Genomic DNA, 144,179 nt, shown 5'->3' on the forward strand with positions numbered 1-144,179 from the left:
GCTAGTTCTGACTCATCCTTCAAAACTCAGGTTAAACCAACTCCTCTAGGAAGACTTCTTGAATATCCTTTGTGCTCCAATGGCACTGCAAGCACACCTCTACCATTATACTTGTGTTGGGATAAAATCTGGAAGGATTAACTGAGGGTTTTCATTGCTGACCCTGTTGACCTTCATCTTCCATGATTGCGTAAGTGATCGTCATTGCCCAAGGAAAAGTAACACACACACACACACACAACATGAACTGAGAGGCCAATAAATTTTATAAACAGCATTTTTAAAGCATTTTCCATCCCCAATCACTTATTTGAATTATTCTGAATACAAAAGAACTTGGGATCAATTTTTAAAAACACAAATATACATACTCAATTATATTAGGCATTATTTTCTTACTTGGGAGCACAGATCAGTCTATACAATTGTTCCTGGGTGAAATGAAGAAACAAATGAATCCCAGCTGAGAGTTATTATAGCAGCCTGAGGTGTTCTTGAGATTGCCATAGCTATAGTAAAAGCAATAAAAATCTAATAGACTTGCAAATTAGTCAGGTTTGGGTTACATCTGGCAGACCAAAGTAATTATGTACAAACTTCAGTATGATTGTGAGATCTGTAGCTACCACTGATGACTCACATGACTTCTTGAACAGTTTCATCAATACTGTTAAACACTAAATGATGAGACAGATCACCAATATCCAGGACCTGAGGGAATCAATACTACAACATAGAAACTAGGCTTCTCACATTGTAACGTGACTGGCTTTAAATGGATGACAGCAGAATACAAAAGTAGTTCTTTATGTATGGAGTTATTCAGCCATAAAAAGGAATGAAATTCTGATACATGGACAACATGAATGAAACTTGACAACATCATGTTGAGTTAAATAAGTCAGCTAGAAAAGAACAAATATTGATGATCTCATTGATATGAAATAATAAGCATAAACAAACTCATTGAATGAGATCTTGGAATATAAGCTACCAGGTAACAAAGGTGGGGATAGGGAATGCGTAGCTGATACTTAAATTATACAGTTTCTATTTGGTTTAATGGAAAAGTTTTGGTAATGGACGGTGGTGACGGTAGGACAACATTGTGAGTATAACTAACAACACTGAATTATATATTTGAATGTGGCTAAAAGTGGAAATTTTAGTTTGCATATATGTTACTAGAATAAAATTTTTTAAAAAATACGTCTGTATGACACAAACAGTGAACCCTAATGTAAATCATGGACTATGGTTAGTAGTACAATTATCAAAATGTCATTTCACCAATTGTAACAAATGTACCACAATAATGCAAGGTGTTAATAATTAAGTGGTATCTAGGAGTATGTATTTTCTGCATGACTTTTCTGTAAACCTAAACTTCTCTAATAAAAAAAAATTAAAAACACAAAAAGCACTACCTAAAAAGGAAAATACGAATGAATTCATTGACATCAAAATTAAGAACTTTTGCTCATCAAAAGATGCCATAAAAAAGATGGGAGAATATATTTGCTGCAAAATTATAAGCCCTACAAAACCAAAAGAAAAAAATACAGAAAATGACTTGAATAGATATTTCTATAAAAGAGAAGAATCTAAATGGCTAATAAACATATTAAGAGGTGATCAACCACACTGGTAATTGAAAAAAAGTAAATTAAAACTGTGGTTACTATCACACCTCAGAATGGCAAAAAATTTAAAGTCAGGCCCCAGAAAAAGAGTTGCTAAGTCTATGGAGCAAAAGAAACTCTCATACATTATTGATGGGCATGAAAACTAATAAGACCACTTGGAAAATAGTGTGGCATTATCGAGTAAAGGAAAAAATATGTGTATATCCTATGATCTAGCAATGCCATTCCTAGGTAATTTTCCTAGAAAAATGTGTGCACATGTGATCACAGTCTAAGTACAAAAATAATTATGGCATGATGGCTCTTAAAGTAGGTTGTGACATTATTTAAAAAAAAAAAAAGAAATGATAACCATCAGTCAAAATAAAGTTTACCACTAGGAGGGAGAGAGGGGGCTAGGAATGAACATACTGGAAAATTATGGAGTCCTGTCATTATCCTCTATCTTGACCTGGGTGCTTTGCTAAACTGTACATAATACATTTTATGTTTTTTTCTATATTCCTCAATTTCAACATTAAAAATGGGTTTAAATCCCTTCATCTTACCAGTTAAAGTAAAGCCAGTCATTTTTTATTTAGAACTGTCTCATTGGGGTAAACATTCCATCAGTTCAAGATATCGCACTCCCCTTCACCTTCCTTCTCCTTTGAAGATAATGCAGTTTCCTAGAGTGTTATGTGAAGTCCTGAAAGCTGGAGAAAGGCTTCTGATCCACATGCAATTATCTGTACTCACTAGCATCTATTAAAGTGTAGCTCATCCTACTTGGTCACAGGGCATCTTGCACTGGCATCTGATAAAATTGTGCTCAGTTCCTGCTTCAGTTCCTTGCAATACTGAAGGCAGTTCACTCAGAATCCTCCGCTTTCAGATGTAAACTTTCTTTCTGCCTCCATCCCATCAGAATTTCTGCATGGCCCTGCAGGGTCAGGAAATCTCAGCTGTTCCTCTGTATCATCTACTGAACATGACTAGGAGAGGCTGCTCCAGGCGTCTATACCTGGATACTCTCTCAGTCGTCCTCCTAGGCAATACCTTGGGAAGCAAGGCACAACTCACACTCTGGGCTTCTCCCAAATATGACACATTTCTCTGGTTCATTCCCTTCAAATCCATTCCCAGTGAATATCCACATCTTGCATCATTTTTATTTTGGGGGTTCATTTTATAAACTTTATCTTCTGTTCCCACCAGTCTCTGGCTTTTAATATTTAAGAAAGGCTTTGGAAATCTGGAAATCTCTCAAGTGCCTGTTGTTTGTCATTACCTTTAATTCTACTCCGTTTTGTCTCATGTACTTTGAAGCTCAGTTATGAGGCATATACTTATTTATGATTGCTATATCTTCCTTTTGCACTGGCCCTTAACACTATGATAACTCTATCTCTTGTAATAACCTCTGTCTTGAAGTTTATTTTACCTGATATTGATAGTTACTCCAGCCTTCTTATGCTTACAGTTTGCATGTATTTTATACTTTTCCAACCATTTATTTTCAACCTATTTTGATGCTGCTCTACAGGACTCTGAGGCTCTGTTCACTTTTTTCCAATTTTTTTCTTCTCTGACCTTCAGACTGGATCATTTCTATTGACTGATCTTCAAGTTTACTGACTCTTACTTCTGTCCTCTCCAATTACTATTAAACCTATCCAGTGAATTTTGATTTCAAGTATTGTTCAGATCCAAATTTTCTATTTGATTTGGGTTCTTTTTTTTTCTGACCTCCTTAGCTCCGTATACAAGGCCTCTTATGATCTGGTTTCTGCCTGCTGTTGCAGCTCTTGCCTCCCCAACATGTAATTTCTTATTCTTTTTTTTCCTATAAACATCTATACCCACCAAGCAAAAACTTCCCTTTCCCCTAACCCAACATCCCCTAGTAAACTTCGATCTACTTTCTGTCTCTGAAAATTTGCTATTTCAGATCAATTTCATCTAATTGATGCCATGCCGTATTTGTCCTTGACCTTATATGCCTTTCTTATTTCACCCAGCATAAAGTTTTCAACATTATTGCAAGTTGACACATGTATCAGAATTCCATTCCTCCTCATGGCCAAATAATATTCCAATGTGTGCAAGTACCACATTTTTTATTTTAATTTTTGTTATATTAGTAAAGTTGTAGGTTTACAGAAAAATCATGCAGAAAATACGGGTTTCCCATGTAGCCCCCACTCACATCCACAGTTTTCCCAATTACTAAGTCTTTGCATAAGTGTGGTGTCTTTGTTACAAATGATGAAAGAATATTGTGCTAATTTCACTGTTAACTATACCCAATAGTTTACATTAGGGTTTATTCACTGTTTGTGTTGTACAGTCCAATGGGTTTATTTTTTTTAATTTTTATTTTAGTAACATATATACAACCTAAAATTTCTCCTTTTAACCAAATTCAAATATTTAATTCAGTACCGTTAATTGTATTCAAAATGTGTGCTACCGTCACCAGCATCCATTCTCAACACTATTCTATCACCCCAAACACAAACTCTACCAATTAAGCCTTAACTCAAGCCCCTGGTAAACCATATTCTAGTTTTTAATCTTATGAATTTGCTTATTCCTGTTATTTCATAAAAGTGAGATCATACAGTATCATCCTTCAGTGTTTGCCTTATTTCACCAAACATGATGTCTTCAAAGTTCCTCCATGTTGTCACATGTATAAGAACTTCATTCCTTTTTACAGCTGAATAATATTCCATTGTATGTATAAAGCACATTTTATTTATCCATTCGTCAGTTGATGGACACTTGGGTTGCTTCTGTCATTTGTCAGTGTGAATAATGCTGCCATAAACATCAGTGTGCAAATATTTGTTTGAGGCACTGCTTTCAATTCTTCTAAGTATATACCAAGAAGTGGGATTGTGCCATCATATGGTAATTTTATACTTAATTTTTTGAGGAACCAACAAACTGTCTTCCACAGAAACTGCATCATTTCACATTCCCACCAACAATGTGTGAGGGTTTCTATTTCTCCATATCCTCTCCAACACCTGTAATTTTTTGTTTTTTGTTTTTTTTTTAATAGTAGCCATTCTAGTGGATGTGAAATGATATTTTACTGTGGTTTTAATTTGCATTTTCCTAATGGCTAATGATGTTGAGCATCTTTTCATGTGCTTTTTGGCCATTTGAATATCTTCTTTGCAGAAATATCATTCGTTTCTCAATTTTTCAGTTGGTTTGTTTGTCTTTTTGTTGTTGAGTTGTAGGATTTCTTTATATTTTTTGGATATTAAAACCTTATCAGATATGTGAGTTCCAAATATTTTCTCCAAATCTGAGGTTGTGCTTTTACTTTCATGATAAAATTCCCTGAGGCACAAGTTTTTAATTTTGATGAAGTTCCACTTATCTATTTTTTTCTTCCATTGCTTGTACTTTTGGTGTAAAGTCTAAGAAACCATTGCCTAACACAAGGTCCTGAAGAAACGTCTCTATGTTTTCCTGTAGGAGTTTTATACTTATGATTCTTATATTAGGTCTTTGATCCATTTTGAGTTATTTTTTTATATGGTGTGAGGTAGGATTTGCATGTGAATATCCAATTTCCCCAACACTCTTTATTGAAGAGACTATTCTCTTTGTCTTGTGCGGAGGGTCTCTCCTCAGGCTAAAATTTATTTTAGAAATTGGAAACCGATCCAATGCTGCTCCCTTCCTCCAAGTGCCCATGCCTTATAATATATGCCTGCTTTGGTATAGTCTCTAATGCCTTCACATGATTGTGTTTTCTATATTGTGCAGAGTTTATAGTTGTTGTAGGAGGGTTATTATGATAGGCACTACAAAGTCATCACCAGAATCAGAAAGCAGCACTTACTGTTAAAAATCCAGAAATTTTGTATCTGTCGTCTCTAGCATTATTGCTTTTTTAATAATCCACTTAGAAAGTCAATGAACTATTTCCTTTTTTCTGTGCTTTTTTATATCCTGCCTTTCCTGGGACTGTAAGCTTCAACCTCACTGTCCAATTTTAATGCTGAAATTTCTAAAGGAAATTTAAAAAAGGAAAAAATGCTTACGTATTTCAAAATATCCCCCTGTAAATGCAAACATATCATGAAAGAGGTAACACACTAAAATCATCACTCAGAGATATTGGGTTGCCTGTCTAGGAGGCCCAGAAGGAGAGGAAACCATGAGAGAGGAGAGTGCAGTTGAAATAAAAATACCTAGAGGTCCATCATCAACATGGTGACATAAGACATCTACTGAAAACCTCTCCCCAGAGATTCAGCAGGAAAAAAAAAGGAAAATTCTCACTTGCTCAGCACTCTGGGGGAAGGCAAAGACTGGAGAAACATCCCAAAATGCTGAATCAAAGAAAGATAAAAATATCGGGTAGGAAACTTCCATCCTGGACAAGCTGGTCTTCCTTCCCCTCACTCATTCCCAGAGACAGCAGTCAAAATCCCTCCCACCTCCCACTGGGGACACAGACTATAAAATCTGTCCCAGCAGTGAGACAGAGCCCCACCTATATCCAACACAGAGAACCAAGTCCACAGGACCCACAGCAGGACTCAAGCCACTGGGAGTGCAGAATACAAAAGGGCAATAAGGAGAAGCTTCCAAAATTGAGGATTAGAGAGGGAACCACAGAATCTACTACTTTCCCAAAAGCAGCAAATAGCCAGGCAGAAACTGTCTGAATCAACTATTTGGGGACCTCGGAGACAGGGGAGGACATTTCAAGACCCAGGTCAGTGCAGGACAAAGGGACTGAGAAATCATGCACAGAGATTGTAACTCCTGGTGCCAATCCCCCATCATCAAGGGAAGAAGCAGCAGGAGGCATGATCCTTGTCTGGGGGATGGCTGGGAACTGAGGCAGCTCTGGGAGTACTCTACCCCAAGTACAGAGGGGGACAGAGCCTAACAATGAGCCAGATAGCGGCTGGAGAAGTGAGAGTACAGAAATCCCACAATTTGAGCCTACCATGTCAGACACTGCTTGGCTCAAAGAGTTAAACAGCTTCTGAGGATAAATAAGTAATTGAAGAGTGCCATCTTCTGGTCAGGTCAGAAAGTGCAGGGGGATAAAGCAGGGCTTTACAGAGCCTCTCCAGACCCTATCCTAGGACTATTGGAGCTGGTCTATACCTCTTGCACAATACCCAGCCCTGTTTTGGCTGAGAAAGACTGATGATCTGACTGTCAGAGTGGTGCCCTAATACAAACTGAGGCAACAATTAAATCCCAGGCAAGAGAGGAACCAACCTTCAGAATATATCCATCAAGATAATCAGATGACCAGATAACATCATGAGGCATGCTAAAACACAGGAAGATATGGCCCAGCCAAAGGAACACATTAAAAAGTCAGAGGAGATGTGGAATTTGGAACAAATAATTGAAGATGTTCAAACAAATCTCCTACATCAATTCAAAGGGATGAAGGAAAATATGCATAAACAGATAAAGGACATTAAGAAGACACTAGGAGAACATAAAACACCTAAAGCTGAGAGGGAGATAGAGAAAAGGGAGACACCTAAAAGTTGATGGAGGTGCTCTAAAGACAGTATGGCGTCCAATAAAATGGAAAATCCTTAAATTTTAGAATCATTTCTTCATGGAATTTTAAACCTAGAAGAGACTTAACAGATCATCTAAATCCAAAAGCCTTATTTTAGAGACAAGAAAACTAAGTTTCACATTTGTCTGACTGTAATTTATTCAAGACGCCCAGTGCCCTCAGCAGAGTGTTGGTGCTATCATTTACTTCTTAATGACAGCCTGGGACCTGTTCACATTTGTTTTTTGTCTAATCAATGTTTTCTCTGATAGCTTTAGTTCTGAGCCACTCAATTCATGCTTAACATGCCAAAGAATTCTAATTTAAAGCTTTTTGTTCTTTCTCTGTATGTCTTGGAGTTTTAACAACAGCAGAGTGAATTGAGGCTTTATATGATTGCATTGAATACTCTAGGCTCCAACTCTCTTTTCTAATTATGATAAAACCATGTGGCCTCTCATGGATTGCTTGGTGTACTGCCCAGGTATAGATGGTTCACAGGATTTTACAAAGATTAATTCAGACTAGCTCACAGGTTTTTGAAAGAAGTATCAGTGAGGTGTTCCTTTCTGTTTCTGTGACTGCTGTTAACAATAATAAAATGAGAGTTTTATACTCTTTTGTCCCATGCTGCCTTCAGATTTAATCATTAGTCAGAAATTTCATTCTTCCTAAAGGTATCTTTTTATCATCTCAAATAAGAATGACAAGCTGAGATCAATGAATGTAAGAAATTGTATTTTAAATACTGCTTCTATTTCCACAGGTTTACCTTTTGATAGTTGAGGTTATAACAAAAGTCAGCATCTTCTAGACAGATCGATACACAACAAAATGAGTGTTATTATTTTTTACTCAAAAGATAGTATGTAGTTCTAATGATGGCACTGGCCGAGTAAAGAGATTGTAAACCTTTGTTCACAACCCAAGGTCAAGAGTTGCTATGGTTTCTCTTTAAAAGATGTACCAGTTCCTCTGCCCTCCTGCCAATCAATAAGGAGCCAGGTAGACTACACAAATAATAATTTAACGAATAGTCCCAAAGTGCCCAACATGATCAAAGAGTAATCTAGCCTCAAGAGAGAATAAATGTAACTATTGGGCTTTTTTATATTTCCTTCCTTTGTTTATTGCAATAACATGCATACTACACAAAATTTTCCATTTTAACCACTTTCATATTTACAATTTGGTGATACAAATTGCATTCACAATATTGTGCTGCCATCATTATCATCCATTACCAAAATTTTTTTTATCACCCCATACAGAAACTCTGTACCCATTAAGCAATAACTCCCCATTCCCATCCCCGCCCCTGTAATATTCTTTTAAAATCTACAAATAGTCACCATATTATTTGGGGGGCTGCAATTGTACAACCCAAAGGCAGTTTAAAATTTAGCACTTGGAAATAACAGTAGTAGCAGCCATGTATTGATTCACTACCATGTGTGGAGCCAAAGAACAGGAACTATGTTATATCTAACCCACTGATGGGTTTAGACCTCTTCTATCCCAGGGATCATTTATCTTTTTTTTAAAAAAATTTAGGTTTGATGTTAACATCTTCACAAAGAATATTTGCCACTGTCCCCAGATTACTGCTGTTAGTTGCAGTGACAAGCCTGGTGACCTCCTCAATGTATAATCGTAATTCAGATAAACTGCAAATAAGACTATGGATCCTGATCGTTCTTAAACAAGAGACAAATTATTTATTCTAACCAAACAACTACCTATGCAAATACACTACAGAATAAATGATATCTGATTAAACAAATTTACAAAAGTAGTAACACCAAACTCCCAGTAGGCTATGAGGTAACTCCTCAGACACGACCGACAGGGTCCTGTGGGCCCTGACCAGTATCAGTGGTTGGTGTCTAGGAACAGGGGCAGGAGCGGGAGGTAAAAGAGACATCCTTGTGACACTTTCACCACATCTCCTTGACACTTTGCCAGATTCTTGTTTCCCTCCGCCATGTCCCTGGCGTTACTGGACTCTGTGCCCCTTGTCCTAGATGAAGTAAATAATCAATATCCAGATCCCTTTAGCCTCCAGACAACTTTAACTATTGAATATAATTGTTGTATAATATTAATTTGACACACACCAACTTATTTTTGTTTGTGTTCATGTCCTAAGGTTAACTTAGAAACTTCCTCTTTCAGGAATTATTGAATGCATTCCTTCAATGAACAAATATTCAGGTGCCCACTAGGTGCCAGATAACACAGAGAAGCAGGGCTGAGCTAGACAAAGCAGGGGGAGGGCATTCCCAGCAGAGGAAGGCTGAGCCTGGCTTTCTCAGGCCAAGCAAGTGCATCTTTAGCTGCTCAGTCGCCTCTAACCACTCAGCAGTATGGGATGCATCTGGGGTTTGGGGCAGTCTTATCTCTCTTAATCCCTACCCATTAAAGAAAGACTTAGTATCAAGAAAAATAGATTCCAATGTATACATATTTATTATTTTAGTGGTAGTTTGTAACTCAGCCCAAGTTACTGCTAATCCTTGATAATTAATGCATTAATTAAAGCTAATTTTGAAGAAGAAATGTGACACCCACATATTATGGTTATGACTAGGTAAGTGATTGTCAGGGTGATAGTTCAAGATTTTCACATGAAAAATGCGTTTTTGGATACATGCATCAGTGGGGTTAATTGTGTAAATTACAGGTAAATACAGTGGCATCAACATGGTTTTTAAGATGAATTATGCTTTATTTTGTTTTGAAGTTTTTCTTCAGAGATTTTAATAACTTCTGACTAAAATGCCTGAATAGATAGATTGTCACCTCTAAGATACATGTAGTTTTTGGTCTTGTGATGCTTTGTTAATAAAACAAAAATCTGTTTCCATGTATTATAATAGCCTTAATTCTTTATTGAACTAATCCATCTTTTACCAAAATGAAAATATAAGCTGAGAGTCGTTCTTGGTTAAAATGGAAAAGAACACATTTGCTTGTAGTTTAGTGTTGTAATTATATGCTTTAATACATAATCTGTCCCTGAGGATCTCATTTCAGAAACAATCCCTTAGAATCTACCTCAAGACATTAAATGTAACATCTTAAGCTTTAAACAAACTAGACTAATGTATTCCCTTTTTTAAAAATCCAGCCTTTGAAGTACTCCACAAAATAGCATTATGAGAGCAATATTTAATCTCAAAATGAAAAATAAAAATTAAATGCAAAACCATCTCAAACTCATTCCCTTATGGGTAAATTTTTAAAAAGACATAATAACAAGGTGAAGCTGATATCAAGTAAATTACAAGAATCCTGGATGCATGTTTTGGATAGAAACAAAAGCTCTTCATCCCAAGAGTTCCTTGAAAATTACAGCAAAGGAGAAGGGAAGAATGGAATTCCTAAAGCCCCACCTATGCAGGCACTGTGGTGGGCTCTGAAGATTCAGTAGGGAACAAAACAAACATGTTCCCTGCCCACATGGAATCCACCGGAGAGAGACAGATGAGGATCAAGAAAATACAGTACTGTAAATAGTGAAACAACCAAGTGCCATGAGAAAGAACATTGGGAAGTTCTACTTTAGATTGGGGGCTATTCACTGCCAGTTATGAAAGATAGGAACACAGAGTCTTGTTATTGTTTGTTTTAAGGTTTTTTTTATTGTTAATTAGCACAGAGGATGACAAAAATAACTGATACTAAGAAACTTTAAGAAACCTTATCCACCTCTTACAGAATACATTGTCTCTGGGTTGTAGTTCCTGACAATTTTTTTTCCAAATGGTAATGAAGACTTAGTGTTTACTTCATGATGAGAGATATTTTATGAAGAATAATAACCCATTTCAAGGATGGCTTGTGTATATATACATATATTTAGCCCCAGTGATGGTACCACACAGAATGTATGGCCCTAGGCCCAGCCAACATGGGAAATAAGAATGGACATAAGTAGCCTGGTATTCATTCTGGTCTTTTATCCACCAGTTCCAGGCTCCATAAAATTGATTCAGCAGAGACAGATATTGATCATGAATGCAGCTACAGCAAAGAGAGCAACTCTGGCCATTTCGCCTCATTTTCCCAATAGCTTCTCAAGGTCAGGAACCATGTCTACCTCATTCTGTACATCTTAATTCGGCCTAGGACAAGGGAATTTCAAATGTTCTTCTCTTCGTTATGCTGGAAGGAAGCTTAAGAGTGGTTGGGAGGGAAGAGAGACAGAATTTAGGAAACTTTCACAATGTGACTAAAAGAGAAAGTGGAAAGGGCTAAGGACCAGGAGAATATGCTAATGGAGATTACAGTAACTAATTGAAGAAAGGAATATGGGGAAGAAGAGGGAATGAAAGATGACTCCAAGGTTCCCACCCCTTTGGCTGAAAGAAGAGTAATACCACTGACAAAATGGCTTCTCAAGGAAATCAGGAGGAGAGGTGGTTTGGAGAGAGGAGAGTATGATTTCTAACATGCTGAGTTTGAGGTGACACTGAAGATCTAAATGAAAATATTCAGTCAGCAGTTTGTTATTCATTTGGAATTTATACTCCGACTTCTCTTTAAAAAGACTGAATTGACACCCAGGGGAGTGAATCTCCCTGGCAACGTGCAATATGACTCCCGGGGAGGAATGTAGACCCAGCATCGTGGGACGGAGAACATCTTCTTGACCAAAAGGGGGATGTGAAAGGAAATGAAATAAGCTTCAGTGGCAGAGAGATTCCAAAAGGAGCCGAGAGGTCACTCTGGTGGGCACTCTTACGCACACTTTAGACAACCCTTTTTAGGTTCTAAAGAATTGGGGTAGCTGGTGGTGGATCCCTGAAACTATCAAACTACAACCCAGAACCCATGAATCTCGAAGACAGTTGTATAAAAATGTAGCTTATGAGGGGTGACAGTGGGATTGGGAAAGCCATAAGGACCACACTCCACTTTGTCTAGTTTATGGATGGATGAGTAGAAAAATAGGCGAAGGAAACAAACAGACAAAGGTACCCAGTGTTCTTTTTTTACTTCAATTGCTCTTTTTCACTCTAATTATTATTCTTGTTATTTTTGTGTGTGTGCTAATGAAGGTGTCAGGGATTGATTTAGGTGATGAATGTACAACTATGTAATGGTACTGTGAACAATCGAAAGTGCGATTTGTTTTGTATGACTGCGTGGTATGTGAATATATCTCAATAAAATGAAGATAAAAAAAGTTAAAAACAATAAAAAATAAAAAATAAAAAGACTGAATTAACTTCATTAAATTCAAAATAACATATGGTATCATTTTTATGAGATACAAAAGCCCACTAAAATAATCAGGGAAATAGCCATTACCAGATTGCAATGAGTTAATTAAGAAGTGATCGGAAATTCAGAGCTGGAGCTCAGGAGAGAGACAAGTCTAGAATTATATACACAGGGGTCATGTGCATACAAATATTGTGTCTGCCCAAGACCAGGCATTCTGCTTGGTGCAGTTTGCACAATCGAGGCTTTGGAGTGATATTATGAAGGAAGTGAGAGAAATAATCCAGGCCCAGGGGCTGTGTCTTGAAGCTAAATAATACTGTTTTTATTTAGACTGAAAAGTTTCTTTGAAGTTGTTTATGGATACAAGCCTCCTCCCCAAATTACCCCTTGGCCCTGACAATGGTGCTGAGCAAATGAAGCGTGGCCCCTGCCTTCATGGAGCTTATGGGATGGCCAGTGGGGGGGCCAGTTCAGAATGAGCAAAGGGGACAAGGACACAAAATTAGGTTGGAGACCTAAGCACTTTACAGATGAGGTTAAGTAGCAAAATCAAGCTTACTCAGCCAGAAACTGAAAATCAGTCCCAGAACCCAGGCGAGGTGCTTATTAACATACAGATTCCCAGACCTCAACCCAAACCTTAGAAATCAGAATCCCATAAAGAAGGGAGTCAGAGTTCTACAGGAAACAGACAGCACATTCAAACAGGGTAATCATAGAAGTGTTTAATAGAAGGGCTATGTAAAAGTATGTGGTCAGGGAAAGCAATGGGATGATGCTATACCCCAAGATAAGCAGCAGCAATTTCCCATCTCCACCCACTGTGGCCCTGCAGGGAGGGAGCTGGGGAATAATAAATAACTCCAAGTTCCATCCCTCCAACCTCCTGTGGGGGCTGAATCCAACCAGAAGCCATAAGGCAAGGGAGCCTGTTGGAGTGTCCGCAGATGTCTCCTCCTAAGACATGGAGCAGGATGGAAAACGGTCAAAAGTGGAACCAAAAGAGCAAACATAAGATATCTAGTCCAGAGGGCCCTGGAACTCTTTAGAATCAGACTCCATACAATTCTTGCGCTCATAACCCACTTAGAAAGTGTTATGCCATGTTAAAATAATTAGAAAGACAGTCTTGAGTACCAGTGGCTCCTAATCATGCACGTGGTATTGCTCTCTCTCCCTCTCTCTCTCTCTCTCTTTTTCAAATAAATTAGGAGGAATTTGACCTACTTAACCAAAAAGACATCTATTAAACTCATTTGAAGTGAAAAGTTGTGGGGTGTGTGTGTGTGTGTGTGTGTGTGTGTGTTATTTATTTTAACAATGTGCAGCTTGAAAATAACATTCCAAATCTTGAACCTTAAGACTGGGTGACTTGAAAGAGGAAGGTGAGACAGTTATCACAATACAGTTAAACCCACCCTGGTCTCTCATTGTCAGTGAAAAAGTCTCATGCCTCTGTGACACTGTTCTCATAAAAACTGTGAATTAATTGAGAAAGATTGGAGATTTGAATCCAAAGGCTCAGGTGCAAACACACATACGTATACAAAAGTAAGAGACCACACTGAAAAGAGCAGAAGGAAAACTATTATTAAAAAAGCATACTTTCCTCAAAGGAGAGAAGCCCCATCTCCAAAATCTCATCTGCTTCCCCTACATCAGAAAATATAAAACATGTACTAGCTGAACCAAACATGGTGTCTGTGAGTTCATCCCGTCATTCTGTGAATTAATTTGTTTTCATGTATTGTTTGTTTTGTTTTTCTAGAATACAGGATTACTGCATTATGAAATGCTAATTGTTTTTGCTATCCTGCATGACCTGCCTGGAAGATGAGATGCAGATTAAGACATAATATAATTATGACTGCTCTTGCCCTATTCAGATATATATTTCTTCTCCAACATGCTCAGGTAAGTGGCCCTTCTTTTGTTTAATTCCCAGCATGCTACTCTACCTTCTATCTCTGGGACCCTGGTGAAATGTGTACTATTACCATAAGCTATTGAGACATTATTTTAAACAAACATCCCAGAACTTCTGCATCCAAATAAGCCTTATCTTTCTAAATTATCACCTTGGGAGGCTAAGTATATAGTCCACAACTTCTGCATCCAAATAAGTCTTACCTTTCTAAATTATTGCCTTGGGAGGAGAAATATATAGTCCATGTGGCTGTATTTTTATACCAGTGGACTCTGATTAAAATGTATATCAAGACCAAACTTGAAAGAGAAAAGAGATGTCATCAGAGAAGGCTGATATCACTCAAGATGTGTGTATAAGGGCAAGACTGTCCACTACCTCAGTGACCACGGTGAGTTTACAGGTAGGCAGAAACCTCTGTTCTTCTTTTCCACCAGCTGTTAAAGCCTCCTATTAGCCTCTTTGCCATGTGCCCACCCTGTATTATATCTTACCTGTACAGAATGAAATACCTTACCAATGCAAGTGTTTAAAAAAAAAAAAAAAGATAGTGTCAGGGGAAAAAATATCTTTGGGCAGAGAACCTGAAAATCTGGTGTCAATAAGACATTAAGCACTCAAGAATGTAGCAAAGTGTGAATTGTTTATGACAGTAAATACTAGAGGCTGCGAAAGTGTTTAACCACAGGGGATTGGTTAAATAAATTATGGAATATCCATACAATGTAATAGTTTGATGTGATTTAAAAACCTGGTGTAGACCCAATTTTATTGGCATGGAATGTTTTTAAATGAGAAAAGCAGATTACAGTCCTATATGGGTAATGTGATGTCATTTTTAAAATACGTGTGTTTTAAACAAAGAGGAAGAGAGACATAAAGAGAGAGGGAAGGAAAGATTCTCCTTAAACACCAAGATGTAAATGAGCATCTTTAAGAGGCAAAAATTATGGGTGATCTCTTTCTCTTTGCTTATTTCTACTTTTTAACTTTTCTACAAGAATATGGATTACTTGTGTCAAAGGTAAAAGGCAGCTTCAGTTGTGGCTGAAAATTATCATGCAAGTGGTTACTCAACATTTACCATTCCACATCAGCTTTTAAAAGCAGGCAATATTATGCCATAGATACAGTGATAATATTTATGCGCACATCTCTTGGGTCTGCATCTAGTGCCCTTTTAAAATCATCAGTCTGCATCTCCAACATGTCTTATTAAGTTAAATAGCAAGATGAAGATGAAGAAAAATGTGTAGAATGTGCAACCAATTGTTTACAAAAGAAAGGAAAATAAACAAGATTTATCTGATTGGCTTATATGTGCATTAAAATTATCTGGGAGAATAAATAAGAAATTTATGGCAGTCGTTATCTGAGGGGAATAAGAACTGAGCTGATGGGGAACAAAGGTAAACGTCTTTATATAGTTTAATGTTTGAAACTTGTGAACATAATACCTAGTCCAAAACAACTTTTTAAATTAGTCTTTTGTAATTCTCACTGATATCTTTTTTATCATGTTTCCCAGGATTGTACCTAAATGATCAGTTTAGTCTTGATTTAATATTGGTTATATTCAAATGTCCATCGGCATGACTTATTTTTATTTTTATTTTTTTTTATATTTCTACTTAGTCTCCTTTCAAATGTTAAAGGCAAGACAACCTGGGTAGAAGGGGACCATCTCAGCACCCACGCAGCTGAATGTAGCTGAATATTTTCACCCCATCCTTCTTCATGGGAGGTTTACCAAGAAGGTCAAATGGAAAATAAACCACAATTCCAGGTTTACCACTAGCAGGCATGTAGGAGGTACATGTTTTTGTTCATTATTCTATTTTGGATTCAATATTAACTTCTCTTGGACCACAAGGCTGCATCTATTGTTTCCCCATTAACATGGTGCACCCAATGAGAACACCTGCCCACCACTAATGAGCTACTCACAAAAGAACAAGAATAGGGTACCAGGAGCCAAGGTAAAACAATTAGAGGGAAAGGAAGCCTGTTGGCTCCTGACCTAAATCAAATTGCTTTTAAGAGACAGGAACAGATTTTTAATTATACAATCCCTTTGTTTCTCATTTCCTTTAAAACTTAAAGGTTAAATTCCCCTTGTGGATGTTCAGGGCCAGATCTGCTATTACGGTGCCTGTGACAACCGGCTGGACTAAAACCAGAAGAGGTGCCTGTTCAGCCCAGATGGATACAAAGCACTTTTTTTTCTTTTGTTACCATCCAAACTACTGTTTGGAATAGTTAGTTAATAAGCACTGTCTTTCTCCGTTTGCAACTCATTTTTCTTTCCAAAGACCATTCTAAAAGAAATTTAGTCTGCCTTTACTAAGAAAGAAAACTGTTTGAAAGCATGATGATTAAGAATGAAGGAGTCTAGTTAACTTCCTCTTTTGCAGACTTTGCAAGACTTTGACTTTGCTTTAAGATTGCTTCCACCTACTCTTCTCTTTCTCACATTTTATTAGGTTTGCATTTCAATAATGGAAGAGACGTTTCTTCTCAGTTTCCCTCTGCCTTTCTTCACTACCTGGCCCCCTCACCTCTCCACCTTACACACTATCCTTCTGAGCCGCTAAGTCAACAGCAGCTTCCTAATTGTATTAGCAAACTCGGATCTCAGTCTTCTCTGACTTCCTGCATCTTTCTATTTATACCACTCATCTAGGTGCTCAAGCCCATTGCCTTTACTTTAATCTTTCATTTGCAAGAAATCTAATAAGTGGACTGTGTTGAGTCACATGACAGGAAGTAAAAGGAATTAAGGCACAGGTGTGTCCAGAAGTTTGCTCAGAGTCATTAGGAAACTCGCTCACCTTCTCCATCTCCTGGCTCTGCTTTCTCTCTGTGCAGTTTCTTTCCCAGCCAAGCTCTCCCCACATGGTGGCTTATACAGTCCTAGTAGTTGGGAATCCCAGGGAAAAGAGCACCCTGTTTCCCAAAGTTCTAGCCTAAGTTCCAGAACTAATGATAAGAGGAATAACCTCGAGTTTCATGGTCACCTATAGAACAGGGGTTAAAGTCAGCTCCACCCCAAAACCCATGCACTGAGAAGGGGGACGGGTGGATCCCGAAAAGAAAAGAAGGATTCAAACACCAGAAGGAGCAGCACTGGTCAGGCGGGGAAAAAAAAGTCATCCTCGTCATTTAGGACCATTACTGCCCCAGATTTATGTGTGTGCATCTTGTTTACCCACCTAGACAATAAATTCCTAGAGGTCAGAGACTTTCGTTACCCTTTAGTATCCAACCCACTGTGAAACACATCATTAGTGAATATTCTATATATATTCATTTACTCGGCAAATGCCTTATGTTGGAAGAATGAGAAGCCCAGTGTGAACCTGAAAGGGCTGCACACTCCACAAACACAGCTCAGTAAATCCCCATCATTTGGGGCCAACAGACAGTGCTTTCAAGGGTAACAGGCCCCAGCTGCTCCTGATTTCCTATCTGGAAATCCCTAAAAGTCAGTCACTTCTTACAATGTGGGGAAAATTCAGATGCACTGCTCCCTCTCTGAAGAGCCCAGAGCAGGATTCAGCAAACTTTTTCCATAAATGGCCTGATAGTACAAATTTTAGGCTTTGTGCTTCCAACAATCTCTGTTGCATCTAATCAACTCTGCTTTCAGAGTGCGAAAGCAGCCATAGACGATACATAAATGAATGAATGTGGCTGCATGCCAATAAAGCTTTATTTATGGACACTGTGTTTTGAATTTCATATAATTTTCATGTCATAGAATGTTATTCTTCTTTTGATTTCCTTTCAACCAGTGAAAACTGTTAAAACATTCTTAGTTCACAGGCCATACAAAAACAGGACAGATTTGGCCTACAGGCCCTAGTTTGCAGACCCCTGTCCTAGAGTACTACATTTTTTTTCTAGAAGGGCTTTCTTATGGCTTTACTGGAATAAGATGGAAGCAATACTTAAATTTGGCAAGTTTCTTTTACTTTTAGGTTAACCTTTGGGGAGGTGACAGCCAGTTGAGATTTTAGTTCATTGTAAAGTATACTGAAGTCTTTCAAATCTGTTCTTAGTCTGAATTTACATGGACCATTTAACGACATTCATTGGAATTCTTTAGAATTGAAGCCAGAGAGGCTTGAAGCCAGGAAAAAGCCTCCTGCAGCTGTAAAAGTTATATCTGTAACATGCTGGATATCAGGTTACCAGTGAATATATGGTTAATTTAGCTAACAATTATATTACTATTTATTTGGACCCAAATCGATCAAAATATCCAATTATTCCAGAGGGGCTTTTAAAGATTCATGTATGATTCAATCAACATTTCCTGAGTGGCTGCTATGTTTCAGGTATTGGATAACAATAGCAATGAATATTTTGTTTATTCCACAGAGAACTTGAGGTGGCTAACATGTACATGGTTGTAAGAGATAATTTTATGTACCAACTTAGCTAGACTCTGGTACCCAGTTGTTTGGTCAAACACTAGTCTAGATGTTGTTGTAAAGGTATTTTTTAGATATGATCAGCACCTGTAATCAGTTGACTTTAAGGAGCATATAATAACCTTGATAATGTAAGTAGGCCTCATCCAAGAAATTCTGCCTCGAGACTGCAGCATCAAATTCCTTTCTGAGTTTCCAGTCTGCTGGTCTGCCCTACAAATTATATTTTATATATATATATTCATATACTAATTCAACAGGCGCATTGCCTTTCCTCAGCATTCCACCCCATTTATATATATGTATGGAACTACACCTATGTATGCAGGCACACTTGCATATACATATATTTGCATACATATACATACACCCATATATTCTATTGGTTCTGTTTCTCTGGAAACCCCTGACTGATACAACGGTATGCTAAAATTCTCATATTGCTTTTGTGTCATTTACATGTCATTCAAATTGTGTCATATATGTCTATGCCATTTAATTCTCCTACCAAGTTGGTATAGTCGGGAAAGGTTGTAATATTATGTAAACCTATTTTGCCATAAGGAAGTAGAAAGCCAGAGAAATTAAGGGACTTGAAGAATAAGAATTTGAACCTAGGTACCCCAGCTCTAAATGTTTTTGTTTTTGTTTCCTATGATACTTGTTAACAGATAGAGACTCGGTGTGTAAAACCAGGCCCTTAGTGAACGTCACATAAGATTTTAAGGCCTGAAATTTTAAAATCCAGCACAGAGATAGATGTAGAACAGTGAAACTCTTTACAAGAGCAGAATTTTAAATTGGAAATCCTACCTTTTGAGGCGAGCTTAGAATTTCAAGGATGGATGATGCCCCTATTTAGAACACCCAAGCAGCAGAAGTGCAGACAACATTTCCACAAAAGATACAGATACATTGTACTACAGTCTGCTTTCCCTTAAAGTAGACAAACTCCAACATAACAGCTGGTCTCATCCCTGACCCCACTTTGCCAAGCTTTATTCTCTTTCCACATACAGGCCCGTGTTTCTTTCCCTCCTGAGCTAACCTCTGCCTTGCTAATGAAAAGACATCTGAGGAATGGCAGTGGCTTAGAAAGATGCTAAAACAAAGCAGCTGTTCACAAAGGATGTTAACCATCTCAGGTGTGGGGCATGATCCATTAGGGGGCTTAAAGACCCCTGGGTGCATTCAGCCCAGGGTCTTCCTCCCAGAAAAACTCTTCCCCATCTCTCTAAGCTCAACCTCATTCAACAGGCATGTTGACTTGCTCAGCTCTCCATCCCCATGGAGAGCTCTTCTCTTAGCACAGACTTGGCATTAGTATGAGGTCTTATAGCCTTAACTCAGTGTTATTTAACAGTACCTGTATATTCACCATATCCCTAACTAGAGTGGGGATAACCTTTGGAGATATGTTTCACTTCCTTGTACCCTGTGCCAGTTTGAATGTATTATATCCCCCAAATGCCATTATCTTTGTTGTAATCTTGTGGGGCAGACACATTAGTGGGGATTAAGTTGGAATGTTTGGATTAGGTTGTTTGCATGGAAATACGCCCCACCCAACTGTAGGTGATAACTCTGATGAGATCTTTCCATGGAGGCATGGCCCCACCCATTCAGGGTGGGCCTTGATCAGTGGAGCCATATAAATGAGCTGACAAACAGAAGGAACTCAGTGCAGCTGTGAGTGACATTTTGAAGAGGAGCTACAGCCAAGAGCTTTGAAGAAAGCACAGGAGCTGCAGATGAGAGACAGTTTGAAGACAGCCGTTGAAAGCCAACTCTTGCTCCGGAGAAGCTGAGAGAACATAAATATCCCAAGTGCAACTAAGAGGGACATTTTTGAGGAACTGCAGCCTACAGAGGAACATCCTGGGAGAAAGCCATTTTGAAACCAGAACTTTGGAGCAGACGCCAGCCACGTGCCTTCCCAGTTAACAGAGGTTTTTGGACACCATTGGCCATCCTCTAGTGAAGGTACCCAATTGCTGATGCCTTACCTTGGACACTTTATGGCCTTGAGACTGTAACTGTGTAATCAAATAAATGCCTTTTATAAAAGCCAATCCATTCCTGGTGTTTTGCATTCCGGCAGCATTAGCAAACTAGAACATACCCCCTCCCCACTGTCAACACAGCGGTAGACATTGTGGTAGTCTGTTACACTGGTGGCCCCCAATGAACCACAACTCCCAGTATCCATGCACTTGTACATTTCCCTTTTATTTAATTGAGGTGCACCAGGTGACTAGATTTAATTATAGAATGCAGTAGGAATGATGCTATGCCAGTTCCTGTACTAACTTTTGAGAAGACCCGGTAGCTTCTGCTTTTGCACCCTTGGGGGTTCCAAGCTGCTATATAAGAAGCTGAGCTGTTCTGTTGCCAAGAGGCCAGGCCATTCTTAGTATCCCAACTTAATCTAGTCCCGACCTGACCCATAAGCTAAAGGAGCATTAGTAAGAGCTGCAGAAAAACTATCAAGTTGAACTCATATTGCAGAAACATAAGTAAATAAAGTTTCATGGTTTTAAGCCACTAAGTTTTGGGTTTTGTTATGCAACAATGGACAAATGAAACATACACATGGAAAAATATTTATTTAATGAATGAACAAAATTCTTGATTTTTGCAACAAATGTGACAGTAAACATTCATAGAGTGGATTGGGAAAAAAAGGATAATATATGTAAAAAGAGAAAATAACATTTGCTGAGAACCTGCTATGTCTCAGACATTATGCCAGGCATTTTCACATTCACATTTCATTTTCTCAACAACAACCCAATGAGGTAGATATTTTTCCCTGTGTTTTTTATTGCTGAGAAAACTGAATCTCAATCAAGGTCCAACAGTTATGGAACATAAAACTTAGATTCAAATTCAAGTTTTTATGTTTTCATGCCCGTGTTGTTTCAACTCCATCATATTACCTCACAGATGCTCGCAGCCTGTGGGGTGTAACCATCGGCCCCAGCTTCACCACTGGTTTTCCATGGGAATTTAAACTTCTTCTATGACCCTGTACACTCAGGTTTCAGTCCCCTACTCATGATCCTACTAGGCTGATCCTGCTACCTCCTCCCTCAAATCCATCTCAACTCCTGGAATGTTTACAAAATTCTGGTAACTCCTTCTTAAATGACAGGTGCTTTTCTCTACAAGACAATTTGGATGGATGCAAGAAGATCTTGGGACAAGGGGGCCAGACCAGAGACCAGATACGGTGATCCCACTCGGCCAGACGTACCTGTGCCTGTAATATCCCACTACTTAGAAAAGCAAAAGGAGAAGGATGTGCCCCCAGTCCAATGGCACTTCTTTAAAATGCACATTCTTAGCACTACACATGGATATGCTGATTCAGCAGATCTAAGGTGTGACAGGGAATAAGTAATGATTTTTGACAAGGTCCCCAAGTGATTCTGATGCACAGCCAAGTTTGGAACCATTGTTCTAGTCCATTTTAAAATATAAATAATTCAGGAAATGCTTAGTTTTTGACTCTTCAGAGTGTATGTCATACTGATTATATGTGAAAGATGATACATTTTTAATTATGTGGATTGTCTATCTTGACACATTCAATTCACCAGATATCAACTATCCTCTGTAATGCTGACTTCTATAAAACCAGGTTAATATCTCAAAAGGAGAGTTTAATCTCAATAGTCATCCTAAACCTGGGTACTGTTGCCCCATAAAATGACAGAAGAGATTTAGATTTATTTATTTGAATGGATTCTAATGTGTTGTTACTCTAATGTTCCCAGCTGATACAGTTCAGTATATATAAGAGTATATACCCTGCTTTCATGTTTCTCTACCTTGCTAGTTAAATGCCAGGTCATACCCTCCTGTAGAGCTGTTCCTCTGTTTTTACTCAAGTATCCATGAAAATATAGAAAAAGACAAAACCCACCACACATATAACTAAGTGATAAATAACCTAACACCAGAACTCAGTGGACTCAACACAAAACCCAAGGCATTGGGTTTTACTGGCTTGCAGCAGAAAAAGAAGCCATTTGGAAGACACCAATGTACAAAACAAAAAAGATATTTCTATTCTCCCACTTTTGGTCCCCAAAGGAACTCAGCAACCAGAGATTGGAGCAGCTGCCCTCAGTGCTCCCTTAGTTGCCTCTCTATGTGTGAAACACAACACTGCTTGCCTTCCCCAACACCCTCCTCCAAATCTCTCCAGCCAGGCAGAGAGCACAAATGTGAGAGAATAGTGAGGTGACAAGCATATGTACAGGGCTGGGGTGAGATGCAGGGAGGGACTGGAGGCAGTGGTGGCTTCTGCAGTGGTAACAATGCATGTTGGCAAGTGTGGTATTTTGTGCATTAGGGTGGTTTACATATCAAAAATAAACCATTACAGGTAGAAGATGTCATGTCACCTGAACAAATGCCTACTTAGAAATCGGAAATTGGATTGAAAGCTCAATTCCTCAACCTGCCCTTCATCTCTCCTCTGAAAATGAATCCATGTCAATACATCTTTGGGCTGCATAAATCAATACATCTTTGAGAAAGGTGGGGGTGAGAGAGTATAAGAAAAAGTCTACTCACCCTGCATGATGACAAACTCAGAGTCTGGATAGATTGCATCTTGTTCAAGGAAATAAAGAAGATAAAACAACAGTCTTTAAAAAAAAATTTTACAGGATAAAGAAAAGAGAAAAATATTCAAGAGACCAGGAAAATGAGCTAACCTATGAAAATAGACTTTCTATATTCCAGAAGAAAATTTAGCTTTCTGAGTATAAAAAGACACAGACTCTAACAAAGACAATCAGGACAAGGAAGGAGCAAATTAAAATGAGATGGTAAAATAATGAATGATTTTAAGGAAATTAAAAATAACATGTAGCACACTGCACTGCCTTGGTGAATGGTTTGGCAATATTTATTAAACTGATTATATTTGTTATGCTCTATTACCCAACAAAACCTCTCATAGATTCAATGTATATCCTAAGAAATGTCACAGGTGCACTGTGAAATAAATTTCAAGAATGTTCATAGTAGTGTTGTTTATAGTATCAAGAAACTATAGACAACCCAATTGTCCAACCGAAAGCAGGATAGGAGTATACGATACACAAACAATGGATTACTATACAGAAATGAAAAATTAACAAACTACAGCTACTGACAACAATGTAGATGAATGTCATAAACATAATGATTTGTGAAAGAAGCCAGACAAAAAATTCATATTGGTTGATTTCATGTATATAAAACTTTAAAATTAACCTACGCTATTTAGGGGTTCATACTTAGGTTTGAACTATTAAAAAATAAAAGAAAAATAAGGCAGTGATTACTGTCAAAATCAGAGGAGTGCTGCCTCTGAGAAGAGCAAACGGTTGCCAATGGGATGAGGCATGCGGGAAGTCCTCTGGGACACTGTGGGGTCCGATTTCTTAATCTGTGGTGATACACGCATTTTACTCTCTGAAAATTTTTCAAGCTATTTAGGATTTATACACTTTTCTGCATGTGCCTTACATTTCATAATTTTTTAAAGTTTTATAAACAAAATAGCAGAATTAACATCAAGTTTGAAGAAAAGGGCAGATTTGATAAAAGAAAAAAATGAGGATAAACTGGGATACTCTTATAGAATACAGAGGAAAAGACTCAAGATAAAAACAGTGAGAGAAGATGATGCCTGTGCAGGAAAAAGAATGGAGAGAGAAAATTTACCCAACTGGTATTCCTAGAAAACAGCCCAAAATGAAGCAGAAGGAGAAACCGAGTCAATAATAATTGTATAACAGGGACTGGGCTAAGTATTTTATATAAATTAACTCTCTGAGACCCTACAATAACGCTGTGAGGTCAGGTGGCATCATTAGGTCCATTATACTAGTGGGGAAATCAAGGCCTAACTTTACAAAGGTCTCATGACAGATAACGACAGGCTGGTAAGAGGTAGAAGGAAGGCTTGAACCCCTGACTGTGAGGTACTAAAATCAGCCCTCTGAACCACAGCCCCACACTGCCCCCTACTTTTTCATGAGCTGGATTGAAATATAATGTACTACATTTAAGGCCAAAAAACGGTGAAAAAATGTTTTTTCAAGATTTAAAGGGAAAAACATTTTGTTCCAAGCAGACAAGTTGTATCACACTTGTGAAAGCAATAAAACAAACATATATTTCAGAAGCTATACCCACTCATGTAGAACTCTTAAAAAAGTTTTGAGACAAATTTTAACTGACCAAGAGAAAAAGTAGGGGAACAATGACATAGATGGATTGTCCCAGAGCTCTGAAAATGACTGAAACAAAGATAGATTTAAATATTGTAGGAATGGTTTTTAAAATATCAAAATATTCTTGATAAGATTTTTTAAGCTTTTACCCTCTTACATTACATCAATAAAAATGGGGTGGGAGAAGGATAGTAAGCAATGAGAAGATAGAATTTAGGCTAAGTTGCTGGCTTAAACGTGGTAATCAAAGATATTGTTTTATCCTTTAAAGATTAGAGAAATGTAAATCAAAGAAGACATTTGAAAAACTTTGAAAACTAGGTACCACCAGCAGAATTTAAATGTGTGTGTGTGTTAATATCCAAAGGAAGATAAAAGCAAAGAAAATGAGATCCATATTTCAAAACAATGGAGATGCGAAGAAATATGAAAACAAAACATGAAACAAGATAACAAGCAAGATCAAATTTATTAAAGGCAAAGGATTGCAGACTGAGTCCAAAACTGCTGTTTTTAAGAGATCTAAAATAAAGTGATATAAACAAGATAAAAGTAAAAGGAAAGAAAAATACACAAAGAACAAAGGCAAACAAAAAAAATGGAGGGATCAAAATACTAATATCAAATTAAGTAGGCAAAAACATCACATAGAGCAAATAGGATTATTTTATGTTAATAAAAATAAGTTATATAGTCCTTAGTACTACAATAATGGTCAACTCTTCATATGCTGACTAGAATTACACTGAAATATGTCTATATAGGTAATATATTCCTAGAAATATAAGGTTACATTTTCAGGACCCCAACAGTAGTAGGAGAATTTGACACAGTCTCCATCTGGATAAATAAAATAGGCAAAAAATAAACAAGGATAATTTTTTAAGAAATACATAATAACAGCCATTTAATGGTTATTTATATCAAATAACATACCCCACAAACCCAAAACCACTTCCTAAAATCCCAAGTAAAAGAAAAAATCCAAACTACCATTAGAATCAAGTTAGAAATAACCAAAATGAGAACACTATATAAAAAGGATATATTACCAATAAGACACTCAGAGGAAAAGTCATAAATATTTTAAATACTAAATTGTCAAGATAAATGAACTGAGCACTTATAAGAACGCAATGAAGCAAGTCAAGGGTAAGCACAAGGAAGGGATTAATAAAAGAAAGAAGTGATGAATAAGAAAATAGAATAAAATTAGAATTGATAAATAACCCCAAAAGATGGTTCTTTGAAAGAACCAATAAAACAGATTTCTGTTGAATCTCACCAGGAATTAAAGACAGAAAGTATTCACAGAGAACCAGGAATCTAGACATGAGAACATTTTTTAAATAAGGTTAAAGCTTTTGAAAATCTGGATCAAACAATGAAATACAGTTTCACACAAGTTAGACTAGCAAGAAGTCATTAAAATTTAGTATCAAGTGCTGCACATGTGTGGTGGATTCACTAGGCTAGACCACAGTGAACTGGTTTGGTTTTGAGGGCAGGCAAGACTGATGACTCCCATTAGTTCAAATTCGCTTTTACTTGGGTCTACTCCCAAAGCAGCAAATAGGTAGTGCAGAGGATATCTGAGATGCAGGTGAGTGGCCATGGCTTCCTGTTGCTTCTGTTGCATTTCATGGTAGAACACTGGAATTTCAGCCTACCAGGTCAGAGGAGTAGCGTGGGGGGCTCCCTGGTTGGTTACACTCCCAGATACATTAGAACACAGAAACAACTTTTGCTACTCAGGAAGCCAAGTTGCCCATGCCTATGTTCAGATTCTAATACTCTACATTCTTCTTGTGCTAGCTCTGAGGAAATGCCCCTTGTCTGCACTGCAGGATCTAGGAGTTGTCCATTTATGTTCATTTAGGAGATGTCAGTGTGAAGGTTTAAAAATCTTTTCACAGGATAACACCCACTACTCTGGGAGTTCTATTCATATGTTTATTCATCCATTCATTAATTCAACAAATATTTAACAGCATTTTATGTGCCAAGCAATATAATAAGCCCTGGAAATACAAAAACTTTGGGCAAAAATTACTGCCCTCCATAGAAACAGCACATTCTAGGGGAAAATATATGGTAAAAACAAACAAACAAAAATATATAATATTGGGTGTGTACAGGTAGCTGTGGTAGTAAGTCAACGGGAAGTCAGGGAAGGCTTCAATGGGAAGGTATCTTTAAAAATGAGTTTGAGTTTTCTGGCTAAAGTGAGGTGAATCCAAGCAGAGGCTCCACTCTCCTCACCCTCCCACAACTAACCTCCAGGTCCTATCACTTCATCTGCTTCCTCCAAGCCAACATCCCTCCTGCCTAGATGACCACAGTTGCTTCCCGGCTGCCCTCCTTGATTACAACCAGCCTTACCACCCTTCAGACTTTTCCGCCCTGATCATGTATTTCCCTGCAGAAAATCTGCCATGGGATTCCCACCCCCTTCAACATAAAATCTAAACTTCTTAACATGGCTTACTTGGCCCTTTCAAGTTCTGGCCCATACTTAGCTCTCTAGTTGCATTTACTCCATTTTCTCAGTGTATTGATTGTGAGAATTGGAAAGTACTCAGTTGAGATGATCTCCTAGACTCTTGCAGGAGAATTACTTGTTAGGTTTCTTGCAGTTTCCTGCATTCTTGGTGCAATGGAACACCTGATACTGTACAGGGTCTGGGAATATGCTGTAAACTCCAGTGATGGTGATGATGGTGATGGTGACGATGGTGCCAGAAATAGACTGTATCTTCATTAAAAATAAAGAAATCAGGATGCTTGGAAGAGAGGGAAAAGAAAGTAGGGCATGGGGAGTCAAAAAAGAGGGAGACTGGAGACATGAATGTGAGGCCTTGAACCTCAGCCCAACATCAAAATGTTTGAAGGGGCAGTAAGTCATAAAGATTTCAGTGAAGTGTGGAAAACCCAAAAGGTACTTGTGTCCTTCTTCCTGCCTGAAATTCTAATCCACCAGCAGGCAGTCGCAGTAAAGTAGAATGTTATGTAGAAAAAAGACCTAGGAGAACAGCTACTCACCCCCACTCAGTGTCCCTGGGTGCAGGCAAGGAACTGGAGAGAGCCACAAGGTTTCAAACCCCTTTACGAAGGGTTCAGAAAGTATCTGAAAATTATCAGTCATCACACAAAGCAAGAGGTCACCAGAGCTTGGGGCAGTGATGAACAGCCCAAAGCCAGTGGCCAGAGGTGGACCCACTGAGTTTTGGAGGATCAGCAGGGCCAGCGTGAGCAGGTGTGGGGGCCTGGTCAGCAGCAGGGCATGGCTGGGCTCTCCTGCAGCATCATCCAGAGAAACGACCCACTGGTTACAGGAATGACCGACAGTGAGAGCCTGATGGTCAAAGACGAAATGGAACAAGCCACCCCAATCAGAAGCCAGTGATGACCAGACCACCCTTCTCTAATCTCAGGACCATCTGGAAACTCCACAGGGTCTTGATCACCCTCAGGGAAAAGAGCAGTAAAAGGCTTTGATTCTGGATAAAACCACTGGGCCTACATCTCAAGTATGCCACTTAGTAACTATGTGATCTCAAACAAATTACTTAACTGCTCTGTGCCTTTTTTCCTTGGCCAAATGGAGATAATAACAGTATACCTATCTCAGAGTTTATCCTTAAAACACATAGAATAGCCCCTGGAACAGAACAAGTACTCAATTTATGTTGTCAATTACTATTAAATAAATTATTAGTTTGTACTTCATGATGAAGATCATTTGCATCGAATCTGTATAGTATAATCTGTGGGCTTTATTACTTACCAGCTGTGCAACCTTTTATAAGGTCTTTAAGCCTTACTTTCCTCATCTATAAAGGACAGACAATAATGTGGAGTGCCTAATAGAGCAATGAAGTGTCAGAGAAGAGTGAGGCCTCCTATGGTAGTGATGAAAGTCTACACTCAAAAGGCATTTACTAAATGTAAGTGGTGCTGTAAGCTTATTACAGGCCCTTGGATATTTCACCCTCGTGCAATCTTATGAAGTAAGTACTGTGACTGTCCCATCTTCCAGCTGAGGAAGCAGGCCCAAAGAGTTTAGGAAATATGCTCAAAGTGACAGCTGGGAAGGGACAAAGCTGGGACTTGAATCCTTTTGGTGCCCCCAGAGTTTGCGTTCCTAACCACTGCACTCTGCTGCTCCTTTAGTCTTTGCATTTGTGTTTAGATAAAGTCAACATCAGTGGATTTATTTTCCTTAAAAGATATAGACTTGAAGAGACATTTTTCCAAAGAAGATATACAAATGACCAATAAGCATATGAAAAGATGCTCAACTTCATTAGCCACTGGGGAAATGCATTTCAAAACCACAAGATAAGACTCCATACCCACAAAAATGGCTATTATTTTAAAAACGGAAAATAAGTGTGGAGAGGATGTGGAGAAATTGGAACTCGGGTACGCTGTTGGTGGGAATGTAAAATGGTGAAGCAAGTGTGGAAAGCAATATGGCAGTTCCTCAAAAAGTTAAATATAGAATTACCTTATGATCCAGCAATTCCATTTCTAGGTATATACCCAAAGAAAGTAAAAACAGGGTCTCAAACAGATAGTTGTACACCAGCATTTAGAGTAACATTATTCACAATAGCAAAAAGGTGGAAATGAAACAACTCAAGGACCCACCAACAAATGAATATATTAAAAAAGTGGTATATAAATGATGCACTGTTTTTCAGCCATAAGAATGAATTTCTTAGACATGCTGCCATATGGAAGGACCTTGAAAAACATTGTGCTCAGTGAAATAAGCAAGACACAAAAGAATAAATATCGTGGGATGTCACTTATAAAAGATGTCTAGGAATAGCAAATCTGTGGAGAGAAAGTAGATTAGAGAGAGGTACCAGAGAATGGGTGGAAGAGGGGAAGGGATAATGGTGGTTTTGTTTTTTTGTTTTTTGGTGGATATGGAGTATGTGTAAATAAGAAAATTACTTAAAAAAGATATGGACTAGATCTTTTTTCCTCCTCACTAGATGAAAATATAGTTGATTATAGTAAAAAAAAAAAAATCCTCTGAATCTAAAATATGTTGTATTACCTCTATTTGAAATAGCAAATACTCACACTTTGATGTTTGAACATAGCTAAAACATCCACTACTTCTAGTAGTTTTCCAAAGCTATTTATTCCCATAGAAGAAGATCTCCATTCATATGATAGGTAATTAATTCAAGCATGGAATTGAGCAATATTGAGAGAATTTTTAACATTCCATAAAAATATAATTCTCTGACAAAAAAAAAAAATTCCCTTAGGTATGGTTTTTGTGTTTTGTTGAATAAAGTGTATCACCACCCAAATAACAAAAATGAAAATGTGGCCAATATATTACATAGTCTAAAAGAAATTATAGCTCAGAAATGTGGTCACATCTGGCAACACTAGGATGGACTAGGTGGCTTCAAAATCCCACCCCAGTCTCTCTTGTGATATAAAGTCCACAGTTGCTGTTTTTAGAATAATTGACTTGCAGAGAAAATTAAAATTGTCAGGTATTCATAATTTCCTTCTGAGAACTCAGATTTTGAATGCTTTTTCACGCATGATATAGAGCTCAAGTCTTTCCAATTTTGTACCTTTTCAACAAACTATTTTTTTTTTACTGTTGGGGGTTCAGTTATTTCACACAGGAGTAAGGATTAGCTTTCTAAAGTCAAAGACTATAGCATAGGTGTTGATAGAAAAAAAAATCTCATAAAGTATCAGGAAAGTTCAGAATTTAAAGTGGAAGAGAAAGGTGTGACAAGTTTCTTGTTATGTAGTAGCTACTGCCCCCCTGAGGTGAAAAAGTGTTAGTGCCTTCAAGCTACATATAGCTTGATTGAGATCTAAATCCTTAGCATTTTCTAGCATGTTAATCTGAAATGTTTTTCTCTTTATTTTTATTATACCATTTTTTATTTTCTTCCTTTTGTCATTCTCTCCTTTATGCACTGAAGGCTTAATAATAAAAAACAGAGTGAAATAAATTGCTTGCTCAATCCAGGAGCTAGTTCACTAATTCTATAATAAGTACACAGTGAAAATAATAGAGAGAAATGTAATGACACATCTCTCAACAGAATTAAAGAGCACAAAATAGTTTTTCTTTACAAGTTTTGTTTCACAACACTTCTAAAATTTAATAGTATATAAGACTTGGCTAGAAGTAAAATTGTAATACTGATTTTGTTAAATCACAGGATTAAAAAATAAAGGACAAATATACTCTAATATATGTGCTACCAAACACATGGAAAATCTTCCTTTGGTTATTTGAAATGAAATTATAATTTTCTTACCAGGGAATTTTTTTTTTTTTTTTTTTTTGAGAATTAATGCTTAGACACTGTATGTCTCCCTTCCTGCAGATAGGTTAGTTCTATTTTGAACTTCTAGAATCATCAGCAATGATATTTTTGAGCACAAGGCACTGCTCTATAAATAATTTTTATCTCTGGTTTATCAGCACTTATGTAACCGACATACTATTGCATATAAAATGATTGAATGGTAATATCCCTGAGGTATTTTTTTAGCTACAACTGCCAAGAAAAACTTACTGATGTCACACACAGAGTCATAGAGTTGTGCAAAGGAGTGTCCATTTTCAGCTCAGACTCCAAGCAGGGAGGCATTCTCTTCACCAAAACACCCTTTGCATGGCTACAGCACCAAAGAATCCTCACCCTGCTGGGGAAACCCAGCAGGCAGAGAAGAATACACATGACATTCTGGTTTAGGGAAGCAGAAAGCTGCAGCATCAAGTCACCATTTCATTAACAAGAAAAGCAAACAGATGGCCTTGTCCAGCATTTTGGAGGCAAGCATATGCTTTCATTAGAATTAGCTGATGATTTGTACCTTAAGCTTTACTTTACGCTTCCAGATTTTACTTTGTAAGCAAACCCTAAGACTAGCGAATAAGGTCCTAAGGTAAGAATTGTGTATCTCAAAGCAGATTGTGGGGCAAGAGTGCAGTGAGTGGGACGCAGGAGAAAATCTCCAGATTAGGGAGAAGAATACATCATGTAACAGAACTATTCCTAAGTCATACTGATTGGGAAGTATCCCTGAGAGAAGAACCAGACTCTGATAATAGAATTGTGTGTCTTTTATACTCTTCTTATATGTAAACAAGCAACAAATGGCTTGGACTAAGATGTCAAGATAACTAGCAGACTCCAAAGTGAGTTGTGAGATAGCCCATCATATGATAATGGAAATGAGATGATGTATGTTCCCCACTTAGCACGGGACCTGCCCACTGTTAACTGGGACTGTATGACTTAAGGAGATCTTTAAGTCTATTATATGAGTGACTCCAAAATCTTCAGTGTGCTGCAGTCTTTACCAAGCGGTGGGGGCAAGAGACTACATACTCTGAGCAAGTGTAAAGAGTTAGGGGGAGGCAAAAATACAGTAACTCTCATAATTGTATCCCATGATTCCTGCTCATTCAAAGCACTAGTTTCAAAGAATGGAGTCACCATATACAACCACAATACTCATTGATATAAAGGCCTTTTGTTGTCTTCGGAAAAGCAGTAAGTTAGGAATCCTACTGCATTTTATTAGGAAGACATCTAGACCAGGTGATCTGTCCTGAGTGGACCAAGTAAAACAGTGCATCTCCTGGAACTCTGCACTTTCCTTGATGAGTTTTCTGAGTATTGAATCCCTATTCTTTGTACTACAGTCAGGTCAAAACATATTAAGTTCACTGTGATCTTTGTTTTGAGAGTAAATTTAACTCTTCTCAAATAATGGGGATTTATTTATAAGGATATTTTTGACAGTAAGGGAGAAAGGAATTTCATAGATTCCCAGAAATAGCCATGCTTCGAGATGGAAGGCAAACTAGGAACCATCCCCCAGGAGTTTATGACCCGTCACCCTAATAACGTTAGACCATCAATGCACGTCTTCCATTATTTGCTTCTTTTCTGTTTATCAACTTTCCTCTCATTGTAGAATGGCTGGGGCTCTCTGTATTTTTCCTATTCAACTTTCACAGAGGGGAGAGTTAATTACCATTATCCTTAGTGGGGCAACTTTTCCATGCCAAGTCATTTCACAGATCAGTGGCAAGTCTATGGATTAGGTGACCTGAGGAAACTTTATCCCATTCCTTTGCTTAAGGAAGAGTCTGGGAACCAGCTACTTATCTCAGCAGAGGGCTGCAAGTGAGGGGGACGCAGCAGGCATGATGATTGACATGTCTGGTATATTGTGTTAAGCATTTTTTTACTACATACAGGTAACTGTAGATCTTATTTATAAAAGGTTTTATTTGTGACAGAAACAGAGCCATTTATAACATATAGCACAGCTACATCATTACTGAAACTCCAGTCATAGTCAAATTCTTTTTAAAAAATAAAAATAAGGCCTGGACATGTTTAAACATATCTCTATTTGGCAAGCACAGCTTCAATAATCGATTCGATCATAAGAAATTCTCCTATCATTCCACAGAACTACTATTTTGTGGAAGATTTTGCAGAAACGTGGAGATTTTTCACTCCAGTTAGTTTCCTTCAGTTTGATACAGGCATATTCTTAAATATAACAGACAGCTAATGATATCGACTTAAAACCAAAAGGTGCAGATGGAGAAGCAGATGTAGCTGTCACCGTATAGGCTGAGTAAGCACAGAGGGCATGATGACTGTTCTTGCCAGACAACCTGCAATAAAAAACATTAGCTCCCTGAAACACTACTGGACTTTAGACTCCAAATGGAAACTAATCTTTAGAGCATTTACAATGAGCCATGCCAGAAACGTGTGTGGCATTCAATATATAATTGAAAAGGCCCACTGAAAATATCTGAGAAAAGAAACCCACCACACAACATACACACAAAACAGAAGTCTGTTTGTGCAAAGTCTGCTAGGAGACTGTCAAAATTTATTTTTCTAACTCAATGCAGAGGCATGGCTAGCCCCAAATGGTTACCTAGCCAGTTAATAAACATACCTAATGATGTACTTTTCACAACGTGTCTTGGCAATTCATGGTCCTAAAAGAAATGGGAGATAGCTTCCTTAAAATAATTAGAGGCAATTTATTAATTAAGCCATTTCACAATTTATTACTCAGGATCTTATTTTCTCAAAACCCCTATTAAAACACAGAACTTAATTCTGGGTATTATCAAAACCCAGAATTCATTGAAAACATTTTCTTCAATTACATGATATTGCACTCCCATTAATATTTCAGTAACTTGATAGACCTTTTAATAGAAATGCTTCCTTGCTGAAATGAAAAAGATATATTTGATAAATCAGTTGGCTTAGTGTCCTCATTAAAAATAGAATTTTAGATTTAAACATTCAAAGAGACCATACAAAATGTCATAATCCATGCTCAACAGAGAAATACTATCTGACTCTGTGCTCCCTACTGACCCTATTAGTGCTCAGTAAATAATTAAAGCAGAGCAATCTCAGCTAGTCCCACCGCTTCAGCTATCAATTATGGTTATGGCTTATGGTTCCCAAATCTGAGCCGTCTGATTCCAGAAAGCACTCTTCCAACTGGCTGCTGGACATCTTACTATGGAAGTCCCAACACATGGTGAAAATACTGCTTTTAGCTGATCTTATACTCCAGCCAACTCAACCCCAAGACCAAAGAACACGCCAGGCAAAAAGTTACCCATGAATTTTAATTAGGGACTTACTCACAGGAGGATTCTCCCCAGTGGCAGCTGGTTGGGAAATGGTAGTCAATGATGCATACAAACAAGAGGAAGAAGAGTGCCTTATATAGCTTAGCAGAGCATCACTAGATTTGGTTACAAAGAAGCCTCAGCTGAGTCTCCTGAAAGTTGATTACCAACAGTGATTAGACTCAATGACCTTCAAAGTCTGTGCTCTGGTCTCCCAGGCCCTTGCATGCTCAAGGCTCCACTCTCTTCCCTAATGGAGGGGGTGAGTGCCAACCCCTGGGCTGACACACCCTTGCTATTTAAATTGTGGTCCCTAGCAGTGGCACTGGTATCACCCAGGAGCTCCTTAGAAATGCAGACTCTTAACACTAAGCCCAGATCCAAACCTACTAGATCAAAATCTGTATTTTGTCATTATTCCCAAGTGATTCCTATGCAGTTAAAGTTGGAGAAGCACTGCTCTATGATTCTCTAATCTCTGTTGAATTTCACTTCTTCATAAATATTTTCAAACATGCAAAATACTTTCCTAACAGCATCTCACAAGGATTTTGTGAAGATTAGCTTTTAAACCTCTGCAGATTAAGTTATTTTTAAATTGCCATGAAGGTAGGAACTAGCTACTCTCAGCCACTAAAAAAAGTGAAATGTGATCCTTTTTGGAAGTTCTTTAATCGATATACTTATCACTTCAAAATGACATCTTCATTGCTACGCGTAAGTAATTTGCAGATTTGTTATTCTAAAAAATTGTTGAATTACGATTTCCCTATTTTGCCAAAACAAGCAGTGCAGTCCCCTGAACAGCTTAAATGTATACATACTATTATTCTGTGGATGCTTTGTTCTGTTAAGGAAACTGAGTGAGAACTAGGCACAGCTTCTTCCCCAGCAAAGCAGGCCACATTCCCATGGATAACAGAGTCAAAGCACCAAGGTCTACAACATACTTTTCTCTATCTAAATACTTTGGCTATTGCAGTTAAGTAATGTACAGCTCTCTACTGGAAAGTGAGTGCACAATGTCATGCTTGGAAGCATTTTTCTAATTGGCAAATACCTCTCACATTAGAGGCTGCCCTCTCTTTTAATGTATCAGAGTTCCAGAGGCCTTTGTAGGTCAATGGTTATCGTCCCTCAGAGTGTGTTTTTGTGAAAAACAGATTTAAATGTTTCTCTATTGTCATGGCTCAAGAGGGCTTTTGTAGCCAAAGGACTAAAGAAAGCACCGGACACGTTCTGAGATGTGAGCTTTTATTATGGGGCTTACCTACAGGGTGGGGAAGTCAAGCCACATTGCCCTGAAATCAGGAGCTACTCTGAATGGCGGCATGTTCAGAGCACAATGTAGAAATAGTCCCCACTTTGGGGGGGCTGAATAAGCTGTTTATAAGGGCTTGACATTCCAATGGGTATGAGAGCATAAGGCGGGGAGAGGGGGTTGTGCAATGTGGGGAGGGATTAATTGTAATCAACAGGGAGGAGGGGAAGATTATAGATTATCTTCTAGATAACGGTATCTCAGGGAGTTATCAGGGAGGAGGTAGTTTCGGGTATAGATTACATTTAGCACCTGTTTAGCACCTGATATTGGGAGACTAGGTCAAACCTTAACTGTCCTTAGTCAAGCAAACTGTTGTGTGCAGTCTTCAAGACACTTGGGGGCCTGGGGCTCCCACATCTATCAAATTCTGGTCAAAGCTTACTTTGTATGTCACATATTAATCCTTCCAAATTCACTAACATTATCATTTCTCTAAAAGTGTAAGTCACTCATAGCATTCAGCCTGCTTTACTTGTCACTAAAATGTTCTAACAGGGGACAGATGACTTTTAAAATGATGTTTTGAAGGAAATTCTTGAATTGGGTAAGGAGATAGGTCTTAAGGTCTTCAGTGGACCTTTATAACTCCAAAATTCGACAATTTCTCAACTTTGTAACTAGTTCTACATTTGTGAATGGAAATGATTGTAACATCAGATCTTACCCGAAATTCATTAGAGAAAAAGTTAAGATGGTCATTAAATAACTAAACAATTATGTGTCTTGTCTGGACAAATAATTTCAAATATTATTTATTTAATCCAAGACATCCTTTTAAAAAATCACTCATTTTAATATATCAGAAGAGCTGATATTTAAGTTCCTTCTTAGCTTTAGAAATGATTTGTTTTCTATTTTATTAAAATTCTGATTGTATCTTTCCTTTCCCCTACTGTCTTTAGGTTTATTTGTTGTCCATTTTATTTTCTAGAGCTGAATGCTTAAGTTCATTTATCTTCTATCCACTCTCTCCAGTTGCATTTAAAAACAATATATTTTCTTCTAATTACCCTTTAGCCCATACCACAAGTATTGACTGTTACGGAAGTCAGACATCTGCTAAGCAGCCATTGCCCAGACCTCATCCACCCCACCTCCTTCTGTGGGGAAGTCACAAACACACACCAAGCGGCCATCTTCTAACGCTCCTTTTCTATCGTGTGCCATTCCACAACCTGGCGGAAATGTTTAAAGCCCAGCCAGACCTTAAACTCAAATCCAGAAAAAAGTAACCCCAAGTACTTATCTGAATAGGCTTTCTCAGGGACAGAACCCCCACCCAGCCACCCAGGTAGATAAAATCTACACCCAATATAGACTTGTCTCTCTTCTCTGGTGTGAAATGGGGCACATGGAGCTGTCATCTATCTACTGGAACCCCGTTTGGGCCACCCCAGGAAACCAGCCCTGATGGGATTTCTCCTGCTCTTTTGGACTCTGTGCTAATAAGAGTCAAGGAGACGTACCCTTCCTGGGCTCTTTATTCTTTTAAAAAAAAGGGATACTTTGCTGAAAGTCTGTGCCCTGAACATGTTTTCCTTCTACCCATCATTGTAGCAACTCACTCCACATTGAGGTAAAGTGATTTGATTGTTCAGTTCTAAATATTTTATATTTTCATTGAGATTTCTTATTTAATTCATGGGTAAATCAAACCTGGTTGTTTTAGTTTCTTTTAACGACAGCAGTGTAAGAATGACAGAGCAGTGGGTTTGAGTTTTTATCACCCTGTGCCAGTACTTCTAAACAATATCAAGGATAAAATATTTTCCAACTCATAAGAAACTTGCATTGGTCTAAGATCTAAACAATTGCTATGGTTACCACTGATTTTAATATCTATATAACCTTCCGATGAACCATTTTTATTACTTATCCTTTAATAAACATTGTGTTCTACATGGAACTTAATTCAGAGAACTCCCTGGTAATCAGCCATCCTGGAGCAAGCACTGAAGGTATGTTAGTAACACTTTTGGATCTATTTCAGCTCCTTGGTGGAGCAGTTGATGCCTTCAATGTCTGTGGTTCTACAAAACTGTCTTAGTTTACCAGGCTACTATGATAAATACAATGGGTTGGTTAAATACAATGGGTTAGTTAAACTGGCTCAGTTTCAGAGGCTAGAAGGCTGGCTTCATGAGGAGTTGGTGGCATACTGGCTGGCCATTAATCTGTAAATCCCTTGGCTTTTCCATCACATGGCAATGGCGTCTCCTTTTTCTCTGGTTCCTGCTGAATTTCATCTTCCGACTCCTCCCCGTGGCTTTCACACTATGTTGGAATTTCTTGTGCATATAAAGGACTCTAGTAACCTCATTCAATTGGGCCACACTTAACTAAAATAATATCATTAAGAAATCCCATTTACAAGGGTTCACACCCACAGGAATGGGTTTAAGATTAGGATGTTTTTCCTGGGGTACATGGTTCAATCTACCACAATATCCGTGTGTTTAAACATACTCAAAATGAACAATAATTATAAACATGAAGAAACAATTCTGCAATTGTCATTCTATGTGACCACTTAAGAGTTTTTGTTTGTGATTAAATTTTAAAACAGCAAAACAGAGTATGAACTTTGAGGTGTAATTTTTTGGGTAAGAGCAAATTTTAGTTCATACATGACTTTACTTAATTTGAATTTTTTATTGAAATTTATTTTTCTTTTTTAACTGTTAATAGTTTTAAAACTAAAGGACTAACCTAGAAATTAAATTATAACATCAATGGTACAATTTAAAAGTTTTTCCCAGTGTGAAGTTTTAGATAAGGTTAATCAGAACCAAAATATTTGCAAACAGTTGAAATCAACCTTGAATCAATAATAATATTGATCTAACAGAGCCTAAAGTTAATATTTCAATCCATTTTCCAAATGCTTTAGAAAAATTACCATTAAAATTTTTTTGTATATTTCCTTAGAGAAAGAAAATCCCCAAATTTCCCAATTATGTCCCATCCTCAACCCAAACAATTGGACTTCATATCAGTGTAATCCAGCATAATCCATAGGTAGGGAAGAAAAAAAAATTTCGATTTATTTAGTAATGTAACTTCACTATTGCATAGTTGGATATTCACTAGACTAAGTTATAGTTGTTTCAATAGACTAAACAGAAAGAAGACTGAGCAGAAGAAAATTGTTTTAATTTCATAAGATAAACTATTAAAAAGCAAACAAGAATAACGGAAAAATCTGTATAATTACTTAAGAAAATGCTGAAGATTAAATACAAAGTACATAAGAGTACATAAAACAGGTATGCTGGAGAGACAAAGGAAACAAAATAAACAAAAATAAAAATGTAAAGACAGAGGTTAGAAAGCAAATAATCCTAATTTAAGACACGATTGTTTGAAAAAAAACTGAAAAAATACCGAGTTCATTTAAAATAAATCCAAATATCTTAAGCCATGGCATTTAATTTGTAACAGCCAATAATGAACAAATTTGCTTTTATCACTATACAGATCCCAACTAGCACACCTAAGATTAATGCTTAGGAAGTACTACTAGAGATCCTTCTCCAATACCATCTTTTCAACTGTGTCCTTAACTCTTAAATACAGAGGCACTTTAGCACCTTCACCTGCAAAATTGATTTATAAATAGAGGACAGTTTAGGGGTAAGTGCCTACACTGTCGCTCAAGACAAGGCAAAAACATTCATAAATGACATGACTTAGGGGCCAGACAAATTAAATATGTATCATCAACAAAGGGTGGCTCTTTTCCTCATTAGAAAACATATGAACTCCAAAGCACAATTTCCTTACAAGCAAAAATATAACTATTTTGGTGGTGATGAAAATGTTCTAAAATTGACTGTGGTGATGGTTGTACAACTCTGTAAATATACTAAAAACACCAAATTGTACACTTTAATTGGGTGAAGTATATGGAATGTGAATTAGATCTCAAAAAAGCTGTTCTTAAAAACACAATAACTTTTTCATCTCCTAATAGCAGATTTTAAATGCCCTTAACAGACTTTACTAGATTTCAAAATAAGCAGAAAAACAAAAAAAAAAAGGATATTTATTGGTATTTAAGCCTAAATGAAGTAAAATGAAACAGAGCAATTTATTTAATCTCATTGAATATAACATATACACAATTTTTTAAGTTCCTGCCTGTTTCAACATTATATGATTTGTTCATGCAAATATAATCATCAAAACTGTCCTTCTAAGCATACAACATAGCACCACTTTTTATTTGCAGTACTTGATGTAAATTTCATGGTCAAAACATATCTGGCTTTAGCAATGTAAACATATCTGCTACACGTAAACTTTAAAAGGAAAAAGTGAATATTAATGAATAAATCAAAATACAGCTGAGCATCACATATGATAAAATTTTTAAAAAATTATGTAATACTGTTTCAACAAGCACTTAATAAAAACTTCACAAAAAGAAAGAAGCAGAAACAAAAAATAATGTGTAAACTCCCAAAATAGTGTTTAAATACTGATGGACATAATATAAAATTTACCTCAGAAAAACAAGGGGAAACAACCAAATCATGCAGTGAAAACCAAAATTGGGTAGTATATTACAGTCATACTACAACACTTTTCTAAAATACACTCCAACAAAATGGTTTATTTTTTAAAAAAATAATAGTGTTTAATCACATAAATTGGGTACTTGGTGGGAATTTCTCATTTATTGTCAGTTGTGTGGTTTTTACCCCCAAAAAACTTTTCATCTCTATATTAGTACTATTTTCCCAAATGAGCAAAAACATTAAATTATCTTCATGAAAATTATCATAAAGTCAAATAATTCCCAAACAAATCATCATAAAAATAAATCTGCCTTAACAGAAAAAGCGAATATATGTGCTGAAAAATCACAGAAAAAATATTCAAATGCATAAGCAAAAATGTTCACATTTATCATGACTGTTGATTTTACTTTCTGGCTAAAATTAAGAAAAGTTTTCAAAAGGTCAGCAAGGACATTCAGTGCCACTTTGGATCTGTCTGCAATATACAAATGAGTTATGTCTCTGTAGTACATGGCAGACTGTTTTCACTTAAATATAATTAAGTTATAAAGACTTCAAATTTCTAAAGCCAGTTGTAATACTGTGGCAAGCAAAATAAATTTGTTCTTATTGCTCTTATGTTCCGGCTTAATCTACAAACGTGAACATTTTTCCATACGTTGTTTCAAACCATACTAATACAAAAGAGTTTAGATATCTCTGCTGGTTTCCAAAGATGAACTGAAAAAGGAAAAAAACAAAGAAACTGTAGTAGTATTCCATTTTCCTAAAGTGTCCTTAATATATGTAGCACTTCAAGCAGCACTTGACACAGCAAGTTTCTTCAGGTGATCCATAAACACTTGTAAACTAACATCATCTGTGAGAATTGGTGCTCCAGACTCCTAAAGGATGGGAAAAATATTTGCTATGATTAAATCATAGGATGATCGCTTGGAATGTAAAGCAATGTATAAGCAAATGTAAAATACACAAGGAAATCATTTTAAGTAGAATAATGCCTATGTTCTGTACTCAACTAAGTCTTTAAAGTAATAAAGTGATTAACCTGTTCTGAATGTATTGGTGCTTTTATCACTATATGGAATAAATCTCGCTAGGTGAGATTATTGCTGACTGTTTACTAAAATAAAATCCCAATTGTATATATCTTAATAGAAATGCCAGTTGGAAGTGAATTTGTAATCTCGTTTTAAAAATTAACTATGCTTATCTAATTACATGGAACCTTGAATAGGGAGTGAGAGCTGGTTGGTCTCTACAGGTTAGTGTGAAGCCCCAATACATCCCAGAGTGATTTGGGCACAGAATAAAAAAGTATTTGCAAAGTTCCCTTGAGACACTGGGGAAAAATGTGGAAATATTAAGCTTCCCCACATAGGGAATTCCTGATATTCTCAAAAGCACTGGGGACTACCAATTTAGAAGGCCAAGCCCTCGATCTTGGGGCTTATCCTTATGAAGTTTGTTACTGCAAAGGAGAGGATAAGCCTACTTTATAATTAGGCCTAACGGTCATCCCCAGAGAACCTCTTTTGTCATTCAGATATGGCTCCTCTCTCTAAGCCAAATCAGGATATGGACTCACTGCCCTCCATCCCCCTACAGGGGCATGACTCCCAGGGATGTAAATATCCCTGGCAACATGAGACACGACTCCCAGTGATGAGCCTGGATCCAGCATGGTAGGATTGAAAAGGCCTTCTTGACCAAAAGGGGAAAGAAAAATGAAAGTTCCAGTGGCTGAGACATTTCAAATGTAGTCAAGAGGTCATACTGGAGGTTATTCTTATGCATTACACAGGTCATTTTGGAGGTTATTCTTATGCATTACACAGATACTCTTTTTAGTTTTTAGCATATTAGAGTAGCTAGAAGGAAATACCTGAAACTGTTGAATTGCAACCCAGTAGCCTTGATTCTTGAAGATGACTGTATAATTATATAGCTTATTTGGTGTGACCATGTGATTGTGAAAACCTTGTGGCTCATACTCCCTTTATCCAGTGTATGGACAGATGACTAGAAAAATGGGGACAAAAAGTAAATGAATAATATGGGGGAAAGGAGTATGAGATGTTTTGGGTGTTCTTTTATATTTTTATTTTTTTTTTTGGAGTAATGTTCAAAAATTGATTGTGGTGATGAATGCACAACTATATGATGAGACCGTGAACAACTGATTGTACATTTTGGATGACTGTATGGTATGTGAATACATCTCAATAAAAGTACACAAAAATAGAAAAAAATTAACTATGCTCATCAAGTTTTCAAGTCATTTTAACTGATTTCTGCAGGTTCTAAGTAATCAGAATGATTAGGGAAAATTCCCAATTTGTATTTTAATTTAAAAAGATGTTGACAGAATGACCTTGGTAAACATAATCCATTAATAATGAAGTATTACTGTGGCCAAAATATATATATATTTCTAGAAGATTTCTATCTAGATTTTAAAATTTTTCCTCTGATACTCAGATTTTTAATTATTAATAAAGGTAAAAAGTATAAAACGGAAATTAAGTAATTTTCAGAAATCAGAAAATTAGCAGTAAATGTGAGATGAGAATTACTAGCTCTTGTGGTTCTAGTCTGGCATAGCCTCAGCCATGCCATAACCTGTCCTGAATGAAGGGAAATCAATTTTGCCATGTTATCATGTTTTCATACACTAATTCATAAGCACTTGAAAAAACTTGATAATAAAAGGGAGGCAAGAGCACTGGAATTAAGAGCATAAACTCTGGCGCCAGACTACCTGGGCTCAAATCCTGGCTCTGCTACTTACTATCTGTGTGATTTTGAGAAAGTTACTTAACCTCTGTGTCTTACTGTCATCATCTGTAAAATAAGGATAATAAAGGATCTATCTCACACAGTTGTTTTAATGATTAAACGAGTTAAATTGTGAAAGCAATTGCAATAAACTGGCATACAGTAAGCACCCAAAACAGTTTTAGCTATTTTAATTACTGCTTCTGAAAAATTTATTATTTTATAACACTGAAATACTTATCTTTATTCTACATTCATAGTTAACACAGATAAGAAAAGTTCTCAAAAATGTGATCTAAACCAATGATAATTTAGTAGCTCTTGCCATCTTTCTTCCTCTAATATGCCTGATTTTTTTTTCCATTTATACATGTTGTCCACCTCAACTAACCCAATTCCGTATCTGTTTCTCCTATGCAACAAAACAGATACGGATTTCTAATTTATATATGTAAGGATCCTATTTGAAATTACAAATACTAAAGTTCAACTCAAATTTATCAAAAATTAGCAGGTGGTTGATCTCAATATTTTTAAATGGGCACTTTTTCTCTTTCATATCCAGGATTCAGCAGAAAGAGCCAAGCCTTTTATCATTTAGTATATGAAGCACTACAGTGATAGCAACCTCCAGCACCCTGTCACAAAAGCAGTGTTACAATGGTGCCCTCTTAGGGCCATTCATGGATAATATTCAGACCATTGATGGATAATATTGACTTCTAACAAAAAAAGAAAACTGAGATATCAGATTCCGTAATGTTAGTGAAATGCTTAACTACCAAGTTAATTCCCTAAACTGCAATAATCAAATTAGCTTAATGATTAAAAATTCAGATTCTGGAGTTAGACTGGTTTGGGTTCATATCTGCACCCTCACAGTTTAGCTATGTGATCTTGGGTATTACTTAATCTCTATAAGCTTCAATTTCCTCTTCGGAAAAACAGGGTTAAGAGTACCTACCTCTTTCATAGGAAATGCAATAAAACAATAGTTCATTAAAAAAAAAAAAAAGAGTACCTACACGTCAGGATTTTTACCAATTAAACGAGTACATAAAAAGCTAACATAGACTCAAACACAGCAGGGATTCAATTTATTCATTAACATTACTGATTATTATCTATGAAAATGTTAACATAATTTCTCTTACAAAATCATATGTTAAGAAAATCTAATGACCATCTTGTTTATGCCCCTAATACCCTTACTTCCAAACAGTACTAATTAAACTTCAAAGTTTAAAATAGGTTCTTTCCCATTTGGGAAGAACTTTCTTTTTCACTGATAACAATGAAAACTAATAGCTAATATTAACTATGCATTACTGTGCAAATAAAGCACATATTATTAAACTTTATAGACAAGGAAGCTAAGGTAAAGAGAAATAGCTTGCTCAATCACACAGTTAGCAGGTAAAGGAACCAGACTCTACTGGACCCTTTGGCACCAAAGCCTGCATTCTTACATACTACTCTAAATGATGCCTCTCCATGTTTAACTCAACATGTACTCTACTTTATAAGTCTAACCACTACATCTCCATGTTGTAATTTAAACTCAGAAAAATGAGAACAACTTGTCACTAAGTTCCATGAACTAAACCATAAACCACACTTTTTAAAAGCAGTAATCCTGCCACAGAGTTATGTTTTATTTGGTTTGCACAATGCAGGCTCATGTACTTTTTTTTAACTGAATTATGTGAATGGCAACAATCAGCTGGAGGGAAGAGCAGCTGTCCCTTTAGACAAGGATCTGTATACTCTCCCCACAAATCCTAGTTCACCATAGCCCCCGCCCACAGGTATTGTTTCTTGAGAGTGTCAGTTGACACTGAGAATATCAGTTTTTCTTATACCCAGTCAGCTTCGTTCATTTGTTACTCACTTGACTCCTATGGGCATTTGATGCATGACCCCTGACAAATACTATTTTGAAGCATTCTTTAACCTCTCCTGCTCCATTCTCATCAACTGCCATTTCCTAGAACTTTATTTACTGGTACTACTCTTCTATCCACTTGCAAATTTCTTTTCTTAACTACCTCTAAGTTCCTCTTAAGTTGTGAGATCTAGGACTAAAACCAATACTCAGTAGTCTAGAGTTAAGTATAATGGAAAGGTTGGTTAATGTTTCATTCTGTACTCCAATCTTCCACATCACAGTATTGTACTTGGCTTTTTAAGCCCCAGCAAATGTAATGGGGGAGGGGGTGTGATACTGAGAATGTATATGTATATGCATTATATGGTCAGATTTTTTCTCTCATGCTTGCTATGTACCCTTCCCACACATCAGAAGATTAAGTTCCTTTCCTTGCTATAAATCTCCCATTTTACAAGACTTTTAGACACCGGATTCAACTTATATGTCTCTGTCACAAAACCTCTTTAATGCCTAGCCACTGCCAAAGACTTCCTGCACTCTACACCCTCTGTTCTCCTGTCCAGGTCTATTATATTCAATATATGTTTAAAGAACTGTGTGAAGTCAAGAATGAAAATGACACAATTTTTGCCCTCAGGTGATTTATAATCTTAACAGAGAAATACACGCCACAGGAAAAGGATGGAAAGGGGGATGAAGGGCCAGGGACATTACACATCTAGTCATGCAATCACAGGAAAGGTTTCATGGAGCTGGTGGACTTTGAAATGAGCACTGAGGGTTGGCTAGGATTTGTCCAAGTGGTCATAGGGACAAAGCCACAGAGATGGGAACTTGCTCATTTATATAAAGTAGAGTGAGAAATCCAGTTTGTTAAAAGGATTAAGGAGTAACTTAGATGGATAGAAAAAGATACTTGAATCATACTTTAAAGAGTCCTCAACAGCAATATAAAGGGTTTATATGTAATTTGATAGGTGTTATTGAAGATTTCTGAGCAGTATTTTGACATTCAGTACTGCTTTAGGGAGACTACTCCGGCAACTGCCAAAATGGAAAAACTGAAGCACTGAAACCAGTTAGCAGGTAATTCCAAAGGTTCATGTGAAAAGTAGTGAGGGCCTGACCTTGGTTAGTGACATGGAAAGGAGGGGATGGATAGGGGAAACAGGTCAACATATTTGTGAATAATTTGGGGCAGAAGGGGGAAAATTTAAATGACTAAAGTTTCAAGCCTTGGGAATTAAGAGAATGGTAGTGCCCTCTGCAAAAAATGGGAAAGTCAGAAAGAAGAAGACAGTGTGAAAAGATGTAAGTGTAAGTTGGAGCATTCTGCTTTTGAAATGTCTGCAGGAAACTCAAGTGATGTGCATTAGGAAGTTATAGACATTCACGTCTATAGGTCAAACAAAAGATGGAGATTTTCAAGTCAGCCTTGTATGAAAGCTGAAGCCATCCATAGTTGTGGATGAAATCATCCAGAAAAACAGTGAATGTAGAGAAATGAAAGCAAAGTTTTGAGGAACCTCTATATTCAAGGGGAAGAGGCCTTATTCCAAGTACTATTTCATCTATCTACTACACAGCCTGGCCCCAGTGTCAGTCAGTCAATATTGCTTTAAATTATTCTACCCACTTTCTAATGTCTCCATCTTTCTCATCTCCAGTCCTAAGTTACCCCAAAATTTTCATCTTTGATCCAGTGCCTGAACTACAAACATGCTCTAGGAATTGTTACTTAATAAAATGGCCCTTCACTACTGCGCTGAAAGCCTTTTATTCATTCTCTGTTGATACCTTATCATATTCCTTATACCTGTTTTTAATATTTTCTACTCCTTAACCCCAGCTTCTCTCACTCTAACAAATAACAAATATTCATTGTGTTACTAAAAACATAAACAGGCAATTATCAAAATTCTCTCCACCTCAGAATTCTTACGTATCTTCACCCTCCTTCTCACTCTTCGCTAGTGCAGAATTAAATGTTCTGCTCCTTACCAACACTTAACCTTCATACAGTGCTATGATCACAATGTCTCCTTTCTGAGGATCTTTAACAGTCTATAAACTGTTCTTTTGTGTCTACCCCATATTGGCCTTACACTCGGCCTACTAGTAAGTTCTATTCCCTTATCTAATATCCTACTTTCATTAAGACTAAATTTGCAAAAGAATCACTTACACCTATAACTTCCACTTCTTTATTGTCCACTAACGCCTTACAATCTATCTTCTATTCCACCAGTATATTATAACTGCCTACCAAAGGCCACAAATGACCTCCTAGTCACCAAATCCATCCACCTTACAGTCTTCATCTTCCTTCAAGCGTCTGCAGTATTTTAGTGTTTGTTACCTCCCTCTTCTTCCTTCTATAACATCCCTCACCTTTTACGACATGGTATTATTTTCTGTCTTCTGCTTCTCTGATTATCTATAAAATACTCCTACAACTTATATTTCCTCAAGGTTCTGTCTCATTCATCTTTTGCCTTTCTACTCTTTCCTCAGAAAAGCATTTCCTCTGGTTACTTTAATTATCACCTTTGTAGAATAAGTTTTCATTTCTTTGTCCTGATCACCAGACCCAAATTTCTAACAGTCTGCTCAATATGGCTATTAGATGGTATCTTAAACTCAGTGTGTCTACAATCAAACATTTTCTCTCTACCCTCCTATTAACTGGCTTGTGTTCTAGTTATCTCGATTCAAAACCTTGAATTCCCCCCTCAACTATTCACTTTAAAAAAATTCAAACCTAAGGAATAGGTGAATAAGAAGTACAGTGAATATCCACCAGCCATATACTGTAACACCTAGATTCCCTAATTGCTAACATTCGGTCACATTTGCTTTTAGTGCTCTATTTTTTCCTTTCCTTTTTATTTTTCCTTCTTTCTGTTGAATCATTTCTGCAAGCTGAAAATATGACATTTTACCCCTAAATATTTCAGAATATATCTCCTAAGATCAAGGACAATTTCCTACATAATCAAAACACCATTACCACACTCAAGAAATTTAATAGTAGTGTACAAGTTAGCTAATAGTCCATATTCAAATTTCATTAATTGTCCCAATTAATGATTTTCATTGGAAAAGTAATGAAAAAATAAGAGTAGCAAACAGAATTAGTATTTGGTGGCACCATAAAAAATAAAAAAGTGACCATATCAAATAGATAGAGCCCCCTTCATATTTGTAACTTTATAATTGTCCCCCTCCCTCCAATCCAGGATCCAATCAAAATTCAGATATTCAATTCTGCAATCGAACTTTTCACAGTGAATTAGTAATAAGAGCATCAACAAAGGAGAGAGCTCTTCAAACAGCACTGAATTGGCATTTGTCCTCCTGAAGAGTAGAAAACACATTACCCTAAAGCTGTCATGCTTTAGGGTAACTTTTGATTCCTTCGTCTACTTTTCTACCAACTTCTAATCAAGTTTCAATGAGTCTACTTTTGAAATACCCCTCAACTCTTTTCCCTTTTTTCACCATCTTGCCTTCAGTCCCTCTTAATGGATTACTTCAGTCGATTCAGTTTCAACCTACACACTGCTCCCAGTTAATCTTAAGATTCAGTTATTATATAAGACTCAATTCCCCAGTCCAAAAACATTGAATGGCACTACATTACTTAATAATTAAAGGCTCAACACTTCAGTCCTCAACCTGGCATTTAATATCTTCTACAATTTGGCTGCACAATGCATTTCCAGTTTTGTGTTCTGCTATTCATCCCTACATGTGCTCTATACCTTTCCCATACTATCTTCTATCTAGAATTCCCTCCCACACTTTTTGAAATTATTTCCACTTTTTGAAATAATAAACATTCTTTAAGGTAAACATCCCTTCTCTCTGAGCTCCTTTCTTTTTTTTTTTTAATAATTCAGTTTTACTGAGTTATATTCACAAACCATACAATCATCCATAGTGTATAATCAGTTGTTCACAGTACCATTATATAGTTGTGCATTCATCACCACAATCAATTTTTTAACATTTTCATAACCACACACACACACAGAATAAAAATGAAAGTAAAAAAGAACACTCAAATCCCATACCCCGCCCCCCCTATAATTCATTTACTTTTTGTCCTCATGTTTCTACTCATCTGTCCATACAGTAGACAAAGGGAGTGGGAGCCAAAGGGTTTTCACAATCATGTGTTAATCTTATATCCAGCCATTTTCTAAATTCTATTATTTCAGATAATTTGTTTAATCTACAGTCATATCACCTGTAGATGACAGGTTTATTTTCTCCTTTCCAATTTTCTTCTTTTTTTTTTTCTTTGCCCTCACTAAGGCCTCAAGTAGAATGTTAACTAAGAAAAATTCCAATGGAACACTTCAAAGATTATGACGGATGCATTCCCTGCCCACCAAAACTGGAGACATCAGTCTTGACACACAATAGCCAGACATATTCCTTTTAATTCTGCTGCAACTTAGAAGATGCATGCTGGACTGTGCTGAATCCTTGATTACAACCAAGTGTTTTGAGATTATCCCTGCAGCAAATTTATTCCTATTGTATTATTTATAAATAGTTTTGCTAAATTATACCAGATCTAATGTTGCTATAAACAGAGTAAGCTAGGGAAAAGACATTTTAATAGTCTCTCAGAAGCATTCTGGTATAGTCAAGAGAACCTATGTTCAAATCCTGGCTCAGCCAACAATTTATTAGCTTCTGGTACTAAAGGCAAGTCACTTGCCCTGTATGAGCTCTTTTCTGATTGCACACTACCTCCTGCCACCACTTGACCTCTTCCTTTCTTCTTCTAACCCTCCTTAACACTTGATTTCTTTCTAAATGCACATATCCCATTCTGCCTGTAATTTTATTAGTTAGGTATATATTTTATCTCTAATACTAGGCTACCAGCTCTTCAAAAGCAGAGAAGATCACTGAGTACCCTGAAGTGCCAGTAGGAATCCTATATATAATGAACACTTGAGAAATGCTGGTATCTTGTACCCAGAGATAGGACTTCTATCAAATTAAAATATATCAATAATAATTTCCAAGCCTCCAACTTCTCTTGCTTAACTATATTCCCTGGCTTCTCCTAGCCTACTGTGGCCTTCTGTGGTTCATGGCCTGGCATTAAGCTTAAATCATCACTTCCTACCTTAAATCATATACTTTATTGCTTTTTTTCTCAAGGGTGTGGTGCTAAACTTGGAATATGAAGGAGGTTCTATTTGATATGATCACTTTTTTATTTTCTATGGTGCCATCAAATACTAATTCTATTTGCTACTTATTTTTTCATTATTTTTCCAATGGAAATCATTACATGGAAAAAATGTAGCTCTCACTAAAAAACAAATTAAAAATACACAAAGAAATAATTTTCAGGACCTGTATTTACACTTACCTGTCCCCAGGCATACATATTATTATGAGTCTGGGAAGGGTTGACTTTTGAAAGCAGGAAACGGGCCTTAAAAGTAAAAAAGAAATAATGTTATCCATCAGAAATATTTAGTTAATATAAGCCGAATGGACACATTTTACCATCTAAAATCAATTCTCTTTAAAATGTTTTGGTTAAAATATTTTATTAAAATATAACTTTTAAAACTATGAACTAAACTTCGAAATGTATAGGTCATATATCTTTATGTTACAAATAAATAATAAATGCACCATCTCCTTTCTAAATTACACATTCATAATAATATTCATAATAATAAATTATTGAGTCTAAAACTCATCACATAAAAATTATGTGTGAAACAGTTACAACAAAGTTAATATGAAATTTACTACATATTGGGTCTGAAACATTTTGAATTTCAGAGTTTCAAATAATAATAAAAATTAAAACCTTGAAAACGCCATATGTCGATAGCTATATTCTATAAAGTCGTCATCAACACTGAATTAGCAAATACTGAGCCATTCTATTGCTCCTAGGGAAAATAAGGATTAGATTCCCGCAAGTCTCTGGCCATAATGTTTCTGTCAACCAATCAATATATAACCTTGTTTTATGTGTGTTTCTGTTTAAAGACACCTTATTTAATATATATTGTTGATTCACCAACATTGAACTCATGGCCAACAGCACTATAATTCATGCTTGAATGAAGCTTAGCTAACACGTATATTTTCTTGAGCTTAAGAACAGTAGACAGCATTACACTTGAGGGCCATTTTAAACAGCAAAATCACAAAATCAACAAAAAACACAAATATGAAAAACATGACACTAAAAACATGACTAAAAGACATTTGTTTACAAGAGTTAAAACAAGATGGCAGATGTCACTTTGTTGGATCTCAGCTGGGAGCATGTATATTGGGCAACTCGGATTTTTCACTGTTCTGTACTTGTCTACAAATGATAGTGAAAGCATCTCAAGTATTGATTTGGGAATTACAAATAAGTTTTAGCAAACAGGTGAATTTGTAAATTTGGAATCCTGAATAATGAGGACCAATTGTATATTCCACTTTAAACAAATGGCACTCAAACTTTTTAAAATTACAGGCTACTTCCATAAGATAACTTTCCCCAACATTTCACCCAACTACCCACTACGGCTTATCATGAAAATAATTAATTAGAATAAAAGAGAAATATAGCACTACATATGGTGAGACATCAATGAGATCCAGTCACAAATTCATAATTATACTGGAAGAACAAAGGCAGTTATATCTTTTGAAATTTAGTATCCTATCTTTAATTAGAAATCTTTAAGGAGTTTAACATAACTATGAGGAGCACTGACTGGCTCTGGAGTCAGAAAAGCCAGATTCAAATCCCAGCTCCTCCATTTACTGTGTTTCCTTGGTTAAGATTCTTAATCTAAGTCTCAGTTTTATAATCTGTAAAATGGAGATAACAAAAGGAGTGTTACGAAGATCAAAAGAGATAAAGCATATAAAGAACCAACTATCCACTTTGCAAACTCTCACTACATGATAGTTTATAAATACAGTAAAACCTTAAGAATAATTGCCTTAATTTCTGAATAATAGCAAATGATATTTGCTACTGTGCTTGGCACCAAGTTCTGTGCTTGGCACCAAGGATACCGTAATAAACAAAGCATGATTCCTGCCTTCAAGGAGCAAGCGAGACAAATTTATAACACTTAATAATTAATATATTATAACTCTGGTAAGAATAAAAGGGAGAAGTAAAGAGTATTATAAAAGTGTCTATCAAGGGACCTAACCTAGCCTAAAGGGCCCATAAAGGCTACAGACATATATCTTATTTAATCTTCATAATGCTATAAACCACAAAGACTGCCTTCTTTTATAGCACCACTATTACATGACAGTTTATTTTCTAAAAAACTGGAATAACAGAATCAGGAAGATGGTAAAAGTATTTACCATAAACTTAATATTCATAGGCTTTACCAGTAAATAAATAGCTTTCAGAAAGGCATACTAAATATTTTTCCAACCTGTTCACCTCTTCTTGCTCAACTAAAGCTGGCATATTACCATAATGCAGCCTGGCTCTGTTATTAGAGGTGGGCCGGAGGCAGAAAATGGGAGACACTGCCAGCTTTAGGGACCTAGTCAATAATCTTATTTCTTTGATTGCAAAGCTAATGTAAAAAGCAAGCACTCAGTGGCTAAAATGGAAAACTTTGTGTTGTATATAAGTTACTACAATAAAAAGTTATAAAACAAAAACAAAAACAAAAAAAGAGCAAGCACTAGATGTCTTCTCCTTCCCTTTGTCTTGTGAAACAGTCAGAAGGCAAGTAGTACTACCTCATGCAAACCTATCAACCAATGAGCAAATAAACAAACAAACAATAGTTACCTGGCTGCCCCCATGTTCAGTGTCAATGTATCTTGGCACTGGAAATCTGGAGTGAAGAATCTCCTGTGCATCATCTACCGGGGCTTGCAGAAGGTGGCGGAAGTTTTCATATTCTGGCATGTCTTGGTATCCAGACTTGCGCCACTGTGCTATGGTCTAATTTTAAAACAATTAAAGGAATTATTACTTTAAATTTTTTGCCCATCCAAAAATTTTAAGAGAAGCCTTTCTCAAAGGAAGTAATCTTCAGAAAATAAGAAAACTATACAACATTATGCTATTTATCTTTTTTTTTAAACAATTTTATTCACGCACCATACAATCCATCCTAAGTGTACAATCAATGGCTCTTGGTATAATCACATAGTTATGCATTTACCACCACAATCTATATGAGACTATACAAGAACATTTTCAGTTCTTCCCAAAAGAAAGAAGAAAAAAAAAAATCTCTTATAAATCCCTGTGCCAGTTTGAATGTATTGTGTCCCCCAAATGCCATTATCTTTGATGTAGTCTTGTGGGGCAGATGTTTTGGTGCTGATTAGATTTGCTTGGAATGTGCCCCACCCAGCTGTGGGTGATGACTCTGATGAGATATTCCCATGGAGGCATGGCCCCACCCATTCAGGGTGGGCCTTGATCAGTGGAGCCATATAAATGAGCTGACTCAAACAGAAGGAACTCAGTGCAACTGTGAGTGACGTTTTGAAGAGGAGCAAGCTTGCTAGAGAGGAATGTCCTGGGAGAAAGCCATTTTGAAACCAGAACTTTGGAGCAGACGCCAGCCACGTGCCTTCCCAGCTAACAGAGGTTTTCCGGACGCCATTGGCCATCCTCCAGTGAAGGTACCCGATTACTGGTGTGTTACCTTGGACACTTTATGGCCTTAAGACTGTAACTGTGTAGCCAAATAAACCCCCTTTTTATAAAAGCCAATCCATCTCTGGTGTTTTGCATTCCACAGCAGCAAACTACAACAATCCCCCTCTTACTGACATTTGGCTTCAGTATATTTACACCATATATTTTAATTTTTAAAGTTGTAAGTACTAATTCCAACAGAGAAAATATTCTTAATAGATGCAAAATTAGGATATTTCTTCTACTTTAAGCTGGGAAAATTTTAAACACTATTTTTATTTCAAATTAATGTTAGCTAAAAGCTATCTACCACCCAAGCTTATGATAAAGGAGAGACCTTAAAATTGATGATCTTCTATTATGAAGTCTCTGCCAATGGAATTACATTTTGGCAAAATATACAGACATAAAAACTTGGATAATAATAAAAACTACATTGCAAAGTTAATATGCCTGTAGAAGAGCATCTGAATCAATACTTTTATTAAGGGAAATGGCTCCAAAAACCATATAGTTAAATCAACCAAAAAATTTAAACCTAGCTTGGCTTCTAATTTAACTGAATCGGTCAACATATATTCTGCATAGCTTTGTATCACTGTATTTAATAGAGGCACAGTCATGCATTTCTGATTTCTCTTTAACAAGCTATTTGATGAAGGAGAAGCTACCAAAAATCAAACAAGCAAACAGCCTACTCCTGTCAGTATTATAGGCACTATCTTTGAAAAGTAAAGGGAATTAAAAACTGGTATCAAATTAAAAAAAAAAAATCAAAAAATATTTTAAAGGACTAGATAATATTACTTAAAAGGATATTTTGAGTAGAATCTTTACAATTACAGTGGAAAACTAAAATCACTTACAATCAAAGCAAGTGGAAAAATAAATCTTCCCACCTTATTAGAACACTAGACTATCAACCTGAGTGTAGATCCATGAAAGATCAGAATCTCTGTATCTTCCAAAGCATCTAGAATACTGCACTTTTTAATACAAAAAAAGTGCTTAAACATTGGCTGACTGAATAAAATGCAAGGAAGAATATACATACATATTTTATAAAAATGTAAATCACAGTTTATTATAGACAAAACACTAGCTATACAATAGAAGGAAAAAACTTCCATGAATAAAAAGACTTTACTGCATGTACATGCCCTAAATGCAGTGGAATCTTACCTCACCATGATAAATCAAAATTTGGAAGAACGTGTCCATGAGAAGAATACGATCTGCAAGAATGCTGCTGCTATCAAGAAGAACAGGCTAACACGAAGAAAACAATGAGAGAGGGAAAGAAGGAAAAATAAATTACTTATGTTAAAGATACAAAATAGATCTTTCCAAAATATTTTTTATTTTAAATTTATATTTTATTACTCAAAATCTTCTATTATGAATTTTCACTATATGTTTTAATTTAATTTCCTAAAAAATTTCTAGACTAAGGTAACAAACAACTGAAAAATAAAAAATAGAATCAAGAGGAAATCAAGGATGATTCCTAGCCTGTTAATGGCTCGAATGAAGCCACTGACTGAGATGGAAAAGGCTTGAGATAAAATAAATTTGGAACACCTAGAAATACAAATAGTCTGAATGTTAAATGAACAGGAATGTTCAGCCTGGGCTGAACATGCAAAATTGGGAATAATGTGCATAAAAATGATATTTAAAGCTATGGGATTAGATTGCATCCCTTGGGGAGAGTGAAGATACAGAGAAGAGACCAAGACTGAGCCCTGGAGCATGTCAACATAAGTCTGAAGAAGGGAAGCCAATAAGAGGAGATTGGGAAGGAGAAGCCAGTGAGAAGGAGAAAAATCAGGTAGGTGTAACAGGTTTCAAAAAAGCCTAGAGCAAAAAAATTTTCAAGGAGAGAGTCATCACTAGGTAAATGCTGTTTAGAGCTCTGGCAAGATGTAGGACACTGGTGAACTTGATAGAGTCATTTCAGTATAATGTTAGGGTCACAACTCCGATGTAAGTTGAGAAGAGAATCTGAGGTGAGAAAGTACAAATAACAAATAACTTTTCTGAATTTAGTTGTAACACAGAACAGAGAAATGGGTTGACAATTAGAAAAAATGGTGGGTCAAGGTTTTTGTTTTGATTTTTTAACATGAATCTTTTAAGGATTGTTCCTATGTGAATGCAAATGATCCAGAGAGAAAGAAAGTGATGATACAGGACACAAAAAGGGTAACTCCAAGAGCAAAGCCTTAAGAAAACAAAGCTAATGTAATGAAGAGATTAAAAGGACAGGATGGAATTTTATAGGAGCAGGTATTTTGGATGGAAGGAGTCCAGTTTTTTTTCTAAACACTATTCTACATTTTCCAAGTGTCTACAATTTATATACATTACTTTGTAATAAGAACAAAAAGTTATGTCTAAAACTTTCTTGAGTCAAAGTAGAGTAAAAATATGTCATTAGATCAACATATTTTTAAGCATATTTTCCAATAAAAATAGAAACTATGAGAAAAATTACTATCTGGCATATAATAAGCACTCATAAACATTTTTTGAATACATGAATTTTTTTAATGAATACATTCATTTGTTAATGAATATATGAATAGCTTAAGATAACCATTTTTTTAATTAATGTCTTTCATATTTTGTAACAGTGTCTCAAAAAAACTTTCAGTTGGTTTCACTTGTTTAATGCCCCACATCACAGTTACTAAAACAGTTTACTTTTTTTTCCCTTCCCCTCTTACCTCTGGTGGTCCACTAAAAGAATATGCATAGAGAATGGGCTGAATCATGATTAGAGACTGGGTCAGATCTTGACGCATAAAATGGTGACGATAATATGAACTCTCATCAGGACTATTGTTAAAAACTTGCAGGAAAGGAGATCTTCTTAAATGAAACATAAACTAAAAAATACAACATGAGGATAGCTTTTACTAATTACAACACTTAATACAATGAAACAGCAAGTTACCAAAAAAATTCTAAATTGTATTCTTCAGAAAGGAATTATAATCATGATGTTTATCTGCTGCTTAAAAATGTAAATATAATTCAATAACAATGAAAAAAAATTGAAGTAAGAGAAGTGGCGCCAAAGGAAAACTGGAATAGGGACAAAAGATTCTTAACTATTAAACTGGCTTGCCAAAACTCCTTGCTCATATATAAGTTATTCAGAGGCTAATGCCAGGTGGTGCTTTATCAGCATTCTTTGTTTTTATTCCTCATCCCTCTGTCCAAATCTCTGGGCTTTTTATTACTCCTCATTACCACCACCAAAAGACTCTTAAGAGAACATGAAAGAAGATTAACAGGTTTTCTACTTTTTGTATAATTCCCCCAAGAATTGCATTAGCCAGGGTCTACAATGGTTTAAAAGAAAAGAGAAAATAAGAACTTATGTACACTTGCTTGTTTCTTTATATTTAATTTCTGTCCTATCCCTGAGAAACATTTTCCAGACTTCATGCTTCACTACTTTTTTATCCTTTTAACTTCTCCCCCTCTACCCATTCCTCGCATGAAAAAAAATCAAAAAAGGGGTATTGTTAGGCCTGATTAAAAGACAGCTACACTTGGTCTTTGATTCAATTATGACAGGATCAGTCCCAAGCAAGGTACTCCCATGTGTCTTTCAGGCACTTCTCTCAACTGCCTGTCATCCCATGTTGACTCACAGGAATGTCCAATTGGTCAATTTTAGTTAAATATTAGAGGATGAAGACCTCCCTTAAATTTAATTGATGCCACCTTTTAGAAGATCATCTGGCTTTGAAACCCCAAAGAAAAAGGTATTTCTGGGTCCTCTGCTCCCTACATCCAGTAGAGAGGAAAAGATGGGATGCCTGGACCTCTCTGAAAAATCTATGAGCCTCAAGAAAAGGCTTGGAGTAAAGAGAGAAAAGAAAAAATGAAAAGTGTGGAGAATTTATTCAAATACCTAGACTAATATGCTTATTCCCTTTCCTATTGGTTTCTGCTATGAAGATGAGATCTGAGAATTCCCAAAACACAGAAAGAGTTTTGATGCTTTAAGACAAGCAGACCCTAATATCAAAATAACTGTCTTTTTCTGGTTTTCCAAGATGTCTTCTGAGGTTGAGGAAGTCTCCTTCATAAGCATGGAGTTTCTGGGTTACAGCTCAATAAGTGGTCTTCAGAAAATTAGAGTAGCTTTGAAAAGAAAGTTGAAACTTTAGAAAGTTTTTGTGGGCAAAACTTAAAGAGTTTCTACATGTCTCAATACTACTCATCCTTCTAGGCTAAGCTAAAATGCCACCTTCTCTATAAAAATACATCAAACCATCCATTTGGAAGGATTCCTTTAAGTTTTCTTTAAATTTTGTTTGTCTTTCATAGCATTTCTCACTTTTTGTTCTGTGTTGTTCATATGTATTTCAGATATCACCTTTCAAACTGAAAGCTCCTTGAAGGCAGGATTCATGTCAGCCATCTTTTTCTACCTAAAGTTCCTTGCACACAGTACTCAGTTGAATTAATGTTGTCTCTGTTACTTATTACATAATTTAACAATCTCTATTTTTTTTTAAATATCTTTTAAATTGATAGGTAGAGGGATAGAGTCTATTGTCCCAAGTGGAAAAAATTCTGGAAGGTAAATCAAATTAGCTTTCTTTTCTAATTATCTGACATGTCACCATAAAATGGTTCTCAGGTGATGATAGTAGGTTGTAAGAAAGACTAGCTGACTGATAAAATTACCTCAGATGAAATACTTTTGGTACCACTATAATTAGACCTACTTATATCAGATGGAAAGCTAATTTGCCTTACACCTAACTCTGTTCCACAGTGGAGCTCCAGTGTAAATGTCTACTCACCATAAATAAATGGCTATTTGCAAGGTCAACGTAAAATTATTGCATACTTTTCACCAACTACACAAAGCATAATGCTAATTTATTAGCTATCCTAAAAGTTACCTAATGTACCAATTTGTATACATATTATGTCCCCCAGAAAAAGCCATATTCTTTCATGAAATCTTGTGTGGGCAGATGTATTAGTGTTGATTAAGTTGGAAACTTTGGATTAGGTTGTTTCCATGGAGATGTGACCCACCCAACTGTAGGTGACAACTCTGATCAGATAATTTCCATGGTGCCGTGGCCCTGCCCATTCAGTGTGGGCCTTGATTAGTTCACTGGAGCCCTATAAAAGCCCAGACAGAAGGAGCTTACAGCTAGCTGCAGCTTACAGAGACATTTTGAAGACAGCCATTGAAAGCTGACATTTTGGAGAATGCCATTTTGAAACGCAACCTGAGAGCAAGCACACGCCAGCCACGTGCCTTCTCAGCTAACAGAAGTGTTCTGGATGCCAACGGCCTTTCTCTAGTGAAGGTACCCAATTGTTGATGCCTTACCTGGACACTTTATGGCCTTAAGATGTAACTTTGTAACCAAATGAACCCCCTTTATAAAAGCCAATCCATTTCTGGTGTTTTGCATAATGGCAGCATTAGCAAACCAGAACACCTAACCAAAATAATATCCCAATACCATAGGTCCTGTGAGACAAGTAATAAAAGAAAAATAACAGGAAAAGTGAATTCAATGCTATTAGCAACACTAAGAGAAGAACATGGACCTTTTAATCTACTTACCTGTGGATAAAGAGAGAAAGTTTCTGAAAATCTGAAGGAACTTGGATCATCTTTGTGATACTCTCCAAATTTCTGACACTGAATAAAATAAGATGTGTAAGTAATGTGTTTCCTGGCATCAGAGCTAAAACTGGGGCCTATATAAAAATCTATTCACAAAAAGTTATTATTCTTTAGAAGGCAGATACTTGATACAGGATAAAATGGAATATTACTCACAGACCGATCAAGAGACTAGTTACAAAGAAATAAATGTGAATTTCAGAAGCAAACAATATGTAGCCCCAATGCAATAACAACTCACCTTAAAATGTTTGGAATATTTTTAACTAAGTGTCTCTGACAGCAAATAAAGAGCTCTTAGATAATGAACAGAATAGCATGTTCCAACCAAAACTCTATCTAAAAAAGATATTAGTCAAATGACATAAATGCACTCTTAAAAGGCCATACTGTCTCCAAAAGCAAGTTTCTGTTATAAAATTTGTAAAGAACACATAGAAAGACATAATTGGTTTGACTGTGTTTTGGCTTCCATGAAATATCAGTCATCCAAGGATAGAAAAGCTAAATAAAAGCTCTAGCTTACCAGGCAACAAAAGTCCGGCACCACTTGTCATTAAATAACTCTATTACTTAATTCTTAATGGCTGATGAGCATTCAATCTATTGATATTTATTATAACTATCTTAACCAATCCCTCATTATTGGCATGTACATTCGTCCTGCTATATCACTAGGATAAATTCCTAGAGGTACAATTTCTGAGTAAAAGGCTGTTTTTAAGTTTTTGATGTATGTTGCCAACTACTTTCTGTATATAAAGTTATAGAGATGTTATACAACAACAAGCTTGCAAATACTAGCCAACTCTAAGCATTGTCATTTTTCTAATTCTTACCAGTTTAACCAATGAAAAATTGTTTTCTTGTTCTATTTTGCAACTTTGATAATAAGATTGGTAACTTTTTCATATATTTACTGGTTACTCACATTCTTTCTTTTGCTAATTCCTTGTTCATTACCCTTGCTCATTTTTTGCCCAAATCTTACTGACTGAGCTCTTACATATGAAATTTTTCACACTCTTGTCATACATGTAACAAACACCATCATTAAATTCTGCTTATGGTATTTTTACTACAGGATTTTTTGTTTCTATTTTTACATAATGAAACCTTTTAATATTTTTCTTTAATGGCTCCTGCCATTGGTTTCATGTTAAAAAGAAAAACAAGCCCTTCTCCACCCACAGGTTAAGTACATAGTAATCTATATTTTTTAAAGTCTATACCAGACACCAATATAAAATCTGCCCACTCTATACATACATAGATTTCTAGTCTTTGATCTATTTCTTTAAAAATGTGAACACCTGTAAAATGCCCTAGTATTAGTTACTGAAATCATAAGAAACAATCCTTATGCACCTTTCAACCAAAACCCTAATACAAATGAGAAGGAAGACAGACACATAAAGGAGAATATCCAAGAGCCACTGTTTGAGTTATTCAGAAGTAATATGATTGGGCATATAAAGCAACACTAGTATGTTTTCTGGAGAAAAATAACATCAGTTGCAAGAAGGTTAATTCTGTCTTTAATTAAATAACTATTTATGCATAAATGTAGCCAAATAAGATAATTCTAAGGGTCAAAGCCTAGCTTCTGTAAGAAAATGGTAGTGACAAAAGTGATCATCTTTAAAAACAGCAAGTCTAAAGTGTGTGGTCCCACTGGTGCAGCAAGAGAAAAACCCAGATGGGGTAAAATCTTCAGGTAAAGCCCCAGAAGTCTTAAACAAGACAGAGGATTTTCTGGGCCACCTCTTATCAGGTAATCACATAGTGGCTAGTGGCACAGCTAAAGGGAATGTACAAATAGTAGTCAGTGGATAAACCAAAGGTCAAAGATGAAAAAAATATCAAAAAGCAGTTATAAGTTGTGAGATACTATTCAATAGAGAAGATCAGAAATCAAAAAGGAACAGATACATGAGGATGGATGCAAGATAGACAAAAACAAGAAACTGAGAATGGAGGGCACAAATCATCAGTTGTGTGGTATCAGTGTTCTATATGATACTGAGTGGAGCAAGGGCTTATCTGTCATATTAACGGTGTCAGAAACAAAGCAAATGTGGCATCAGTACCAATTTGGCCCTACAATGCCTTCTATCTACAAGACAGTAAAGTAAATTGTGATGGTTAAATTTTAGGCATCAACTTGGCTAGGGCATATGGTAAAACACTGGCCTAAATCTTGCTGCGAAGATATTCTGCAGATGGGATTAGCATCTACGATCAGTTGACTTTAAGGAAAGGAAATCAACCTCAAAAATGTGGGTAGGCCTCATCTAATCATTTGAAGGCCTTAAGAACAAGTAACTGAGGTTTCCACAATAGGAAGGAATTCTGCCTCAAGAGGACAGCCTCCACACCTTCCTGAATTCCCAGACTAAGGAATTCAGACTCAAGATTTGAATATCACTCTTACCCCAGAATTTCCAGCTCTGGCTTACCCCAGATGAGCTAATTCCCTATAATAAATCTCTTAATACATATTCATATATTCTGTTGTTTCTGATTCTCTGGAGAACCCTGACTGATATAGAAATGATGCTGTTGTATAATTAAAATAACTGAATCATCAAGAAAAAGGAAACAGTTATATTCATTATGACAAATTGAGGCAAAGAAGTTTATTAGTATACTTATACAGATTTCATCAGGAAAAAAAAATTAGAAAAGTTTTAGTACTGAAGTGTGATTGTCTCCTTTGTGTTGCTGTTATCGTTGTAAATGAAAATTCAGCAATGTGAAATCAGTACAAAATGTGAGGCTGTACTGTATTAGCTACTTAGTATAGCTTCAACAACTACAGGTTCACTTATCATCACCTGTAGCTTCATTTCATTTTCACCCTAATTTGATTCAATCGATTAAAGAAAAGAATGTAAATACCACATTTTCACCAGACTTTCACTATATTTAAGGGTTTCTCAGTTACTAGGGGTCCAACAAGAGATTATGACTTAACAACAACAAAAAACATTGTTTTTGAACTTTGCATACCATACAATGCTAAGTCATGGTGATGGACAGTGACCAAATTGTCCTGCCAGCAATTTCTTTAGAGATACTACAGCTCTGCATGGCACTATGCAGTAAGTCTATGTTACTTTGGTAACTCCATTCCCAGTTTTTGATGCAAGACAGGGGAGGTCACTGATAACTGGTGAATGTTGTTTTGCACAGAACAGAAGTCTGATAATGTCATCCTCTTCCTCCCATACATAGCTGCCAACTGAGTTATGGGCCTGGAAAAGCTTTACAGATGTGAGAGAAGATGGAGTAAAATTTCTATTGTGCCATGCCCCACCAGGACCCGACTGCTTGGTTGCTGTTGTTAATGTGACAAATTGCAGACATATAGATTAAAAGTCAATTGATTGTACGCTTTGTATGACTGCATGGTATGTGAATATAGCTCAAAAAAATTGAATTTTTAAAAAAGTGAATTGCACTATGAGATTTTTATAATTTCCTATTTTTTCTGTCTCATTTAGTTATTTACTAGGTCCTTCTGTTTTATATTTTGTCAGTGTTTGTGTTTTACAAACATGTCAGACAATATGGCAATTTCTGAAGTTGAGGTTTGAGCTAGAAAAGAAAGATTCTAAGCCTAAGCCTACAGAGAATTCTACTAATTCTAAAAAAATTACAATCTCCTAAATCATTTCACTGCACATATGCAACAAGGGTCAAAGAAAAAGCCCATCTTTACAATGAAAGCTACCCTATCAATGAGTTTTACATGAGTTGGTAATCCAAGTTGTACCACTCAATTTCACACCATATGTGACAACCTACAAATGCAGCAATAGCTCGGCAAAATTGAAAAGGCACTTTCCTAGAAATCACAACCATTTGACAAGCAAAGGTGCTAGAAAAAGCTTTTAGAACCTCATTGTTTGTTAAAACAAAGTCCAATCATTGAAAAGACTCACAAAGCAAGTTATTTAGGAGCAGAACTTATCCAGAAAAGGAAAAGTCACACGGTTGATAAGAACCTAATAATGCCAACACATAAAATTACAGTAAGTAAAATGCTACGACAAGATGCAGTCTGATAAACTGAAAAGGTTCCATTTTAAAATAATATAAGTCAAAATATTGATGATGTCACATGATCCTGAAGAGATTTTGTAATAAGTTGAAATATAACAGCTTCTCTTTCAAAGTTTGATGATTCCACAGATGTCACCAATTTCATGTCAGATTTGTAAATGCAATGAACTTCAAGAAAACTTTTTTGCTGCCCCAGACAAAGGCTAAGATACACTTAATTTCTGTATTCCTATCAAGAAACAAGAGTTCAACTTAGAGGAACTGTGTTGGCATTTGTACTGATGGTGCCCTATCAATGGATGACTCAATGAAGTTTTGTCTCTCTTGTTAAAAAAGACATGCTGATGTCACAACACTACTTTCTTTACAGAGAGGTGCTGGTGTAAAAAATTCTTGGAGCTGAAATGGAAAAAAAGTGCTGGATGATGTTACAAAAAATGGCTAACTTTATTAAACAAATAACAGTTCACTCAAGAATGTTTCTTTAAAAACTAAATGATTGAAGGTACTGTGAACAGTTGATTGTACACCATGGATGATTGTATGGTATGTGAATATATCTCAATAAAACTGAATTTTTTTTAAAAAAACCTGCATAGAAAACACACACACACACACACACATACACACACAAAAGCCCACATGATGCCCACACAAACACCTGCACATGAATGTGTATAGTACCAAGAGATGAATGGATGAACAAACTGTGGTACATCTATCCAATGGAATATTATTAATCAATAAGAAGAAATGAGCTATTAAGTTGTGAAAAGACATGGGGGAACCTTAAATGCATATTGTTAAGTGAAAGAAGCCAGGATGAAAAAGCCACACTGAATATCAATTATGATATTCTGGAAAAGGCAAAACTATAGACAGTAAAAAGTGGTTGACTGAGGTTCAGAGAGGGAGGAGGAGAGCTGAAAAGGTAGAGCAAAGAGCATTTCTAGGGCAGTGAAATCATTCTGTATGATACTGTAATGGTGGATACGTGACATTACACATTCATCAAAACCCACAGAACTGCACAACACAAAGGGTGAACCCTAATATAAACAATGGACTTCAGTTAATAATATGTATCAATATTGGCTCATCAATTGCAATAAATGTACCACACTAATTCAAGATGTTAATAATTTGAGAAAAAGGGGTAGGGGGAATATATGAGCTAAAAGGTGAGTTAAAGTACTTTGAAGGAAATAATAGGCCAGAGTTTGCTGATTGTGTAAACTGCAGAAACTAGTCTACATAATGGACATTTCTCCTCAAATGTACAGGATGAACAACTCTCAACAAGATCCTTAAAGAAATATTGACTTCAATGATAAGACTGTTGGATTTAAAGGAAAAAAGAACCTGAAAAAAAAAAATCATGCTGCAGAAGCAAATCAATGGTTTCAACTGTTTCTACTGCCGCATAATCTTGATATCTGCAAATCTCAATTTTATTGAAAACCAATTATAAGAACTGCAGATACAAGTGAACAATATTTTCCCTCCCTTTCAACACAGCGTATGACTGAAGGGCCCCTTCTCTGAATCTTCTGCTCCACTTGAAAACTTGACTTTGAGGACACAGGAAGAACTTTGTGAATTGCAGTGTTATCACACACTCAAGATTTACTGCCCAACCCCCAAATTAGTCCTGGATTTCTGGGAAAGGAGAGTATCTTGCCATCCCATAGGTAAGCAATGAATATTTTGTTCACTTTTCAACTTTTACATGTGTAAGTTATTTTCAGAAGAACAAAAAGTGTCTCATTTCAGTTAAAAATTAAATCCCTGTGTGCTTATTTCAATTGAAATTTAGTACAGTAAACAAGCTTAGATTTCACACTAAAGAGGAAAATTTCTCATTTTTATTTTTAATTTCTCATGAGATGCAAAAATAAACTGAAATTGGATCAATGACCTAAATATAAGAGATAAAACCCTAAAACTATCAGAGAAAACAGGGGAAAATCATTGGGATTTGGCAATGGATTTTTAGATGACACCAAAACTAAGAATAACAAAATTAAAAATAGATAAGCTGGACTTCATCAAAATTAAAAACCTTTGTACATCAAAAGACATTATCAAAAAAGTGAAAAGACAACTTACAAAATGGGAGAAAATAATTGCAAACCAGATATTGGATAAAGGGCTTAATATGCAGAATACATACAGAAATTTTACAATGCAACAAGAAAAAGATAAACAACCCATAAAAAAACAGGCAAAGGAGTGGTGGCCGAAGCAGGGGGACATCAAGGGACGTTCAGGCAGGGACCATGGCGGAAGGTGGTTCGGAGCGGGCTGACGGGCGCATCGTCAAGATGGAGGTGGACTATAGCGCCACTGTGGATCAGTGCCTGCCCGAATGCAAGAAGCTGGCCAAGGAAGGAAGACTTCAAGAAGTCATTGAAACCCTTCTCTCTTTGGAAAAACAGACCCGTACTGCTTCTGATATGGTGTCTACATCCCGTATCTTAGTTGCAGTAGTGAAGATGTGCTATGAGGCTAAAGAATGGGATTTACTTAATGAAAACATTATGCTTTTGTCAAAACGGCGGAGTCAGTTAAAACAAGCTGTTGCAAAAATGGTTCAACAGTGCTGTACTTATGTTGAAGAAATCACAGACCTCCCAGTCAAACTTCGATTAATTGATACTCTACGAATGGTTACAGAAGGAAAGATCTATGTTGAAATTGAGCATGCTCGACTGACTAAAACATTAGCAACTATAAAAGAACAAAATGGTGATGTGAAAGAGGCAGCCTCCATTTTACAAGAGTTACAGGTGGAAACCTATGGGTCAATGGAAAAGAAAGAGCAAGTGGAGTTTATTTTGGAGCAAATGAGGCTTTGCCTAGCTGTGAAGGATTACATTCGTACACAAATCATCAGCAAGAAAATCAACACCAAATTTTTCCAGGAAGAAAATACAGAGAAATTAAAGTTGAAATATTATAATTTAATGATTCAGCTGGATCAACATGAGGGATCCTATTTGTCTATTTGTAAGCACTACAGAGCAATATATGATACTCCCTGTATACAGGCAGAAAGTGAAAAGTGGCAGCAGGCTCTGAAAAGTGTTGTTCTCTATGTTATCTTGGCTCCTTTTGACAATGAACAATCAGATTTGGTTCACCGAATAAGCAGTGACAAGAAGTTAGAAGAAATTCCTAAATACAAGGATCTTTTAAAGCTTTTTACCACAATGGAGTTGATGCGTTGGTCCACACTTGTTGAGGATTATGGAATGGAATTAAGAGAAGGTTCTCTTGAGAGTCCAGCCACTGATGTTTTTGGTTATACAGAGGAAGGTGAAAAAAGGTGGAAAGACTTGAAGAACAGAGTTGTTGAACATAATATTAGAATAATGGCGAAGTATTACACGAGGATAACAATGAAGAGGATGGCACAACTTCTGGATCTATCTGTTGATGAATCAGAGGCTTTTCTCTCAAATCTAGTAGTTAACAAGACCATCTTTGCTAAAGTAGACAGGTTGGCAGGAATTATCAACTACCAGAGACCCAAGGATCCAAATAATTTATTAAATGACTGGTCTCAGAAACTGAACTCATTGATGTCTCTGGTTAACAAAACTACACACCTCATTGCCAAAGAGGAGATGATACATAATCTACAATAAGGGGTCTTAGTGCCCTTGATGCTTTCAGAAAAGAGTTAAAATTGGAAGTGATTAAAAAAAAAAAACTATTATCATGGTATATATGTTGGGTTTTTTCCCTTCTCAACTCCTTTGTCTAAAATTTAAAAGATAGTGAATATGTTTGAGGCCCTTTTTAACTTTTAGGACCCCTGATTTCATTAATTGTTTAACTTTATGTTTGCAGTGGGTGCAAAAATATAACATTTTTATTGTCTGAGTACTCAAAAAGTTGTGTCATAACTTACCCAAATATGTATTCTATTGTTTGAAACCTTTTTAGCTATTTGTTTCATTCCACTAACAACTATAATTATAATAAAAGCAGTATATGCACGTTTAAAAAAAAAAAAAAAAAAAAAACAGGCAAAGGACTTGAATAGACAACCTCCAAAGATATACAAATGGCCAATAAGCATATGAAAAGATGTTCAACATCACTTGCTGTTTGGGCAAAGCAAATCCAAACTACGATGCAATACCACTCAAACCCACAAAGTTAGCCATTATTTTAAGATTGGAAAATAACAAGTGTTGGAGAGAATGAAGAGAAATTGGAACTCTAGGGAATTGCTGGTAGGAATGTAAAATGGTGCAGCCACTGTGGAAAGCAAATGTGGCAATTCCTCAGAAAGTTAAATACATCTATCCCATCCACATCCCAAGGGGGTTAGGGGTGTGGCATCCCCATGGTCTGGAAAATCTGCATAAAATTTTCTGGCCCTCCCTTTGTTTTTTATGGGGGTTTACTGTACCTTATTGGTATCAAAAGATAAAATATGTTGATATTATACAATACTATATGTATATTTTATGCATTTCTGAGTTTCTAAACTTTTTCTGTGTTGTCTACTGGCCTTTGCATGTTGTTTGTGACTTCTGCAAAACTCACAAAAAATTCCCATTTAAATTCTTATGCTGACCCACAATATACCGAAACTGCAATGAGAAAAGTCATGATGTGGAAGGGATAACTATAGAATTACTATATTACCCAGCAATTCCACTTCTAGGCATATACCCAAAGAAAGTGAAAACAGGGTTGCAAACAGACACTTGTACACCAAGGTTTATAGCAACATTATTCACAATACTGAAAAGGTAGAAATGAAACACCTTAGGGTCCATCAACAAATGAATGGGTAAACAAAATATGGTACATATACACAATGGAATATTATTTAGCCATTAAGAATGAAGGCTGAGACATGCTGCAATATGGAATAAACCTGAAAACATTATGCTCAGTGAAATAAGCAAGGACATAAGGGCAAACATATATTGTATAATATCACTTATAAGAGATGACAAGAAATAGCAAATTCGCAGAGATAGGCGGTAGACAGAAATTACCAGGGATGGGGACCAGGGGAACAGCAGGGAGTGTTGTTTGGGAGGCGGAAAAAAGATGTGAATTTTATGTAATGTAAATTCTGTCTCAGCAAAGATGTTAAAAAAAGTAATAAAAATTATTGAGTTATCTTGGAGGCTGGCTACCACATTTTCTACTGCACTTTGCTTTTTTTCACTGAGCAATGGCCTTCAGAACAGTTCTATTATCAACACACATAAAGTGACCTTTATTGGGACTGAGAAGAAGAATATGTAGTCAATTCCTGATTGGTAATACTAATCTAGACGTTCAGGAGCATAGATTATCTGAATTAGAAGGTGTGCTGGTTTGAATGCATTATGTCCCCCAGAAAAAGCCATATTCTTTGATACAATCTTGTGGGGCAGACATATTAGTGGGGATTAAGTTGGAACGTTTGGATTAGGTTGTTTGCATGAAATGTGCCCCACCCAACTGCAGGTGATAACTCTGATTAGATAATTTCCATGGAGGCGTTGCCCCACCCCTTCAGGGTGGGCCTTGATCACTGGAGCCATATAAATGAGCTGGCAAACAGAAGGAACTCATTGCAGCTGTGAGTGACATTCTGAAGAGAAGCTACAGCCGAGGGACACTGAAGAAAGCACAGGAGCTGCAGATGAGAGACATTTTGAAGACGGTCGTTGAAAGCAGACTCTTCTCCAGAGAAACTGAGAGAGGACAAATATCCCAAGTGCAACTAAGAGTGACATTTTTGAGGAACTGCAGCCTAGAGAGGAATGTCCTGGGAGAAAGCCATTCTGAAACCAGAACTTTGGAGCAGACGCCAGCCACATGTCTTCCCAGCTAACAGAGGTTTTCCGGACACCACTGGCCATCCTCCAGTGAAGGTACCCGATTGTTGATGTGTTACCTTGGACACTTTATGGCCTTAAGACTGTAACTGCGTAACCAAATAAACCCCTTTTATAAAAGTCAATCCATTTCTGGTGTTTTGCATTCTGGCAGCATTAGTAAACTACAACAGAAGGCAATTAACAATTACCGATGTTCAAATCACTGAAATTAGATAAAACCCCTATAAAATTCAGACTAGAGAAACTAGGGCTTCAACTTTCCTCACATCTTCCTCCTTGAAACATATTATAACTGAAAATAAATAAGATACAACTTTCTCAAGGTTATTCAAATTTTGTCCTTTTAAAATTGCACTGTCACAAGTTAGATAGTCAAATTTACAGTTTTTTGAAAGTTCTTCCTATATATAGTAAATAGGGAGCTTAATTAAGCACTCTAGCTCATAAGGTGAGTAATGGGCTCCTGGCATGCTAAAAAGACAAGTAAATCAGATATAAGCAATAACTTTGCTAAAGCACACTTTCTTTGGTAATATCAAGACTTACTTGTATTTTTATGTTAATATGAATGGTTTCACACCCCAATTACTTTCTTTTAAAAGGCACACATACATATAATAAATCCATTAAAATAAAAATAGAAAATTAAAGTTATAGCAATGAAAAATATGCCCCCAAAAAGGGGCAACTCAGTAAAAACAGACTTATTTAGGATTAAATTTGGAACTAATTTCATATCAGCCCTCCCCCTAAAAACAGAAAAATAATAGATTATGTAACTGCCACTCTTTCATTAAAAAAGGAAAATGAAAGAAAAAGAAAAACAGAAAAAGAAAAAGGCATTCTAGATTAACTGGAAGATATAACTGAATTCTACTATTCATTACTATGCATTCCTCTGTAATTATGAGCAGAAATCCATAACACAGTATTTCAGTTAAGACTGTAAAGTACTTTGAAGGAGACCGTCTGCAACAAACATTACTACGAATAAAAGGATATACAGATTTAGAAAAGCACAATTTTTACTTCTCACCAGTCGAATGAGTTGTCTGTCTAGCCATCTAAGCACATCTGGCCCTTCCTCTGTTTCTGCTCTATATATTGCCAGCCGGGCCATAAGAATGGCAGCTGCCTCCTGGTCAAAAGAAGCAGCGATGTTTTGGATTTGAGTTTGAGCATCTGCCCAGCTAAAGACAAGAAAAAAGCACGGAAATACTGCTGAATTATGACAGTCACAGTATCACACTACCACACATATTTAAATTAAAAATAAGAGACAAAATCACTTTAGTAACACTATTAGCATTACCAAATTCCAATATTACCTAGAAAAATTAGCATTTTTTACAATCACTAATAGACGTTTCAGAATTATGTTCATTGTTTTTCAGAAAAATAAATCCAAATCTAATAAAATCCTCTTAAGTAACTGTAAAGGTAGATCTCCAAACACATTCCTTTAAAACAATATTTTTACAAGTAAAAATAATGGCATTTATGTGTGGGAGGGTGTATACATAGATACATAATTCTCCATATCAAACTTTAAAAATATATATCCACAATTTTGTAAATTCACAAAATGGAAATACAAAATAAGTATTCTCTTCCAGTCTAAGTAATTAGCACAATGTTTTCCCATTGGTCCTTAATCATTAGTGAAAAAAAATCACATAAATTAAAATTACCTTGTATGTTCTGTTGGCACACTGACTAAAATTAGTCAAAAGTTACTTCGTGGGAATTTTCATTTTAGGAGATTTGATATTATGCATAGAATAGTTGATTTATTAAATATAAATGTTTATAAATTCAATCCAGTAAAACTGGTCCTGGTTAGATGCAGCAATAGCTTTATTTGTTCATTTAATATTTTATAGATACATCTGGTAATACTTCAGCTGATCCTAGGTATAAAGTAATTTGCTTAAGCAAGACTGAATACTTATAGCCTTTTTGAAAATAAACACTGGACCACTTTCCCATCACTCAAAGATATAAGAGTGATCCCAAGGGAATTCACGCTGTAGCATTAAAATTATTCTCCCTACATTCTCTACATTTACTTTTCTTTCAATAGATAATAAAATTTTTAAATATTTTCCAAAAGTTTGGTAAGTAAAATATCTTAGACTAGTGAAACAGCAAGAGGCTGAGTAACAATGGTGAAAGAGATCACCATTAATTTTGAAAGTTTAATGAAATTTAAAGGCTTAGTGATTTACTTACTAATAGCTTGGTTTAATTATTAACTAATAGTTTTATTTAATTAAAAAATTAAAGTACTAAAAAAATTTTGAACTAAAAACAAAATTGTTTAAATCAGTATTTTCTCAACATAGATGACCATGAAATTTACTTGCTTTAAACTGAAACATAAAGTTGACATTTTTCTTCAGAAAATATAATGGTTCAGTAGTAACAGAAATATATTAGCAGGTAAGCACATGCAAATTTAGTAATTATAACTTATTTAACTCCGAATTAAAATTTATGCTCTAAAATGTATGCTCTTCAAGCCAAAGTTTGCTCACATTGTTAAACCTCTCTTCGCCTTTCCAATACCCCCTTTACTATGATTCATACAAATAGTTTCAAATCAAACTTTCCAAAGTTATTTTTTATATGAAAATTAGTATAAATTTTGATTGTCTTCTCAAGAATCTGAGTCCCCTTTATTTTCACACAGCTATTAACAAATATACTTACCTAGGCCCCTAAAATCACATTCCTAGTAAACAAAGAGAACTATAAGCCTTAATTACTGATAATGGTCAGGATAAATTAATTTGAAAATAACGGTGCTTTGATAAGATGCAATGATATAAATGGTACCATAACACTTAATATAACTCTACAAATAGCCTCATAAATTCTGTGCAAACAAATTGAAAATATATCGTGATAGTTAATTTTATGTGCCAATTTGGCTATGCCATGATATCCATTTGTTTGGTCAAACACTAGCCTAAATGTTGCTGTAAAGGTATTTTGCAGATGGGACTAGCATCTATAGTCAGATGACTTTAAATAAAGGAGAATACCCTCCATAATGTGGGTGGGCTTCATCCAATCAGTTCAAGACCGTAAGAGCAAAACTGAGGTTTCCAGGAAAAGAAATTCTGCCTCAAGACTACCAACATCAACTCTGGGTTTCCAGACTGCTGGTGTGCCATACAAATTTCAGACTTGCCAGCGCCCACAATCATATGAACCAATTCCTTTAAATAAAGAAATATATATGTACCTGTGTGTGCATACATATATATATATATATATTTTCCCCCCAGTGATTCATTTCTTTGTATTTCATAAAAGTATGGTCCCCAAAGAATGAGGTGGGGGAGGGGAGGGGGAACTGGCCCTTCACCATAAATAGTTTGTCTTTTGCACACTCCCTCCCACAACAGTGCCTACTCCACAAAGCAAAAGCTGAATAAAGACTTCATAAGAGAATTAAATGACTAATAACACTTGGAAAAGAACATGTGATACAACTAACTAAGAATGTTCTCACCAATTGAAAATTAATTCTATTAATCAGTGTTATATTATTATTACATTAATGTATATATAACATTATCATATCTATATTATTGCCTATTATAGGATAATGTGTATTCAGTCGGTTTTTCTCCTCCACTCGCAGCAATGCGGTAAACAAAAGAAAGTTTTGAAGAGTGTGTTTCAGGAGTACATTTTAAAAATTGCTCTTACAGTTCTTAACAAGGAATATTCTAGCATATAAGTTCCTAAAGAAAGAAATAAAGAAATACTATTTGTTGTAAGTGTTCACTCTCCAGTCACATATGCCACCCAAAACAGGAACCCAGTTTAGAAGAGCACGATCCAGGATAGTTTTGATAGATAAATTAAATCTCTAACAAATACAACTTACTTCCGTGCAATGGTGGTCACTCGGATACGTCTCTGCCCACTTGAATGCTGATACTGAGTCACAAACTGGATTGCACCACGCCCTCCTTGAGGAATTGGAGCATTATGCTGTATAAAAGTAAAGGAGTAAAAACTAGGCAAAATCTAAAAACTAAGCATGGACTACATAGCCTAATACTATAAAATCCTTTTTAAAATTAACTAGAAGGGTGGAAGTGGATTTGGGCAAGGGGAAAAATGATGACGGATGAGAGGAATGAGTCCAGCTAAGTTCAAACAGAGGGATATGGAAGAACAAAGTGAAAAGCGAAGAATAAAGAAATTATCCAGACAAGGAAAAGCCAAGTGAGTCAATTTAGGCCTAACAATAATTGAATAAAGAAAAACTGAGCTAAGTCCCCCTCTTCTAGATATGGAAGATAAAAGCAGTTACTCACATCATAAATAATGTCAATGGAAGACTATAAATGGAGAAACTCATAGTAATATACAACAATGATCCTCAGAAAGAAATAGCAAAGTGATCATTAGGGAAACCATTTTCATGCCTTTTGAAAACAGACAGTCTTGCTTTGCTTCTCTGTCATTAAGAGCCACTCTCTTCTTCACAAACTTCAATTGTTTAACAAAGCAAAAATACCTGCACCTGTCCTAGGAAGGGTATTAATACTTTGTAGTTCATTTTATGCCTAATAACTACTGGTATAAGTCAGTTTTTATGGTATAAGTCAGTTTTTATAAACTTATCATTTTTAATATGATCATTTCCTCCTGTGGCAGAAAAAAATTTTTTTCCAAATATGATTTCCTTACAATTTTTATCTACAGATTTTGATATATTAGACTTTCTTGTAGCTGAACTCAAAAATCGTTGTTTACCTTGGGACATCTAGGAGGTGCTAGCTAAATATAATTATAAAAATGTATAGCTAAAAGGGAATTTATCATTATTTTATTTATGTTTCAATTTCATAGGAAAAAAAAGAAAACTGAGGCTGAAATCTCAGTTGCCCAAGGCTGGGCGTTTGCAGATTCCTCTGACACCGTGTCTTTCTATTACAATACATTCTCTCACGAAGAAGTTTAGTCTTGAGAAACAGAAAATGACAAATAAAAAATCCAAAACAGAATGAAAAACTTCGGGTCATATTTCCCATCAGAAAAGAAATATGAAATATTTATGGCCTAAATTAAGTACTTGTTCAAATATACTTTTCAATGTTCAAATACAGAAAGTCATACCTGATTGACAACCTCAAAATATATGGCTAAGGTTGTAGTGGGGCTGAGTCCACATATCTTCCACTGACAAGTGCCACCTGTTCCTATCTCCTGTAAAAATAAAATATAGTATGCTTAAAAACTAGAGAATACAATTTATTACTAAAACATATACCAAGCTGAAAAGAGGGGGAAAGATAAAAACTCTAGTAAGTAAAAAGCTATTTCAGGATTCTAATTCAATAAATGCTAAAAGCTTAAAACTGTTGAAGACCATGTCATAGCTACATTGTGAAATAAAACTAAGCAGCTTTTACATAATAAAATTTTCAGAAATTCAAGTTCTTGATAAGTAAATTACAAAAACGTTGATACAAGTTCTTCCTTTTGTAGCCTTTAAGCAAATACACCGTTAATGAAATAATTAATTATTCTTCTACCCAACTGCGATCTATGTAAAAGAGATATTGATTTAACACATAATATATTCACATATGAACAGCATTCTCTGCATCAGAATTGTATAATTTAAGAAGTCTGATTCCTGGAAAAACTTCTTAGATATATTATCTTTACCACGCAAACTGCTTATCAACTTTTTTATAATAAACTTTATTTTTAGATCAGTTTTAGGTTTACAGGAAAATTGCACACGGTTCAGAGAGTTTCCATTATACACCTGCCACACACATTTCCCCTATTACTAACATCTTGCATTAGTGTGGAACATTTGTTAAATTAACAAATCAATATTGATACACTATTAGTAACCAAAGTCTATAATTTATATTAGGGTTCATTCTTTATGCTGTACAGTTCTATGGGTTATGACAAATGTATAATATCGTATCTCTGACATTATGTCCATTGCCCTAAAAATGCCCTGTGCTCCAGTCATCCCTCCAACCCCACCTGAACCTGTGGCAACCACTGACCTTTTTACTGTCTCTACAGTTTTGCCTTTAATGTTTAAACTTTGTCATTTTTAATGCTGATTACCCATTTTGTGTATTTGTCCCATCATCCTCTCCTACAGCTACGTAATTCTACCATTTTAATGCATATTGTACTTCCACTAGATGTGATAAAGAAAAAGAAAAGAATTGAAATGACATCTGATAAATTTAGCCACTTTGTTGAAAATTCTGATAATAAAAATAAACTTGGATTTAATTTTGACTTTCAGAAGCCTTCAAATTTCCATCTCATGGGGTTTTTTAGGTGCACTGGGGAAAGGAATAACTTAGGCATAAGAAATAGAAAACTAATAACAGTACAAAAATTTTAACTTGGAGTAGATGGGAAAAGGGTACAATAAAAGAGCAAATACAAATACAGGTAAACCAATGGAAGCTGAACCATACTCTAATAAAAAACAGCCCATACAATAATTTTTAAAGGAATGCTATGGATTGTCACCCCAGGTCTCTGTTGGTTCTGCCCTGAATAAAATAACCATATTTTCCATTTTAGAATGAAGGCAACTTACATTTTCAGACACGCAGGGTCCTTTAGAATTGAGAGACACACAGGGTCCAATAGCTCCTGAAATCTTTATTTCTCTTGAAGTCTGCAAAATAAGAAAACAGTTTATTTTGGTTTGCCCAAAGATAAGCTTAAACATCATTCCTCTATAAGTTTTCTACTTCATTAAGATATTATTCCATATTTAAAATTAAAAGTCAATGAAAATATACCAATACAGATAAAATTAGAAAATATACTAATGCAGATAAAATTAATCAATGAGAACTTCTACCCTGGTAACTCCCTAAATTTAAAATCTAGCCCTGACCTAACTTTATTCCTTTAATACTTTTAACAATATTTTCCATCTGCCAATAGGAAATCTCCATTTGAGAAGCTTACTCTCAAATCAAACTCACGAATATACAAAATTCACCTCATAATCCAAATAATTAAATGCCACCTTCTATTTTTTCTTCTCTAGAAAATCTTTCAACAAGACTGGTCTTTTCTAATCTCTACTGCCATCAATATTTAAGTATTATTACCTTTAATTTAAAAAGGTTAGAAAGTCTACCTCAGTTTTCTTACACAAGATTCTTTTTACTCTGACCTATCCTGAATATTCAGACGAATTACCCAAAACATTGATTTTCATTAACCTATGATGGTTTTTTCTACCTATATATGGAGATCCATACAACACCCAACCCACATAATTAAACCTACTTATCCCTACATTCCAATATAAACAATCTATTCTCACTGGGCAGTTCTGAAAACTTACCATGCCAATTCTCTCCCCTTATTCTCTGCTCAAGCTAGGCTCCTCACTAAAATGCATTCTCCTCCGCCAACTTAAATTCTGACATCTTTCAAAGTCTACCATAAGTCACACTTCCTCTAGGATGAATTGTCTACTTCTGCTTATATTTCTTTCTTCTATAAATTTGGATGGCACTTTTATAATCGATTGTTATTTCATTCTACCATATGTATTACTCTTGTCTTTCTAGCAAGACTAAGTTTCTCTAGAACAAGACACATGCCTCAGATGTCCCTTGAAATCCCCACAATTTCCTAGCATAGTACTGGACATAAAGCAAGTATTCAATAAAATGAACAAGATTCATAAGGAATATTTAGGAAAATTCAAAATCAATGTACTGTAACACACTTATAATGCAGACTGAACCTTTGGCTTTTTTTTTTAAATCTAAATTTGAAATGAATGATAGAATTGCACAATGTCAACAATTGACCAACCATAAAACAGTTAATTATCCTAACATAGAACAGGCTCCTCTTAAGGTTCCCAATTCCTGTCATTAAAAAAAAAAACAGCATTAACATAAATTTAGCATTAAAAAAAGATGAAAGACTTAGCCTAAAAATTAAATCCTCAATAAGAAAAAAATAGAGTTTAAGGAAACATTACCTACATAATGTTTTCTTTTCTAACAATTGTTCAAAAATGTTCAAGTAAAGTTTATTCCTTGCACATTTAATGATGACACATTTTTTCTGTTGAACAAAATTTCTAATGCTAGGCTTCAATATTAAATAATCACTATTTTTAAAGCATGTACTGAATTTGACTATTAACACTTTAAAATTATAGTCAAGCCTATAATTTCTCTCTTCTCTCTTACTAACATATCACATGTCAAGTTTTGATTCTTACCTTTATTTCTAATGTACCACCAAAGCCCATTTTAAACTGTCCATGCATATCTTTGGTAAAGACTCTTTGAAAAGTTTGCTTGAATAAGGAAGTGTTGAAAGAGTCACCCATTACCATGTACCCTCTACAGAGAAAAAAAAAAATATATATATATGTGACAAAAGTATTGGGTGTCCACGTGTTAAAGCCAAAAAAGTAAAAGTTACCTTGCAAGACTACCAACAAATTTTAAATCAAAATAGAACCTGAATTGCTTACTCTTCTCTTTTAATATAATTCTCAACAGTAAAAGGTTTTCAATACCTACCAACAAAAGTTTTTAAGGATCATAAAAATAAAAGAGTTCTTCAAAATAAGATTAAAACACCCAAAAATAAAAACTGAGTAAAAGCACTATAATATATTGGATCTATATTAACATATATGGCCTCATACTAATGCAGAAACACTTTTGAATCTCAAAGTAATTATTTATTTCAGGATTTTAGATTACTGGTAGTCAATGAATAATTACACTAAAAATTTAATTTTTCGTATGTTCCCCTTTATATATGACTAGCCTTTCAGAGAGTTCCCAAAATGTACTGTATTACCATTCATTTTAAAGCTTGAATATATATATATATATATATATATATATATATATATATATATATATATGGTCATCTCCACCCCTACAAATAATCTCAATTCTGAAGTTACCTAAGTGCTCCTAACACTTACATTTGTCCTCACTTATTTTAAAAAATATTTTAAAATAGGCAATACATCTACACATTACACAATTCAAAAAGTACAAAAGGGTAAAATGCAATAAATGTACCTCTCCCAATCCTACAACTCAATTCCTCATATTGGTAAAAATACCTGACAGCTTATAGCATGCATTCTCAACAGGGGTAATATCATCCCCAAATGGGCAAAAATAGTTCTTGGGAGCTAAAAAGTTTTACTCCTTTTTATTAAAAAAAAAAAAACAAAAAACAAAAAAAACAAAGATATACATACAATACATATTAAAGCACAGATACACATATAATATATAGACAGATATATAGTTTATCTGTGGTATTAAAATGTCATGGTAGTGAAACTATCAAACTACAACCCGGAACCCTTGAATCTTGAAGACAACTGTATAAAAATGTAGCTTATGAGGGGTGACAATGTGATTGGGAAAGCCATGTGGATGACACTCCCCTTTGTCCAGTGTATGGATGGATAAGTAGAAAAATGGGGGGGGGGGGGAGCACCCAGTGTACTTTTTTACTTTAATTATTCTTTTTTACTATAATTTTTATTCTTCTTATTTTTGTGTGTGTGGTAATGAAAATGTTCAAAAATTAATTTTGGTGGTGAATGCACAACTATATAATGGTACTCTGAACAAGTGAATGTATGCTTTGTATGACTGTATATTATGTAAATATATATCAATAAAATTGAATTAAAAAAAATGTCATGGTAGGGGCCAATTAGGAAAAAAATATCTAAAAAAAGCTCCTTAAGGGTGCAATAATGAAAACAGTTGAGAAACACTAGCTTGGGGCATGACAAAACCAATCTATTATTAACATGGAAATTAACAGATATATGTTTATGTGAGAAAAGAAAATACATATTTTTTTAATGAGTTCAGTTTAAAGTTTAAAGGCTCTTCTGTAGGATGCATGGAGCAGGAGACTTATAGATAACGGGTGGAGTAAAATGGCAAATTGACAGGGCTAAGAGAGGACTGCCAGCACCTAGTACATACTGTCTGGCCTATACTAGACATAAAATATATTCTGAATGATTAAATGAAGAATTAGACTATTTTAGGTAATACAGATCCATTTTCAGTTATGTGGAATACACTATAACCTAATTTAGAAAATAAAAAAAATCATATTGCTAGCATTTATTATTTACTAGGTGCTTTATTAAATCTCTGTTCTAACGTATTTGCATGCAATAACTCATACACAATCATTAAATAGAAAAAATCAGAGATAGTATAACTTCAGCTACTCTACAAAATAAGAGTTAAGGCACAGAGAGACTCAGTCAACTTCATCAGGGTTACTCACCTAGGAATCATAGAGGCAAATCAATAATGAGAAAACAAATACATTTTAAAAAGAAGCCTCAATATAAAGATAATTCATGTATCTATATAGCTTATGATAACATTGGAATATACAAATATACTTTTTTAACTAGGCAAGATAATTCTGAAGTTCCTATGGAAAAACAAACAAGTAATGCTTAAGAAAACTGGTGGTGGGTGCGTGTTGGAGGGGTGGAGGGTCATGAATAGTGACTAGCCCTAATATTAAAAAGTTACTATTAGAGGAGAATCAAAGATGGCGGCTAGGTGAGACATGGCAAAAAAAAAATACCTCCGTGAAATATAATAGACAAAAGCCAGAAAGTGACCCAGAACACCAGTTCCAGCGATGCACCAGCCATACAAGGTCTGCTAAATCCACAGGGACTGTGCACTGGGTGAAACCAGGAGTCTGCGTTCTGAAACAAGTGAGTGAGCCTGCTGAATGTCCGGCAGCCATGCTGAGGTGTGGGGAAACCATGGGTTAGCGTGTGGAGATGGATTAGTTCTTTTTAAAAAAAATTTTTAAAAAACCGGGAGCGGCTGCAGATACAGCGGCGAGAAACGCACAGTGAAGCACAGCAGGAATGGGCTATGCCAACGCCTCAATATCTGGCGTGGAAGATACTCCTTCCCACACCCGCTGCTAATTGTCTCAGAGCCAGGAGGGCAGAGGGTAGCCAAAGGAGAAAGAAACCACGCCCCTTGCAGCCATCTTCCCAGGGGGCTGGGGATGCTCCTGCCCAGGGCTGGAGCCACAGCCCAGAGCCAGGCCAAGGGTCCCAATGTGACGGGTAGTGTTTCCCACAGCACTACACACAAGCCACAATATCGGCTGTGGACAGTGGCCTTTAGTGCACCCACAGCTAATTGTCCCAGAGCTGGGAAGGCGTAGCTGTGCGAAAAGGGGGAAAATTAACATGCCCCATTCAGCCATCTTTACAGCAGGCTGGGAACGCCCCTGCACAGCCCAGCGGCCCAGGGCTTCCCTGGAGGGCCGGCGCACACTTGTGACATGGCACAGCCTTCCCTCAGCAGAGGTCCTGGAAGAGCACAGCTGAGAAGGGGGACCCACTCGGAAATCCCAGGGACCCTAAACCGATACCAAGGACTTGTGGGTCAGCGGCAGAGACAATCTGTGGTGAGACTGAAATAAAGGCTTAGACTCTTGCAACAGCCTTAAATCTCCAGGAACACCTGGGAGGTTTGATTATTAAAGCTGCCCTGCCTTCCTAACCACCCAGACACATGCCCCTCATTCAGGGCAGACAGCACCAACAGCACACCCAAACTTGGTGCACCAGTTGAACCGCACAAGAATCAGACCCCCACACACTATAAAGACAAAGTTGAGGAGAACTGACTTGAGGGCAACAGGTGACTTGCAGATGCCATCTGCTGGTTAGTTAGAGAAAGTGTATGCCACCAAACTGTAGATCTGACAAATTAGTGATTGGTACTTTTCATATTCGGAAAGAACCCTATCAAGTAAAGCAAATGCCAAGAGGCCAAAAACAACAGAAAATCTTGAAGCATATGAAAAAAACAGACAATATGGAGAACCCAAACCCAAACACCCAAATCAAAAGATCAGAGGAGACACAGTACTTGCAGCAATTAATCAAAAAACTAAAGACAAACAATGAGAGCATGGCACAGGAAATAAAGGACATGAAGAAGGCCCTGGAAGAGCATAATGAAGAACTTGAAGAGTAAATAAAAAATAGGCAATCTTATGGAAATAAAAGAAACTGCTGACCAAATTAAAAAGATTCTGGATACTCACAGTACAAGACTAGAGGAAGCTGAACAATGACTCAGTGTCCTCGAGGACCACAGAATGGAAAATGAAAGAAAAAAAGAAAGAATGGGGGAAAAATCGAAATGGATCTCAGGGATAGATAAAATAAAATGTCCAAATTTAAGACTCATTGGTATCCCACAAGGGGAAGAGAAGGGTAAAGGTCTAGAAAGAGTATTCAAAGAAATTGTTGGGGAAAACTTCCCGAACCTTCTACACAATATAAATACACAAAGTACAAATACCCAGTGAAATCCAAATAGAATAAATCAAATAAACTCACTCCAAGACATATTCTGATCGGACTGTCAAATACTGAAGAGAAGAAGCAAGTTCTGAAAGCACCAAGAGAAAAGCAATTCACCACTTACAAAGGAAACATAAGACTAAGTAGTGACTACTCAGTGGCCACCATGGAGGAGAGAAGGCAGTGGCATGACATATTTAAAATTCTGAGAGAAAAATTTCCAACCAAGACTAGTTTATCCAGCAAAACTCTCCTTCAAATTTGAGGGAGAGCTTAAATTTTTCACAGACAAACAAATGCTGAGAGATTTTACTAATAAAAGACCTGCCCTACTTCAGATACTAAAGGGAGCCCTACCGATAGAGAAACAACGAAAGGAGAGAGAGATATAGAGAAATTTAACAGACATATATAGAACATTACATCCCAAATCACCAGGACACACATTCTTCTCTAGTGATCTTGGCTCTTTCTCCAGAATAGACCATATGCTGGGACATAAAACAAGACTCAATAAATTTTTAAAAAATTGAATTTATTCAAAGCATATTCTCTGACCACAATGGAACACACAGTGCCAGACTCTGTTCTCAAGTCATTTAACCTTCACCCAATAGGTAAGGAAACTAGGCAGAGGTAAAAAAAAAAAAAAAAAAAAGCAAGGTACAAAACAGTATTGTTCTAGTTTGCTAGTGCTGCAGAATGCAAAACACCAGAGATGGATAGGCTTTTATAAAACGGGGGTTTATTTCGCTACACAGTTACAGTCTTAAGGCCACAAAACGTCCAAGGTAACACATCAGCAATCGGGTACCTTCACCGGAGGATGGCCAATGGCATCCAGAAAACCTCTGCTAGCTAGGAAGGCAGCTGGCGTCTGCTCCAAAACTCTGGCCTCAAAACGACTTTCTCCCAGGATGTTCCTCTCCAGCAAGCTTGCTCCTATTCAAAACATCACTCCCAGCTGCACTCTCCTTTCTCCCCCCGAGTCAGCTCATTTATATAGCTCCACCCATCAAGGCCCACCCCGAATGGGTGGGGCCACACCTCCATGGGAACATCTCATCAGAATCATTACTCACAGCTGGGTGGGGCACACTCCAAGCAAATCCAACCATCACCAAAACGTCTGCCCCACACAAGTCCACAAAGATAATGGCATTTGGGGGACACAATACACTCAAACCGGCACAAGTATATATAGTAGTATCCTTTTAAAATGAATATATGTGTATGTATGATTATATACGTTATTGTGTGTGTGTCTCACACCAAACTTAATAGCATTACACCCAGTGAATGAGATTGGAGGGACACCGAGGGCACATTTTCACTTCATATAGAAGTCAATAACCATCAGAGACAGAAAATTCACAAACACCTGAAGGTTAAAAATGAGGGAGAGATGAAAACATTCCTGGATAATCAAAAGCTGAGGGACTTCATCACCAGTAGATCAGTCCTGTAAGAAATGCTAAAGGGAATTATGCTGAAAGGAAGGGACACTAAACAATTGACTGAAACCACATGAAGAAATAAAGATTTCCAGTAAAGATCACATGGTAAATATAAATACCAATACTACTGTATTTTTGATTTGTAACTCCACTATTTATTTCCTACAGTATCTAAAACACATAAACTGTAATGATAAATCAGTGGTTTTGGACTCAATGTAAAATACGTAATTTTTGACAAGAACTACATAAAGGTGGGGGAATGGAGGAGTATAGGAACATAGTTTATGTGTCCTATTGAAGTTAAGTTGGTATCAAAGAAAAACAAGATTATTATAGAGTTAAGATGTTAAATTTAAGCCCCATGGTAAACACAGAGAAAGTATCAGAGAATATGACCATAGAGATGAAAAGTAGAGTATGGGTTTCAAGAAGTGGGGGAAGGGGCAATGAGGAGTTAAGAAATGAGTGTAGGGTTTCTGTTTGGGGTGAAGGGAAATTTCTAGTAATGGATGGTGGGAAGGTGATGGCATTGCAACATTCTAAATGTGATTAATCCCACTAATGGAATGCTAGGGAGGGGTTGGAATGGGAAGATTTAGGCTGTATATATGGTTCCACAATTGAAAAAAAAAAAAAGACAGTCTAAATAGATAATGACAATTAAATGCCAAGGATGATCCTGGATGGGATCTGAGGATGGAGGAGAGGAGGCTCAAAGGCACACAGTTGGGACATTAGAAAAAAAAAAAAAAGGAAATACAGAATGTAAGCTTTATATCAATGTTGAATTTCTTGAACTTCTTAGCTGCGCTTAATGGGATTGCATAAAAGAACGTTCTTGTTCATGGGAAATGCATATGTGAATTATATTGTCTGTTCAAGGATGTGTGCAGCTTGCTCTCATATGTTCAGAAGACAGAGCAACAGATGATGGGTGATAGATAGGGAGGGAGGGAGGGAAAGAAAGAAATGGTGGTGTGACAGGATGTTACAGTTGGTGGATTGGAGTATCAGGGGAGGGGGGTCGGGAGTTCTGTATATGGGGTTTGTATTGTTTTTGCAACTGTTCAAGTTTGAATTTATTTCAAAATAAAATTAAAAAAAATAAAATAAAATGCTGAAAGGAAAAATAAAATAAAACAAAATAAAAGTTACTATTACAGCTACAAATAATTCTATTGTTAATGTATTAGAAATCTAATTATAAGACTACAATAATTTTAAGTGTGCCACTTGTTTATGAATGAACACCATTACTCATAGAAACCTTGTCATACACTACCTAACTTTTATTAAGCATTTTCAAAGTGCCAGACTCTGTTCTCAAGTCATTTAACCTTCACCCAATAGGTAAGGAAACTAGGCAGAGGTAAAAAAAAAAAAAAAAAAAAAAAAAAAAAAAAAAAAAGGCAAGGTACAAAACAGTATACATAGTAGTATCCTTCTAAAATGAATATATGTGTATGTGTGATTATATACGCATATTGTGTGTGTGTCTCACACCAAACTTAATAGCGTTAAACCCAGTGAATGAGATTGGAGGGACTCTGAGGGCGTATTTTCACTTTATGAACTTAAGTATTGTTTACATTTTTCTCAGTAAGCATGCACTTACTTTTTTAATTTAAAAAAAGTTTTAAAAAACATTGACCTGCAAATTTAAACTATTCTAAGATACCATTTCTCATCTAATCAGCAAAATCATAGTTTGACAAAATAGTCAAGACATATGAGACAACAACATCTCATACACAGTCAGTGGGAATATAAAATGGTACAAGCCCAATGGTGGGGAATTTGCCAATATCTAACAAAATTACACATGTATTTTCTGTCTAACCCAGCCACTCTACTATTAGGAATCTATCCCAAAGATACTCTGGTAAAACAAACACAAAAATTACAAAGATATATGCACAAAACTATTCACTGAAGCACTATTTGTAATAACAAAAGATTGGAAATAATTCAAATGACCATATATTAAAGACTAGCTGAATAAAATATGGAACATTGATACAATGCAGTATTATACTGCTACAGAGCAATTCTCAGTGTACCAGTTTGAATGTATTATGTCCCCCCAAACACCATTATCTTTGATGTAATCTTGAGTGGGCAGACCTATCAGTGTTAATTAGATTGCAATTCTTTGAGTGTTTCTGTGGAGATGCACCCCACCCAAATGTGGGTGATGACTTTGACTGGATAACTTCCATGGAGGTGCTGCCCCACCCATGCAGGGTGGGCCCAAATTAAATCACTGGAGCCATATAAACGAGCTGACAAACAGAAGGAATTCAGTGCAGCTGTGAGTGACATTTTGAAGAGGAGCTACAGCCAAGAGGGACACTGAAGAATGCACTGAAAATGAGAGAGGAGCTTCAGCTTACAGAGGCATTTTGGAGATGGCCTTTGAAAGCAGACTTTCGCTTGGGAGAAGCTAAGAGAGGAAAAACGCTAAGAGAGGAATAATGTCCTGGGAGAAAGCCCATTTTGAAACCAGAACTTGGAGCAAATGCCAGCCACATGCCTTCTCAGCTAACAGGTTTTCTGGATGCCATCGGCCATCCTCCAGTGAAGGTACCCAATTGTTGATGCTTTACCTTGGACATTTTATGGCCTTAAGACTGTTAACTGTGTAACCAAATAAACCCCCTTTTATAAAAGCCAATCCATTTCTGGTGTTTTGCATTCCAGCAGCATTAGCAAACTAGAATACTCAGGGTATACGTGAAAAAAGCAAGGTTAAGAAACGTGGGTAGAGTATTCTGCTGTTCACATAAAAAGAGGAAATATACACACAGGCTATGATAGTTTGAAGCAGTATGCACCCCAGAAAAAGATGTTCTTAAATCTAATCCATTCCTGCGGATGTAAATCCACTGCAAGCAGGACCTTTTGGTGAGACTACTTCGGTTAAGGTGTGATCCACCTCATTCAGGAGATGGGTCTTAATCCTCTTACTAGAGTTCTTTAGAAACAGAATGAATAGAGAGAGAAAGCCACAGGAGCTAGAAGCTGACAGCTACAGAACCCAAAAGAGATGGCTCTGCCATATGGCAGAGGAGCCAAGGGTTGCTGGAACTGGTCTTCAGGAAGAAAACACTGCCTTTTATGGTGCCTTGATTTGGACATTTCCCTGAGCTCTTAACTATAAGGGAGTAAATTCCCATTGTTTAAGCCCAACCCATCTCATGGTATCTGCTTTGAGCAGCCTAGAAAACAGAAACAGATTTTGGTACCAAAAGAGTAGGGTGCTGCTACTACAAATACCAAAATTGTGGAAATGGCTTTGGAATTGGGTAATGGGTAGAGGCTGGAAGAATTGTGAGGCACTCGATAGAAAAGGCCTAGATTGCTTTGAAGAGACTGTTGGTAGAAATATGGACACTAAAAGTACTTGAGGAGTACTCAGACAAAAATGATGAATTTGTCACTGAAATGGAGGAAAGGCAATCTCTGTTTTAAAGTGGCAGAGAACTTGGTAAAATTGAGTCCTGATGTTGCACAGAATACAAAATTTGAAAGTAATGAAGTTAGATAAATAGCTGGAGATACCTAAGCTAAATGTGGAAAGTGCAGCCTGGTTTCTCCTTGCAACTTATAGTGAAATGCGAGAGGAAAGGGATAAGCTGAGAACTGAACTCCTGGGTACAAAGAAACCAGAAATTGATGGTTTGAAGAATTCTGAGATTCTGGAAAGCAAGTCCCCAGAGAACAGTGCTCCATGTGAGAGTTTAACTGAACATGGAACCAGTTGGCTATTTCAGTGCAAGTCAAGACTGGAAGTGCAGTTATTCAAGAAGGATCTGTGGAAAGTCCTATTGTCTGATGGTTTGGACCTCTGTGGACAACATGCAAAACTGACAAGATTTTTGCAAGATCTATATGAATGGAACCACTGCCAGTCTGGACTAAAAAGGACAGACTGAAGGAAAAACCACTTCAAAGCAGAACTATGGAAGCTGAGCTCTGGACCAAAGATATCTTCTCGGTCCAAGAGAGCCAGTCAACTTACGTGTGTGAAAAGGGTGAGTCTGTCCCGGAGCTTGGAGAAAGTAGGTCTTCCACCCTGTGTTCAAAAAGAGTGCTACCACCCCAGTTTAATCAGACTTGTTTGGGACCCATGACCCCTGTTTTCCTTCTAATTTTTCCCTATGGGAATGGGAATGTTTATCCTATGCCCATCCCTCCTTTGTATATTGGAAGCAAATAACTTGTTTTCTAGGTTTCAAGGGTCCACAGACAGACAGGAATTGACCCCAGGACAGATCACAAATATAACCAATTTTGATGAGACTTTGTACTTAATATTGTTACTGAAATGACTTAAGGCTTTGAGGATATTGTGATGAAATGAATGTATTTTGCATACGTAAAGAAAATGTCTTTTGGGGTCCACAGGGAGGTATGCTGTGGTTTGAAGCTGTATGTACTATTATAAACAGAATGAATCCAGAAAGAGAGAAAGCCATAAGAGCAAGAAACTGAAAGCAAAGGAACCCAGAAAAGAAGGGAGAGAGCAGTGGACACTGCCGTATGCCTTGTCATGTGGCAGAGGAGCCAAGGACTGCTGGCAGCCAGGAAGAAAACATCACCTTGATGATGCCTTGATTTGAACAATTTCCTGGACTCTAACCATAAGTGAATACATTCCCATTGTTTAATCCCAACCCATTTCATGGTATTGCTCTGAGCAGCCCTGGAAACTAAAACACATATATACGAATATATACATACATATTTACTCATATTTCTAATATTTTTAAACAAAAGATTAATAAAAAAATTAAAATAGACAAAAGAATAAAATGAATGAGGTATAATTAGTGGTAATTTTACATTTGATACTGTTAATGTTTTGATATATGTTATCTCTGATACCATCATAGATTATCTTTTTAAAATTTTGGTTTCTATTTATTTGTTGCTGGTATATATAGTTGAATTTTGAACAACAACCTTGATACAGAAGCCTTGCTAACTTCACATATTAATTCTAATTGTCTGTAGATTCATTCAGATTTTCTACGTATACAAACATCATCCACAATGATCTATGTTACCACTAAATCCGCTAATGCATTCCTAAATTAGTGACAATCTACACCACCCCCATTTCTCTGCTCCTTTTCATAGCAAACCTCTAGGGAAGAGCTGTCTATACCCTTACTCAAAGTGTGGTCCTTGATCCAGCAACATTAGCATCACCGGAGAGCGTTTTTTGAATATCAGAATTTCAAGTCCTCCCCTACACAAATTAGATTAGAATCTATATTTTAACACGATGCCCAAAGTTATTTGTACATGTTAAAACTTGAGAAGTTCCAGTCTACATCAGTTGCTTCCAATGTCCCTCCCTCCTGTTCTTTTTCTAATTCACTGTGAGTCAACTTTCACTGCTATTAGTAAGGACACCTGCAATCTTCAGTGTTCAACTACACAGTCAATCTTAACTCATCTTTTTTGATACTTTTGCATTATATGACACGGATGGTGTGCCAGTTTGAATGTATTGTGTCCCCCAAATGCCATTATATTTGATGTAGTCTTGTGGGACAGATGTTCTGATGCTGATTAGATTTGCTTGGAATGTGCCCCACCCAGTTGTGGGTGATGACTCTGATGAGATATTCCCATGGAGGCATGGCCCCACCCATTCAGGGTGGGCCTTGATCAGTGGAGCCATATAAATGAGCTGACTCAAAGAGAAGGAACTCAGTGCAGCTGTGACTGACGTTTTGAAGAGGAGCAAGCTTGCTAGAGAGGAACGTCCTGGGAGAAAGCCATTTTGAAACCAGAACTTTGGAGCAGATGCCAGCCACGAGCCTTCCCAGCTAACAGAGGTTTTCCGGACGCCACTGGCCATCCTTCAGTGAAGGTACCTGATTACTGATGTGTTACCTTGGACACTTTATGGCCTTAAGACTGTAACTGTGTAGCCAAATAAACTATAAAGGCCAATCCATCTCTGGTGTTTTGCATTCTGCAGCATTAGCAAACTAGAACAGATGGACACACATCCTCTATCTTCAAACACTTTCTTCATTGGGCTTCCAGTAGTTTTTACACCTCATTAATCAGTTCTCAGTGTCCTTTATTGTTCCTCCTCATTTTCCCAAGGATATGAGTGCCCATGGCTTATCCTTGAGCCTCTTCCTATCTACACTCACACCCTCAAGGATCTCATTTATTTTTATTTCTTTAAAAATTCCATCAATACACTGACAATTCCCACATTTATATTCTCCAGCCTAGACCGATCTTGGATTCTAGACTATAAGACACAACTGCCTACTCGACATATCCTCATGGATGAATAACTGCCATCTCAAACCTAACATGTTCAGAACTGAACTCCTGATCTTCTCCCCAAACACCAAATTACCTCTATTCGCAGACGACACGATATTATATATTGTAAATCCTAAGAAATTCACAAAAAAATTCCTAAAATTAATACGCAACTTCAGCAAGGCTACAGGATACACAGATCAAGACAGAGAAAGACAACTGTATTTCTGTACACTACCAATAAAAAGTATGAAAATTAAATTAAGGAAACAATTCTATATACCTTAGCAAAAAAAAATAAAATAAAATAGGAATAAATTTAACCAAAGAAGTTTCAGACTTGTTCACAGAAAACTATAAAATATTGCTGAAAGAAATTAAAGAAGACCTAAATAAATGGAAAGAAATCCCATATTCATGAATCAGAAAACTTAATTTCTTAAGATGGCCATACTCCCCAAATATTCTACAGATTGAACAAAATTCCTAACAGAATTTCAGTTGTCTTTTGGAGAAATGAACAAGGGATCCTAAACTTCATCTCAAAATAGAAGGATCTCAGATGAGCCAAAAATCTTGATAAAGAACAAAAGAACAAGGTTGGAAGAAACTTCTTGATTTCAAAACTTTAGCACAAAGCTACAGGAAATAAAGATTGTTCTAAGGATAGATGTATAGATGAAAGGAAAAGAATTGAGTCCCGAAACACACTTTTACACTGAGGGCAGACTGATCCCAACAAGAGTGCCAAGATACTTCAATGGGGTAAGAATGGTCTTGTCAACAAATGATGCTGAGACAGTAGATATCCATTTACAAAAGACTGAAGTTGGACCCTTTCCTCACTTCATACACAAAAATTAGTGCAAAATGAGTTATACACATAAATGTGAGAGCTAAAACTATGAAACTCTTAGAAGAAAATGTAAGAGTAAATCCTCATGTCCTTGGGTGAATCAATGGTTTCCTAAACATGACACCAAAAGCACAAGCAACAAAAGAAAACAGCTAAATTAGACATCATCAAAATCTATGATTTTTGTGCTGCAAACAAAACCATAAAGAAGGCAAAAAGAAAAACCCCAGAATAGGAGAAAATGTTTGTAAGTCATTTATGCAATAAGAGACTTGTATCCTGAATATAAAATAACTCTAAAAATTCAATAAGAGAAATAACCCAAGTTAAAAATGGACAAAGAATCTGAATAGTCACTTCTTCAAAGAAGATACACAAATGGCCAGTATACACATGAACAGATTAGCCATTAGGGAAATGCAAATCAAAACCACAATGAAATACCACTTCAGGGGAAGAAGAGAACTTCCAGGGAAGAGGGTGGAGTAGGAAGCTCCAGGACTCAGTTGATCCACCAAAGCAGCTTTTAAACAGATAGGAACTCTCTGAAATAACTGTTCTGGGGTTCGGGGCCAGAAAAACACTGTACACCATCCAGGGAAGAGCGAGAGGAAGAGGCTGATAAACTACAGTAAAAAACAGTGAGCTGCTCTCTCTGCACAGCTACTGCTGGCACCCATTCACTACTCGTGCGGTGGGCAGCCTTGTGGAACAATCCCTGCCTAGCTTGCTGGGGACAGAAAAGGACATAAAAATTCCATTCCCCAAGAACAGAGCTGGGCACAGTGGATCACTGATCATGGCTTTTGATTACTGAATTCAGATCGCTGGGTCCCAGCTCTGAGTTACGTTTTCAATCTTTCCTAGAGAAAAGTAGTGGCAGCCATTGCTTCAACCCACAAGGCACAGACAGTGGAGATTTAAAGACACAGCACTTTCTCAGGGCTCTGGGGGATGGTTAGCAGCAGAGAAGCATTTGCTGAGCAGGCCAGGAAAGCACAAATTTGGGGAGGTGTCAAAGAAGCTTTTGGCACCCTTTCTGACCCCCAGGGCACTCTGATTCCATCTGCACCTGCTTCATGGGTCCCTGACCTTGTTTTGGCTGGGAAATACTGACTTGTAAAAGTTGTCCCTGGGATGACCCTCCTCCCAGAATATGCCCTCCAGGCAACAGTAGCTAGACACAAGGAAAGGAGTGTAAGAACAAGACTCACAGAGAAGGAACAGAGGAAGGAAGCTTTCTCCTGGAGGTGAAACAACTGCACAAAAACTGCAATCTTAAAAATTTTATCACATATCCAGGGCAAGAATCAGATGAAGAAGAGCTGAGAAAAAGCTGATCAGTTAAACATGGATTATTCTAAAGGCACAGAATAAGGATCAAAGAACATTAGAACAAAGCCAATCAATAATAAAACCTTAGACAAGAGAGAGAAAACTCATCAAGATAATCAGATGCCCAGACATTAGCAAAAAAGTACAAGCCATACTAAGAAATAGGAAGATATGGCCCAGTCAAGGAAATTAAGACTGAAAACATCCCAACTCTTAGGAAAATATAACTATACATGCCCAAGAAGTACAACATATTCCAAACAGAAGAAATACTAATAGACACACAATAATTAGAATGTCAAATGCCAAAGACAAAAAGAGAATTTTGAAAGGAGAAAGATAAAAGTAATCCATCATATGCAAGAGATCTGCAATAAGACTAAGTTCTGATTTCTCATTAGAAAACATGGGGACAAGAAGGCAATGGTATGATACATTTAAGGTACTAAAGGAGAAAAACTGCCAGCCAAAAATTCTTTATCCCGAAAAACTGTCCTTAAAACTTAGGGGGAGTTTAAAATATTGACAAATAAACAGAAACTGAGGGAGTTCATCAAAAAGAGAACTGCCCTACAAGATCTACTAAAGGAAGTCCTGCAGGCTGAAAGGAAAAGACAGGAGTCAGTGGCTTGGAGTAGTGTGACGAAAGGAAGACTATCAATAAGGGTAAAGAAAAGGGTAGAAAGAGAGAATGCCCCCGAAAAAAAAAAATGACATATAAAAACCAAAGGAAAAAATGGCTGAAGTACTGCATTTACTGTAATAACATTGAATGTTAATGGATTAAACTCTCCAATCATAAGACACAGATTGGCAGAAAGATAAAAAGCATGATCCAACTTTTTGCTGTTTACAAGAGGCTCACCTTAGACTCAAAGACACAAATAGGTTGAAACTGAAAGCTTTGAAAAAGATACTCACTGCAAATATAACCACGAAGGAGCTGGAGTAGCTATACTAGTTACGGACAAAATAAACTTTAAAGGCAAAACTGTTGTAAGTCACAAAGAAGGATAGTATATATTAATAAAAGGGAATATCCACCAAGAAAAATAACCATAAATATTTACGTACCTAACCAGGGTACACCAAAATAAATGAGGCAAACACTGGCAAAACTGAAGGAAGAAATAGACACATCGACAATAATAGTTGGAGTCTTCAATATACCACTGTCATCAATAGACAGAACATCTAGACAGAGGAACAATAAGGAAAGAGTACTTGAATATATGATAAATGTACTAGGCCTAAAAGCAACATACATAAAACTGCACACCAAACCAGCAGGATACACATTGTTCCAGGTGCACATGGATCATTCTCCAAGTTAGACCACGTCAGGTCACAAAACAAGTCTTAACAAATTTAAAAAGGTTGAAATCATACAAAGCACTTCCTCTGACCACAATGGAATGAAGCTGGAATCCAAAAACAGGCAGAGAACTTGGAAAACTCACAAATACACAGAAGCTAAACAACACTCTCTTAAACAAGCAGTGGGTAAAAGAAGAAATCACAAAGGAAATCAGGAAATACCCTGAGACGAATGAAAACGAGAACACAACATATCAAAATTTATGGGATTCAGCAAAGGCAGTGCTGAGAGGGAAATTTATAGCCCTAAATGCTTACATTAAAAAACAGGAAAGAGCTAAAATCAAAGATGTAACTGCACACCAGGAGGAACTAGAAAAAGAACAGCAAACTAATCCCAAAGCAAGGAAAGAAATAAAAAAGATCAGAACAGAAATAAATGAAACTGAGAATTAAAAAAAAAAAGAGAGAATTAACAAACCAAAAGTTGGTTCTTTACAAGGATCAAAAAACTTGACAAACCCTTAGGTAGCTAGACTGACAAAGAAAAGAAGATGCAAATAAATACAATCAGAAATGAAAAGTACGACATTACAACTAACCACAGAAAAAAAAATGACTCTTAAGAGGATACAACTGTGTGCTTACAAATTAGACAACCTAAATGAAATAGACAAATTCCTAGGAACACACCAACAACCTACTCTGACTCAAAAAGAAACTGAAGACCTCAACAGACCAACAACAAGTAAAGAGATTGAATCAGTCATCAAAAATCTCTCAACAAATAAAAGCCCAGGACCAGATGGCTTCACAGGTGAATTCTACCAATTATTCTAGTAAGAATTAATGCCAGTCCTGCTCAAACTCCTCCAAAAAATTGAAGAGGACAGAATACTACCTCATTCTATGAGGCCAACATCACCCTAAAACCAAAGCCATATAAAAATACTACAAGAAAGAAAAATTACAGACCAATTTCTCTTATGAATATAAGATGCAAAAATCCTCAAAAAAATACTCACAGATCGAATCCAATACCACATTAACAGAATTATACACCATGATCAACTGGGTTTTATCCCAGGTATGCAAGGGTGGTTCAATATAAGAAAATCAATTAATGTAATACACCACATTAACAAAACAAAGAGTAAAAAAACTACATGATTATCTCAATTGATGCAGAGAAAGCATTTGACAAAATCTACCCATCATCCCTTCTTGATAAAAAAAACTTAGAAAAATAAGAATAGAAGGAAACTTCCTCAACATGGTAAAGGGCATATATGAAAAAACCACTAACATCATACTCAACGGTGAAACACTGAAAGCTTTCCCTCTAAGATCTGGAACAAAACAAAGAATCCCACTGTCACTACTATTATCCAACATTGTGCTGGAAGTTCTGGCCAGAGCAGTTAGGCAAGAAAGAGAAATAAAAGGCATCCAAATTGGAGAGGAAGAAGTAAAACTTTCACTATTTGCAGATAACATGATCCTTATAGAGAAAGTCCCAAGAAATCTATAACAAATCTACTAGAGCTAATATATGAATTTAGCAAAGTGGCAGAATACAAGATCCATAAGCAAAAGTCAGTAGTGTTTCTATATACACTACTGCAATGAGCAATCTGAGGAAATCAAGAAAAAATTCCATTTACAATAGCAACTAAAAGAATCAAATACCCAGGAATAAATTTAACCTAGGATGTAAATGACTTGTATGCAGAAAACTACAAAACATTGCTAAAAGAAATCAAAGACCTTAAAAAATGGAAGGACATTCCATGTTCATAGTCTGGAAGACTAAATATCATTCAGATGTCAATTCTACCCAAACTGATTAATAAATTCAGTGCAATCCCAAATTCCAGTAGCAGACTTGGTAGAAATAGAAGCCAATTATCAAATTTATCTGGAAGGGTAGGGGCCCTGAATAGCCAAAAACATCTTGAAAAGGAAAAATGAAGTTGGAGGACTCCCACTTCCTGACTTGAAAGCACATTACAAAGCTACAGTGGACAAAACAACATGGTACTGACATAAGGATGATATATTGACCAAAGGAATCTAATTGTGAGTTCAGAAACAGACCCTCAATCTATGGCCAATTGATTTTTTTAATTAATTTTTTTATTAAGATTTATTCCCATACCATACAATCATCCAAAGTATACAATCCATTGATGACATTACCATCATATAGTTGTTCATTCATCACCCCGATCCATTGTGCCAGAAAAAGTTAAAGCAAGAATAAAGAAAACAAGAGTAAAAACAGAACACCCAAATTGTCCCCTCCATTCTTCCTTTAGTTTTTTTTGTTTTGTTTTGTTTTGTTTTCTGCTCCTGTTTTTCTCCTCATCCATCCATACACTGGACAAAGGGGAGTGTGATCCACATGGCTTTCCCAATCACATTGTCACCCCTCATAAGCTACATTTTTATACAATCATCTTCAGAATTCAAGGGTTCTGGGTTTTACTTTGACAGTTTCAGGTATTTACCACTAGCCATTCCAATTCACTAAAACCTAAAAAGGGTTATCTATATTGAGCGTAAGAGTGCCCACCCAAGTGACCTCTCGGCTCCTTCTGGAATCTCTCAACCACTGAAACTTACTTCATTTCACTTCACATCCCACTTTTGATCAAGAAGATGTTCTCAATCCCACAATGCCGGGTCTAGATTCCTCCCCAGGAGTCATATTCCATGTTGCCAGGGAGATTTACACCCCTGGGTGTCAGATCCCATGTAGGGGGGAGGGCAGTGATTTCACCCGCCAAGTTGACTTAGTTAGAGAGATAGTAGCCAACTGATTTTTGACAAGGCTGCCAAGTCCACTCAACTGGGTAAGAATAGCCTCTTCAACAAGGAGTGTTGGGAGAATTATATATCCATATGCAAATGAATGAAACAGGATACCTTTCTCACATGATTTACAAAAATTAAATTAACATGGTCAAAGACCCTAACATGAGAACCATGAGTATAAAACACTTAGAACAAAATGTAGGGAAGCCATCTTCAGGATCTTGTGGTAGGCAATGGTTTCTTAGGTTTTACACCCAAAGCACAAGAAATGAAAGAAGAAATAGATAAATGGGAGCTCCTCAAAATTAAAAACTTTTGTGTTTTCAAGGAACTTGTCACAAAAGTGAAAAGAGAACCTACTCAACAGGAGAAAATATTTGGAAACCACATATCTGATAAGGGTTTAATATCCAGAATATATAAAGAAATCCTACAATTCAACAATAATAAGGCAAAAAGCCCAATTAAAAAATGGGTAAAGCAATTTAGTGGGCCGAGCTCTCAATCTGGAGGCTTTCCCTTGCAAGACTAGTTGTTGCAAGGGAGAGGCTAAGCCCACTTATAATTGTGCTTAGGAGTCCCCCTCAGAGAGCCTCTTTGTTGCTCAGATGTGGCCCTCTCTCTTTCTAAGCACACTCAGCAGGTAAACTCACCACCCTCCCCTCTATGTGAGTCATGACTCCCAGAGTGTAAATCCCCCTGGCAATGCGGGAAATGACCCAGCACTGTGGGACTGAGAGGATCTTCTTGACCAAAAGGGGGAAGAGAGATGAAACAAAATAAGGTTCCAGTGGCTGAGAGATTTCAAATGGAGTCAAGAGGTCACTCTGAAGGATATTCTTATGCACTATATAGATATCACCCATTAGTTTTTAGTGTGTTGGAATGGCTAAAGGGAAATAACTGAAGCTGTCGAACTGCAACCCAGTGACTCTGATTCCTGAAGACGATTATATAACTTTGCAGATTGCACAGTGGGACTGTACGATTGTGAAAACTTTGCAGCTTGCACTCCCTTATCCAGTGACCGGACAGATGAGTGGGAAAATGGGGACAAAAATTAGATGAAGAATAGGGTGGGATGGAGGGGATGGAAAGATTTAGATGTTATTTTTTGCTTTCATTTTTATTTTGGAGTAAGGAAAAGGTTCAACAATTGATTCTGTTGATGAATGCACAACTGTATAATGGTGCCGTGAAAAACCGTACACTGTGGAAGACTGTAGGGTGTATAAACATATCTCAATTAAACTGTGGTAAAAAAAGTAAATGAACAACGGGGGGAGAAGGGGAATGGGATGTTTTGGATATTATTTAATTTTAATTTTATTTTTTGGAGTAATGAAAATGTTCAAAGTGTGATAGCGGCGATTAAAGCACAACTATATGACGATACTGTGCACAACTGATCATACACTTTGAATGATTGTATGTTATGTGATTATATCTCAATAAAATCACATTAAAAAAAAGCAAATGATAAAACATAGGACTGGACAGGACAGCGAACCCTAATGTGGAGAACGGATTAGTTAACAGTACAAGAATGCCCTTTCATGTATTACAACAAACGTATGACACTAATACAAGGTGTTAATAATAGGGTAATAGTTGGGAAAAAAATAAACCTAATGAAAATTATGCATAATAGATAACAGTACAATTTTAATAATCCTTCATCAATTGTAACAAAGGTAATCTCTATTGAAGAAAAAGTACAATTATTTTTTAAAAATGCTATCATCAGTTGTGACCAACGTTGCACACCAAAGCAAGGTGTTGGGGGTGGGTTAGTATATGGGAATCATGTATTTTATATACGATTGTTTTGTAAACCCACAACTTCTCTAACAAAAAAAAATATATATCACTTCACATCCACTAGGATGGCTATAATCAAAAAGACAGACAAAAACAGGTATTGGCCTCGGCAGGTAACTTACTGCCCTCCCCACTACATGAGACCTGACTCCCAGGATATGATGCCCAGGGATGAGCCTGGACCCAGCATCGTGGGACTGAGAACATCTTCTTGACCAAAAGGGGGAAGCAAAATGAAACAAAATAAAGTTTCACTGGCTAAGAGATTTCAAATGGAGTCAAGAGATCACCATGGTGGGCATTCTTATGCACTATATAGATACCCCTTTTTAGGTTTTAGTGTATTGAAATAGCTAGCAGTAAATACCAGAAACTACAAACTGCAACCCAGTAGCCTTGAATCTTGAAGACAATTGTGTAACTACGCAGCTTACAAGGGGTGACAGTGTGATTGTAAAAACCTGTGGGTAACACTCCCTTTAACCAGTGTATGGATGGACTAGTAGAAAAATGGGGCCAAAAACTAAATGAAAAATAGGGTGAGATGAGGGGGATGATTTGGGTGTTCTTTTTTACTTTTATTTTTTATTCCTATTTTTATTCTTTCTGGTATAAAGAAAATGTTCAAAAATAGATTGGGGTGATGAATACACAACTACATAATGGTACTGTGAACAGTTAATTGTACATCATGGGTGATTGTATGATATGTGACTATATCTCTATAAAACTGAATTAAAAAAAAAAACAACAGGTGTTGGCAAAGATGTGGACAAACTGGAACCATCAGACATTGCTAGAGGTGCAGCTTGCTTTGAAAAACAGTTTGAGTTACCATATAATCCAACAATTCCATTCCTAGGTCTATACCAAAGAGAAACAAAAGCATATGTCCATGCAAAAACCTGCAGATGATGTTCAAAACCGCTTCACTCAACATAGCCAAAATGTGGAAACAAAACAGCCATTGATGATTCATCATTTGAGCCATCACTGATTCATCAATTGATGAATGGCTGAACAAAATTTGGCAAACACATACAATGGAATATTTTTGCATGAAGTTGGACTCCTTCCTCACTTTTTTTTCAGCAATAAAAAGAAATGAAATACTAGTACATGCTATGACATGGAAAAGCCTGAAAAACATTATGTTAAATGAAAGAAGCCAGTCACAAAAGACACATATTACATTTATATGAAATGTCCAGAATTGGCAAATCTATAGACAGAAAGAAGATTAGTAATTACCTAGGACTACAAGTTGGGGAGGAGGTATGGAGGGAGGAATGGAGAGTAACTGCTAATGGGTAAGAAGTTTCTTTTTGAGGTAACATTATTATGGTGATGGTTGCTCAACCTGTGAACATACAAGAAACCACTGAATTGGTAAATTTTAAGGTATGTAAATTATGTCTCAACAACGTTGCTAAAAAAAAAATAATGACTGGAGTATCAAATGTAGCTGTTCTAAAAGAACTTGCTCTTTTATAACTGTATTTTAGGAAAATTTTTGAAGTGAGCTTTACTGAAAGGAATATCAAAAACTGTTAACAGAACCCCACCCCAATCAAGATGGCAGAGTAAGACTCTTCAGGGCTCTGTAACCCCACAGAAACTTTGAACAACCAGCAAGAACTGACATAAACACCTTTCCCAAAGCTCAGGGTGAGTGGCAAATCAAGAAGAAAGCTACCCAAAAGCTGGCCCTAAAAGCAAACAATCAACTGCCAACCAAGAATTTTGTATCAGGAAAAACTGTCTTTTAAACTGAAGGTGAGATTAAGACATATCCAGATAAACAAAAGTTGAGGGAGCTGATCACCATTAGAACAGTCCTCAAATGATGCTAAAGAGCATCCTACAAGCTCAAAGGAAAGGGCAGTAAACAATAGATTGATGCCACATGAAGAAATAAGGATCTCCAGTAAGGGTAATGACATGATAATAAAAAAGCCAGTACTATTGTGTTTTTGCTTTATAACTCTACATTTTACTTCCTACAAGATCTAAAATGGCAAATGCATAAAATGTAATGACAAAACTGTAGTTTTGGACTCAACGTATAAACATGCAATTTGTGACAAAAATTGCATAAAGGTCGGGGGACAGAGGGATATGGGAGCAGTTTGTGTATACCACTGAAATTAAGTTGCTTAGATAGAAATCTAAGCAAACAAGAGTGTTATGGATCTAGGATGTTAACTTTAAGCCCCATAATAACTGCAAAGAAAATATAAGAAAATACATAAACTCACAGAGACAGAAATTAGAATACAGGCAGCAAAGGGTAGGGTGGGAGAGGGGATGGGGACAGGGAATATGGGGAGTGCTTGGGAGTGGCTGAGATGGGAAAGTTTATGTTGTATATATTTACCAAATTTTTAAAAAAGAATGGGCAAACTAAAGAGACAATGACAATTAAAAAGCAATATGTGATCCTGGATAGAACCTAATACGGGAGGAGATGGGACCCAAAAGGATATTTGGGGGACATATGAAAAAACTGAAATATAGACTGTAAGCTTTATGTCAGTGTTAAATTTCTTAAACTTGATAACTGCATTTATAGAATGGTTATGTAAGTGAACATCCTTGTTCTTAGGAAATGTACATGATGGTAATAAACGTTCAAGGAGTGTGATGTCTGCAACATGCACTCAAGTGTTCAAAAAATGGATAGATACATGGATAAACAGATAGGCAGGCAGACATAATGGATAGGTAGGTAGACAGAATGACAGATTGATAGACAGATAAACAGAATGATATGGCAGAAGTGGTAAAATGTTAAAATTGGTGGTTCTGGGTTTCCAGTGGTAGGGGGATTTATTAGAGTTGTCTATATGGGGTTTGTATTATTTTTGTAACTGTCCTGTAATTTGAAAGTTTTCCAAAATAAAGTTTAAAAAAAACAAAAAAACCCAAAAAAAACTGGTAATAGTTGTTGCCCTGAAATGGTAGGATGATGACTGATTTTTTTTTTCCCTAAACTGTCATTACTCCTGCTGTATGGTTTATAATTGTAAAAATTTCAGTACGTACCCAGTAAGGTTGGGACAGCATTTCATCTCCAGGAGACCTGTCTGATCTAATGCGCATGCATAGATATCAATAACATGACCCGTTGTGGCAGCTCGATTAGCCAACGCTTCAAAATGCTACGAAAAAAATTTTTAATTTAAATCAAAGTAATGCACATCCTTAATCATCCTAAAAATCATTTTCCATTAACATATCAAAATTATCTAAGAAAGACTGAAAGAACCATCATAATTTGCATATGATTTGTTCTTATTTAATTTTCTATCTCATAAAATGCTACAATAAATTCTGTAAGTCTGATATTTTCACATCGTTTTCTTTACAAGCCACTCTTTCTAGATAAACCCCTAAATTACTCTAAACTTGAAGAAAAGCATACTGAACATCTTGTTCTTCACATGTAAACATGGTAGAGCAAGAGTACAGAACTCCTTTTCCTAGTTAAACCCACACCCATGTAACAAAAACACCTGAAAATACAGACGAAAACAAAAACAAGATAAGCAAATCTAAAACTTTTTTTTGAAGATCTAACCAAGAAAAATTCCAAGCCCAAAAGAAAAATCAGTGCACAGAAAAAAGTATCCACTAATTATGACAGAAATTATCTGTCATTAATTCATTTAAATAATATAATAAAATGGCTACCAAAAAGAAATATGAGATTATATAGCACAACTAAGCTAATATTGTGAACCCTAGAGGATTAAAAAATTTAACAGGGACATTAGCTAGTAGAATAAACACAAGTGTCAAGAATCAACACTGGTGAAAATGTATTTGTACAACAAAACCCACAAAAAAGTTAGGTTCCATGAACACAGAACAACTCAGGAGAGACTGATGGACTATTCAAACTTGAACAATATACATATAGAGAGGAACTGTTAAGGACAGCCTCTTGGAAATGGAAACCGGAAACCTCAAGACACCTTTCCTGAGGAGTAATCTTCAAGGAAATGCCTATTGATACCTACACTATCAAGTTTTTAAATGTTTAAAGCAAGAAAAATTTTAACTTCAGTTATCAAGAAAAAAAAAAAGAGAACATTTCTCCAAATCTGAATCACAGCCAAAGTATGTGACTTCACATCATATTCCTATGACAAAATACTTTAATGCTTCCTTTCCCATCAAATGAATACTTATCTTCTAATAAATCAAAAAGACTTAAAAAAAAAAAAAAAACATAATTACCTTAGTTCCCTTTTTAACATATTTGGCATTATCTTTTTCAATGTCATGCCATGACCTTATAGGTATCTTCAATTCATCTCCAACCACCATTCCAGGTCCCTGAGTTGCTGGACCACCAATGAACATCATGATCCGAGCACCAGTGTTGGGAAAAGTACACTATTGGGAAAAGTGACTGTCAAAAACAGCTCAAAGGAAAGTATATGAAGATACATTTCTAACAATGAATTTTGATACATTCTTTCTAGAAAAGAGGAATATAGAAATGTACACATTTCTCAAGAAATAAAATAATCAAACACTTAAAATGAAATTTATAAACAAGGAAATAAAACTTGAATACCTTTTTTCAAAATTCTATTCTAAATGGTGTGTTCCTAATTGTAAAATAATCTATAAACTGATCCTTATAAACCAGGACATTTCTCCTTCTAGCTAACTAGCTCCAGATTAGAAGAGCAGAGACAGGAGGAAGAAAGAGAGGGCATCTTCTTCTGTTGTTTTGGTTTGGATCTATGTTTAAAACATAAGTATGGCTAATACTTCTGGTTCCAGATAAGGGATTGAGTATGCCAGTCTACTTCACTTTTCTCCCAAGATCCCAGTGAAATGAGAAAAGGTATTGTTTAAAAAACAAAACTACAACAATAAAAAACAAGAAAGACTGCTATCAATAGACCAGAAATTCTGAGGAATCCAAAAAACAGATTGGATTGGATTCACAAAAGAATTTTGCTATCAGCCATTCCTAAGAAATACTCTCTGTAGAAAGTAGACCATTTCCCTACAGAAGGTTCTTAGTATAGAAGTTGGGGACTGAGAGATGCAGAACAGAGCACATATTACAGTGGATATCACAACAAATATGACAACTCTCTAGAGATTCCGAAATTAAAAATTTCACTGCAAAATGAAAAAAACCTCAAGTGATGAGATGAAAAGCATGGCTGAAGACCAAGTTAAAGATATGGAAAATAAAGTTGAGGAAATCTCCCAGAAACAGGAGCAAAAAGCAAAAAAAAAAAAGAAAGCCATGAGGAAAATAATAAAGAGACATGGAGGTCCATCATCAATCTGAGTACAGAATTAAAAAGACAAAAAAAGAAAGAAAAGAAGCCAAAAAAATTAAGCTAAATAATGGTAGGAGTCTTCCAAATGAACAGGCCTCTAAAAAACAAACATAATAAATGAAAAAAAAAAAAATTAGCCTAAACACAGCCTAATGAAATTTCAGATCTTCTAAAGTTAGAGAACATTCTAAAAATGTCTAGTGGAAATAATAAGTTTTCTAAAAAGGAACAAACTGAGACTAAATAAAATTATAATTATCATCAATAAATTATATATTAGAATACTGGGGAGGAATTGCTCAAAAATCCAAGTGAAGATTACTTTGAACTTAGACTTCCATACCCACTCAAATTACCAATCAAGCTAAGCCTACTTATAATGGTGTCTAACAGTCACCCCCAGAGAACCTCTTTTGTTGCTCAGATGTGGCCCCTCTCTCTAAGCCAACTCGGCAGGTAAATTCACTGCCCTCCCCTCTACAGGGGACATGATTCCCAGGGGTGTAAATCTCTCTGGCAACATGGGACATGACTCCCAGGAATGAGCCTGGACCCGGCATTGTAGGATTGAGAAAGCTTTCCTGACCAAAAGGGGAAGAGAAATGAAACAAAATAAAGTTTCAGTGGCTGAGAGATCTCAAATGGAGTTGAGAGGTCATTCTGAAGAATATTCTTATGCATTATTTAGATATCCCTTTTTAGTTTTTAGTTTATTATAATAGCTAGAAGGAAATACCTGAAACTGTTGAACTACAATCCAGTACCCTTGATTCTTAAAAACGATCATGTAACTATGCAGTTTATACGGTGTGACTGTGTGATTGTGAAAACTTTGTGGCTCACACTCCATTTATCCAGTGTATGAACAAATGAGTAGAAAAAAGGGGGACAAAAAGTAAAGGAATAATAGGGGAGGAAAGGAATATGAGATGTTTTGGGTATTCTTTTTTACTTTTATTTTTATTCTTATTCTAATTTTCTGGAGTAATAAAAATATTCAAAAAATCATGGTGATGAATGACAACTATGTGATTATACTGTGAACAACTGATTGTACACTTTGGGTGACTGTACGGTATGTGAATATATCTCAATAAAATCGCATTAAAAAAAAAGGAGTCATCCCAGAGAACCTCTTTTGTTGCTCAGATGTGGCTGCTTTCTCTCAGCCAACTCTGCAAATAAACTCACTGCCCTCCCTGCTATGTGGGACATGACTCCCAGGGATGAGCCTGGCTCTGGCATCATGGGATTGAGAATGCCATCTTGACCAAAAGGGGAAAAAGAAATGAAACAAAATAAAGCTTCAGTGGCTGAGCTATCTCAAGTCAAGTCGAGTGATATTCCTCCCAATGATATGAGACCTAAATCTAATGAGGATACATCAGACAAACCCAAATTGAGGGATATTCTACAAAATAACTGACCTGAATCTTCAAGCAGTCAAGGTTTTCTATGAAAGTCAAGGAAGATTGAGGAACTGTTCCAGATAGGAGACTAAACAGAGGTAACCACTGAATATAACACATAACTCTGAACTAAATCCTTTTAGGAAAGGAAATTATTGGGACAACTGGCAAAACTTGAATGAAGTCTGAGTATTAGATGGTAGTAATGTATCATTGTTAATATACTGATTTTAATAGTTTTATTGTGACTATGTAGGAGAATGTCCTGGTTTGTAAGAATCACAAGTAAAGTATTCAGGGGTTAGGAACATCAAGCCAGCAAATTTATCTCAAATAGTTCAGGAAAAAAATGTTATTTACACAGTACTTTCATCTTTTCTGTAAGTCATATTATTTCAAATTTTTAAAAAACATTTTTTTTAAAACTCTCTTTTCTAATTATAGAGATATGTGTAATGTAAAAAAATTCAAATTCTACTTAAAAGTAAAATTCCCCAAATCTCATCACTGTTAATACATGGGTGAACATCCCTCCAGAATCTTCCCTATAAACAAAAGTATACTGTAGATAACTTTGCATAAACAAATTCATACAATCACTGTTCTCTGACCTGATTTTTTCACTCAACATTATCTTGTACATATCATTCGGCACACACACATACACGCATGCACATTTAAGTTCCCAAAAAAAGACATCATCACCACCTCAAGTAGTCCTACAGCTATGGAAAGTGCCACCCCAGAAGAACGCAAAGGTCTCTTTCCCTGAGGTACAGGCCAAGGGTCTCTCTGAAGTTCTCCCAGAAGATCTGTGAGATTCATATCTATTTTCTGCACTGGCTGTAAGAATCTGCAAAACAAAATTAAATAAAAATCCCTTTATAAATGTTTGTGGGTGAGGGTTTCAGAAACACATTGTCCACTTTCTAAAAAATGAAGAAAAATACTTTGAATACACTGTGGGCTAACAGTTCTTAAACTTATGTGTGAAAAGTTTTTGAGGGCCTATTTTTGCTTGGCTGCCCGCAAACCACAAAAATTAAGTCTTTCTGAACTTAAAAGTAAAAAACCAGAAATATATCAACACATAAAGTAATTCCTCATGTTATAATGATGAGAAATTAACCATTTCAGTGATATCACTCTGCCTCAACTCTCTGAAAAATGATACTAATGCAATCTGTTTATAATCATAAAAATATTTAACAATATACTAGCACTGAATGCCTGCATTCAAGTTAATGGTACAGGATGCTTAAAACAGCTGCATGAACTACAAAATTCTTATAACCATTATAGTTTGTTACCTATTGGAAATTTAATTATTACCTATTATTTGAATAGTTATTTACTATCTAATAATTATTTAATTAGCAAATAATTTAATAATTATTTAATTATCAATTATTAAGAATATTTAATTATTACCTATTGGAAGGAGGTGGCTGCTGTACCTGAGGACCACGTGCTGCTTGGGTAACTGGTACTTTAGAGAGTCCTAGCATTTCCTATAAAGAGATTCTTTGTGTGAAATCCATGTAATTACTTCTACAAAGCATTATTAACTTTTTATCAAGTGTAAAGTGCTGTGTTAGCCTCTAAGAACACAAAAATAAACAAGGTCTCTTTCATCGGAAAGCAAAGTGGGGGAGACTGTCAGGTAAACAATAACAATAACAGGATGAAACAGTCATGATGAGAGTACAAGGTGGTATGTAAGAGGAAGGATACTACTCAGAAAGAGCTTATTACCGAACAACAGTCAAAATAAGTTATTATGTAACTTGAATACCCATACTACTTAACTTGTGTTCATTCCTCCCTTTCAGCAACTTAAGCACCCGCTATGTGCCAGGCATACAATGATGAATAAAATATAGTCCTTGCCCTCATGGAAATTAAAATCTAGTGAAACATACAGTAATTAATCAAATCATTAGATAAATATAAAATCACAATTGTAATAAGTGCTATAATGGAGAGGTGGAATCATATAAAGGGGGATTACAAGGTACCCTCATACCTCATGTCTATACTTCTTAATTTTCTGACTTAATACCTAACTAAACTGTCAGTTTTGCATTGAATTAGATGTGCGCAGAATTCTTCTCTAGACTCATGAAAATAATGTCATTTTACTAGTTTACCTGAATCCAGAAATGCTTAGTACTATAAAAGGATAAAAGTATATCACAAAAAACCAGAAAGTCTAAAGATTTGCAAAGGAAAAAAAATCAATGAATCATATTACTTATATTGCTAGCAGGAATGGCAACTTTTTACTGAGAACTTCCTATGTCCCAGATTCTGTGCTTACCTCTTTATATGTACTATTTCCTCACAAAACAATAACGAAGTAAATTTCTTAATCTCTGCTTTACAAATAAAAATTAACACTCAAAAAGGCTACGTAACTTGCCTACAATTACATAACTAGTAAATGACAAAGCAAGATTTTAATCAGGTTTTGCTACAAAGTCTTATAAGGGTTTACTCTATACTGAGTATTTTCACTTACATCATTACATTTAATACTAACAATAACCTTGCGAAACAGGTAATGGTTATCTCTTTTCACGAAGGATGAAAAAAACTAGCAAAGAGATCAATCCAAGGGCATACAATTAGAAGAGTCTGAGATTTAAATCTAGGACTAAGAATGAAGACTAAAAACTTTTTAATGGAAAGAATTTAGCCTGTGGGCATTCACTTCTCTATTGCAAAAAGAAAGATGTGTTATGCATGCATTATACAACTTCAATAAAAAAAAGTACTCTACAATCAGAACTCACATTAAACCACTTTAAATAAATTGATAATTTCACAATCACATTAATAATAGCAAACACTTAAATACATAATTGACATAATTCTCTTGACCACCTTGTAAGGTAGTCACTATTATCCCCATTTTACAGATGAAAAACCTAAGGCACAGAGGTTAAAACTTGCTCACTTTCTCTGTCTCATGGAAATAAATGCTCCTCCTCTCCAAGGTATTCTGCTTCCTGTGCTCCTGAGGGAATCCCCAACCTACAACCATATCTTCTTAAACCTCATTCCTCATCTCACTCTCTCTCTCTCTAGACTCTTTCCCTTCTGTGTATAAACACAATAATCAAGTATCCTTCCTCCTAAAGTAAACCTCTTAACTCAGTACTCTCAAACTCACACACTATCTCATATCTCATCTTCAACAACAAATCACTTCAAAAGCACAGACTTTAATTTTCTCCACTTTCTTAAATCTTGCTCACTGCTCAAATGCCAAAATCTGTCCTTCATCTCCCCCAAAGCACCGCTGAACCAGGTGACTTTTCCTTCTGTTGAACTAATAATCAAATATAATAGTAAATTCTAAGGTTAAACTCCCTTCCCCTCCTCAACAATTCACTGTGCTGATACCACCTTCTTCAAGTTTTCTTCCTTAGCCACTCTGTCTTCTATTTCCATCTAGTTTCTGTCTCATTCTCTTTCAGTCTCCAGATTCTTTATCAAATGCCCCACAGGCATTTATGTGTCAGGCAAATTCTATCCTTGGTCTTCTCTTCCTTCTGGATGATCTCATTCACTCTCAGAAAATTGAGTCATAACCTATATAACAATAACCCCCAAACCTCGGAGCTAAACTTTTAACTCCAACAATCTACCAGTCATCTCCATCTGGATATCCCCAAAGCACCTAAAACTCAATTTTTATTAAACTGAGTTCATCATCCTCTCGATCCAAGCTTGCAAATTCCTCCAGTATATTCTATCACAGTTAACTGTAGACTACTTGCTCAGTCTCCAAGCTTCAAATTAGAGTAATCCTCAAGATCTTCTCTTCTTCTTTTTCATTTTGAGCTACCTGATGCCCTGAAAGTCTGATATCATCTACTTTATACCAGGCTTATCTTTCATCTCCTAGGGTAATGGTTCCAACTGGGTTTATACCAGAATCACCCAGAAAGTTTTTTCAAAATAATTACATGAACAATCCTACCCTTCCACCACCTCCCAATACAAACACACATTCACTCGCTCTCTCATGGTCTAGCAAAGTCTCTTGGCAGACAAAAGATTTTGAACTATCTCCCCAGATGATTCTAGTACACTACATGTAACTCATATAACTCCCTTGCCTTGGAAGATAAAGTTTCCATTTATCCCAGTGACAAAAATGTTGTCCTAGTTTATGAAAAAAAAAATGTTAGAAATATATATATACACACACACACACCCATAGTTCATATATTAATAATTCCCCAAATCCTCAAAATATCTCCCTTTGGCAAGCATAATAAAAGTGTTTAGTTCCTAAGTGACATGTCAAGAATGAAAAGCCACATATTCTGTGGTTGCTTTTTCCTAGCTTCAGCATGCCTCTTCTATAAGCCCTTCAACTCTTTAGTAAAATACCATCAATTTCACTCTAATTTTTTTAAAGATGGCCAGGAAGTAGTTTATTCGTGAGCATAAGTCAGGTGAGGGCAATGCTGGCAAAGTTTTCACAAGCTTCACAAGTCTAAAGTGGCCACAATTGGGGATATATTTGACCCCACAACCATCTAGGATGAGGTGCTTCTCAGCCACTATGTCTTTGAATTCATCAGCATTAAATTTGGTAAAGCCTCACTTCTTGGAGATACAGATTTTCTGGCAGCCAGAGAACTTGAACTTCGCCCTTTGTAGCACCTCAATCTCATGTTCCTTGTTTTAAAGCTTAGTGCAAATACACCTGATTTGGCCAATGTGGACCCTGGTTACTGTACCCTGAGGCTTTCCAAAGGCACCTCATATACCTGTCTGGAGCCTAGATTAGGGATGGCACAGGTCAACAGGAAAGGGCTGTCTTCAAGGTCCATTAGGGAAACCCATACAAGCAACAGGCTACGTACACTACCAAGGAGGCTGCTGCCTGCAGCCAGTGCACACTGGGACACCAGGGGGAGAGGAGAACAGTCAACTTAATTGGCTGCAGATCACTCTACATTTTAAAGATCCAGAAGGGCAAATGAAGTGAAGGCAAATGAAAGAAAACTGATGGCAACAAATGAAGAGTGAGGCTGACAGACAGGGTAGAACTACCTTTTTTGTTATTTACCTGCAGTTGTTTGGCAGACAGATCTTTTGTTCCTCTGAAGACATAGCTTTTTGAAATGCCCTCACATCCAAGTTCATGAACCTGCACCATTCTCCCAAAAGTAATAAGTCCAACCAAAGCTGTAGGTGGTAAAAGACTTAATGACATCTGCATGGATTCTTTGAGGGCCTGTAAATCTTCATCGTCCATACAAGTATCAACTACATACAGGAATATCAAAGGCATCTGAGGACCACGCTTTTTAAAAAAAATCATAAAAGAAACTATAAGCTTTTATTTTAAAGGTAGTAACACTTCAGCACAATATAAAAGGATGGACAACAGAGAACTAATAAAAGAATTCACAGTACACCCATACAATGAAATCCTAATACAGCCATTTCAGAAATGAAGCAGGTTATATACACTGTCATGGAAAGATATCTAAGGCATATCATCACTAAATGAAAAATCAAGTTTTAAAATATCATGTATAGTTATCTAGAGAAGACTTTCACCTATTTTGTGTAATTCTGTGACCTTTTATTTCTTCTAACAAGGATTCTTTAACTTTTAAAATACTAAAATAGCAAATACATAGCTTAAAAAGATAGTGAGGTAATTTTTATAAAATAGTTAATTATCTTAACCTGAGCTCAATTTTCAGAGAACTAGAAACTGGCCAGCTGGATAAATTACTGACTGACTCAAGTGAACCACAATTCTGTTTTCTCTACAACATTCATAAAAGTTATCAAAATATCCTTTTACTTTCACACCTAAAATATACAGACAACAATGTGAAGGTGTTGAGAAAGGGAAGAAAAATGATGTTCCTAACAAGAACCAATGCAAGAATGATTTCATTAATTAGATTTGGATACATCAACAGGTTCCAACATCACATTAACTAAGTATTTGTGAACTGACCTTCCAACTACAAAGCAAGATTGATACTTAATTGATTTAATCAATATAACGTATCACTCCACTATGCCCAGTACTCCGGCCACCCATCATAACCACAAGAGAGAATTTACCTTGTTCAAATTGATCTTCACAGCTTTTACCTTGGAAATATTCCATCAATTCAGTGTAAGAATCAAGGATGACAGATTTAAATTTAACAATTACTTTGGTATGAAGTATATTTAAAATTTTAAAATTTGATCTCATGTTCTTACCAGAACTACATATTCAATGCTAGAAAACTGAGGTAAAAGTTCAGCAGGTTGATTCAGTTCAGATATACCAGCATAAGTAGGTGGAAACTAGACAGAAAAAAACACACAAAAATTTGTAACAGTGTATTAGCCAAAAAGTGTAATGAAATTTTAAACTGAAAATAATTATTTCCCAATCATTTGATTATTTTTTTAAATAAGCATTTTTATTTATTTAAAGTGTTTTATCTTTATTTTTAAATATACACTTTTCCGCATGACCAGATTATAATAGCATTAACATCTTAAATGAGAGTATTCTTACCTGATTCCTTTGATAACAAAAATTACAAGCCCAGAGTTTTGCTCGATAATCCACTTGACTGTTTTAAGAAAAGTAAACACAGATTATTTCACATTTCATTCAACTTTCCAACAATACTGTTTCAATAAAATTAATTTCTTCTAAAACATGAACATTAAATTGTCAATGTGATCTTTAAAACTCATGAATTTTTAAAAGTTGCCAATATCTAATTCATGCTTTTAGCATATACAAGTTCACCAAAATGGTGAACATATTATAGCTTTTAATATATAGCAAATACTAACAATAAAATTAAGATAATTCTATTTTTTTCCTTCAAATGACTTTAGTAATTTCTGCACTCAGATCTAGAAAATATTTATCCATTCATTTCAAAAAGATGTTTATTGAATGCCTAATGTATACCAGCCATTATTCTAGATACTGGTGATACAGCAGTGAACAAAACAGAAAAGGTCCCTGTTCTCATTGAGCTTACATTCCAAAAAGGAAAGACAGACAATAGAAAAGTAGATATATAAAACACACAAGATAGTTTTAGACAGAGATAATAAAGAAAACAAAACTGTATGTCAGAATGTGTTTGGGAGGACCACTTTAAAGGAAAGCCTCTTTAAACAGACAGTTGAGGTATGACCTAAATGAAAAGGATCCAGTCACAGGAAAATGTGGGGAACGAGCAATTGAGGAAGAATGCCTAAGTTTCAAGGTAAAGGGATAAGTTTGGTATGTTCAAGAGTCAGAAAGAGGGCAATATGGTTAAGGTATAATGTAGACAAGAACAAGGAAAATGGATAATTTGAGATGAAGACAGAAATATAGACAGAGGCTAGATCAGGTAGGGCTTTATAGGTTGTGATAAGGGGTTTGGATTTTTCATTCCAGGTATAACAAGAAGCTATTAGAGGAGCGTAATAATCAGATTCCTAGTTTTAAAACTCATGCTTCTGGGTAAATGGACTACTGAAAGACAAGAATGGAAACAGGGAGATCAGTGAGGAGGATGCTGAAAATGTCCAAGAAAAAGGTGGTGGTCTCTTGAAGTAGGATGGTAGTAGCAAAGATTGAGCGGAGACAAAATCCATAATGACCAGATTTGCTAGACTGGATAGGGGGAGAGGAAATGGAAAGAATAAGATGATTCCTGAGAATCAAGAAATCCCATTTTCCAAACTCCATGACACTAGAATCTGACTTTTCTAATGACATAAGCTAGGCTACTACAGAGCCAGCACCAGAGAACACTGGTAGGATCTAATGACTTTTATGTGTAGCACTTTTACATTTGGTCTCTTTATGTTCATTATCAACTCACCACTAAAAGTTCCTAAAATTTTACTGCTCTTTTGGTTTCTCTGACTATCCAAATTTGAAAAAATAACATAAACCAAAAAAAGACACTTTCATGCAAATGAGGAATAAAGAAACTACATCTTTTAATTCATATTGCCACATTAGTTTTTTCTGTATCTTTAATTACCATAAAGGATTCAAAACTGCACGGCAAGTGGTCCTACTACACAAAACAGGTTCGTATTGAATAGGAGGCAAATCCGGTCGCTCCTTCAGTGGTGTAAATAGGGCTGCCACTGGAACAACCATTCTCGTAGCTTCTAGTCGACTTGATGGCCAAACATTCCAACTAAATCGGACTCCATCTCGTTCTTCATTTTGTTGGATGAATTCCAGATAGGTTGTCATTTTAGAGTTTGCTTTTTATTTCTGTAACAAAATAAAAAGATATTAACAAAAAATCCAGGAAGACTAACAAGATTCAAAATAAGCATTTTCCCCCACTTTTAGCAATATTAGCCCACTGAAAATCCTAACCAAAAATAAATCTCTGAAAAAATCAGCAAACAACAATAACCCTACTGATAATTAATGAATTAATAATTAATGACTCTCAAGAACTCAATGCCTATTAGACCAAATGAGAGGTATTTTATTTTTTGTTATTCACTCCTGAAAACTACAGCAAAAAACTATTAAGTACCCTATTTACTGTAGGACGTATAAGAAAGAAAACCAAAAATGGGGCAGGGCGGGGAATCTATATCTTATTTTCCCGTATTAGCCTTATGAGTTACATTATTCCAAAAAACAGATTATCAAAAACACAAAATTCTAAAACCTATATGGTTTTCTATCCAGAAAATGTCAAGTTTCCACTAAAATTTCTAGAAGAGAATGTTTAAGGGTACATAACAAAAAAGATTTTTCAAAAACTGGGTACTTCCGGTTAAGAAAGATAATTATTTTGTTATATAAACACAGGATTATTCTTGACACAATAAAGATGTTTGATAAATGGTATTCCCTATGACATGCATATCAACCTCTTTTGCAGAAACTTAATTCACAGCATTTTTAACAGTGTAATTTATAAGAGCATTTTAAACTCTAAGTTGAGAGCTATCATTTCAGTGTAATAATTTAAGTTCATTACTAGGGGAAAGTAGATGTTGCTGTGGGGAGGGACCAGTACCAAGGGACATCATCGCGTTACTCTCTATCTATCTGGGATGTCACCTTTCCTCCCTGGTCAGTAGGGCTATTTCATGCACTCAAACTGCAAGTAATGGAATGAAATTGCAGAATTTAAAGGTCTGAAAGGAAAAAGAGTTTCAAGTGCTATGTGGATGGCCAAAAGATTTCTAACCGAGAAAGCAGAGAGGTGAATTATCAAGTTATGAAGAATTATGCCAAAAGAGCCAACATGGATGTTGAAGTTGATGGCAGGTTGAGGGACTAATTCTAAAATATAAAGGAAGCAAGGGAAGGTATTATTTGAAAAAAAGATGTTAGATACAATAATAATTTTAATTTTAGAAAAAAAATGTAGAATAGATTTTGATAATATAAATTACAGAAAGCAAAGTTTAGCAAATCTAAGTACCTCAAGTCACTAAAAGACTTTCTCTTCTTTAGCTAAGGACTTTTTCCTCTTTAAAAGAAATAATAAAAGTTAAAGAAAAAAAAAAAAACATTGTATTTCTTCCTATCATGCCAGAGTCTCGAGACAAGAGAAGTTTATACTAATCAAAAAACATCATTGGTTTTTCAACGATTGATAAGAAGTGAAGAAGAAACCAAAAATTAAACTTGTTAAGAAAAGACTATCCTGAAGGTAAAACAGGAGACAACTTTGAGAAGGATGGTAAGAGCTTGAGAAATAATGACAGAACAAGAATCTGGAACAGTCAAAGAGGAGTTAGGAGATGCCAACCTCAGATATAACTCAGGAGGCAGTAAAGAGGAGAAACAACCTCCTTTGGGAAAGAAATTCAGTCCACACTACAGAAGTTAATATAAATTCTAGGACTATGTCATCCCTACCATTATTTCCACAGAACATAAAGCAACTGACATTTTCTGTTTATTATTGTAATTGCATGTATAATTTAAAATGCATCTATCTATTGTAAAACAATTGATTTAGGTTTTTAACAAATTAGTAATATTTAAAAATTTTTTCGGTTTCAATTTCTAATACAGTAAATGTCAAAATATATAACCAATATAAGCAAAAGCTCTTTGGATCCTCAATGATATTTAAGAGAACAAAAGGTCCTGAGAACTACTGCCTTAGGACATTGGGGCTTAATTACTTCAGGGAACCTAGTTGGGAAAGTCTGCATGAGACTTAACATGAAGACACTTAACACACAGGCTGTAACCAAGCTTAAGTTTCTACAGTCAATTAACAAGCTGGATTTAACTCCCCATCCTTACTTTTTATTAAGACATCCTACATATCACCTGAGTGATTTAAGCACCATTCTCCCTCTTCCTCACTTTTTCCTCTCAACCTCTCTGCTCTAAGATCACACTTGCTAGTTAAATCACACCCATTAAGTATTTTACATTCTCACTTTCAATAGGATTTTGAAGAATCCCACCTGTTTCTTCTTCACTGGTCCAACTGAATAGCCATGCACAACACCTCTCTGACCCTAAGCTTTCCAAGATAAGAACCACTCAATCTTAAAATACTTAATTCTAGTACAAAATTTGCCAGGCTTGGTCCCATGTCCAACAATGGCATATCTGAAATAAAGTCCTTTTATAAACTACCTTCTCATAATATAGCATCATGTAACAAGCACCCTCTCCCCCAATATTAGCATATATTTGCATAAAAATATAAAACCAAATAAACATTATTAATACACTACATTAAGGTGCAGACTTAACATTTTAGTAATTCTTTAAAAAAAAAAAAGTGGCATGAAATGATAAATAAAATCTAGTAGGCCCAACATGGAGACGACTGCGCCAAGCCCCATGACAAGTTTCTACTTTCTATAAAAGTATTTAATTCCTGTAATGCCCAACATGCCCAGAAGACCAAATTTAAATACAACCAGATATTCATCGCCAACTAATTTCCTCATTGCATTCCTAAACAACCCCTTGCTCCCCACTTTGTAAAAGCTCCCCAAGTAAAACGTAAACTCGATGCCAGCCAAATAGAACATTTCCTCACTTGCCTCTCCACTTAACCTAGATGAACTTCTCCGTTCCATTCCTTTGGTGGAGCTTCCCTCTACTTTCCAATGGGATGTTGCAATAAAGCTGTAACATCTTAAACTGCATGAAAAGTTTTTCTTTTAACAAAAACATAAAATAAAAGACCATTCTAAAGATATGTCCCATTTTCAGCACAATCTATAATCAGTGGGGGCTACTTTAAACATTTACTCCAGGGAGAACTTAAAGGAAAGCATTGTCACTTCAATCTAGTATATCAAACATGATTTTTACCCTTTTGTAGCTAGCTAATTGAAAAAATTCCTAAGGTTTTTCAAGTAAAATTTTCAAGTAAAATTTGAGTTCCCTCTAATCAGATGTATTTGTTATTAGGCAACTGTGCCTTTCCTATTTTTCGGTTTTTAAAAATCTCTATGAAACATCTTCAACTACTTTTGCTGACTAGGCTTTGCGATCTTGAACCAAACTCAACCTTTCTTGAGCCTCAATTTTCTCATTTGTAAGATATAAAACTTCAAGGTCACTTTTAACTCTAAAATTCTGAGTCAAAAATGGTTGAACTTATGAAAAAGTGTTAAGTAAACTATTGGGGAAGGCAGAAAAGAAAGACAACATGCACTTATATTTAAGTCTATATTTAAATCAAGCTTTTTTTTAACCAATTTGGCTGGTTATCCACGGCTTTGAGGAATGGAGGTGGGGTTGGGGATTGGAGGTTGAGGAAGCTCATGTGAAAACCTGAATTAAACTCTAGTGATTACTTGTAGTTTACTATGATTTTAGCACAGTTCCCACCAAAACGGGAAAACACGATGGCAGAGTCGAGGCGCAACAGAATAGGACTGGCCCGATCTGAAACCGAACTCCATTTGTAATCAAGGTCTGAGGCGTTAACTGTACCGGGCACTTTCTCCTTCCCTTTAACTCCCAAGGCCGAACTATGGGTGACGAAGTCACCTCAGTTCAAAGTCTACGGCACTTGAGATCAGGTACGGAATGAAACAAGAAGCCCAAGTGTCCAGAAGCGGTCAGGAGCTAGAGGGGGAAAGGCGCGGTCACCCCGAAGGCAGGAGTGTGGGTGCTGGGCAACATGCTCGAATCTCGGTTTTTCACCCTACTCCGGTCTTAAGCACCTGACCCAGAGGTGGTGGGTGTGGGGACCCGGCCCCAAAGCCCTGGGAGAATGAGGCAGAAGGTGGGAGGTTGACAGGTTTAGAGCTTAACGCTCCCCTAACCGAGACTGGCTGCAGTCCCCGGCACACCCCCCGCCTGCCCCTCGGTCACCGAGAGCGCAGAGCGCGGACCACCACCCCCAAAAGCCCGGCAACAGCAGCAGCATGCCCCCCCACCCCACCCCCACTTCCCCAGCTTCCCGCTAAGCGCCCGCGGCCCCGCGGGGAGCAAGGAGGAGGCGACCCTCCAGGCGGTCATTACCACAGTCCACCCTACGAGATCCGTGCTTGTCACAGCCTCCGCCTTGCAGTCCCTTCCGCCGAGCCGAAGCAGCAGTGGCAAGGTAATCACCGTCGGCTCCGCCCCACCCCCGGCCTCCGCGCAGACCTCAGCCAGGCCAACATGGCTGGTGCCGCCTTTGCCACGTCAAGGAGCGAAGGCGGGGCGTGAGGGGAGGAAGGGGGCGGGGTCAGAGCTGCTGGGTGGAGCAGATCAGAGGAGGCCGGGGACTGGCGGGAGGATGGAGGGGAGGGGAGGAGACTGGTGCAGAACCACCCAAACAAGGACGTGAAGGGGAAACCGAGGTGGAGAATTCCCAGGACACGAGCGGGCAGTGGGGCTGCCCTGGCGATGTGCCTTTTCCCTCCATGGAATCCCCGGAGGAGCACATTCCTTGCGGGCCGCAGAGAGAGTAAGGAATCATTCTGTCCTTGCCATTCAGACAGCTCAGCTAGTGGAGAGAAATGGAGGCGTCCTCTAGCGCATCTTCTTGTGATTCTGAGAACCACGTTGCTCTTCTAAAAAAAAAAAAAAAAAAAACAAGAAATGTGTTCTTTCACATAGAGCAATAAATATTTACTGAACACTTACTAGGTTCCAGGCACAGTTGACATGCAGATTATGCTGGTTTAAAGCTGTTATTACTACCCCAGAGAAGTCCATGTTCTTTTAATCCATTCCTGTGGGGGCACACCTATTTTGGGTGGGACCTTTTGATTAGGTTGTTTCAATTGAGATGTGACCCAGTACATTCAAGGTGGGTCTTAATCCTTTACTGGAGTCCTTTATGAAGATAAAAGACAGAAAAAGCCCAGAAAGCTCTGAGAGAGAAACACCCAGAGAAGTTTGGAAAGATCTTAGAAAGAAAAGGCCCAGGAGAAGCAAGCAAGGACCCACAGAACCTAAAAGAGCCAGAACCTGAAAGGAACGAAACTTTGGAGAGAAGAACCAGCAGATGCTGGCCATGTGCTATGTGCCTTCCCAAGGGACAGAGGAACCCCAGATGCTAGCAGCCTTTCTTCAGATAAGGTATCCTGTTGATGCCTTAATTGGGACATTTTCATAGACTTAGAACTGTAAATCTGTAAACTAATAAATACCCATTGTAAAGGCCAACACATTTCCGGTATGTTGCATTCTGGCAGCTTTAGCAAAACGAAACACCAAAGAGTATGACATAAGCAAAATAGGCCAAAATCCCTGGCCTTGAAAAGTTTACATACTATTTATATAGTCCTAGTCAGTTTATCTACCTACCTCTTTCCTCCTATCCTGCCTCTGCCATCCCATCTCCACCTCCCCCCAAGTACACACACACAAACACAATACAATCTTTGTATTAATCTTAATGCATGTGCTGCTTCTTTTTCCAAGAAGGGAACTGTGCAAAATGAGACAGCTACCAGTTGGAATGACATTCGAAATGAGTGGTCTCAAGGCAACCCCACTGTGCCGGTTTGTATATATTATGTCCCGCAGAAAAAGCCATATTCTTTAATGCAATCTTGTAGAGGCAGATGTTTTAGTGTTAATTAGGTTAGAACCTATTGATTCAGTGTTTCCATGGAGATGTGACTCAATCAACTTTGGGCAAGAGCTTTGATTGGACAATTTCCATGGAGGTGTTACTCCACTCAATCAGGGTAGGTCTGAATTAAATCACTGGAGTCACGTAAAGAGCTGACAAACAGAAGGACCTCAGAACTGCAGTTTACAGGGACATGTTGAAGACGGCTGTTGAAAGCTGATGCTTTGGAGAACGCCATTTTGAAATGCAACTTAAGAACAAGCAGATGCCAACCACATGACTTCCCAGCTAACAGAGGTTTTCAGAGGCCATCCTTTGATGAAGGCACCCTATTGTTGATGCCCTACCTTGAACACTTAATGGCCTTAAGACTGTAACTATATAACCAAATAAACCCCCTTTATAAAAGCCAATCCACTGCTGGTATTTTGCATAATGGCAGCATTAGCAAACTGGAACACCCACACTTCATTGAGGGGTTGCTAGGGGAATTAATTCCAGGTGGGAAAACACCTAAACTACTGCAAAGCTTAGCCCTGTAATCATTTTACAAAATAAGAAAAAAAGATCAAGTCCTTATTATCCAAAGCTTACATTCTTGAGAAATAAGAGAAGTGCCAAACATATAATGTGTATGCTAAGGTTCTTTTGGGAGGTGGAAGAGGATGAGTTTGCTTGTGAAATTTCAATACAACCCAGAAGAGTAAATGAGAATTAAAACCCAAAATTCAGTCTAGGCCTGCAAATAAGGTGGGCTCAGGGTACTACCTTAATGAAGATTCTTGACAGAAAACACAGTTAGTAAATAGCAGTGGGCAATGGTATAAAGGTGGAATACAGGCATACACAAAGAGAAACAAGATGCAAGAATGAGAAGGGTAAATGATACAGATGAGAGGATACACAAGGATCTTGGAATTCAATGAGGAATAAACCAGGTATAGCAACTTTGGTAATTTCATTCATTCTGTGATCTCCAGAAAGGCATCCTGAGTTCAATGAAGACTAAAAAGTCATTATCCCTTTGTTTTCAGGTGAACAAAGGCTTTTGCTCCCTGTCACAATGAAATAGATGTTAGGAGGGATAACATTCATTTGTATTTGTGTTTCTGTACTTTAAGGTGAAGGAGTTTAAGAATTTAACCCTCAGCTATACCATCAGAATCTGTTGGACCCAATTTTAGTTTTTTAATTTCTTTTTGGAGCAGTTCTATTTGTAAGGATTGATAATTCATGACTTTTATTCTTTCATAGAGGTCTTCCAAAGAACAAAGAGAAAATTTACTTAAAAAAATACAATAAAACTATTCTACTTGCAATTAACATATTGGACTCCTTTGTAAACCTATGATACATCATGGGATCTTAGTGATCTTATTTTTCCTAAATCTTGAAACATTTTGCTATTTCATCATCCATGGAAGTATATCATCATTACTCATCAATTATTTCATACTATGCTTGAAAAAAAGACTAAAATAATTTTTTAAAAAATGATGAATTGTATAAGATGACACAATAATGAAATGTCACTATTACATCATCCAGTTTTCTTGTTGCAATGCCCAAAGTATGGTAGAAAATTTCAAAAACTTTACACAACACTTTTAGCACATGTTCCGGTTTGCTAATGCTGCCGTTATGCAAAATACCAGAATTGGATTGGCTTTTATAAAAGGCATTTATTTGGTTACAAATTTACAGTCTGAAGGCCATGAAAATGTCCAAATTAAGGCACCAACATGAGTGTACCCTCACCGAAGGAAGGCCAATAGCATCTGGAAAACCTCTGTTAGCTGGGTAGGCACATAGCTGGCATCTCCTCATCCCGGGTTGTGTTCCAGCTCCTCTCTCAGCTCCTGTGCATTCTTCAAAATGTTGCTCTTGGGGAATTTCGTCCTCTCTTAGCTTCTCTGGAGCAAACCCTGGGCTAGCATCCCCAAAGTGTCAGCAAAAGTCTGCTTTCAGGGGCCATCTCTAAAATGTTTCCCTGAGCTGCGCTCCAAAGTCACTCTCAGCTGCTCTGAGGTTCTTCTGTTGGTGAGCTGTTTTATAGGACTCTAGCGATTAATTCAAGACCCACCCTGAATGGGCGGGGTCCATTTCTCCACGGAAATAATTTTAATCAAACTTTTCACCCACAGCTGATTGAGTCACATCTCCTTGGAAACAGTCAATCAAAGGATTTCAACCTAATCAACACTATTACGTCTGCCCCCACAAGACTGCATTAAAGAACATGGTGTTTTGGGGGACATAATACATCCAAACCAGCACAGCATGCATTAAATATAGTTGAGGATTCAGGATTGAAAAGATGAATGCAAAGAGACAGAAAGCAACACCCTGGAACCTAATGATGATAGCAAAATTATTCATATAAGCTAAATCTCAGAATATTAATCTTCAGATGACCATATCCTACATGAATTTCTCAAACTCAAGAATCAATAAGTAACAGAATATTTTAAAGGGAAGAAAAAAACATGACATTCTCATCTAGTTATTCATTCAACAGAAACAAGAATCTGGAAGATATTTTGCTAACGGCATATGTTACAATAGTCATTGATCTTTTATGATGTTTGTATACCTAAATTTACTTGATATGATTCTTAGAGTAGATAAATGCTGATAGCAGTTGTGTATACAAAAATGGAAGAAGATAGATGGACTAGAAATTAAAAATTCAATAGGTGGGTAAAACTAAAAATACAAATGTTTTGCAATTAGGAAGCAAAGAAGACTGTCCTCTCTTCAACAAAATTACAAATTTCATTTGATAATACAAGTAAAAGAAGAATCAGCTGGAACAATAAACTAGGACCTAGAAGTAATGGACTTGAAATTTGAAATCACTGTTTAACAAATGGATATGTTCCAGGTTCACACATAATAGGTAATGAGTACTTAGTTGCATTAGAGAACACTGCCCATTTTGGCTATTGTATCTTCAAAACCAGGAAAATATGAAATAAAAATTGGGATTTGCTATGTTTAAATGCTTAAAAATTTCTAATAAAGTTGTTTCCCAATATCCCTTTATTCTGTAATCCCTTTACTCTTATTTGTGTAAATTATTTGTAAAATGAATTAAAAATATAAACATTACAAGAATCCATTGGGCACAGACGGTAAAAAAGGTGAAGACTACTTTTTCTGGTCTACCGAGAATTAAGAGGTTTTGATCTGATGAAAGGTAGAGAGAGAATGAAAATTTCTTGAGCTCCTGAAAAAGGAAAGTCAGGCTGGGAATTGAGAAAAAGGGGAGAATCTTCACAAACAATCTTCTATGGCTTTCTAATTGAATCGATCAACTTCTCTGGATGAAGGCATTTGAGATCAATCTGTGAATATGAAGTATGGTTGTTGTTAAGCATTTACCAGCATGCCACTTACTATAATTGCTTGTTTTTAGTTACAACACCTTATGGAAGACCTGAAACAAAATAAGTGTTCACTAGATATCCATGAATAAGCAAGGAAACCTAAACAGTTGTGAAGAATTAATTTCTTATTATTACCATCATTATTATGAATTAAGGGATTGATTATAAAAATATAAAATTTGATGCAAAACGCACAAAAAGCCTTTTTTAAAAAGCTTTAAACTTTTAAAACACCCCTAAGATCATTACTTCCTCAAATACGCATTTCTCAAAATACCACAAAATATTAAAAAAAAAAAAGAGGGAAAGATTCTATGATAAAATAAAGTTAGACGATACCGAGATAAATGATGTAAAATAGGTCTTGACTGTTCAGTTTTAATATGTTAATTGTGAACGTTCAACTACAGGATTTAAGTAAATTTCCCAAAGATATATGACCTTAGAACTTATTTGCCAAAGACTTATTTGCCAAATCTGAGGGCATGTGTTCTAAAAATCCTATGGGGAGGCAAGATGATGGCATAGAGAGATGTGGAGTTTAATTAGTCCCCTGGAGCAACTAATAAACAAACAAGAAAAACTAGTAAATAATTTGGAACAACTGTTAGGGGGCAACCGTGAACATCCACACATTGTACACCAACCTGGATTGGGTGGAATGGCTGAGATCGCAGCATAAAATCTGTAAGTAAAAACTGTGGGCCCATGCCAGGAGCCCCCTCCCCCCATGGCAACCTGAGCTGCAGGACTCATTGTGGGAGAAAGCAGCATTCTTGGAGCAAACGAATATATCTCAGCCCAGCTCCAACTGGGATTTTAATTAACAAATGTGGACGCTGAATGCAAGCTACAAACATAGACAAACCCCAGTGGAGAGGAGGTGGGGCTGACAGAAAAAAAATTAATTAAAAAAAAAAGAAGGAAAAATACAGAGGCTTTTAGGGACTGACCTTAAAGGGCCAGAAGACACCTCTATCCCAGGAAAGGGAGCCCAGAAGACCAAGTGCTCTATCTGACCAATGGGCAAAACTTGGGGGCCATGGACTGGCTCTGAAAGGGAGCTTTCTTTTCTTTTTTCTCTCCCTCAACCTGAGTGTCTCAGTGGAGAGAGCCCCAGCCATTTTTAGTTCGCAGCACTCTGACCCAGAAAGGGATGGAAATAACAGAGTCAAGAGACAAAGGAGGAGAACCTAAAATGGCGGTTAGGAGACACAGGGCAAAAAAAACACTTCCATGAAAAATACTAGATAAAAACCAGAAAGTGACCCAGAACACCAGTTTCAGTGATACACCAGCTAGGCAAGGTCTGCTAAAACCACAGGGACCATGCATTTGGTGAAACCGGGAGTCTGCATTCTGAAACGAGTGAGTAAGCCAGCTGAAAGTCCTGCGGCTGTGCTGCGTGTAGGGAAACCAGGGGTTGGCATTTGGAGACAGACTAGTTCTTTAAAAAAAAAAAAAAAAAAAAAAAAACCCAGGAGCGGCTGCAGTTATGGCGGTGAGAACCACTCAGTGAAGCACAGCAGGAATGGGCTGTGCCAACCTCTCAGTGTCTGAAGTGGAGGATGGACCACTGCTGATTCCCTCAGGGCCAGGGGGTAGAGGGGAGAGCCAAAAGGAGAAAGAAACCACGCTGCTTGCAGATGACTCCCCAGCGGGCTGGAGACACTCCTGCCCAGGGCCATACCAACAGAGCCCAGAGCTGTGCCAGGAAACCCAGTGTGATGGGGAGTGTATCCCACAGCACCACGCACACGCCACAATATCAGCCATGGACAGTGGCCTTGGGTGCGTACACAGCTAGTTGTCCAGGAGCTGGGAAGGCAGAGCTGTGTGAAAAGTGGGGGGACTGAGATGCCCCATTGAGCCATCTTTGCATCAACGGGGGGCACCCCTGGATGGCCCGGTGGCCCGGGGCTTCCCTTGAGGGCCGGCACACACTTGTGACATAGCACAGCCTTCCCTCAGCAGAGGTCCTGGAAGATCACAGCTGAGAAGGGGGACACGCTGGGAAAACCCAGGGTCGCTACATCAATGCCAAGGACTTGTTGGCCAGAGGCAGAGAAAATCTGGGGCAAAACTGAAATGAAGGCTTAGACTCTTGCAACAGCCTTGAATCTCTGGGAACACCTGGGAGGTTTGATTATTAAAGCTGCCCTGCCTCCCTAACCACCAGACACATGCCCCACGTTCAGAGCACACAGCACCAACAACACACCCAAACTGAGTTCACCAATTGAACCCCACAAGAATCATTTCCCCACACACCACAAAGACAAAATTGAGGAGAACTGACTTGAGGGGAATAGGTGACTTGCTGACACCATCTGCTGGTTAATTAGAGAAAGTGTACACCACCAAGTTGTAGATCTGAAAAATTAGATCGGTATTTTTTACAACTTGAAAGAACCCTATCAAGCAAAGCAAATGCCAGGAGGCCAAAAACAACAGAAAATCTTAAAGCATATGATAAAACCAAACGATATGAAGAACCCAATCCCAAACACCCAAATCAAAATATCAGAAGAGACACAGTACTTGGCACAATTAATCAAAGAACTACAAATCAAAGAACGAGAGCATGGCACAGGATGTAAAGGACATGAAGAAGAACATGGCACAGGATACAAAGGACATAAAGAAGACCCTAGAAGAGCATAAAGAAGAAATTGCAAGAGTAAATAAAAAAATAGAAGATCTTATGGAAATAAAAGAAACTGTTGGCCAAATTAAAAAGACTCTGGACATTCATAATACAAGATTAAAGGAAGTTGAACAACGACTCAGTGTCCTAGAGGACCACAGAACAGAAAATGGAAGAACGAAAGAAAGAATGGAGAAAAAAATTGAAAAGATCAAAATGAATCTCAGGGATACGATAGATAAAATAAAACGTCCAAATTTAAGACTCATTGGTGTCCTAGAAGGGAAAGAGAAGAGGAAAGGTCTAGAAAGAGTATTCAAAGAAATTGTTGGGGAAAACTTCCCAAACTTTCTACACAACATGAATACACAAAGCATAAATGCCCAGGGAACTCCAAATAGAATAAATCCAAATAAACCCACTCCAAGACATATTCTGATCAGACTGTCAAATACTGAAGAGAAGGAGCAAGTTCTGAAAGCAGCAAGAGAAAAGCAATTCACCACATACAAAGGAAACAACATAAGACTAAGTACTGACTACTCAGCGGCAAGCATGGAGGGAGAGAGAGAGGGAGGGAAAGCGAAATGGTGGTGTGACAGCATGTTAAAGTTGGTGGATCGGGGTATCAGGGAGGGGGGTCAGGGTATGCTGGAGTTCTGTGTATGGGGTTTGTATTGTTTTTGCCCCTGTTCCTATAACTTTGAACTTATTTCAAAATAAAATTTAAAAAAAAAGAGACAAAGGAGCTATTCAAATGCAGATGATAACTCCCTAGGTATCTTCCCTAAGAGGAAGGAGGTGGGGCCCAGCTCTAGGGTCAGCCCACCCTTCAGAACTCAGACCCCAGGGCCTTGGGGAAAGCAGTTAAATCAGAAACAAACTAAGCTAAGAATTAAGGGACCACACCTCCTTACACCAGTTGGGAGTGACAGGCTGACAGGCGCCACCTGCTGGGCAGGTTAGGAAAAGCACAGCAGCTAGAGGCCTCACAGGAAAGTCTGTCAATCTTCTAAGACACACCCTCAGGGAAACTTGACTCTGAATATCGCCCCACTATGAGACCTGAACCCGGTCTGGTCTGGGAAAATCTGATTGAGGTAACCAAGGAAACTAGATGCCTAGACAACAGAAAACTACAAATTACATTAGGAAAAACAAAGATATGGTCCAGTCAAAGGAACAAACTTACACCTCAATTAAGATAGAGCTGAGATATTGTTTCACTTTAATGAAACAATCAATTAAAGATTTTTAAAGAAATATGCTAAACCATATCAAAAGCCAAGTCAACGAGTTCAGGGAAGATATGGCAAAAGAGATGACAAATATAAAGAAAACACTGGGCGAACATAAGGTAGAAATTGAAAGTTTGAAAAAACTACTGGCAGAATCTAAGGAAATGAAAGGCACAACAAAAGAGATGAAAAACACAATAGAAACATACAACAGCAAAGTTCAATAGGCAGAAGAAAACACTCAGGAACTGGAGAACAAGGCACCTGAAATTCTACACACAAAAGAATAGATACAGGAAAAAATGGAAAAACATGAGCAACATCTCAGGGTATTGAATGAGAACATGAAACACATGAATGTACGTGTCATCAGTGTCCCAGAAGAAGAGAAGGGAAAGGAGCAGAAGCAATAATAAAGGAAATAATCAATGAAAATTTCCCATCTCTTATAAAAGACATAAAATTACAGATCCAAGAAGCACAGCATACCCCAAACAGAATAGATATGAATAGACCTACGCCAAGACACTTAATAATCAGATTATCAAATGTCAAAGATAAAGAGAATCCTGAAAGCAGCAAGAGAAAAGCAATTCATCACATACAAAGGAAGCTTGAAAAGACTATGTGCAGATTTCTCAGTAGAAACCATGAAGGCAAGAAGGAAGTTGTATGATATATTTAAGACACTGAAAGAGAAAAACTGCCAACCAAGAATCTTATATCTCACTGTTCTAGTTTGCTAATGCTGCCAGAATGCAAAACACCAGAGATGGATTGGCTGTTATAAAAGGGGGGTTATTTGGTTACAAAGTTACAGTCTGAAGGCCATAAAGTGTCCAAGGTAACACATCAGCAATCGGGTACCTTCACTGGAGGATGGCCAATGGTGTCCGGAAAACCTCTGTTAGCTGGGAAGGCACATGGCTAGCGTCTGCTCCAAAGTTCTGGTTTCAAAATGGCTTTCTCCCAAGACGTTCCTCTCTAGGCTGCAGTTCCTCAAAAATGTCACTCTTAGTTGCACTTGGGGTATCTGTGCTCTCTTAGCTTCTCTGGAGCAAGAGTCTGCTTTCAACAGCCGTCTTCAAAATGTCTCTCGTCTGCACCTCCTGTGCTTTCTTCAGAGTGTCCCTCTTGGCTGTAGCTCCTCCTCAAAAGTTCACTCTCAGCTGCACTGAGTTCCTTCAGTTTGTCAGCTCATTTATATGGCTCCAGTGATTGAATTTAGACCCACCCTGAATGGGTGGGGTAACAACTCCATGGAAATTATCCAATCAGAGTCATCACCCACAGTTGGGTAGGGCGCATCTCCATGGAAACACTCAAAGAATTCCAATCTAATGAACACTGATAATGTCTGCCCACACAAGATTACATCAAAGATAATGGCGTTTGGGGGACATAATACATTCAAACTGGCACATTCCACTCCCTGGACCCCAAAATGACATTATCTTTCCATATACAAAATACATTCATACCACCACAATATCACAAAAACTTAAATCATTTCAGTAACAAAAGTTAAGTACAAGATCCCATCAAAATCAATTATAGGCATGGTCAGTCCTAAGGCATAATTCCCCTCTAGCTGTGGATCTGTGAACTTAGAATAAGTTATGTGCTTCCAATATACAAAAGAGGGACATTCACAGGATAAACGTTACAATTGCCATAAGGAGAAACAGTACGGAAAACAGGGTTAACAGGACCAAAACAGTTCCTGAAACCCACAGAACAAACTCCATTAGATTTCAAAGTCTGAGAGTCATTAATAGAACTACATTGCATCCTTGGGGCTTGAGAGAGTGGGAGTCTAACCCTTCCTAAGGGCCTTCAGGGCAGCCCTTTCCTCTCCAAACATTGGGGTGAGTGCTCCAACATATCCACACACTGGGGAGACCATCTTCTCGGCCCCACCCTCCTCAAACATCAGGGCAGCACCCAGATTCCCTTCCATCTCCGGGCACAAGCTCAACCCCTTCAGAAAAGTGGGGGTGGCAGCCAGGCTCTCCCCAGTTCCCTGGGAATGTGCTCCACCCTCTTTGGGGCTTGGGGTGGCAGGGTATTTCCTGAGAATTGAGGCGGAAGGCCCGCCCTCGACCTCCAGGGCAAACTCACCCTTTCCATGCATGTGGGGTGCTCCGCTCTCCCAGGCTGAGACCTCTTGACTCCAGACCTCAACCTCCATGGCTCTATTTTTAAAGAAATTTTTCCTTCAATTTGTTCCTTGTCTGTCTCCTCCAGTCCAGATTGGCAATGGCTCTGTCTATCAAGATCTTGCAAAAATTCTGTTGGCTTTGCATGAAGCACACGGGTCAAAGCCGTCAGACAATAGGAGTTTCCACAAATCCTTTCTGGATAATTCCATCTCCAATTTTGGCTTGTACTGAATGGCAGCTGGGTTCCATGTTTGGTTTCATCCTCACATTGGGCTGTAGCTTCTGGGATTCCACCCCCTGGAAGCCCATAATTTTCCAAGCCATTAGCTTCTCGTTTCTTTGAACCCAAGAGTTTAGTTCTAAGTTTATCTCTTTCCGCTCGCATTTTACTATAAGCTGCAAGGAGAAGCCAGGGTACATCCTCCACATGTAGTCTGGAGATCTCCTCAGGTAAGTGTTCCAGGTTGTCACTTTCAAATTCTTCCTTCTATCCAACACCAGGACTCAATTTTGCCAAATTCTCTGCCACTTTAAAACAAGGATCACCTTCCTTCCCATTTGCAACAATACAGTCATCATTTCTGCTCAAGTCCTCATCAGAAGTATCTTTAGAGTCCATATTTCCATGAACAGTCTCTTCAAAGCAGTTTAGGCCTTTTCTATCACACTCCTCACAATTCTTCCAGAATCTTCCCCTTATCTATTTAAAAAGCCATTCCAACATGTTTGGTATTTGCAAACTCAGCAGCACCCCACTTCTCTGGTACCAAAATCTGTTCTAGTTTGCTAATGCTGCCAGAATGCAAAACACCAGAGATGGATTGGCTTTTATAAAAGGGGGTTTATTTGGTTATGAAGTTACAGTCTGAAGGCCATAAAGTGTCTGAGGTAACACATCAGCAATTGGGTACCTTCACTGGAGGATGGCCAATGGTGTCTAGAAAACCTCTGTTAGCTGGGAAGGCACATGGCTGGCGTCTGCTCCAAAGTTCTGGTTTCAAAATGGCTTTCTCCCAGGAAGTTCCTCTCTAGGCTGCAGTTCTTCAAAAATGTCACTCTTAGTTGCACTTGGGGTATCTGTGCTCTGTTAGCTTCTCTGGAGCAAGAGTCTGCTTTCAACAGCCGTCTTCAAAATGTCTCTCGTCTGCACCTCCTGTGCTTTCTTCAGAGTGTCCCTCTTGGCTGTAGCTCCTCTTCAAAAGTTCACTCTCAGCTGCACTGAGTTCCTTCAGTTTGTCAGCTCATTTATATGGCTCCAGTGATTGAATTTAGACCCACCCTGAATGGGTGGGGTAACAACTCCATGGAAATTATCCAATCAGTCATCACCCACAGTTGGGTGGGGCGCATCTCCATGGAAACACTCAAAGAATTCCAATCTAATGAACACTGATAACGTCTGCCCACACAAGATTACATCAAAGATAATGGCGTTTGGGGGACATAACACATTCAAACCAGCACACTCGCAAAACTGTCCTTCAAATATAAGGGAGAGTTTAAAATATTCTCTGACAAACAGACAATGACAGAGTTTGTGAACAAGATACCTGCTCTACAGACAATACTACAGGGAGCACTAGAGATAGAAAGGAAAAGACAGGAGTGAGAGGTCTGGAACACAATCATGGATGACGGTAGCACAACAATGTAAGTACACTGAACAAAAATGACTGTGAGTATGGTTGAAAGAGGAAGGTTAGGAGCATGTGTGACATCAGAAGGAAAGAGGAAAGATAAAGACTGGGACTGTATAACTCAATGAAACCTAGAGTGCTCAACAATTGTGATAAAATGTACAAATATGTTTTTACATGAGGGAGAACAAATGAATGTCAACCTTGCAAGGTGTTTAAAATGGGGTGGTATTGGGGGGGAGAATGCAATCAATGCAAATTAAAAAAAAAATCACTTGGCTATAAAAAAATTAAAAAAAAAACCCTATGGAAGACCTTGTCCTCTGCTGTCAATAATCTTAAATAATAGTTAAGAAGTAACAGCCAGTATTTTCCTTCCTATTTCTGAATCCATAGATGTTTCTAAACTGGAGATACCAGTACTACTCAAGGGAACTGAGATAATTTAAATGTCCTGGAATTTTATATGGCCACCACCAGATGGAGCTTTCACCTCTACTTTTCCTTTTAAGAATGAAGCACTTAAACTTTTTCTAACATGGATTCTCTACCAGTTGTTCAGGGGTGACACTGTAAGGCACTGGCCAATTATTCTTGGAGTACGCACTAAAAAAAGCACTACTCAGATTCTTCAAATACTGAATTTTCAGCGTCAAGTCCATATACCTAGGATAGCATCTGTTTTGTTCTGGTCTGCATTCAAATGACTAAAATAATATTAGATACAGTAATAACAAATAAGGCTAATTGATAAAACACACATGAGAATTATAAATTAAAATAGACCTGAGTGATCATTGAACCTAATTCCTGCGTGTGAGAAATGTGAAATACCCAAGATCAGAGGGCTGACACCCATTTAAAACTGTACCCCTGAGTTTTCATTTCATGCATGTGTTTTCCTCTTTGTGACAAGTCTGGACATTAAAATGTCTAATTCTTGTTCAAACTGCAATGTTTCCATTCCATAGAGGGCTACAAAAGTAGTACTCTCCAAATATCTCTCCATTCTACCACTCTGGCCAATCCCAGAATTATTACTGGGTTCATTTACCTAAACTATACAAATGAAATTCTTTGATGTTCTCTTAAACCATCAGCAGTAGACCAAAGAATCAAAATATGTTTATCCAGCAATGTTCTGTATTCCTTTATTCTTGTTTCTTTGATTTGTAAAGAATATAATTAAAATCCACGTAAGAAAGGGGGGAAATCTTATTTTAAAAGGAAAGAGCTCGATTTATATTTTCACTTTATGTGAGAAGTAAAGTTTTATTGTTTTGCTTTCTATAATTAAACGGGTACTTGCCTTGATTTTCTGACATCAAGTCAGCTTTCTCACCCTCTTTCTGGCTTTTGTCCCCTGCACTTGAGGATAGCATGCTTAGACAGACAGAGTGATTAAGAGATTGCTTGTGCCCAGAGGGACTATACTAAAACTCTCCCTTTATCTATCCTCATTGCTTCTCTTCAGTTAATCACCAGTGAGTCATAAAGGCTCACAGGAACCTTCCCTGATTTTTGTTTTGTTTTGTTTTTTAACTTATTTTTTCTGGGCTCTATCTTGAGGAGCATAGTGATTTAGAGCAATGGCTCCAAAACCTGACCACCTAGAATGAAGAATCTCAAATCTATCACATCCCAGTTGTGTGACCTGGGCATGTCACTTAACCCTTTGGAGCCAGTTTCTTCATCTGAAAATGAAAATAACAAGAGTACCTACCACTTAGGATAAACACTTATTGTGAAGATTAAATGAGTAAACTATGTAAAACATTTAGCTGGGAGAAAGAGAAGAGCAGCCCCTGAAATAGCCAGAAATTGATCTGGCTCTATCAACTGGGCTCTATCAACTGACTCTATCAACTGGCTGTGTTGTTCTGTTGAACATAAACCATTACACAGTAAACTAGCATCAGACAAGGCCTCTCTGTGACTAAAGAGTGATCAATACAAAAACAAGTCCCCTCTGTAAACATGTCTAAACTCAGCCAAAAACAAGAACATTAACCAAACCACAAAATGACCAAATGCACCCCTATCTTGGCTAATATGAGTGACTGCTGCTTCTTTACCAATTACAGCATTAGCTTCCCTTCTTCCTTTTACCTTCTTGATAAGAATTATTAAAATACCCAATCACAGGATTATTCTCCTTTCCTGACATCATCCAATCCAGACCAAAACCCCACTTCCCGCGAGTCACTTAACAATGCCCAAATACTATAATAAATATTAACTATATAGCTACCTTTCTCATAATCCTTACCAGTAACACATACTCCCTATCTTTCTGGTCTCCTTCCAATTTCTCCAGCATGACCAATTCCCCCAGCTATAAGGCTTGAACAACCTCTTTCCTCTATCTGGAAGACCTTCTCTCCCTTGTTCCTTAATAACAGTTATCATATTAACATTCAAAATTCATTTGTATGAATGTTTGATTAATGTATTTCTGTCCCCTAGACTGTAAGCGCCATGTGAGAAGAAGCCCTATCTGTGTCACCTCATCACTGAAATTCACAATGCCTATCATAGTGCCTGGTACATTGTAGGAATCTGATAAATCTTTATTGGATGGCTGAATTAATTAAATTTTAATGGCATAAAGAGGCAAGTGAAGTTTTAGGTGGTGGCCATGGAAAAAGAACTAAAAAAATATGGTAAGACAGAAGCAATTTTATTGTAGTACATCTTAAAAAGGGAAGACAAGGATAAAATGGATGGGCTAAGCTATGTATCTTATCTGGAATGCTTCCTACAATGTAAAATTCTGAATCTCACAACCAATCAACAGAATCAGACACACTGGAGGAGAGGGTTAGAGGACTAGAAGCCTGCATTTTAAACAATTTTTCCAGATGATTCTTACACATACTAACTGTCTTAGTTAGGGTTCTCTAGGGAAACAGAATCAATGAGAGGTATCTACGACTATAAAAGTGACTTACGCAACTGTGGGTATGCATGAGTCCAAATTCTGTAGGGCAGTCAGCAAACTGTCGACTCCAAGGAAGATGTCTGATGAACTCCTCAGGAAACGAACCGGCATCTTCGATGAACCCCTCAGGAAACGTTTTGCTGGGCAGCCGAAGAAGTGAAGGTCCTCTATCTGTCTCCCTTGTAAGTCTTTAACTGATTAATTGGATTAAATCCAGCCAATTGCATTCTCTCATTGTGGAAGACATGCCCTTCAGTGAGTCATCAGCCAATTGACTGATAATTTAAGAAACCAGCCTGTTGGTTTATTAACCAGCCACAAACGTCCACCCAGCAATTGTTAGGCCAGTGCTTGCTTGACCAGACAGCTGGGTACTATCACCTGGCCAAGTTGACACATGAACCTAACCATCACACTAATGTTTAAGAATAAGTGAACTGCTTTAGGGGATGGAAAACACAGGAACAACCTTGGTGTTTAGCTCTGTGTGACTTAAAAGATACCACCATTACCAATAAACAGCTGTTGGGTATTCTGTTATCATAACCCTTACGTAACTTCTACAGCTAACCTCCAATGTGAGAAATACTGAAACAGAAAAATCTCTCCATTGTAAACTGCAAACTGATTGCAAATCTTTTGAAAATAGGGCACCAGAAGTAGTTCAGTACCTTAGTTCTTCATGGAAAGAGGTTAGATAAATTGGTTATTATAGTTTTCCAGAAATTAAGCTTTCTTTTCTTCAGAGCAAATTCATCAATCAATTATAGCTTATTCTCTGCTGCCTCCATATCTTACTGAAACATTCAAAAGTATTTAGTACAATATTCAATTTATAATCATTAAAATCTCTTCCATAGCTCATTACTAATCATTTTAATTCCGATTAGACTTGTAGTGAGAAAGCAACCCTTAAACATTTTTACTTAGTTTACATTCCTGTCTCCTGAATGAACCCATTCTTGTGTAATTAAAATTTCAAAACTATTTTAGAATCACTTTTATATCTTATCACTTACCCCTTCTTTTGGAAAATAATTTATTTCCCAGGGCAAACTTTGTTCCATTCTGCTATTCCTCTTTCTCCTTTGATCCACATGCACTTCTGCCACGTACTTACTGCGTGGAGTCCAGCATAAAGCATTGTTCCATTGGGGGTTGGTCAGTAGGTAGTCACGGGTTTTTTCTCCAGAAGAATGGGGGTGGAGGGGTGGGGGGGGTGATGATAATAAATTAATCAGTTTAAAAATATATATTTGCATGAAAATAATAAAATCCAGAAATGAAGTCACTGCTTCCCTTTTTCAAATTTGTTATTACTCAAATGTTATGGGGAGGGGGATTAATTTCCTATATTTCTTCTCCTTCAGTTTATGCTACTCCCAAAATCAGTGAAAAAATATTAACCAGTTTGGAGCCAGGCAGTTTCTTTCGAAGTCCCCCAACTGTTTCGTTACTGTTCCTGAGCATTACTTCTTCAGCTTTTAAGGTAAGGAATGTCCTGACTTTGTCTTCAATTAGAAAATCATATCCTGGATTAGAAATCAATTGCTTGCCAGCTAAAGTTAATGCTTTTAAAAACTGCCTTAAAAGTAAATATAAGCTTTAGAAAATAAAGGTCAATTTGTATTCACTCAGAGCTTGTTTAAAAAGAATACAACACCTCCATTGTTTCCTGCAATTTGCTAGCTGTGTGACCCTGAGTTGGTTACTTAAAGCATTTCTGCCTTGTTTCCTCAACAGTAAGATGGAGATAATAAATAGTACATACTTCACAAGATTGATCTAATATTAGTAATGGTAATCTCTGGGCGTTGGCATCAGCTTTTTCCTTTACACTACAGTATTTGTATTTTTTTAACTTTTTATTTTGAAATACCTCAAACTTACAGGATATTTGCAAAAATAATATAAAAACAATACATAGAACTCCAACGTACCCTGCCATACTGATTTACCAACTATTAGCATTTTGCCACATTTGTTATATCTTTCTACTTATCTATTTTCTAAACATTTATAATTTCCATCTAAGCAAAATTTTTCTAAAAAAAAAAAAAAAGAAAAAATAGTGATGACTACCCTAGGAGAATTATTCATTTCCGACAAATATAAAATGATCTTTGAGGTGACAAACACGAGAAATTCCTCTGGAAAATTAATTTTCATTTTTTGGTTGTCGGATAAATCTTCCCCTTTGGGAGAAAATCACAGTTGTTGTACTTAACCCCTCTGAGTCGATTTCCTTCCCTACAAACACCGGGATAAAACCATCTACTTCAAAGTGTAATAAAAATTAAGTAAGTTACGTGTTTACCAGGAGTTTAAAAATTTTGAGAGCAATAAATACTTACTGAAGTACTGCTCATTCATTAATTCAAAAAACATTTTAGGAGCCCTCACTGCTAGGGATGCATAAAGATTAATAACTCTCTCTCAGTCTTTATCCTAGTCTTAGAAGAGAGAACAACCGCGAACCCTTACGAGGAATCTAACTCCTGGATCCCTAACTTGGAGAGAAGGACTAGGTGTGCTCATGCGCATTTACGCCCCCTAAACCCCGCCCCTCGCTCAACTCCGCACAAGATGCGCCTACTTCTGCGCCTGCGCTGTGACCTGGACTAGGCGCGTACGCTGAGTGGTACTGACTAGCCAGGAAGCCATGGCGTGGGTACCAGTGGAGTCTGCAGTGGAAGAGCTGATGCCCCGGCTCTTGCCTGTGGAGCCCTGCGACGTGTCAGAAGGTTTCGATCCCTCTGTACTCCCGAGGACGCCTCAGGAATACCTGAGGCGGGTCCAGTGAGTGAACTGGTTCTGAGCGGGTGGGCTGGTCGTCCGCTCTTCCCCAGGCACAGCGCTAGGTACTCTGCCCGACTCCTTTATGTGATAAAGCCTCGCTAGTGTGCCTGTCCCCACTCCCACGGGAACTTGGGTCTGATCGAGTATCCTGGATTACATCTTAACCTGGACTAGTTTGGTTGCCCACGTCAAGATGTATAATGTTAGATTTCCTTGTTTTCAACCTGGGTAATTTCAGAAATAGGTTATTTAGTACTGACATTGCAATTCTGAATTTTTTTTCTAAATTCATAATGAACTCTAGAAATGGAACGCTTGTTTAAATACGCATGAAAAAGCACAATAGTTAAATTTCTTGCATTTATTATTTATTTGTAGGATTGAAGCGGCTTTATGTCCAGATGTTGTGGTAGCTCAGATTGATCCAAAGAAGTTGAAAAGAAGGCAAACTGTAAATGTTTCTGTGAGTTTTATTAACTTTCTGGGATTATTTTCACAGAAAATATTAAAAATTCAATGCTTTTCAGATTGTATCTGACAGATCAGTTATGGTGTCAGTAGGAGTTGACTACTTCCTACAGAAGTTACACATTTGGTTGTACTTTTTTTCTTGAAGGACACTTGGCAATTAGTGCCTCCAAAGAAGCTTTTAGTATCCCTGGCATTTGTGGAGACTTGCCCATTTTACTTTAGGGACTTGGTATGGAATCCTGAAGTCCTGAAGAGTGCTTAAATAGATTACTTATGCCACAATTTATTTTTTCTTTTCTTTTCTTCTTTTTTTTTGAAGTTTAGTGTGTTTTAACAGCAAACTTACAGGAACAGCACAGAAGATAGACAACATTAAAAACATATACTTGCATGTAGGACAACTCAAAAAAGTATAGTGAATAGATGGAATCTATTGTATAATAAAAATGCTACAAACACCGTTTAGTTGTCATCAGTAAGAAATTTACTTGTTTTAAAACAGTACAAATGCTGACATTGTCCAGAAAATTTAAATGGGTTTATTTATAATTGTTATAAAGTTGAACTATTGAAACTTGTTCACTAAAACATTTTGACTTGCATTAATGCTTTATGTCCCCACGTTTATATTAAAAACACACATAAATGAAAATGGAAAAACTGCCAGTACCTGATGTCTATCCCCTATTTTTCCATTCACAATCATATATTTAAGTACTTTTTTGACCCCATGGGAAAAAAATATCTAACATTCATGACTACCAATAACAGGAAGAAGCGGAGGAAAAAAAATTTTTTGAGCATGAAATGTTTCCTGTCATAGTGGATTCTTAAGCACGTTTTCCCCCTAGCTCGATGTCTTTTCACACAATTGATACATGTTTGGCATTGATAGCACGCAGGTTTGGTGTCTTCAAAAAGACCAGTCCGATAGGCCCCACTTGCCCTCTGCAAAGCACCAGTAGGTACACTCTGGAAGTGCAGATCTGTTTTGATGTACTGAGCGATTTCTAGCACCAGACACTGGAAGGGAAGAGGTTCAGTGGACTTCTGATAAAGTCTAATTTTCATGAAGGGTCAACATTCCCAGGCCTGTAACAATGAGGTTTCTTCTCCTCTCCAGTAAGGGGTGAACAAATGCCAATGGCTTTTATAGCCAGTTGCTTCCTGAGTGCTTTACCACCAATCCAGCCATGGTAAAGAGCCCACGTTCTCATTTGGCTGGAGTTTGGCCAGCTAGAGGCCATACCGTGACGGCTATGAACACAGTTTTAAAGATAGCCAAGCTTTATTTTTAAGAAGCCTTTTTCCAGTTGTATCTTCATAATTATTGCGCTGGTATTTAATCTTTTCAGTGTAGTTTATGTGTTCTGAGATATGTAATTACATGTTCTGAATTTGACTGTATTTAGTTTCTTAAGACTAGAAACCCAAATATACACTTTTTCTTGGTGCTTGCACATTGCTCATTTTCATTCATTAATTTATCCAGCATTTTTATTTGTTAAGCATCTAGGTTGTGCCAGGCAATTGGAATACAACAGAGGTTAAGACAGAAAAGGTCCTTACTCTTCTAGAGGAAGACAGAGAATAAACAAGCAAATTAATTTCATACTGTGACTATTGCTATGAAGAAAACAAGTGTATATAATCACCAATAAGTAACAGGAAGAACTGCTTTAGATAAAGTAGTCACAGAAGGTCTCTCTGAGGAAGTGATATTTAGCCTAAAGTCAAAGGAGAGCAGCAGTTTTTAAATTTTGATAAGTTCCTTTTCCTTTTATGTTCTAATTCCTTTATCTGTTATGTATAATCAGGAAAGTGTAATTCAGACACTATAATGTTTCATGCAATTCCTTTTCAGAAGCTTTTAGTTGATGGAAGATGATGTTTTATATACTTGATTTTTAAAAGTGACTACACTAAGTTTTATTTCAAGGCAATATGTGATCAATTGTGAACTATGTGCTGTGTTAGAAAACAGAAGTAGATATTTAAAGTAAAGCGTTTTAAGGTGTTTGAGTATATTTTGCCCATACCACAATTCTTTATTTTAGATATATCATCTTTTTTTGTTTCAAACTGTTTTTGCTATTATTAAAAAAAAAATGTAGGGCTAGATTATATCTTGGGGGCTCATGTCACTTAGATTTTCTTATATTTCAACTATAAACCATTGCAGATTGCTCTTATTGAAGTGAATATGTGAACATCTTTTCCTAACAATTTTAACACGGACATTTATAGTAAAGTGAAATGCTTACTTTTTTGTATCTATAGTACTTTATTTTTCTTGTGTAGTCTGAATCAATTCTTTACTTTATTATTCACTTTTTACCTTAGTTCTAGTTTTGTTTTGCAAAGACATGAGATTCAGGTTAGAACCTTAAACATATATATAACATTTCTGAACTGATTTCTAGCTTTCAGGATGCCAGCCTGCTCCTGAAGGATATTCCCCAACACTACAATGGCAACAGCAACAAGTGGCACGGTTTTCAGCTGTTCGACAGGTAAGTGTAGTTTAATCATTGAATCAAATTAAACCCCTTCCTAAGATTTATATAAATTCTTAGACAGTAGTCAGAAAAATAAGATTTATGATTCTGAAATATAAAGATAATATTTATGAATCAATTTTCAAATTATTCTTGTAATCCTTAGATATAATACAGCTTGATATTTTCCAGGTTTTAAGTTTGTTAGCATTTTGTGCAGAAATTGATTTCCAGTTATCTATTCCCTGAAGATGTCTTTCAAACTTTTCTTCCTTTAGAGTGTGAACAAACATAGAAGCCACTGGAAATCACAACAGTTGGATAGTAATGTGACCATGGTATGTGAGTTTTTCATAGTTTAAGGTGTACAGTGTATTCCTGTTTGAAATAATCTGTACTTCCAGTTTTTAAAGATTCACTTACTTGGACCATATTACTTTTATTCTCTTCCATATATCATTAATAGTAACAACTCCATTAAATCAATAGCTTGTAAAGTGTAGAATTCGTAATGCAAGTTGTATTTTTCTAACTCTTTTAAATACACAGATCTTGGGAGACTTTTGCATAAATACTTGTTAGGCCTTTCCATGTTTTTAGGGGCTCTTCTAGATGTTTATGTTTTTAGGAAATAAACTCATTTTCAGTATTTAGAGAGAGATTGAATAAAGGCTTATTAAATTTTCCTGATGAGGGAATGGTGCCATGAAGCAAACCCACATGCTTACAGAGTATCGTCTCTGCTTCCTGGAACCTGTGGCATCTTAATGAAGCTTGTCATGCATACTGGAAGGGGGTATTTCTCACATTTTATTAGATTACATGTAATTTTAAGCTCTTCAATAGGAATGTTACATCTGGACTGCTAATAAAAAAGGGAGTTGGAGGAAAGGTGGACACATTATTCCAAGGCAATAGTTTTTAATCTTTTAGGGAGACTCATATTCCTCGTGCAAATCTAATTAAAGCTCTTTATCCTCTGAGAAAAAGAAATGTACCTATGCACAAAATTTTGTCCAGTTCCAAAGGGTTTAGAGATTTCATATTAAGAAGCTTCCTCTAGGTAGTGCTTCCGAATACTCTTTTACTTGGTGATACATTGGGATAAATGGAGAATGCTACCTGCAAAGTCTTCTGAGGCAACCAGCCTTCACAGAAAGCTGGAGTTTCAATATTTGACATACCTGTATGCTTTTGCATACCAGTTGGAAGCTGTATTCTAGGGAAGATGTGAAGGGAACTACCTCATCACTTCCCAAGATCAATTAGTCAATAAGAGTTATAGCTGGGATTCAAAGCCAAATTTGTATGACTCTAAAGTGTATGTTCCTTTCACTATGCAGTGGGTGGGAGTTGGGGCAAAGAGTGGTTAAGTAGGTAGGTAGATTTTTTTTTTTAATTATTATTCAGTGTGGGATTTTTAGAAGAATGCTCACTTATTCAAAAAGAAGCTATAGGAATAATATAACTTGTTAGATTTTTTTAAAAATGGAAATAACCTAACCTAATTGATTCAATAAATTATGGTCCATCTAAACAATGGAATATTAGGTACTGATTAAAAATGTTCATCATGACAAATATAAAACATTACATAAATAATAATAAATGAAAAAAATTTTGAAGCCCACTCTGATGGTAACCATGTAAATGTAAAACATTTATTTATTAATTAATCCAATAATTTATTAAGCACCTCCTATATTCAACAATTGGTAAATTAATTAAAATTCAGTGCTAAATGAAATAGAAACAGTCTGCGAACTAATAGAATAATGGGAAAAGGTGGACACATCATTCTAAGACAATGGCTTTTAACCTTTTAGTGGTATCAGAGTCCTCCCAAGAATCTAATGAAAGTTATTTATCTGAGGGTAGGGTGGGGGCATATGCACATATGCAGAGTAATATACAAGGTGGTGATATGTACAAATAAAAATTGTTTTGTTACAGTGGGTATAATAAGCTGGTCCTACTTTTTCCATCTGGCAACACAAAATAAATCTGTTCCTTCTTAGATGGGACAGCTTTTGAAGTATGTGAAACATACAATCATGTCTCCTTCCTTGGGATAAACATCCTTCCTTTTTGTAAGCATTCCTAGAGCATGTTTTTCTCATACCAATTTCCATCTATATCACCCTATTTTGGACACGACCTTATTTGTCAGTGTCCATTACAGTGTGATCTAAACTAAACGTGTACCACATATGGTGTGACCACTTAAGCATCATATCTGTGTTGAGGTGGTGGAAATGGGGGGATCCTAACTTCCATTTTTACTGTTCAATATAAAAATAAACAGACTGAAATAAATTAATTCATTTTTTTTTTTGTCTTTCAGCCAAAATCTGAGGATGAAGAAGGCTGGAAAAAATTTTGTCTGGGTGAACGATTATGTGCTGAAGGGGCTGCTGGACCAGCTACAAATGAAAATCCAGGAATCGATTATGTACAAGTAGGTGACATTTGAGTAAACAAAACAAAAAGGGTTCTAATTTTGGTGTATCATTTGGATAAGTGGTCGACAAACTACAGCCTGGGTCAAATGTAGTACATGGCCTTTTTTTTATGATGAGAAATTCACTAGTTTGGGGAAGAAATGAAGCTCTGCTTATAATACCCTTTAGTAAATTGTGTTATCAATTTTTCTTTCAGATTGGTTTCCCTCCCTTGCTTAGTATTGTTAGCAGAATGAATCAGGTAAAATCCATCTTGGGTGGGGGGTGGGGAAAGAGACAAGAGGGGAGTTCTTAAGTGAAAGTATTTGAATACATTTACTGAATACTTAAAGTATACGAGGCTTTGTGCTAAACTTTTTAATGGTTCTCATTTAATCCTCACTACCGCCCTATTTGGGGATTTATTATTAGCATCCATGTTTTTAGATCAGGAAACAAAATTGGTCGTTAAGTAACTTGCAGGTGGTTTTTCAGCAAGTAAAAGGTTGTCACTGGGATTTAATCCCAGATCAGTTTTAACTCATGCTCTGGGTGGAGGTGCTCAACTATTCAATTGTATACATATATATCACTTGTAAATGTTACAGTCTGCGGTTTAAATTAAATAACTAAGGTTAGATTGCCATTTCTATGGTAGATGTCCTACCATTCCATTAAGAATAAAATACATAATTTTTTGGAAGAAGAGAGGAGAAATTTGAACTTTGAGTCTTCATTCTTTTGTGAGTGGGAACTCATCCATTTTCAGAGCAAATAAAAAATTTGACTGTTTTGTCATCACATCATATTGGGTACCCTTGAAAGAGAAATTTTTTTTTTTAAGGGCCATATTCTTAGAAATCATGCTGGCTAACAGTTTCCCTCAGTTGGTTATTTGCATCAAAATACTGTAGAAATTATATCAAATTCCCTCAGTATGATTTTTGTAAACATCCACCTATATTTAAATAAGCTAGAAAATAGTCTCAAGAGTTAGATAAACTCTATGTACCTTTAAAACATATTTCTCTGTAGCTAATTTTCTTTTTTCTCTTTTTTTTTGAAGAGTAGTTGTTTATTCTCAGAAACTAAATTATAGGGTTTAAATCAAGACAATGATACTTGAGAGTATGTAAGAACATTTGTCTAAAAAGCCTCTTTTCACTGGGTCACTTATCTAATCAAATTACTAATTAAGGTCACAGTTTTCTCTGGAAGTCTAAAGAAGGTAGCCTTTTGAAATATCAGAGTTGCTTTCTAACTAAACTTAAGCTCATGTTGAACTTGTCAGCATTTTATTACTAATGTAATTCTTTCCTACCCCACCCCTTTCTGTTTTAGGCAACAGTAACTAGTGTCTTGGAGTACCTGAGTAATTGGTTTGGAGAAAGAGACTTTACTCCAGAGTTGGTAGTATTACATCTTCTTATTTTCACGATGCAGGCCAAACTACATATACTTATATATGAGCTATGATCTACAGTATTTATATTTAAACATGTATGTTTGTGTGTATGTAGATAGATAGATAGATAGATAGATAGATATAATCAGAACTATACCGGTTTGCAATGAAATAAGGATCTTACACCAGAATGTAAATTCATTGTACTACTTCCTTCATTGAAAAAGTCTTGCTTTGGGAAAAAAAAAATGTTAACTGAACAAAAGAATTGATTTATATCCTGTTGCAAGCTCCTTATCTCATTGCAGACCAGTAACAAAGAGGTCACAGACTGGCAGCCAGTCTGCAGACCCCACTTTTGGTAGCACTGGCTTAAAGAAAGTTTGAAATGCAGTTTTCAAAATTTCCTTGCAATGCAGTCCATATAAGAATATGAGAAATAACAGAAACAGCAAGCAGTATGTACCAGGCATTGTTATAAGAACTTTGTATACAGTAACTCATGGAAACCTCCAGCAACCTATTAAACTATTATTATCCCCATTGTAGTTAAAGAAACTGAAGCACAGAGAGGTTAAGTAACTTGCCCAAGGTCACACAACTAGTAACTGGCAGAACTGAGACTCAAGCCCAGGCAGTCTCATTCTAGAGTCTGTACTCTTAACAACTATGTACACTGTCCCTCTACTTTATTGCTTTATATTCCCAATTCTTTTTTCACCTTCAAAATTGGGTGAATTTGGTGAGTGCTATATAAATGAATTAGTTGTTTAATCCCCCTAATTTGATTTTAAGAAATTTTATCATCCTTTGAGATAGACTTAATTTGTAGAAACAAATATTTTTCACAATTGACAATATTTGCAATAGAGTGTGTCCAAGGCTCTGAAGCTCCCTGTCAAACCTCTTGAGTTCTGTGCATTCATTTAAGAAACATTTATTGAGCACTTTCTATGTATTAGCCACTGTGTTGATAAAACAAAGGTATAACCTTTGTCTTCTAGAAGCCTATGGTCTCTTAGGAAAGACAAATAAACCAACATTGCAGGACAGCGTATAAGTTTCCCAGCCTATTTAGATAGATGTCTTCCCTAAGTAAAATGACCGTATCTTTTTATCACTAGACTTTCATTTTATATTTTTGTATTTTCATTTTTTTAAATCTATATTATCTACCATTTACCTTTTACAGGGTGAAAAATCATGTTTCTGATTCTTTCAATGGTCATAATGTCTTTTACATAATTGTAATCAGTACAGTCTGGTTTGTTATGAGAAATGTAACTCACATAATTGCCATTGTCTTAATGTCTCTTAGTTTACTTTGATTATTGACCATTTGGATCCTTTCCTGTATTTTGCTATTGCAGCTTTAAATTAAAAACATTGATACCAATTTCTTTTTTAATTTTTCAGGGTATTTCTAGACTAGAATTATTACAGCAAGGTTTTATAAACTTTTGTTACATTTTGCCAGATTGCTTTCCAGAAGAAATGAACCAGTTTACAAAGCCATCAGTAATATATACTTAAACTGATTTCTCTTCTCTGCAATCCCACTTTAAGGTGCATCATAGGAAATTGCCATTTGTGTAAGCTAAAAATATTTGATTATCAGCAGTTCTACATGGTTCATTCTAACATTATTTTATAATTTGTGCTTATTTTTCAAACTTGTGAATATTTTTCAAACTTGTGAATATTTAGTAGTAAATGTATTGTATTAGTAAATTTACTACTAAATTTAGTAGAAATGTAATTTACTTTTCTTTCTGTATCAATGAAACAGAATATTTTCCCCATGCATTAGTGTATGAGCTACACCTTAAATAGATAACTTTGGTCATATTCTTAGGCTAACGTTCACTGAAATCTAGATATTGAACATAAAATTTTATATCAGTTCTTTGTGTCTGATAGTGACCTTTTGTCAGTGTTATTTATCTGGCCTGTTTTCCTTATCTTCTTTGTATTTC

The 144,179-nt window shown here is 36.6% G+C and overlaps 3 protein-coding genes and 1 non-coding gene across 6 annotated transcripts in view; 2 read left to right on the top strand and 2 right to left on the bottom strand.

The window, feature by feature from the left end:
- Nucleotides 1-40,100: 40,100 nt before the first annotated feature.
- On the bottom strand, nucleotides 40,101-112,802 carry SEC23A (Sec23 homolog A, COPII coat complex component). Its single transcript, XM_037834870.1, has 19 exons — nucleotides 112,582-112,802; nucleotides 111,099-111,156; nucleotides 110,795-110,881; nucleotides 109,632-109,868; nucleotides 105,974-106,053; nucleotides 105,251-105,395; nucleotides 102,064-102,222; nucleotides 100,867-100,982; nucleotides 77,782-77,905; nucleotides 76,120-76,200; nucleotides 74,652-74,741; nucleotides 73,411-73,517; nucleotides 70,546-70,699; nucleotides 59,521-59,598; nucleotides 56,636-56,797; nucleotides 55,089-55,175; nucleotides 53,043-53,198; nucleotides 50,625-50,690; nucleotides 40,101-41,441 (listed from the first exon to the last, which is right to left on the bottom strand). Exons 1-19 carry the CDS (start codon nucleotides 112,800-112,802, stop codon nucleotides 41,352-41,354), a joined length of 2,298 nt encoding a protein of 765 aa, XP_037690798.1. The 3' UTR covers nucleotides 40,101-41,351.
- On the top strand, nucleotides 65,897-67,357 carry LOC119532450 (26S proteasome non-ATPase regulatory subunit 12-like). The gene has a single exon (XM_037834872.1). The coding sequence runs from the start codon at nucleotides 65,931-65,933 to the stop codon at nucleotides 67,299-67,301; it is 1,371 nt and encodes a 456-aa protein (XP_037690800.1). The 5' UTR covers nucleotides 65,897-65,930; the 3' UTR covers nucleotides 67,302-67,357.
- LOC119533659 lies at nucleotides 109,374-109,508 on the bottom strand. Its single transcript, XR_005216780.1, has one exon. It is a non-coding gene; the product is annotated as a small nucleolar RNA SNORA70 (small nucleolar RNA).
- A 22,412-nt stretch (nucleotides 112,803-135,214) lies between the features above and the next one.
- The window catches only part of GEMIN2 (gem nuclear organelle associated protein 2), a 13,713-nt gene continuing 4,748 nt past the window's right edge, over nucleotides 135,215-144,179 (top strand). The window contains exons 1-7 of one of the 3 annotated variants that reach the window (XM_037834873.1): nucleotides 135,215-135,388; nucleotides 135,767-135,851; nucleotides 138,283-138,372; nucleotides 138,636-138,695; nucleotides 140,702-140,815; nucleotides 141,016-141,060; nucleotides 142,140-142,208. In XM_037834873.1, the coding sequence (XP_037690801.1) occupies nucleotides 135,252-135,388; nucleotides 135,767-135,851; nucleotides 138,283-138,372; nucleotides 138,636-138,695; nucleotides 140,702-140,815; nucleotides 141,016-141,060; nucleotides 142,140-142,208 (600 nt within the window). In that variant the 5' untranslated portion in view covers nucleotides 135,215-135,251. The remainder of the gene's footprint in view (nucleotides 135,389-135,766; nucleotides 135,852-138,282; nucleotides 138,373-138,635; nucleotides 138,696-140,701; nucleotides 140,816-141,015; nucleotides 141,061-142,139; nucleotides 142,209-144,179) is intronic. The other 2 variants (XM_037834875.1, XM_037834874.1) reach the window with 2 other exon arrangements.

Source organism: Choloepus didactylus, chromosome 4 (genome assembly GCF_015220235.1).
Source record: "Choloepus didactylus isolate mChoDid1 chromosome 4, mChoDid1.pri, whole genome shotgun sequence".
Taxonomy (NCBI): Eukaryota; Metazoa; Chordata; class Mammalia; order Pilosa; family Megalonychidae; genus Choloepus; species Choloepus didactylus.

What these genes read in the sequence shown, in the direction of transcription:
- SEC23A (XM_037834870.1), bottom strand. Translation starts at nt 112,802, where the DNA reads ATGACAACCTATCTGGAATTCATCCAACAAAATGAAGAACGAGATGGA. An exon ending in GTGGTACATTAGAAATAAAG is followed by an intron (nt 76,201 to 77,781) that starts GTAAGAATCAAA and finishes CTTATTTTGCAG; the next exon opens with ACTTCAAGAGAAATAAAGAT. An exon ending in CTGAACATGGGGGCAGCCAG is followed by an intron (nt 50,691 to 53,042) that starts GTAACTATTGTT and finishes TTTACTTTTAAG; the next exon opens with GCCCGTTTCCTGCTTTCAAA.
- LOC119532450 (XM_037834872.1), top strand. Translation starts at nt 65,931, where the DNA reads ATGGCGGAAGGTGGTTCGGAGCGGGCTGACGGGCGCATCGTCAAGATG.